The 144,179-nt window shown below is 38.6% G+C and overlaps 2 protein-coding genes and 6 pseudogenes across 2 annotated transcripts; all 8 read left to right on the top strand.

Moving 5' to 3' along the window:
- Nucleotides 1-5,734: 5,734 nt before the first annotated feature.
- Nucleotides 5,735-6,664, top strand: LOC129557453 (olfactory receptor 4C3D-like; annotated as a pseudogene).
- An 11,605-nt stretch (nt 6,665-18,269) lies between these two features.
- LOC129557457 (olfactory receptor 4A47-like) lies at nt 18,270-19,186 on the top strand (annotated as a pseudogene).
- Nucleotides 19,187-24,342: 5,156 nt separating this feature from the next.
- LOC129557407 (olfactory receptor 4C12-like) lies at nt 24,343-25,576 on the top strand (annotated as a pseudogene).
- Nucleotides 25,577-38,640: 13,064 nt separating this feature from the next.
- On the top strand, nt 38,641-39,558 carry LOC129557323 (olfactory receptor 4A15-like). Its single transcript, XM_088837634.1, has one exon. It carries the CDS (start codon nt 38,641-38,643, stop codon nt 39,556-39,558), a length of 918 nt encoding a protein of 305 aa, XP_088693760.1.
- Nucleotides 39,559-57,293: 17,735 nt separating this feature from the next.
- Nucleotides 57,294-58,214, top strand: LOC129557358 (olfactory receptor 4C3D-like). Its single transcript, XM_055427909.2, has one exon. The coding sequence runs from the start codon at nt 57,294-57,296 to the stop codon at nt 58,212-58,214; it is 921 nt and encodes a 306-aa protein (XP_055283884.2).
- Nucleotides 58,215-84,318: 26,104 nt separating this feature from the next.
- Nucleotides 84,319-104,785, top strand: LOC129557405 (olfactory receptor 4C13-like; annotated as a pseudogene).
- Nucleotides 104,786-104,972: 187 nt separating this feature from the next.
- Nucleotides 104,973-106,446, top strand: LOC129557359 (olfactory receptor 4C12-like; annotated as a pseudogene).
- A 20,939-nt stretch (nt 106,447-127,385) lies between these two features.
- LOC148777242 (olfactory receptor 4C6-like) lies at nt 127,386-128,306 on the top strand (annotated as a pseudogene).
- The last annotated feature ends 15,873 nt before the right edge of the window (nt 128,307-144,179 follow it).

Here is a 144,179-nt window from a genome sequence, read left to right as displayed (position 1 = left end):
TTGCTCAATATTGTCCGACTCTTTGCGACCCCATGAACTGAAGCATGCAGGGCCTCCCTGTACATCACCAACTCCCAGAGTTTACCCAAACTCATGTCCATTGAGTCGGTGATGCCATCCAGCCATCTCATCCTCTGTCACCCACTTCTCCTTCTGCCCTTAAACTTTCTCAGCATCAGGGTCTTTGCAAATGAGTCAGCTCTTCGCATCAGGTGGCCAAAGTATTGGAGCTTCAAATTCAGGATCTGTTCTTCCAGTGAACACCCAGAACTGATCTCCTTTAGGATGGACTGGCTGGATCTCCTTGCAGTCCAAGGGACCCTCAAGAGTCTTCTTCAAAACCACAGGTCAAAAGCATCAATTCTTTGGCACTCAGCTTTTTTTTTTTTTAATTTATTTATTTTACCTGGAGGCTAATTACTTTACATTATTGTATTGGTTTTCCATACATTGACATGAATCTGCCCCAGGTGTACATGTGTTTCTCATCTTGAACCGCCCCCCCCCCCCTCCCTCCCCATATCATCCATCTGGGTCATCCCAGTGCACCAGCCCCAAGCATCCTGTATCATGCATTTAAATTGCCAGTCCAGGTTCGATGCATGATACACTCGCTCAGCTTTCTTTGTAGTCCAACTCTCAGATCCATACATGACTACTGGAAAAACCATAGCCTTGATTAGATTTACCTTTGTTGGCAAAGCAATGTCTCTGCTTTTTAAGATACTGTCTAGGTTGGTCATAAGTTTCCTTCCAAGGAGTAAATGTCTTTTAATTTCATGGCTGCAATCACCATCTGCAGTGATTTTGGAGTCCAAAAAATTAAAGTCTGACACTGTTTCCACTGTTTCCCCATCCATTTGCCATGAAGTGATGGGACTGGATGCCATGATCTTAGTTTTGTGAATGTTGAGCTTTAAGCCAACTTCTCCACTCTCCAGCAGGAAAAATAGAACACTTGAAATCCTTCTAGGTTTATGCTCAGGGGAAGCAGTCATACTTTTCCCATGCATGTTAGTTTCTCAGTCGTGTCCCACTCTTTGCAGCCGCATGACTATAGACCTCCAGGTTCCTCTCTCCATGGGATTTTCCAGGCAAGAACACTAGAGGGTGTTACCATTTTCTCCTCTAGGGGATCCTCCTGACCCAGGGATTGAACCCAGGTCTTCTGAATTTCAGGCAGATCCTGTACCAGCTGAGCCACCAGTGAAGCCCCATTTGGCATGGTGAATGGCAATTTATCAAACATTTTCTTATCACCTAATAGGCTTCAGGAACTGAAGCCATAGCAGCAGATTCTATGGTAAGAGCCCCAAGTGGTGCTAGTGATAAAGAACCCGCTTGCCAATTCAGGAGACATAAGAGATGCAGGTTCAGTCACTGGGTTGGGAAGATCTCCTGGAGAAAGGCATTTCAACCCACTCTAGTATTCTTGCCTGGAGAATCCCATGGACAGTGGAGCCTGGCGAGATATAGTCCATACTGTCACAAAGAGTTAGACATGACTGAAGTGACTTAGCATGCAGATGCGCATGGTAAGAGTGGAAACAAAGCATAAAAGCTTTTGTATTTTGAATGGTTCCAAGCATAGTGTGTCATCAGTGACATATGTATTTCCCTATATTCCCTGCTTGTGATAGATACTTGTTGATGGTATATTTCTTTCCATAGTTATAGCTGATAGGACAAATGTAAATTCACACGGAATAGAAAATAACTGTTATATGTGTGTTCAGTTCAGTTCAGTCGCTCAGTTGTGTCCGACTCTTTGCGACCCCATGAATCACAGCACGCCAGGCCTCCCTGTCCATCACCAACTCCCAGAGTTCACTCAAACTCATGGCCATTGAGTCGGTGAGGCCATCCAGCCATCTCCTTTTCTGTCGTCCCTTCTCCTCTCGCCCCCAATCTCTCCCAGCTTCAGAGTCTTTTCCAGTGAGTCAACACTTTGCATTGAGGTGGCCAAAGTAAAGGACTGATCTTTAGAATGGACTGGTTGGATCTCCTTGCGGTCCAAGGGACTCTCAAGAGTCTTCTCTAACACCACAGTTGAAAAACATCAATTTTCCAGCGATCAGCTTTCTTCACAGTCCAATTCTCACATACATATATGACCACTGGAAAATCCATATCCTTGATTAGACAGACCTTTGTTGGCAAAGTAATGTTTTTTAATATGCTATCTAAGTTGGTCATAACTTTCCTTCCAAGGAGTAAGCATTGTTTAATTTCATGGCTGCAATCAGCATCCATAGTGATTCTGGAGCCCCAAAAAATAAAGTCTGACACTGTTTCAACTGTTTCTGTATCTATTTCCCATGAAGTGATGGGACCAGATGCCATGATCTTAGTTTTCTGAATGTTGAGCTTTAAGCCAAAATTTTCACTCTCATCTTTCACTTTCATCAAGAGGCATTTTAGTTCCTCTTCACTTTCTGCCATAAGGGTGGTGCTATCTGCATATCTGAGGTTATTGATATTTCTCTTGGCAATCTTGATTCCAGCTTGTGCTTCGTCCAGCCCAGTGTTTCTCATGATGTACTCTTCATATAAGTTAAATAAGCAGGGTGACAATATACAACCTTGACGTACTCCTTTTCATATTTGGAACCAGTCTGTTGTTCCATGTCCAGTTGTAACTGTTGCTTCCTGAACTGCATACAGGTTTCTCAAGATGCAAGTCAGGTGGTCTGTTATTCCCATCTCTTTTAGAATGTTCCACAGTTTATTGTGATCCACACAGTCAAAGGCTTTGGCATAGTCAATAAAGCAGAAAGAGATGTTTTTCTGGAATTCTTTTGCTTTTTCCATGATCCAGTGGATGCTGGCAATTTGATCCCTGGTTCCTCTGCCTTTCCTAAAACGAGCTTGAATATCTGGAAGCTCATGGTTCACATATTGCTGAAACCTGGCTTGGAGAATTTTGAGCATGACTTTACTAGCGTGTGAGATGAGTGCAATTGTGTGGTAGTTTGAGCACTCTTTGTCATTGCCTTTCTTTGGGATTGGAATGAAAAGTCACCTTTTCCAGTCCTGTGGCCACAGCTGAGTTTCCCAAATTTGCTGCCATATGGAGTGCAGCACTTTCACAGCATCATCTTTCAGGATTTGAAATAGCTCAATTGGAATTCCATCGCCTCCACTATCTTTGTTCATAGGGATGTTTTCTAAGGCCCACTTGACTTCACATTCCAAGATGTCTGGCTCTAGGTCAGTGATCACACCATCGTGATTGTCTGGGTCGTGAAGATCTTTTTTGTACAGTTCTTCTGTGTATTCTTGCCACCTCTTCTTAATATCTTCTGCTTCTGTTAGGTCCGTACAATTTCTGTCCTTTATCAAGCCTATCTTTGCATGAAATGTTCCCTTGATATCTCTAATTCTCTTGAAGAGATCTCTAGTCTTTCCCATTCTGTTGTTTTCCTCTATTTCTTTTCATTGATCGCTGAGGAAGGCTTTCTTATCTCTCCTTGCTATTCTCTGAAACTCTGCATTCAGATGCTTATATCTTTCCTTTTCTCCTTTGCTTTTCGCTTCTCTTCTTTTCACAGCTATTTGTAAGGCCTCCTCAGACAGTCATTTTGCTTTTTTGCATTTCTTTTCCATGGGGATGGTCTTGGTCCCTTTCTCCTGTACAATGTCACGAACCTCGGTCCAGAGTTCATCAGGCACTCTATCTATCAGATCTAGTCCCTTAAATCTATTTCCTACTTCCACTGTACAATAATAAGGGATTTGATTTAGGTCATATCTGAATGGTCTAGTGATTTTCCCTACTTTCTTCAATTTAAGTCTGAATTTGGCAATAAGGTGTTCATGATCGGATCCACAGTAAGCTCCTGGTCTTGTTTTTGCTGACTGTATACAGCTTCTCCATCTTTGGCTGCAAAGAATATAATCTATCTGATTTTGGTGTTGACCATCTGGTGATGTCCATGTGTAGAGTCTTCTTTGTGTTGCTGGAAGAAGGTATTTGCTATGACCATTGAGTTCTCTTGGCAAAACTCTATTAGCCTTTGCCCTGCTTCATTCCATGCTCCAAGGCCAAATTTGCCTGTTACACCAGGTGTTTCTTGACTTCCTACTTTTTCATTCCAGTCCCCTATAATGAAAAGGACATCTTTTTTGGGTGTTAGTTCTAAAAGATCTTATACGTTCAACTTCGGCTTCTTCAGCGTCCCTGGTTCGGCCTAGGCTTGGATCACTGTAATATTGAATGGTTTGCCTTGGAAACGAACAGAGATCATTCTGTCATTTTGGAGGTTGCATCAAAGTACTGCATTTTGGACTCTTTTGTTGACCTTGATGGCTACTATATTTCTTCTAAGGGATTCCTGCTCACAGTAGTAGATATAATGGTCGTCTGAGTTAAATTCACCCATTCCAGTCCTTTTTAGTTCACTGATTCCTAGAATGTCGATGTTCACTCTTGCCATCTCCTGTTTGGCCACTTCCAATTTGCCTTGATTCATGGACCTAAGATTCCAGGTTCCTATGCAATATTGCTCTTTAGAGCATCTGACCTTGCTTCTATCACCAGTCACATCCACAACTGGGTATTGGTTTTGCTTTGGCTCCATCCTTTCATTCTTTCTGGATTTATTTCTCCCCTGATCTCTGGTAGTATATTGGGTTCGTACCAACCTGGGGAGTTCCTCATTCCATATCCTATCATTTTTCATTTTCATACTCTTCATGGGGTTCTCAAGGCAAGAATACTGAAGTGGTTAGCCATTCCCTTCTCCAGTGGACCACATTCTCTCAGGCCTCTCCACCATGACCCTCCCGTCTTTGGTGGCCCCATATGGCATGGCTTAGTTTCACTGAATCAGAGAAGGCTGTGTTTCATGTGATCAGATTGACTAGTTTTCTGTGATTATGATTTCAGTGTGTCTGCCCTCTCACAATACCTACCGTCTTACTTGGGTTTCTCTTACCTTGGTTGTGGGGTATCTCTTCACGGCTGTTCCAGCGAAGTGCAGCCTCTGCTCCTTACCTTGGACGAGGGGAATCTCCTCATGCCGCCCCTCCTGATCTTAAATGTGGAATAGCTCCTCTCGGCCCTCCTGCACCCGCTCAGCCACCGCTACTTAGACGTAGGCTTGCTCCTCTCGGCAGCTGCCCTAACCTCAGGTGAGGGGTAGCTTCCTTCGGCCGCTGCCCCTGGCCTCGAACGTGGGGTAGATCCTCTTGTCCACCAGCCCTGACCTTGGGCCAGGGTTAGCTGCTTTCGGCCATGCTTCTGTGCGGTCCGTCACAGCCGGCGTCGCTTCTGTGCGGTCCGTCGCAGCCGGCGTCTGTGTGTTGCACTTCTCAACTTACAAGATATATCTGAAAATTATAATTTGTAAGCTGATGGACAGATAGACGGGCTCATGAGACACTGAAATGACTTTGCAGAATCGCTTTGAACTGAAATAATAGAAGAATCTATATCTCATGTAGACAGAACACTGATTTCTCAATAAATTACACACCAAACATTGCTCTATGGGTGTTTAACAGGTGACAGGCACTAGGTGTCTGTAGAGATGGAAATCATCTTGGAAAAAATTTTAAAAAGGCTTGAAACAAGAACTGAGACAAAAGTGACAAGGACATGTTCCTCAGTAAAATAATTATTCTTTCTTTGTTGAAAGAAATTCAGATCAAATTTCTTTTATGGTTAATTGGTATCATTTTTTTTAAACTTATTTGTAGATAATTCAGGACATAGGAAGGTATTACTTCCTAAATGGATGTCCTCACACCTCCCAACAATGTGACTGAATTTGTTTTCTTGGCACTCACATGGAATCCACACCTGCAGAAAATGCACTTCATTGTCTTTTTGATCATTTTCCTGATTACCGTGTTGCCCAACCGGCTCATCGTCCTCACCGTCTCCCTCAACCCAACACTTTCTGCTCCCATGTACTTCTTTCTCACTCACTTGTCCTTCAATAGATGGCATCTTCACCACTGTCACCACCTCCAAACTGATCACTGACCTGCTGCACCGGAGGAGACCCATCTCCTGGGGTGGCTGCCTGACTCAGATCTTTCTGGAGCACATAATGGGAGGTTCAGAGATCATCCTTCTCATTTCCATGGCCTCTGACCACCATGTGGCCATCTGCAAGCCTCTGCACTACACGACCACCACGCGACAGGGGCTCTGCCAGCTCCTGATGGTGGCCTGGGCCGGGGGAACCTTGCACACCACCGTGAAGATTCTTTTCATGGTCAGCTTGACCTTTTGTGGTCCCAACGTCATTGATCACTTCATGTGTGATTTCTTCTCACTGATGGAGCTCGCCTGCAGTGACACCTACAAGCTTGGCATTATGCTGGCAGCTAACACTGCAGGAATGTGCTTATTATTATTTTTTTTTTCATGCTCCTCATCTCCTACCCAGCCATCCTATGCTCTCTGCAATCCCATGTCTCTGAAGCACGGCACAAGGCCCTCTCTACATGTGGCACCCATTTCACGGTAGTGGTGCTCTTTTTTGGCCCCTGTATATTCACCTATATGCATCCTATGGTCACCTACCCTGTGGACAAATTTGTGGCTATGTTCTTTGCAATCCTCACTCCCATGTTAAATCCTATCATTTACACAGTAAGAAACACAGAGGTGAAAAATGACATGCAGAGTTTGTTGAAGTGGAGAGTGACTTAGGCTGTTCATGGTGCCAAGAAAGTGATTGTTCATATACATTCAGAGGGCTATACCTGTTGTAAAGTGTGAAAGGAAAGTAAGAAGTTTTGTAGACCATTTAAAAAGAGAGAGAGATCCAGGAACTAACACTTGTAGGTTTTTTAATCTTGGTTAGGCATTATTTTAGGGATACTGATATTTTAATGTACACTGCCAAAGTTTCAGTGTTCATAGGTTCAAAATAGGCAATGAAAAGAAAGTTAAATCCACAGTTTGATGATTGTACAGTAAGAAGTTTTTCTCCAGAGTCTTACTGCTGCTTTTTCCGGTTTCTCATGTATGTTACTTTGATGAAATTGGCTTTTCCATAGGACCTTAATCTTAATTTTTTTAAAACCATTTTTACTTACACTGTTGTAAAGCAATCATTGGATAGAAATATTGGGTAAATACATGGTGAAGAGGGAGTTGAATGAGGGAATAATAGCTAAATTTTCCCTTGCACTATGGATTTATCAAAAGCAAAATGAGCGTCACTGACAAAAGGAGGAACAATATTTTACAATCTACCTCTAATTCTCTTTTAAATAGAGAAGAAAAGCAGAAATTTTGAAATTACTCTTAATTTGCTCTCTTTTTCTTAAATATCCCTATGGCTCACATTTTTCATTGAATGTAAAGAAACCATTTTAATTTTTTATACCAAGACTTGAGGAACTGTTTGAAACAACAGTAAACATCTCTTGCAAATCTCAGCAGGAAAGCATATGGTCAATTTCCAAAGCTGTTGCTCTGTACATCTGATTCATATAAGTACATTATGTGAACCCTTTATTATCTACCAGGTACATTCACTTCAGTTGATTTATCCACAACCACAACCGGTAGTTTCATTATCATTGTTCCCAATTTACAGAGAAGCAAATTGAAGCCCAGACAGGTTTACTAATTCACTTGCCTCACATCACACATGCTTCTCCCTCAAAGCGTGCCCAGGACCTATCACTCTAGAATCAAGCTCCCTGACAATATTTCAACCTAGGGCTTCTAACTCAGTTTCTTTCAAAAAAGTTTTCTGTGGTGGGTTTTTTCATGTAGATGAGAAAATTATCTGTGATCTTAATGATTTGCCTCTTTTGTGAAGATGGTGTTAATGTGTTGTAGCTTTGTCTCATGTGTTATGATATACTTCAGCAGTACAAGTTTATTCATTTTTTGAAAGTTCAAGTTATACCACTTCACTTTTGCAAAGAAACATTAGTATGGTAATGGCAATCTAAAATGGAAAAGAATCTCAAATAGAATATACCTATATATAATACATATATATATATAGATAGATATGTACATTTATAAATAAATCACCTTGCTGTGCACTTGAAACTAACCCAACATTGCAAAATTAACTGTGCTTCAATAAAAAAGAATATTTAAAACCTCACCTACGTTTGTATGATTATGGAGTCTTGTGTGTTGGCTTTTGTAAAAACAAAAATCACATTTTTAAAAAATTAGTAAAATCAAGTATTAATATTGTTCTTCATAAAAACCAAGTGCTTAAAGTTAACTTCAGAAAGCTGGGAGTACCTGTAATGCTGCTCTGTACACATGGTGAATACCAGGTCATCCTACATTATTAATAACGATAAATCTAAGCTTCTCTGACTACAACACTGAAACCCATGTTACCACAGATGTCACTTTCTTAGATTCAATGATGAACTGGAGCTATTCATTCCATAATTTGAACATACAGTAATTCTTGAACATGGTACTGGGGTAATGGTATTTAGTAAATTGTGCATAATTATCTCAAATTCATAGGAAACAACACTTTTTCTCACATGTCTAGGCCTGGAAGATGTTAGAATCAGCATTTAATCTATTAAAATGGTCGTTTGAAATTTCTGGCAAGAATTAAACCTTTCAGCAAATCAAGACTAAATGATATGTGGTTTATTATGATGATCTGAGAGTAATCCAAGGGCAGTGAACAGAAAAATCTTGAGTAAATGTTGTTTCTACTCTAAGACCAAAGGGAAGACGTGAAGATGGAAAATTAGACCAACGATTGTTTTTTAGGGGGCTAAATCAAAGACTCAATGGAGGAATGAGAAAATTAATGCTGCATGAATTATAAATTTTCAACAGAAAACTTGGAAGGTATCAGAACTGAAGAAGGACGTGTAGGCTGTATGGAATTTCACTGGGTGAAGTTTTGCTGGTTGTAAGCTTAAATCTCCTTTAGAAATTCCTTTTCACTCATTGCTGATAATCTTTCCTGAGGAGCAACTGCCATGTGACTACATTTGATTCATAAAAAAAAAAAAAAAATGGGCATAGTTATGTTTCTCCTAAAATGATAATGAGACAGAATGTCTGGATCTGGTGTATAAGGATACTTTGTATTAATATGGAATTTTTATTTGGTGAAAATTTTAGGTGGCATTAAGTGAGTGAATTGAGTTCACTATTGTTGAAGATCAACTATAAAGCATACATTTTGACAGGTTCTTTACAAACTTTAACTCTCTTATCATAGGGACAGGTATCAGTTGATCAAGTTTAACTCCATTGTATGCAAGAGAGAAATAAAACTCAATAAAGTTAAGCAAGAATATGAAGTCTCTTAGAGTTGGATTCCTGTATTCATCCCACTTCACAGAACTCCTGTCATGACATGAAAACATAAAAACATGGATCTAACCACTGGCCACATCATTGTGAAGACTGTCACTGAAGCATTACTCCCTTATTTTTCTTTCGGGGGTGGAATTCAGTTTCTCTTTCTTGTTCTCTCTGCTGACCTCCATTTACCAGGCTACCTACACCATCTTGACCCTTCTCCCTTGCTGGTGTTCATGCTCAGTCACTAAGGTGTGACCCCTCCAGTGTCAAGGAAAAGTCATCTGATGATCTCTTTTCTGCAGCTATATTACCTTCGGGGCATTATGAAAAATGGACTCAAGAAATGGAATTCAAATGTCTGAGTTTCAAAGGAAGTGCCACTTGGGTGAAAGAGATGCTTCATTGAAAACAAGCAACTCAGTCATTGAGGAGATTGACATTCTGTTTGAGCATGAGATTAGCACCTTGAATAGTTAACTAAGTACTATGTCCATAGGGCTTTTCACATTGCTATGCCATGGGGTTAACATGAATTACTGGGAAAAAAAATGTCCTCATGAGAAATTCACATAATCATAATTTTGTCCCAGCTCCCTGGGAGGCGCTGTCCAATATCAGCAAGCTGTCAGACTCAGGTTCCTCTCAGAGTTCTATTTCTTCTTGGAATGTATGCGATTTTGTGTGTAACTCATGAGAAATCTCTGTTTTCTACAGGCCTTTGGTTCTCTGAAAAAGAATCCTCATTGTCTTTCAAAGTCCTACAATTTAGGGGGTGTTTAGGCTTTCCCTGTGGCACAGATGGTAAAGAACCCGCCTGCAATACAGGAGGCCCAGGTTTGATCCCCGGGTCAGGAAGCTCCTCTGGAGAAAGGAATGGCCACCCACTCCAGTATTCTTGCTTGGAGAATCCCAAAGACAGAGCAGCCTGATGGGTTATGGTCCATGGGGTATCAAAGAGTTGGACACGACTGAGCCACTAACAGTTTCATTTTTTTCACTTTCCAAGTGTAGGAACCCTGGGCTGAGTAGCACTATATGGGGCTCAGACGCATATGCTCCCTTAGGAGAAGCTTTAAAACTGGATTGCCCCCCTTAGGTGTATTGCCTGCCTGAGGTATGAGACTTGACTCTATCCTGTATACCCGAGTCCTATTGGTCTTTGTGTAGTTCCTGTTTTGTGTTTATTATTTTTTTAATTTATTTTATTGGAGGCAAATTACCTTACATTAATATATTGGTTGGTTTTTCCATACATTGACACGAATCCGTCCCGGGTGTACATGTGTTCCCTTTCTTGAACCCCCTCCCACCTCTCTCTTCCCCATATCCTCCCTCCACGTCATCCCCGTGCACCAGCCCCAAGCATCCTGTATCATGCTTCGAACCTGGACTGGTGATTCATTTCCCATATGATAATATACATGCTACAATGCCGTTCTCCCAAATCATCCCATCTTCACCCTCTCCCACAGAGTCCCAAAGACTGTTCTATATACCTATGTCTCTTTTGCAGTCTCGTATAGAGGGTTAAGGTTACCATCTTTCTAAATTCCATATATATGTGTTAGTATACTGTATTGATGTTTTTCTTTCTGGCTTACTTCACTCTGTATAATTGGCTCCAATTTCATCTACCTCATTAAAACTGATTCAAATGCATTCTTTTTGATGGCTGAAAAATACTCAATTGTGTATATGTACCAAAGCTTTCTTATCCATTCATCTGCAGATGGACATCTAGGTTGCTTCCATGTCCTGGCTATTATAAACAGTGCTGCAATGAACATTGGAGTACATGTGTCTCTTTCAATTCTGGTTTCCTTGGTTGTGTATGCCCAGGAGTGCGATTGTTGGATCGTATGGCATTTCTATTTCCAGTTTTTTGAGGACTCTCCACACTGTTCTCCATAGTGGCTGTACTAGTTTGCATTCCCACCAACAGTGTAAGAGGGCTCCCTTTTCTCCACACCCTCTCCAGCATTTATTGCATGTAGACTTTTGGATAGCAGCCGTTCTGACTGGTGTGAAATGGTATGTCATTGTGGTTTTGATTTGCATTTCTCTGATTATGAGGGATGTTGAGCATTTTTTCATGTGTTGGTTAGCCATCTTTATGTTTTCTTTTGAGAAATGTCTGTTTAGTTCTTTGGCCCATTTTTTAATTGGGTCACTTATTTTTCTGGAATTGAGTTGCAGGAGCTGCTTGTATATTTTGGAGATTAATCCTTTATCAGTTGCTTCATTTGTTATTATTTTCTCCCATTTTGAAGGCTGTCTGTTTTGTGTTTAGTCATAGAATATCTGCTAGTCTTCAGGTTGTTCTCATCAACAGTGACTTCAAAAATTGTTGCAATTTTAGTGTTTCTATGAGAGGACATGAATTCAGTGGCTTTCTATTCCACCATCATGGCCAGTTAAACTTCTGTGTCTGTCTTTATGCCAGTGTCACGTGCTTTATAGCAGGTTCGATGCATGATACAGGATGCTTGGGGCTGCTGCACGGGGATGACCTGGAGGGAGGATATGGGAAAGAGGGAGGTGGGAGGGGGGTTCAAGAAAGGGAACACATGTACACGCGGGGCGGATTTGTGTCAGTGTATGGCAAAACCAACCAATATATTAATGTAAGGTAATTTGCCTACAATAAAATTTAAAAAAAAAGAAACAAAATACTTTATAGTATAGGATAAAAATATGTTATAGTATTTTTACCATAACTTTATAGTATGTTTTAGAATGAAGACCTGTGATCATTTTAGCTACCTGGAGTCCCTTGATATTTCATATTAATTTTAGGATTGATTTTTCTATTTTTACTAAAAAAAATTGTGGGGTTTTCATAGAGATTGCATTGAATCTGTAGATCTTGAGGTCATTTTGATATCTTAGTAATATGAAATATTCTAGCTCATGAATTTTTCCATTTATGTGTGCCTTTAACATCTTTCAGTCATGTTTTGAAGTTCTCATTGTGCTAGGCTTTTACATCTCTGCTTATGTTACTCAATTATTTTGTTATTATAAATGGAACTTTTTTCTTACTTTCTTCTTTGTATTATTCAATGATAGTATAGAAAATCAGCATCCTTTCATGTTAAAATAATTTTTAATCAAATTCAGAGGATAAAGAAAGTACCTCAATATATTAACATAATAACTAAGGCTGTATATGACAGGCCCACAGCTCATTTCATACTCAACATTGAAGTTTGACAAATTTTCCATTGAAGTTAGGAACAAGACAAGAACTCATACTCTGACTACTACTTTGCAACATAGTATTGGAATAAAGATTCTTGTGAAGTGTTTAGTGTTTTTACATGTGAACCAGTTCATCTCTGAAATAAGAGAATTTCACCTAATTACCTTTTACTTAATTTTACTGCCTGTAAGAGTGCTTCTAATGGCAGCCACTTTCTGTCTTTTGGATCTCATCTTAAGCACAACTTTAGAGTTTGGCCATGATTGATTACATTATTCATGGTAGAATGGATGCCTCTCCTTTCTATCACAATACTCCATGTCTAGTCTCAGAAACACTGAAAAAGGTATGCTGACAAAAAAATAAAGCACAACGTGAGAGTTGCAAGTGTTATTTGGAGCATAATGAGGACCTCAGCCTGAAAGACAGCACCTCAGATAGCTCTGAGAAGCTGATCCAAAGAAATGGGGAGGGGAGGTCAGTATACATGTGATTCAGGTGAAGGGGAGTTCATACAATGGAGCATGTATTTTTGCAGACTGTTTCTGCTAGTCACAAGGACCAGATCTCACCATGAAGGAACTTAGTGCTTTTCTAGATATGAGGAAGATTTGACTCACAAAATCAGCTCCTGAGAGTATCTAATCATCTGAAGACCTATTCTCAGTTTTCCCCTGAGAACAGAGTGTCTCACTCTCCATGCTGAACTCCCTTCAGGGTGTGTTGAAGGCAGCATCACGTGATCTACTCCTTGTGGAGGTAAATAACAAGTGCCACTGCAAGTACCAATTTGTAGTTGATAAGACTGCAACTACTTTATTAAGCTGTCCCCTTCTTTTTTGTCGTCTATTATAAAATATAAAATCCATGCGAGGAGAAACTTTTATATGATTTCACCCATTTTATTAATTGCCACAGCCTCACACATAGCATGGTGTGTGTGAGATTTAGTCACTAAGTCATATCCGAAAATTTGCAACCCCATGGATTGTAGCCTGCCAGGATCCTCTGTCCATAGGATTTCCTAGGCAAGAGTATTGGAGTGGGTTGGCATCTCCTTTTTCAGGGGATCTTCCCAACCTAGGGATGGAAACTGGGTCTCCTGCATTGCCAGCAAATTCTTTACCCACTGATCTACCAGGGAAGCACCACCCATAGCATAATTTATGTATTAAAATAAACACACTAAATTCAATTTAGTAACTGGTTACACATTTAGATATTAATCTGAACTAATGGCAAATAATTATATACTCAACCATACACAAACGCAGAATGAATTGAGTACTAAAGAAAAAGAAAAAAGGGCTTCCCTGGTGGCTCAGATGGTAAAGAATCTGCCTGCAATGTGGGAGACTTGGGTTTGATTCCTGGGTTGGGAAGATCCCCTGGAGGAGGGGATGGCAGCCCACTCTAGTATTCTTGCCTGGAGAATCCTCATGGGCCAGAGGAGCCTGGCATGCTGCAGTCCATGGGGTCACAAAGAATTGTACACAACTGAGCAACTAAGCATGCATGCAAAAAGAAAACCTTGCTATGGCAAGTGGGAAAATACATGATAAATTAATTTCCAGTGAAATAAAATGTTCGGACTGATATTTTGTTATTGATGGAAGTAATCTGAAAATGTAGCCATTTTCTTTACCCTTTTCACATTTTTTAACATCAATGTGTGATGTGGTTTGTAGTATCATTACATACAGATTTATTTTTGAAATTTAGTTAAGAATCCCAGTGATTTTAATTAAGAAAGAATCAGTCTTAAACATATTACAGTTGATTCTAAGACTTAATGTTAAATATTGTAAGGAATAAATTTCAAGTGATCTTCAACTTTATTGGGAAAAAGGATGATATATTTTTAAGAATTGATATAAAATTTTAAGTAGGTCTTTTGTGAGGCTTAATGCAGACATGGCAGAAAGACAGCACAAGAATATCTCTCAAAATCTCAAGTCAACTTGTCTGGCTATACTAACATGAGAGCATGGGAGGGACTAAAAAATGAAAGGTGTTTTCTGTTTTGAAGTTAGTAGGAGAAAAAATTACTTGAGATAAATTTCCCTTAGAAATGGATGGTTTCTTAGTATGGTCTTTCCAATAAATTATCTTAACATGGTAAGCATTTTTTTCACCTGTGCACTGTGGAATTTCTTTTAAATTATCTATAGTGTGAATAAAAAGAGTATCTGAATAATCAGAAAACTTTCTGGAGAAAATGGACAGAGAGCTGAATGAAATAAAATATTTCTTCAAGTAATATTGCAGACTTTCAACTTCTGGATGTAAGAATTCCAGGGCTTTATGAGTAACTTAAAAGGTCTTCCTTCAGATTGTGAACAAACCTCCACAAGGTAAGACTGAATCAGGCTTCAAAATTGTATAGCTTTCTTTATTATGTAAGAAGTTAAACTATTTTGAAAGAAGACAGATTTCAATTCTAGTTTTATCACTTAAAAATTTGTGACCTTACTGAAATTAATGAGATGTTCTGAATCTCAGTTTCTTCAAAAGGAAAATGGGGATTCCCATTCTTGTTACCGTGAATGTTGAAAGTGATACATTAAACTGTGAGTATAAGACTGGAATGCACTGTGGGAGTTTTGAACACTGTGGAAGTTGGCAGGAATATAACAAAACAAGAATTAAAGAGAACCATTGGGCTGCTTTAGGATGACAAGTTGTCAGAAGCCAGAATTTTCATGGACATATTTGAAGGACGTTGCTACAGTGACCAGGAAGGAAATGGGGTAGAGATGATCAAATCTGTGATACACTTTGAAAGGAGAGACGACAAGCTTTTTTAAAGGTATGCATAAGTCATAGGAGATCAATAAAGGAGTAAATAACACGGTGAGCTTTCTTGTCTGAGCAATGACATTGAACAAAGGCAATACCATTTAATGAGATGGGGAACACTTTTATAATGTGGAATTTTTTCGATTATGTATCTAAATTGATGCCCAACTTCAGATGTCCAAAATTGGAGATATTGCATACAAAAATTTGAAAATTATTATAGAGGTGAGAATGACATTGGACTACATCAGTATTTATTGCTCAGGAAATGGGAACATCAAACTAAAGATTTTCAGAAAGAAGTCTCAGTGAGTTCTGAGATAATCCAGGAAAGTGATCTTCTAAATTCATAGTTTGATCTTTTCACACTGAAAATATAATTTAGTTTAAGTGGGTCTCAGGTATTACTGGCTTACCTGGTGGCTCAGAGGATAAAGAATCATTCTGTTAATTCAGGAAATCTGGTTTGATCCTTGGGGTCGGAAAGATGCCCTGGATTAAGAAATGACAACCCACTCCAGTATTCTTTCCTGGAAAATTCATTGAACAGAGGAGCTTTGAGTCCTATAGTCCATAGGGTCATAGGGTCACAAAGAGTTGGACATGACTGAGCAGCCAACACACCCACACCCACACACACACACACACACACACATATTAGACCCTTTGTGACTTTATAAATGGTGTAAATTTTCAAGGAATTCCTTTGCCATCTTTTCTTGTTCTATCAATTACTTTAAAACTCAACTAAAGTGTTGCTTATTTTTGGAAGACTTCTCTGACTCTATCAACTTGCCTGTCTGAAATTATGTGACGATCTTTATTTGCATTTGAAATAAGCTTTAAATTGCTTATTCTGAAATTTTCATTCATCATATTGGGAAATCAGTTCAGATATCATCTTCAAAGACAAAGCTCAAACTTAGAGATCTGCCAAGGTTGCAGGACATGATTTAAATAGGAAAATTTTTACATGTTATGTTTCTGCACAGACTGGACTTTTTCCCTTTTGCTAATATGACCTCAATTTATTTCCTAGGATTTTCTCCCAGAGGACAGGATTCAGTAACTGTTCTACATAGTGATTATCCTGGTGGTATCCCTGGAGATAGTCTACTTCAAAACTATGATTAAGATCCCAATGAACTTAACTAGACAAAGTCACCCTTGGAGATGCACCCATTGAATGACTCAATCATACATGATGTAGTTAAATGTAGACAAAGTCTTCATGGTCCTTCACACTCACCTCATAGGGTGTTTGTAGCAGTAATCACACGACAGTTTCCTCCTGAATTGAAATCAAAATGTAATAAAGTATATATGTGAAACTATTCTCCATCCTTTACAAACTCAAAGTTCAACAATGCTGTAAGAAGACAGGAAAGCAGAACTGATTGAGACTCAAAATGTTGCAAAGGCTATTTCACTTTCACTGGTGTAAGAACAAGTAGTAAAATTTTATTTGAAGCAATACATCACAGTTTGATGCTTTCTCTCCCTCTGATCAAAGTGTTGCTTTAACATGTTTGTTACCAAGACAAATTCACACAACCGAGAACATTCTGAATTTCTTTTTACAATCAAGATTCAGAGTATTTAAGTAAGAGTGCATTTATATTAATTTTGAAAACATCAACAACTTGAAAAATAATATTTCTCTGAATGACTGAGATGAAGTAGGGTTTCTACAAGCATGGAGTTGATCACAAGTAACCAGTTCAAGGTCCAGTGATGGTGCTGTCTGTTTCCAGAGAGGGTGTCAGCGCACGAAGGACAAGAAGAAGGCACCAGAGCCCAGAACATGGACTGAACACCATTCTCCTTATGCAGATATCCCAGGAAGTGTATTAAGACAAAAATTCTGAACAAACCTTTATATTTTCCAAGAGTATATTGGTGATATAAAAATTAACTTTTTAAGAGTTTTCCTTTGTGATTTCCATGTCAGGAAATATGTGAAGATTATTTCTATTCTGTAACACTCTTTCTGAATATTTTCATATTCTAATGATCTGAAATAAATTTACCTTTTTGAGGATATTGTTAAAGATTAATTTCAAGTGTAATTATTTGTGGATATTATCATGGGCAGATACTTGTAAATCAAAATATAGATTCAATTAATATGTTATCTAAATGTTGTTTGTTCATCTGTCAAAAAATATAGATAGCACCTATAGACCTAATTGAATAATTTTCAAGAACCTAACCTAATGCTCTAATAAGCAAGCCATTTCTTCAGTTCCTACTTTTCTGTTCACAAGTGAGCTTCAGCATTCGATCATATGTTTTTTGCCCATTTAGGGATAGAATTCATTTAATTGTTTATATGTTTTATGTTAAAATTTTCTTTATTTCATTTATTAGCTAATTGTTTAGAAATCTTTATTTAATTTAGATATAACTTTGTGTATATTAGCTAAAATTTAAATAATTTCCACAAATTAATTTTGTTTATTGATGTCGTGGTATCTTTTCCTAAGTCCTTAGAAAAATTTAAAATTGTCAAATATATCTATTTGGGCTTCTGATAATTGGTTAAGAAGATTCTTTTACCCCAAAATGTAGACAGTAACATCCTTTATTAAATGGAAAGTAAATATGAAGTAAACTTTGCTTTGCTTTTCTATTAAACCTTTAATTTATGTTTATTCTTATATAAGTTTTCTCTATATGTACAACTAGCTTCCATATGAAAAGCTAGTTTTGGCACCTGATTTATTTAATAATGTGTCATTTTCCCACATATGTCTCTAGTCACTAGCCTCTGACTTAGTCTGTAAGTTTGTTGAGGTTAGGAATTATGTTTTAACAGGCTGTGTGTTGTAATATCTGAAAGTATTGGTGCTTAATAATCCATTCTGCCTAATTGTTGAAACAACAAATTAGTTTAAGATTTCAGGATATCAATAATGTATCAATAATGTATATCAATAATGTATACATACAGGGAATTATGAGATGAACTCTGAAATAAGACAAACAGAAGTGCCCATGGAACAAAGGAACAATGTAACTGAGTTTGTCCTCTTGGGGCTCACTCAGAGCCCCCAGGGTCAGATATTACCTGCTGTGTTCTTTCTCATCTACATTGTCACGATGATGGGTAATGTACTCATAGTCATCACTCATAGTGATGGCCAGTGCAACTCTGGATTCCCCTATGTACTTCTTCCTTGGAAATTTATCATTTTAGGATGCTGTTTATTCTACTAACTTCATCCCAAGTATTATTAAAAGCTTCATTTGTGAGAAGAAAACCATTTCCTTCCAAGCTTGCATGATCCAGATTTTATGGAGCACTTATTTGGTGGTGCTGAGATTTTACTCCTGGTGGTCATGGCTTATGACTGCTATGTGGCCATCTGCAAACCCTTGCATTATTTGACAATCATGAATCAGCGAGTGTGTATTCTGCTACTGCTCTTGGCCTGGGTTGGTGGGGTTTTGCATACTGTCCTTCATCCTCTCTTTGTTTACAACCTTCCATTCTGTGGCCCAAATGTCAAGGACCACTTTGTGTGTGACATGTACCTCTTGTTAAAACTAGCCTGCACTGACACCCACATCATTGCCCTCACAGTGCTGGCCAGTGATGGGGCCATCCGCGTGGTCATCTTCATGCTCTTACTCATCTCCTACGGGGTCATCCTGCACTCCCTGAAGAATCTTAGTCAGGAAGGGATGCACAAAGCCTTGTCCACCTGTGGCCCCCACATTACTGTGGTGCTCCTCTTCTTTGTGCCCTGCATTTTTATGTATGTGAGACCTCTTTCCACTTTACCTATTGACAAATTGTTGACTGTGTTTTACACTGTTGTCACCCCATACTGAATCCTCTAATCCATACTCTAAGAAATGAGGAAATGAAAAATACCATGAAAAAGCTCTGGACAAGAAAAAGAAAATAAATGAGATACCTGGTAAATGTATCACATATTTTCAATCAAGTTTTCCTCTTCCAAGGAAAGACATGTGTGATTATTTAATTTAGTAAATGTATCCTCATGTTTAATAACTTGAGCATGATGAATGGATTTATTATATGAATACTTCCAATGATCAAAATATGCTTTTAAATATTTCATAATTTTCTAGTTCAATGCATATATTTTGTTGAAAAGATTTTTTAAGATATCCACAGTTTCTTCAGAAAGGATGTATTGTTTGGGTTAAAATATCTCTATTGAGACTACAGGTTTATATTCTATATGATGAGTTAAGCTATAGTTAATACCAAACATTTATTTAACTAGGGGAAGATTTTCCCATGTTTTTCTCTTAAATAATGTAATCTTTTTCAAAATTAATAGGGTTCATTACAAGTAGTGACAGACTATTTCTTGGGCTCAAAAATCACTGCTGATGTTGATTGCAACCACGAAATTAATAGATGTTTGTTCCTTGGAAGAAAATCTGTGAACAACCTAGACAATTTATTAAAAAGCAGAGACACTACTTTGCCAAGAAAGGTTTGTATAGTCAAAGCTATGGTTTTTCCAATAGTCATGTATGGATGTGAGAGTTGGACCATAAAGAAGGTTAAGCACTGAAGAATTGATGCTTTTGAACTGTGGTGTTGGAGAAGACTCTTGAGAGTCCCTTGGACAGCCAGGAGATCAAACCAGTCAATGCTAAAGGAAATCAATCCTGAATATTCATTGGAAGGACTTATACTGAAGCAGAAACTCCATACTTCATAGTCACCTGATGCAAAGAGCCAAGTCATTGGAAAAAACACTGATACTGGAAGACAGAAGGCAGGAGGAGAAAGGGACAATAGAGGACAGGATGGTTGGATGATATCATTGACTCAATGGACATGAGTTTGAGCAAACCCCAAGAGATGGTGAAGGACAGGGAAGCCTGGCATGCTACAGTCCATGGGGTCACAAAGAGTCGGACATGAACAACAACACAGACACAAGAGTGACTGAACAAAAACACAGATATTGAAAAAAATTAGAAATATGACATAAAACTTGGTTCACTGCTTTTCACATAAAGACAGCACATATTTATATTTCACATATGCGTTACTTTTGTGTCTATTAGAACTTTAAATGTATTTTTTGTTTATACCATGAACTTTATATGTATTTTTTTTTGTTTATACAGCTTAGCATGTTATAGTTTAAGCTGACTGTCTCCTTTATTTGCTTACAGTATTTCTATACATTTCTATACAAATACAGGTTTTGCTGTTTATGTGTAAATTTAAAATAATCTATAATCCATGAGGTTCAAATATACACTACAGAAGCTGTCACCAGATATTTTGGGTGATTTCATTGTTAAGAAGAATGTTTACAGTATATATAATTTTTATTGCTCTTATTAATGAACTAAAGATTATTATATAGTAAACAGGCCAGAATACATTTTTTCTTATTTCACAGAGATATCATTCCTAAAATTCTCCCTCTATCTCTGAATCAATATTGAAGGAAAATATAATCTGCCTCTAATATATTTGAGAGCAAGTGGTCAAAGAAGCTTATTTGTATGCATACCTTATTCAGTTTCGATTTATGAAGGGTTAAGTCTATGGGGATGGTCTTGATCCCTGCTTCCTGTACAATGTCACGAACCTCCATCCATAGTTCATCAGGCACTCTGTCTATCAGATCTAGTCCCTTAAACCTATTTCTCACTTCCACTGTATAGTCATAAGAGATTTGATTTAGGGTCATACCTGAATGGTCTAGTGGTTTTCCCTACTTTCTTCAATTTAAGTCTGAATTTGGCAATAAGGAGTTGATCTGAGCCACAGTCAGATCCTGGTCTTGTTTTTGTTGACTGTATGGAGCTTCTCCATCTTTGGCTGCAAAGAATATAATCAATCTGATTTTGGTGTTGACCATCTGGTGATGTCCATGTGTAGAGTCTTCTCTTGTGTTGTTGGAAGAGGGTGTTTGCTATGAACTGTGCATTCTGTTGGCAAAACTCTATTAGCAATTGCCCTGCTTCATTTCACACTCCAAGGCCAAATTTGACTGTAATTCCAGGTGTTTCTTGATTTCCTACTTTTTCATTCCAGTCCCCTATAATGAAAAAGACATCTTTTTGGGGTGTTAGTTCTAAAAGGTCTTGTAGGTCTTCATAGAAACATTCAGCTTCAGCTTTTTCAGAGTTACTGGTTGTAGCATAGGTTTGGATTACCATGATATTGATTGGTTTGCCCCAGAAGCGAACAGACATCATTCTGTCGTTTTTGAGATTGCGTCCAAGTACAGGATTTCAGACTCTTTTGTTGACCGAGATGGCTACTCCATTTCTTCTAAGGGATTCCTGCCCACGGTAGTAGACATAATGGTCATCTGAGCAAAATTCACCAATTCCCATCCATTATATTTAGCTGATTCCTAGAATGTCGATGTTCACTCTTGCTATCTCCTGTTTGACAACTTCCAATTTGCCTGGATTCATGGACCTAACATTCCAGGTTCCTATGCAATATTGCTCTTTACAGCATCGGACTTTGCTTCAATCACCAGTCACATCCACAACTGGAAAAAAGCAAGAGAGTTCAAGAAAAACATTTATTTCTTTTTTATTGACATTGCCAAAGCCTTTGACTGTGTGGATCACAATAAACTGTGGAAAATTCTGAAAGAGATGGGGAATATCATACTAGCTGACCTGCCTCTTGAGAAACCTGTATGCAGGTCAGGAAGCAACATTTAGAACTGGACATAGAACAACAGACTGGTTCCAAATAGGAAAAGGAGTACGTCAAGGTTGTATATTGTCACCCTGCTTATTTAACTTACATGCAAGTACATCATGAGGAAAGCTGGGCTGGAAGAAGCACAAGCTGGAATCAAGATTGCCAGGAGAAATATCAATAACCTCATATATGCAGATGATACCACCCTTATGGAAGAAAGTGAAGAGGAACTCAAAAGCCTCTTGATGAAAGTGAAAGAGGAGATTGAAAAGGTTGGCTTGAAGCTCAACATTCAGAAAACAAAGATCATGGCATCTGGTTCCATCACTTCATGTGAAATAGATGGAAAAACAGTGGAAACAGTGTCAGACTTTATTTTCTTGGGCTCCAAAATCACTGCGGATGCTGATGGCAGCCAGGAAATTAAAAGACACTTACTCCTTGGAAGGAAAGTTATGACCAATCTAGATAGCATATTAAAAAGCAGAGACATTACTTTGCCAACCAAGGTCCGTCTAGTCAAGGCAATGGTTTTTCCCGTGGTCATATATGGATGTGAGAGATGGACTGTGAAGAAAGCTGATCGCCGAAGAATTGATGCTTTTGAACTGTGGTGCTAGAGAAGACTCTTGAGAGTCCCTTGGACTGCAAGGAGATCCAACCAGTCCGTTCTAAAGGAGATCAGTCCTGGGTGTTCATTGGAAGGACTGATGCTAAAGCTGAAACTCCAATACTTTGACCACCTCATGCGACGAGTTGACTCATCGGAAAAGACCCTGATGCTGGGAGGGATTGTGGGCGCGAGTAGAAGGGGATGACAGAGAATGAGATGGCTGGATGGCATCACCGACTCGATAGACATGAGTTTGAATGAACTCCGGGAGTTGGTGGTGGACAGGGAGTCCTGGCGTGCTGTGTTTCATGGGGTCGGAAAGAGTCGGACACGACCGAGCGACTGTACTGAACTAAACTGAACATCTTTCTATAGTGACAGTTGAGGGTTCAAATGTAAAATCTCATAGATGAGGGGATAGAAGTTACCTCTGTTTGGCACCTCTCAGCTTGCAAGATACATCTGAGAATTACAAGTTTCAGACTCCTAGGTATAGAGGAAAGCTCCTAAGAATGGGACATTGAGATGACTTAGCAGAGTCAAACATAATTGGAATCAAGAGGAGAATCAAGCATGCATGTATACAACATAATATTTTCCTGTATACCGCACATTAAAAGTCTACAGAAACTGTAAACTTATTGAAGATGACTACATTATATTACATGTGGGATGGATTTTGAGTAATAAAAAGTATAATTTAATAAATGCCATAATTATCTTTAACAGATAAGCCACAAGGGAAGCACAAAAATACTGGAGTGGGTAGCCTATCCCTTCTCCAGGGGATCTTACTGACCTAGGAATCAAACAGGGTCTCCTGCATTGCAGGTGGATTCTTTACCAAATGATCTATCTTGAAAGCAAAATTACCCTGTAGCATACTATTTCCTAGAGGTAATTAAATATTCTCATACTTAACCCATAAAGGGTGTTAGAAACTATTAAACTAAGGTGAAGCTTCCTTTCAAATATTTATTTATGTTACTCATAAAGTAGAAAGTAATGATAAACACATCAGGAGAAAACAACATTGGAATTCCTCCTATGATTATGGTCTCAGGAAGCAGGCAAACTTTACCCATGGAAAATGGCAATTCAAACACTTACTCATCACCTAATAGGTTTCAGACACTGTCAATATCATGCCAGGTTTTATAGTAAGTTTGGAAACACCGCTGAATAACTTACGTGGTCTGCTAGGTACCAGGGAGAGTGTATTGCCAATGATATATACATTTCTTTAAGCTCCCTACTTATTATAATTAGCTACTGATAGTATCTTTCTTTCCATAGTTACAGCTGAAAGTTCACATGTAAACTGTCATGGAAGAGGAAATAATTATTACCTCTTTGATATAAGTATAAACTTATCAGATATATCTGAAATTACAATTTGTGAACTCACAGGTAAAAAAGGAGGACTGACAAGCAAGGAGCAGTAAGATGACTTAGCAGAATCACATGGAGTTGGAACAAGAATAAGAGTCCAGATCTTATGTAGAGAGCCCAGTATTTGCTCAGTAAATTATGCATCAGCTATTGCCCTCTATATGTTTTACAGTAACAGGTGATGGGTGTCTGAAGAGATGGAAAGCATCATGGAGAAAATAAGATGGACTTGAAACAAGTTCTGGGGCAAGTGAGAAGGACATGCTCCACAGTTACAGAGGCTGAACTATTGTTTTCCGAAGAAATTTAGGCTAAATGCTCTCATGATTAATATGTATCATTCTTTATTAATTTGTAGGAAATTCAGTCCCTAGGAGAGTGTTGCTTCCTAAATGGATGCTTCAATGCCTCCTAAAAATGTCACTGAATTTGTTCTCCTGGGACTGACTCAGAATCTACACCTGTAGAAGATACCCTTCATTGTCTTTTTGTTCATTTTCCTATTCACTGTGATGTCCAATCTGCTCGTTGTCATCATCGTCTCACTCAGCTCCTCACTGTCAAAAACTCCCATGTACTTCTTTCTCACTCACTTGTCCTTCATAGATGCCACCTTGACCTCTGCCACCACCCCCAATATTACCATTGACCTTCTGTACCAAAGGAGATCCATCTCCTGGGGTGGCTGCCTGACTCAGATCTTTGTGGAGCACTTCCTGGGAGGATCAGAGATCACTTTTCTCACTGTCATGGCCTGTGACCGCCACGTGGCCATTGGCAAGCCTCTGCACCACATGACCGTCAAGAGACAGGGGATCTGCCAGCTCCTGGTGGTGGCCTGGGCCGGGGGTATCCTACCTGCCGTGGTGCAGATTCTCATTTTCATGTTCGACCTGACCTTCTGTGGTCCCAGTGTCATTGACCACTTCATGTGTGATTTCTTCTCACTGATGGAACTTGCCTGCAGTGACACCTATAGACTTGGCATGGTGGTGGCAGCTAACACAGGTGGCATGTGCTTGCTCATTCTTTCCACACTATTTGTCTCCTACATAGTATTCCTGAGCTCTTGGAAATCCCATGGGTCTGAAGGATGGCGCAGAGCCCTCTCTACATGGGGCTCCCACTTTGCAGTAGTGACTTTTTTTCGTCCTTGTATATTCATGTGGTCACTTACCCTGTGGATAAGTGGGTGGCTGTGTTCTTTGCAATCCTTCAGTTCAGTTCAGTTCAGTTCAGTCACTCAGTCGTGTCCGATTCTTTGCGACCCCATGAATCACAGCACGCCAGGCCTCCCTGTCCATCACCAACTCCCGGAGTTCACTCAAACTCATGTCCACAGAGTCGGTGATGCCATCCAGCCATCTCATTCTCTGTCGTCCCCTTCTACTCCCGCCCTTTCAGTGAGTCAACTCGTGGCATGAGGTGGCCAAAGTATTGGAGTTTCAACTTTAGCATCAGTCCTTCCAATAAACACCCAGGATTGATCTCCTTTAGAATGGACTGGTTGGATCTCCTTGCAGTACAAGGGACTCTTACTCCATGTTAAATCCTATAATTTACACAGTGAGAAACACATAGGTGAAAACTGCTGTGAGGAGTTTGTTGAAGAGGAGAGTAACTTAGGATTTCACGATACTATGAAAGTGATGATTTATATACAAAGGGAGGATTATATCTGTTGTAAAAGGTTAAATTTAAGAAATTTTTTCAGATCATTGGGCAGAAAAGAAGGGACAGAGCCAACATTTTGTTGCAGCCTGGAGGAACAGAGACCAGAACCTGTCCCATAACTCAAGGGTATGGCAAACTGTAGGCGTTTTTTTAGGCACTTTGATGACTTTACCATGGCTTCAATGTTCATGTTTAAACTGCAAAGTAGGCAAAGGAAAGAACATCTGTAATACCGCAGTTTGATGATTAGAGTAAGTTTTTCTCCAGAATCTTATTGCTTTGTTACCAAATTCTTCATATATGTTACTTGTATAAAATTGGATTTTCCATAGGATCTTGACTTCAGAACTTCTTCTATATTTGGTTATCCAGTGTCAAAGCAAGCACAGAAATAGAATTTTTGGATAGATACAAGAAGGAAAGACAGTTGACAGAAGGAGTAACAGCCTTCTTCTTCTTTTTATTTTTTTTTCTTTTCTTTGCACTATGAATGTACCAAAAGTAAAACCAGAGACACCCACAAAAGGAGAACAGAATAATTCACAATCTGTCTCTAATCTCTCCTTAAAAAATAGAGGACACAGTTTGAAATTAGTCTTAATTTGCTTGATTTTCTTAACTCCATGGATCACATTTTTAATATAAATAATATAAATATGTATAAATATAAACATTTTCCATTTGAAGACATAAGGAACCATTTTAAACAAGGTTAGGTATCTTTTGCAAATTTCAAAAAGCTTAGGTTCCAAATTTCAAAGCGTAGATTCCAAAGCTTTTGGTCTGTAGGTCTGACACATACATGTACATCAAACGAACCTTTATTATCAGGCATTTTCACATCAGTTCACTTTTCTAAACATTAAACTGGTAGTTCCATTATTATTATCCCAGTTTTCCAGAGAAACAAATTGAAACCAAGAGAGTTTTACTAATTTGCTTGACTCAATTCACATATGTTTCCCATACAAAATGTGTCAGGAGCTATTTATTACACTGAAATTCAGCTTCCTTTCAAAAGTTTAACCTAAAAACTTGCAATCCACGTCCTTAAAACTCAGTTTTACTTCCTTTCAGATGAAATACAGTTGTCCATATTATGCTGAGACCTATAGATAGAAATCTATCTTCAGTCTTAATGATTCAAGTTTTCCTTGGAGCCAGTGTTGTCAAACGTGTTGTAGCCTTCTTTCACATGTGGCAATATATTTCAGCAGCACAAGTATATTCCTTTTTTTAAAGTTCAAATTATGCCATTTCACTTTACAAAAGACCAGCATTACTATAGTAATGCAACCTATAAATGAAATGAATATGTATATAATATATAAGAATATGTATATAATATATAAGAATATGTATATAATATATACATATGTATATAATATATAAGCATATATTCTATATATGTATACATAACTTTGGTGTGCACTTGAAATTAGCACAACATTGTAAATTAAGTGTACTTCAATAAAAGAAAAATGGAAAAATATCTTTAAAAACTCCCCAACATTAGTGTAAATATAGATCGTCATTGTCTTATTTTTTTTCCTTCTACTTTTAACTTTTTATTTATTTATTTTTAAAATTTTAATTAGAGGCTAATTACTTTACAGTATTGTATTGGTTTTGCCATACATTGACATGAATCCGCCCCGGGTGTAGAACACATGTACACACATGTCATTGTCTTTTAAAATGAAAAAACCCTTTGTATTTATTTTCATTAGTGGAAATAAGTCCTAATGTAGGTCTTCATAAAAGCCAAATGGCTAAGGTGAACCTTCAGAAAGAGGGGGATAGCTACAATGCTCCACTATGCAGGTGAACAATACCTCCATACTCAAATATTACTGAATGTTCAAATTATTAATGAAATAGCTGCAGTTGATCATTGAATTTGAGAAAGTGACAATTGTGTAAAGTAACACACATTGGACTTGTGTATCAATGTGTGTTTTTCCTAAAAATCAATGGGGCACAGTATTTGGATCTGTTGTGTAAGGAAACTTCAGTTTAATCTGGAATCTTCATTTGATGAAAATATTAGGCATTAAGTGAAGGGAGTGAGCTCATTACTGTTGCAGGCCAACTATGAGGTACATTTTCACAGGTTCTTTACAGACTTTAACTCTCTTATTGGAGGAACAAGTTTTAGTAGAAACATTTATTTTCTCCATTTTATACTAGAGGAAAATGTGACACAATAAAGTTAAGCAAGAATAGGAAGGATTTTAGGTTTGACTGCCTCTACTCCTTCACTTCACAATACTCCTTATTATCATGATGTGAAAATAACAAAACTCAGGTCTGCTCATTGGCCACGTTGTGAGGACTGCCACTGAGGCATCCTTCGCTTATTTCATTTGTGGAGGGAAAGCACTTTCTTCCCTTCATTTCCCTGTTGATCTACTTTTCCCAGGTTACTTACACTATGTGGATTTCTGTTGTGTCAAAAAAAAAAAAAAGTCATCTGATCTCTTTTTGGCAGATATATCACCCTTCATGAGGATCATGAAAAATGGGGTATAGGGGCTCAAGAAATGAAATTCAAATGTTGAATTTCAAAGAACATGACACTTGGGTGAAAGAGATATCTACAAGTAAACAAAGCAACTCTGTTATTGAGGAAATTGATACTTCATTAGAACATGAAAGTAGCACCTTGAAGAGCTAAATAGGTGCTATATATATATCATTTTGTTGGTAATGGGTAAGATGAGAAACATTTTATAAGAACAGGATAGAGGTGAGCATTGGATAGGAATTTGTGTAGTTGTTGGAAGCATGGAAAGAATTTCAGTTTGGTCTGAATTTAAATAGCCATATTAAACCACGCCACCTTTTTAAATAATAGGATATTTAAAAATGTGTATTTGAAATGGGAGCAATAGGAGACACCCAAAGTGCTTGAAGCTCAACATTCAGAAAACAAAGATCATGGCATCTGGTCCCATCACTTCATGGGAAATAGATGGGGAAACAGTGGAAACAGTGTCAGACGTTATTTTTTGGGGCTCCAAAATCACTGCAGATGCTGATTGCAGCCAGGAAATTAAAAGACGCTTACTCCTTGGAAGGAAAGTTATGACCAACCTAGATAGCATATTAAAAAGCAGAGACATTACTTTGCCAACCAAGGTCCGTCTAGTCAAGGCTATGGTTTTTCCCGTGGTCATGTATGGATGTGAGAGTTGGACTGTGAAGAAAGCTGATCGCCGAAGAATTGATGCTTTTAAACTGTGGTGCTGGAGAAGACTCTTGAGAGTTCCTTGGACTGCAAGGAGATCCAACCAATCCATTCTAAAGGAGATCAATCCTGGGTGTTCATTGGAAGGACTGATGCTAAAGCTGAAACTCCAATACTTTGATCACCTCATGCGACGAGTTGACTCACTGGAAAAGACTCTGATGCTGGGAAGAATTGGGGGTGGGAGGAGACGGGGACGACAGAGAATGAGATGGCTGGATGGCATCACCGACTCTGTGGACGTGAGTTTGAGTGAACTCCGGGAGTTGGTGATGGACAGGGAGTCCTGGCGTGCTGTGTTTCATGGGGTCGGAAAGAGTCGGACACGACTGAGTGACTGAACTGAACTGAAAGTGTTTGCTAAAAGTGTCTACAGCCCAATCTGAGTTCTAGTTTTCTCCTTGCACCCTGGGTGGCTCTGTCCAATATCAGCAACTTGATTTGCCTCAGGCTCCTTTCAGCTTTCTATTTCTTCTCGGACTGTGTGTGATTTCATGTGTGACATTTGAGGCTGGAGTCTCTATTTTCTACAGCCCCCTAGCCCTCTGGAAAGGAATTCTCACTGATTTTAAAGTCACGTATGTATGGGGGATTACTTTCCCAGTCCAGGACCCCTGAACTGAGTAGATCTCTTTGGGTCTCATATCCATTGGCTCCTTTGGGAGACTCTGCAACAGGATAGTCTCTTGTTTTGCATGTTGCTACCTGAGGTATGGGGCATGACTACACCCTCTATCTACCACTCCTATTGGTCTTGTGAATCCTGTTGTATATTTTTAGTAACAGAAAATCTGCTAGTCTTCAGGTCATTCTGATCAGTAATTATTCTGTAAATACCTGTACTTTTAGTGTTTTCTTTGAGAGTTACACGGATTTATTGTCCTTCTACTCCATCATGGCCACTTCACCCTGTATATCTGTCTGCTTGGCGAATTTATAAATGGTGTAACTTCATGAATTCCTTTGGCATCTTTTCTTGTTCTATCACTTTTCCTGTAAAACTCAACTCAACATTGCTTTTGCTTGGAAGACTTCACTGATTCCAGTTTAATTGATATATTACTACCCTGTGATCCTTTTGTCAATGTTCTAATGATATGATTTTTTACAATAGTTTGGGATAGTTTTACGTGTCATTGTGTATCATATCACCGGAGAGAGGAAACTATGCCTTTTTATCTTGGTCATCACAATGTCTGTGCAAAACTGGACACAAATCAATCCTCTATAAATTGTTCTAATTTAAAAGATAAATAGAAAAGTTTAACTTATCTTTCACTTAGAAGTTTTCCCGCTTCTTCTGTCGGAAAACTGATTCTAATGTGTGAACTCAGCTCCTGTACAGACTTGCCAGATGCAAGGATGAAAATAAGTTATTTTATCCTCTTGGGGCTCATGCAGAATCCAAAGGAGCAGAAAATCCTTTTAGTGATGTCTTGCTCTTCTATATTTTGACCCTGGTGGGCAACCTAAACATTGTCATGATGATAACTATCAACAGGACTCTGAACTCAGCAAAGTACATTTTTGTTGGCTAATAATTTTTAGAAAATCAAAGGAGAAAAGGAAAGATATAAACATCTGAAAGAAGAGTTCCAAAGAATAGCTAGGAGAGATAAGAAAGCCTTCCTCAGTGATCAATGCAAAGAAATAGAGGAAAACAACAGAATAGGAAAAACAAGAGATCCTTTCAAGAAAATTAGAGATATTAAGGGAACATTTCATGTAAAGACGGGCACGATAACGGACAGAAATTGTATGGACCTAACAGAAGAAGAAGATATTCAGAAGAGGTGGCAACAATACACAGAAGAACTGTACAAAAAAAGATCTTCACGACCAAGATAATCACAATAGCATGATCACTCACCTGGAACCAGACATCTTGGAATGTGAAGTCAAGTGGGCCTTAGAGAACATCACTATGAACAAAGCTAGTGGAGGTGATGGAATTCCAGTTGAGCTATTTCAAATCCTGAAAGATGATGCTGTGAAAGTGCTGCACTCAATATGCCAGCAAATTTGGAAAACTTAGCAATGGCCACAGGACTGGAAAAAGTCAGTCTTCATTCCAATCCCAAAGAAAGGGAATGCCAAACAATGGTCAAACTACCACACAATTGCACTCATCTCACATGCTAGTAAAGTCACGATCAAAATTCTCCAAGCCAGGCTTCAGCAATATGTGAACCGTGAAATTCCAGATGTTCAAGCAGGTTTTAGAAAAGGCAGAGGAACAAGAGATCAAATTGCCAACATCTGTTAGATCATGAAGAAAGCGAGAGAGTTTGAGAAAAACATCTATTTCTGCTTCGTTGACTACATTAAGGCCTCTGACTGTGTGGATCACAATAAACTGTGGAACATTCTGAAAGAGGTGGGAATACCAGACCACCTGACCTGCCTCTTGAGAAACCTGTATGCAGGTCAGGAAGCAACAGTTAGAACTGGACATGGAACAACAGACAGGTTCCAAATAGGAAAAGGAGTACGTCAAGGTTGTATATTGTCACCTTGCTTATTTAACTTACATGCAGTGTACATCATGAGGAACGCTGGGCTGGAAGAAGCACAAGCTGGAATCAAGATTGCTGGGAGAAATATCAATAACCTCAGATATGCAGATGACACCACCCTTATGGCAGAAAGTGAAGAGGAACTCAAAAGCCTCTTCATCAAAGTGAAAGAGGAGAGTGAAAAGGTTGGCTTGAAGCTCAACATTCAGAAAACAAAGATCATGGCATCTGGTCCCATCACTTCATGGGAAATAGATGAGGAAACAGTGGAAACAGTGTCAGACTTTGTTTTTTTGGGCTCCAAAATCACTGCAGATGCTGATTGCAGCCATGAAATTAAAAGACGCTTACTCCTTGGAAGGAAAGTTATGACCAACCTAGAGAGCATATTAAAAAGCAGAGACATTACTTTGCCAACAAAGGTCCGTCTAGTCAAGGCTATGGTTTTTCCCATGGTCATGTATGGATGTGAGAGTTGGACTGTGAAGAAAGCTGATCGCTGAAGAATTGATGCTTTTGAACTGTGGTGCTGGAGAAGACTCTTGAGAGTCCCTTGGACTGCAAGGAGATCCAACCAATCCATTCTAAAGGAGATCAATCCTGGGTGTTCATTGGAAGGACTGATGCTAAAGCTGAAACTGCAATACTTTGGCCACCTCATGCGAAGGGTTGACTCACTGGAAAAGATTCTGATGCTGGGAGGGATTGTTAGCAGGAGGAGACGGGGACGACAGAGAAGGAAATGGCTGGATGGCATCACCGACTCTGTGGACATGAGTTTGAGTGAACTCCTGGAGTTGGTGATGGACAGGGTGGCCTGGCGTGTTGTGATTCATGGGGTCGCAAAGAGTTGGACACGATTGAGCGACTGAGCTGAACTGAACTGAGTCTCTTATGATCCTTTGTATTTTTGTGTTGTCTGTTGTGATCTCTCCATTTTCATTTCTAATATTACTGATTTGGTTTTTCTCCCATTGTTTCTTGCTGAGTCTTGCTAGTGGTTTGTCAATTTTATTTACCCTTTCAAAGAACCAGCGTTTGTTTTCTTTTTTGATTTTTGCTATTTTCTTTTTTTTCTTTTGCATTTATTTCTGCCCTAATTATTAAGATTTCTTTCCTTCTACTCACTTGGGGTTCTTCATTTTTTCCTTTTCTAGTTGCTTACACCACATTAACATAATGAAAAATAAAAACCATATGATTATCCCAACAGTTACAGAGAAATCCTTTGACAAAACTGAATAAGAATTTATGATAAAAACCCTCCGGAAGGCGGGAATAGAGGGAACATTCCTCAACATATTAAAAGCTATATATGACAAACCCACAGCAAACATTATCTTCAATGGTGAAAAACTGAAAGCATTTCCCCTAAAGTCAGGAACAAGACAAGGGTGCCCACTCTCACCACTACTATTCAACATAGTTTTGAAAGTTTTGGTCATAGGAATCAGAGCAGAGAAAGACATAAAAGGAATCCAAGTTGGAAAATAAGAAGTAAAACTTTCACTGTTTGCCGATGACATGGTCCTCTACACAGAAAACCCTAAAGACTCTACCAGAAAACTACTAGAGCTAATAAATTAATACAGAAAAGTTGCAGGATATAAAATCAACACACAGAAATCCCTTGCATTCCTATACACTAATAATGAGATAATAGAAAGAGAAATTAAGGAAAGAATTCCATTCACTGTTGCAAAGAAAATAATAAAATACTTAGGAATATATCTACCTAAAGAAACAAAAGACCTACATATAGAAAACTATAAAACACTGGTGAAATTAATTAGAGAGGACACTAATAGATGGAAAAATATACCGTGTTCATGGATTGAAAAAATCAATATCGTGAAAATGTATATAATACCCAAAATAATTTATAGGTTCAATGCAATCCCTATCAAGCTACCAAGAGTATTTTTCACAGAGCTAGAACAAATAATTTCACAATTTGTATGGAAATACAAAAAACCTCGAATAGCCAAAGCAATCTTGAAGAAGAATGGAACTGGGGGAATCAACCTGCCGGACTTCAGGCTCTACTACAAAGCCACAGTCATCAAAACAGTATGGTACTGGCATAAAGAAAGTAATATAGATCAGTGGAACAAAATAGAAAGCCCAGAGATAAATCCATGCACCTATGGACACCTTATGTTTGACAAAGGAGGCAAGAATATTCAATGGAGAAAAGACAATCTTTTTAACAAGTGGTGCTGGGAAAACTGGTCAACCACTTGTAAAAAAATGTAAGACCAGAAACTATAAAACTCCTAGAGGAGAACATAGGCAAAACACTCTCCGACATAAATCACAGCAGGTACCTCCATGACCCACTGCCCAGAATGCTGGAAATAAAAGCAAAAATAAACAAATGGGACCTAATTATAATTAAAAGCTTCTGCACAACAAAGGAAACTATAAGCAAGGTGAAAAGACAGCCTTCAGAATGGGAGAATATAATAACAAATGAAGCAACTGACAAAGAATTAGTCTCAAAAATATACAAGCAACTTCTGCAGCTCAATTCCAGAAAAACAAACGACCCAATCAAAAAATGGGCCAAAGAACTAAACAGACATTTCTCTAAAGAAGACATACAGATGGCTAACAAACACATGAAAAGATGGTCAACATCACTCATAACCAGAGAAAGGTAAATCAAAATGACAATGAGGTACCTTTCACGCCAGTCAGAATGGCTGCTATCCAAAAGTCTACAAGCAATAAATGCTGGATAGGGTGCGGAGAAAAGGGAACCCTCATACGCTGTTGGTGGGAATGTAAACTAGTACAGCCACTATGGAGAACAGTGTGGAGATTCCTCAAAAAACTGGAAATAGAACTGCCATATGATCCAGCAATCGCACTCCTGGGCATACACACCGAGGAAACCAGAATTAAAGGAGACACACGTACTCCATTGTTCATTGAAGCACTATTTATAATAGCCAGGACATGGATGCAACGTAGAGGTCCATCTGCAGACGAATGGATATGAAAGACGTGGTACATATTCACAATGGAGTATTACTCAGCAATTTAAAAGAATACATTTGAATCAGTTCTAATGAGGTGGATGAAACTGGAGCCTCTTATACAGAGTGAAGTAAGCCAGAAAGAAAAATACCAATACAGTTTGCTAACACATATATATGGAATTTAGAAAAATGGTAATGATAACCCTGTATGCGAGACAGCAAAAGAGACACAGATGTATAGAATAGTCTTTTGGTCTCTGTGGGAGAGGGTGAGGGTGGGATGATTTGGGAGAATGGTATTGAAACATGTATATTATCATATATGAAACAAATATATATATGAAATGAATATCTAGGTTCGATGCATGATACAGTATGTTCGGGGCTGGTGTACTGGGATGACCCAGAGGCATGATATGGGAAGGGAGGTCGGAGGAGGGTTCAAGATGGGGAATACATGTACACCCGGGGAGGATTCATGTCAATGTATGGCAAAACCAATACAATATTGTAAAGTAATTAGCCTCCAATTAAAATTTAAAAAAAAAAAAGTAAAATAAAATAAAAAAAATAGACTTTGCCTCAGTAGTATTCATGATTAGCACTCACCTGAGAACTTCTGATGACCTGTCTCGAAACTATATCAAACAGAATTTTAAAAAATCTTAAAGAGAACATCCAAAAAACAAAATAACTAACATGTTCAGAACTTTTTATCTGCCATTGTGAGATATTAATCTTATTAATCTTTATATTCCTTTTGATGCCCTTGTTTCATTCTAAGAGTTATTTTTGGTGTATAAATTGCATTAGGATGCATTTTAATTTTCTCCTTTCTTTAAAGGTGTTTATGTAATATTGGTACTATACCTGGATTAGTTGTTATTTAGAATTGATTGATAACATTTGCAAACAATGAAATTTTGGGAAGAAGAAAGGTAGGATTATAAGCTACTTAGGTATTAGATTATTCCAGTTTTTAGTTATTTCTCTGTGTGTGTTTAGAAAGTTGTCTTTTCTGTGGCATAGGTCCATTTCCTTTCAGTTGGCAATTATGCTGTCATAAATTCATTTGAAATATAATTGCTTTAACTTTTTACAATCTGTGAAATCTGACGTGATGATCTGCTTTTCAATCTTGATTCTGATAATTTTTTCCCCTTGCTTTCCCGTAGTTCATTTTCTAGAAAATTATCAATTTATTTAATGTTCAAAGTGTCAATTTCTAGTTCTAAATAGATTTGTTATTTTCATTCACTTTTTCAATGAAGTTTGTATTCTCAATACTGTTTCCATACTACAGTGTTTTCTGGGTTTATTTTAATTTTTCTTTTCTAACATCATAAAACAGAAACTCAGTTCATTCCTGAAAATATTTATTTATTGTTTTCTAATATTTGCATTTAAAGCTATAAATTTGTCTTTACACACTCCTTTAGCTTCATACAGTTAATTTATATATACAGTATTATATTGTTATATTTCATCCATATATATGTGTATATTTCATAGATGCCTTTCATAGTTCTTATAATACGTGTATATCACACTCTTTCTGTTGAAAATATATTTGAAAGTGTTCATGATTAATTTCAGGCCTTTGTTTACTAAATAATTAGAAAATATTATACTTTTGTCATCAATATCTAATGAAACCACACTATACACATATAAATTGTATGATATTGCAACTTATGTCATGGTGTAGTGTATTTTCTACTTTGGTGAATGCCCCATGAAAATTCTGAGATGAATGAAATAGCCCCACAGATGTTTTCTCTTTCCAGACTTTGATAAACAGATTCTATCAACTAAGCTGTCTGAAATTATGTGACAATTTTATCTGCATTTAAAATAAGATTTAAATGATTTGTTCTGAAATTAGTATTCATTGTTTTCAAAAATCAGTTCAGAAATAATCTTCAAATACATTTTAAACTTAAAGAGATTTGCCAAATTTGAAGGTTATAGTTTAAATAATGTTTTTGTTTGCATCGTTTCTGCTCGTACTGGACTTTTCTCTTTTAGTGAAATGACCTCGTTATTTTTTATTATTTTCCCCCAGAGAACAGAGTTCTATAAGTCCTTTTCTACACAATGATTATCCTGGCATCTCTGGAGATAAAGTGTATATCCTCAGAATTATGATTACGGTGTCAAAGAATTTAATTAGAAAAGAATCACCATTAGAGATGCACTAGTTGAATGACTCAATAGTAGGTTCATCAGTTGAATGTAGATAAAGTTTAGAATCCTTTGCCCTTACCACAGAGACAATTTGTCTATAGCAGTAATCACATGATAGGCCTCTTCTCAAATCAAAGTTACAGAATCAAAACACAACAATGTAAGTATATGAAATTATTCTTCTTCCTTCAGGAAATCCAAAGAACAATGCTGTATGAAAACAGGGCAGTGTAACCGATTGAGAATCAAAATGTTGCAAAGGCTGTTTCACCATTTCACTTTCATTGGTATAAATGCAAATAACAAAAATTTTATTGTGAACAAGTCTTACATAATTTGGATTTTTTCCTCCTTCAAAATGTTGATTTAACATGTGCTTGTTATCAGGACACATCGCCCAATGGTGGGTATCTTGAACTCCTCTTCATAATAAAAATTCAGAGTTTTTAGGTAACAGGACACTGATTCTCACTTTGAAAATCCAAACATGTGAAAGTAATCTTTTTTGTTTTCCTTGAATGTCTGAGATGGATTAGATTTCCTGCAAGCATGGAAAGTGTTGGTCACTTGGAACCAGTTCAAAGCCCAGTGATGCTGCATGTATCTAGTTCACGGTGTTTCCAGAGATGGCATCAGTGAACAAAAGTCAAAGCTTTGAGAAGGCACTAGAGTCCCGAATGGCTTTCTCCATATGCAGGTAAACCTGGAAGTATATTTAGACACAAAATTCTGAACTAGGCTCACTATTTTGCTATAGTACATTGATGTTCTGAGAATTCAGTCGTTTAACAGTTTTATTTTGTGATTTTCATAGTTAGCCATGTTATGAATCCTTTGTGATCCCTAAAATATGTGAAGACTGATTCTATTCTGTTATATTCTATTCTGTTATACTTTTTTTTTTAGCTATTTTCATATTTTAATGATCTGGAACAAATTTACCTTCTGTAAGATATTCTTAGAAATTAATTTCAACTGTAACAATTTGGGGATATTTTCATGGGCAGATATTTGTAAATCTGAAGATAGATTCATTTAATATGTTCTGTAAACAGAACATATTAAATAGCTTATTAACCTGTTAAAATTTAAAAAAAAAAGATGAAGCAGAATCTGTACTCCTTGATTCAGTGATGTCTGAGAAAGCAAGTTATGCTATAGTAATCAAGCTGTGACTTCAATTTCTACTTTTTCTGTTCACAGCTGAGCTTCAACGTCATATCACATGTTTGTTCACCGTTTAAAGGTATTCTTCCTTTAACTTTCATTTATATTTTTATTTTTGTTAGTTAATTGCTTATGCACATTTGTCACTTTTAGATATTAACTCTGTGTGGTGGCTCAGCTGGTAAAGAATTCGCCTGCAATGTGGGAGACCTGGGTTCGATCCCTGGACTGGGGAGATTCCCCTGGAGAAGGGAATCCACTCCAGTATTCTGGCCTGGAGAATTCCATGGACTTAGTCCATGGAGTTGCAAAGTGTCGGACATAACTGGGTGATTTTCACTTTCACTTAATATTCTTATTCATGTAAATTTTTCTCCAAGCTACTTTTGTCTATTGGTGTTGTGGCATCATTTCCTAAATTCTTAAAAATAAAATTGAAATTGTCAGATATGTCTATTTTGTATTCAAAAATTCATTAAAAAAATTCTTCCACTTCTAGAATATAATAAGTCACATACTTTATTAAACAGAAAGTAAATATAGGGTAAACTTGGCTTTCCTTTTTTATTAAATGTTTAATCATTTTTTATTTCTGTATATTATTAGCTTATGTACAATTTAATTAGCATCTACATGGAAAGCTAGTTGTGGCAACTCACTTATTTAATACTGTGTCTTTTGCCCAGAAATGTCTCTAATCACTTGCTTCTCCATGAGTCTGTAAGACTGTTAAGTTTAGCGACAATGTTTTAATCAGTCTGTATTATAATATCTGAAAGCATCAGAGCATAATAAAACATGTCTGTTGAATGAATAAATATATTATTGAAATACTTCAGTAACTAACTTCTAACAATTATATTCACAGGTAATTTGGTCCTGAACTCTGAATTAAGACGTAAAGAAGCACCTATGGAACATAAGAATAATGTAACTGAGTTTGTCCTCTTAGGGCTCACTCAGAGCCCCCAGGGTCAGAAAATACTATTTGTCGTGTTCTTGCTCATCTACATTGTGACAATGTTGAGCAACTTGCTTGTTGTCCTGACTGTGGTATTCAGCCCAGCCCTGGATTCCCCTATGTACTTCTTTCTTGGCTACTTATCATTTCTGGATGCTCTTTATTCTACAACCTTCATCCCAAATATGATTAAAAACTTCCTTTGTGAGAAGAAAACCATTTCCTTCCATGCTTGCATGGCCCAGCTTTTTACAGAGCACTTATTTGGTGGTGCTGAGATTTTACTCCTGGTGGTCATGGCCTATGACCGCTACGTGGCCATTTGTAAACCCTTGCATTATTTGACAATCATGAATCAGCAGGTTTGTGTTCTACTACTGCTCTTTGCCTGGGTTGGTGGGCTTTTACATGCTGTCCTTCATCCAATATTTGTTTACAACCTTCCCTTCTGTGGCCCCAATGTCATTGACCATTTCATCTGTGATTTGTACCCCTTGTTAAAACTTGCCTGCACTGACACCCACATTACTGCCCTCTCAGTAGTTGCCAATGATGGCACAGTATCTGTGGTCATCTTTACACTCTTACTCATCTCCTATGGGGCCATTCTGCACTCCCTGAAGAATCTTAGTCAGAAAGGAAGGCACAAAGCTTTGTCCACCTGTGGTTCCCACATTACTGTTGTGCTCCTCTTTTTTGTACCCTGTATTTTTCTGTATGTGAGACCACCTTCTGCTTTACCCATTGATAAATCTTTGGCTGTGTTTTATACCACTGTCACCCCTATGTTGAACCCGCTAATCTATACTCTGAGAAATGGAGAGATGAAGAATGCCATGAAAAAGCTCTGGATCAGAAAAGGAAATTGAAGCACCAGGGAAAAACATCACCTATTTTCTCTGAAGAATTGCTCTTCCCAGGAAATTCATGTGTGTAGTAAATTGAACCCAGGTCTCCTACAATGCAGGAGATCTATATTTGATTCCTGGGTTGGGAAGATTCCCTGGAGAAGGGAATGGCAACCCACTCCAGTATTCTTACCTGTAGAATCCCATAAACAGAGGAGCCTGGCGGCCTACAGTCCATGAGGTCGCAAAAAGCTGAACATAACTGAGAAATTAACACACACACACACACACACAAAACAATAACAAATATCTCCTCATGTTTAAAAAATTTGGCAAGATGAAAAATTATTATGTGAATAATTACAATGATCAAAAATATTTAAGATTTTCCTTCTTTAAAGTATATATTTTGTTTAAAATACATTTGTAAGATTTTTGCAATTCAAAATGTCAAAAAAAATGTCTCTATTTAAACTTTCCTTGTGGCTCAGTTGGTAAAGAATCTGCCTGCAATGTGGGAGACCTGGGTTTGGAAGATCCCCTGGAGAAGGGAAAGGCTACCTACTATAGTATTCTGGCCTGGAGAATTCCATGGATTGTATAGTCCATGGGGTCACAAAGAGTTGGACACAACTGAGCAACTTTCACTTTCATTAAGACTAAAGATTTATGTTCTATGTAATGATTTAAGCTATCGGTAATAATGTAAATTTATTTAATTAGTGTAAGATTTTCTCATGTTTCTGTCTTAAATAATATAACCTTTTTCAGAATTAACGACTCATTACAGATAGTGAAAGAATGGTATAGAAATATGACAGAAAATCTTTGTTCACTCATACCCCCACAGAGACAACCTATATTAATATTAAATATATTAATATTTGAAGTATATGTCTTATTTTTGACTGCAAGATAATGCATATATTTTTCTTCATATGTTTTAGCATGCTGCAGTGGAAGGTGAATATTTCAGAGCTGTAATATTAAACATAAGGAGACTATCTTTTTAATTTTATTTTTATTATTATTTTTTTAATTGGAGGCTACTTACTTTACAATATTATATTGGTTGGTTTTACCATACATTGACATGAATCTGCCCCGGGTGTACATGCGTTCCTAATCTTGAACACCCCTCCCTCCTCCCTCCCCATCCCATCCCTCTGGTTCATCCCAGTGCATCAGCCCCGAGCATCCTGTATCATGCGCCGAGCCTGGACTGGTGATTCGTTTCACATATGATAATATACATGTTTCAATGCCATTATCCTTTATAAATAAATATGATTGAACAAGGTACATATGCTTAAAAATACCCAAATCTTACTTATTTTCCCAATTGGGCAGTCACATTATCTCCTCAAGTTTACCAGCATTGTTTGGAGTTATATTTTTATAAAGGTGGCCAATCCTTCTTCTCAGATAGTTTGGAATATCTGGTAAAGCCTCCATTATTTTTCAACATCCCAATCTATTCTTTTGCTTATATGTTTTTTAGCCTTTTATAAAGATCCAGCCTCCGCCCTTTACATGTAAATTTAGCATAATCCATGATCCACGAACATCTAATATGCATGATGGAGCTTGACACCAGATATTTTGGGTAATACCATTGTTAAAAAAGATGTTGACTTCATATACCATGCCTTTGTATGCCATGTTCATCTCTCTTATTAATGTTACACAAATTGTTAGTGATAAACAAGTCAAAATCTACTGTTTGTCTTTCAGAGACATCATTCATAAAATTCCTTCCCTGTCTGATTCAGGTTTGAAACAACATATTATCCTCCTCTAATGTGTTTGGAAGCATATGATAAAAGATGCCTGTTTGTATGTTCCCATATAGCTCAGCTGGTAATGAATCCACCTGCAATGTAGGAGACCCCCAGGTTGATTCCAGGGTTGGAAAGATCCCCTGGAGAAGGGAACAGTCACCCATTCCAGTATTCTTGCCTAGAGAGTCACAAAGAGTCAGACAAGACTGAGTGACTTTCACTTTTCACTTTCAAATTTAGTCTGTATCCACGGAGGGGCAAGGCTATGGGTGACGGGTGCTTTTTGCTAGTAAATCACAGTGTGTGAAAAACCTCATATCCTGATGATTTTTATCCTGTTGCATGGAGATTTCTTATATTATCTTTTGTCTTCTCAAGCTCAATAGTGTTCACAAATTATAGCAAGATTTGTGTTTGTCAGATATTATATATTTTGTTCTTCTACTTTTGGATGCTATTATAGACTGAGAGTTTGTGTCCCTATCTAAAATTATAAATTAAATTCTTTCTAATATGGTGGTATTTGGAGGGCATCCATTGGAAATTGATTAGGTCATGAAGGTAATGCCCTGACAAACGGGATTAATCCCCTAATAAAAAGACATCTTGAGCTTTCCAGTTTCCTCAGTCATCAAGAATTTGCTTGCCAATGCAGGAGCCACTGGGGATTCTACAAAGCCATAAAAAAGAATAGAAGAATGCCATTTCTATCAACATGGAAGGACCTAGAGATTATCATATTTAAGGCAGTCAGAAAGAGACTCATATGGGGAATCTAAAATATGACACAAATAAATTTATCTATGAAACAGACTTATAGACACAGAAAACAGATTTGTGGTTGCTAAGGAGGAGGTGTGTGGGAGGAAAAGATTGGGAGTTTGGGATAAGCACATGGATACTGTTATGTATAGAACATATAAACAACAAGGCCCCACTGCAAAGAACAGGGAACTATGTCCAATACCTTGTGATAAATCACCACAGAAAGGTTTTCAGCCATAAGTCTGTTTTCTGTGTCTATGAGTCTGTTTCATAGATAAATTTATTTGTGTCATATTTCAGATTCCCTATATGTGTGACATGTTATTCATCCTTCTCTTTCTGACTGCCTTTAGTATGATAATCTCTAGGTCCCTCCCCTGGAGAAGGAATAAGCTACCCCACTCTAGTATTCTTGGGCATCCCTAGTGGCTCAGACTGTAAAGAATCTGCTTGCAATGCGGGAGACCTGAGTTCAATCGCTGTGTTGGGAAGATCCCTTGGAGGAGGGCATGGCAACCCACTCAAGTATTCTTGCCTGAAGATCCCTATGGACAGAAGATCATAGCAGAATACATTCCATGGGGTTGCAAAGAGTCAGACACGACTGAGTGACCAAGCACATATGCAAATGTATAACTGAATACTTTTACTGTACAGAAGAAATTAACATTGTAAATCAACTATGATTCAATAAAATAATTTTTTAAAAAATACTTTATTTACCCATCTAGAATTTATTTTTGTCTGTGTAAGTAAAATATGAAACCCTATTTTCCCCAACAGTTAAAATAATATGTCAACATAATTTTTAATTTCAGCTAATTTCACAATTTTCTATTTACTATGTCAGGTTTTGCAATATTTAGAAGTTTGATTTCTTTCCCCTCCTCCTCCCCTTCCTTCTCTTCTTCCTTTAAACAGAGTCAGTAGGCAAAGTTTGAAAACTTCCCATAAAAATTTATTTAAAATGCCAAAATGCTATATATTTATTTTGAGGAGAATGACATGTTTTTGTATTGTGTCTTCCCATCCAGAACAGGACACTTTGTGAAGGATTTACTGATGTCTCAATAAAAATCTGTAATTATCTCCATAGAGTGTATATATGACGGACCTTTTGGTTTTGTTAAAAAAATAAAAGAAGAGGACACTATTTATGTTTGATTTTCATTTTCAGTGAGCTGCTCAGAAAGGGCTCAGTGACTTTTGCTGTCATGAATTACAGTTCAGTCCTCAAGGCCACAGATGTTTGTTAAATCCAAACATCCATATCCCTGAGCCAACAACATACAAGTATGTCGGTACCCCCTGTACCTACAAATTCAATGTTATGTAGGTTTCCACCCAATTGCACATTATGTCTATATGTGAACTCACATAGGTCTGTATCTGATAATACATGGGTCAGTATTTGACTATCCATATGGATACATTTGTATATGTATATGTCACCCCACTCCAGTACTCTTGCCTGGAAAATCCCATGGACAGAGGAGCCTGGTAGGCTGCAGTCCACGGGATCGCAAAGAGTCGGACATGACTAAGCGACTTCACTTTCACTTTTCACTTTCATGCATTGGAGAAGGAAATGCAACCCACTCCAGTGTTCTTGCCTGGAGAATCCCAGGGATAGGGGAGGCTGGTGGGCTGCTATCTATGTGGTCACACAGAGTCGGACATGAATGAAGTGACTTAGCAGCAGCAGCATGCATATGTATTTGATATATCACACATAGGTCTATGTATTTCTATAAAGAAGGCTATATGTTGTCATACACAGGATTATATTTAATCACACACGTGGATATATCTATCCACACACAGGGCTATGTATTTATAATCTTTGCTTTGCATCTGACCATAATGAATTTAGGGATAACTTGGTGGTACAATTATTCCATCCCATGTGATATGGACTGAGGTAATTCTCTGGTAAACAACACATAGCTGGACTTTTAATGTGAGTCCAAGATAACTGCACTGCTATGAATGGTGCATTGGCAGAGATTGCTAGAAAACCAGACAGACTTTTTTGGGTCTTCTTCCTTCTCCATGTAGAAGCAAAGTTATGTAGACAAAGTTTATCCATTGAGGTCGTCGGGCTTGTAAAAGGACAGCTCAGGGATCCCAGATGCAAAAGCTATCAGATCAGTTAAGTTTTATCCTATCATGACATCAGTCTGAAGTCTAATATCTAAATCCAGACTGCTTCTGCACATCAAAGGAAACAAACATGAAAATGTAACCCATAGAATGGGAAACAACAACTTGCAAATCATATGCTCATAAGGAGTTAATATCTAAATATATAAAAAGGTCAGTCTTCATTCCAATCCCAAAGAAAGGGAATGCCAAAGAACGCTCAAACTACCGCACAATTGCACTCACCTCACATGCTAGTAAAGTCACGCTCAAAATTCTCCAAGCCAGGCTTCAGCAATATATGAACCGTGAACTTCCAGATGTTCAAGCAGGTTTTAGAAAAGGCAGAGGCACCAGAGATCAAATTGCCAACATCTGCTGGATCATGGAGAAAGCAAGAGAGTTCCAGAAAAACATCTATTTCTGCTTCATTGATTATGCCAAAGCCTTTGACTGTGTGGATCACAATAGACTGTAGAACATTCTGAAAAAGATGGGAATCCCAGACCACCTGACCTGCCTCTTGAGAAACCTGTATGCAGGTCAGGAAGCAACAGTTAGAACTGGACATGGAACAACAGACTGGTTCCAAATAGGAAAAGGAGTACGTCAAGGTTGTATATTGTCACCCTGCTTATTTAACTTATATGCAGAGTACATAATGAGGAACGCTGTGCTGGAAGAAGCACAAGCTGGAATCAAGATTGCCGGGAGAAATATCAATAACCTCAGATATGCAGATGACACCATCCTTATGGCAGAAAGTGAAGAGGAACTCAAAAGCCTCTTGATGAAAGTGAAAGAGGAGAGTGAAAAGGTTGGCTTGAAGCTCAACATTCAGAAAACTAAGATTATGGCATCTGGTCCCATCACTTCATGGGAAATGGATGCGCAAACAGTGGAAACAGTGTCAGACTTAATTTTTTTGGGCTCCAAAATCACTGCAGATGCTAATTGCAGCCAGGAAATTAAAAGACGCTTACTGCTTGGAAGGAAAGTTATGACCAACCTAGATAGCATATTAAAAAGCAGAGACATTACTTTGCCAACCAAGGTCAGTCTAATCAAGCCTATGGTTTTTCCTGTGGTCATGTATGGATGTGAGAGTTGGACTGTGAAGAAAGCTGATCGCCAAAGAACTGATACTTTTGAACTGTGGTGCTGGAGAAGACTCTTGAGAGTCCCTTGTACTGCAAGGAGTTCCAACCAATCTGTTCTAAAGGAGATCAATCCTGGGTGTTCATTGGAAGGACTGCAATATTTTGACCACCTCATGACACGAATTGACTCACTGGAAAAGACTCTGATGCTGGGAGGGATTGGGGGTGGAAGGAGACAGGGATGACGGAGGATGAGACGGCTGGATGGCCTCACCGACTCGATGGCCATGAGTTTGAGTAAACTCCGGGAGTTGGTGATGGACAGGGAGGCCTGGCGTGCTGTGATTCATGGGTTAACCAAGAGTCGGACACAACTTAGTAACTGAACTGAACTGAAGGGACTTCTACAACTAAATAACATAAGAGCAAATAATTAAAAAATGTCCAAAGAACCTGAATAGATATTTTTCCAAAGAAAATATAAAAATGCCAATAGGAACCTGAGAAGGTGCTCAACATTGCTAATCAAGGAGGAAATGCAAATCAATGCCAAAAGATAAATCTCCTCAAATTTTTAGGATGACTAACTTTGTGAGAACATAGAGAAAGTGAAGTCCTACTAAAATTCACTCCCGGTGATACAAAGAGTGGCTCCATGGGGCTCTTGGGCACAAAAGTTGTTCTGTGTCTCTCACTTCCTCGATTACAGGAAACAGGGTTCATTCAGTCTCCCTGATTTTTTCCAAGTTCCAAGGGACAGTTTTGCAGTTGTTAATTAGGGAAGAAAGGAGATGTGAAACAAGGGAGAAACAAACACCCAACAGAAACAATAGTGCAGCCTTGGAGCAAGTTTCTGGTTCCCCATCAAAGGATGCAGACATTCTCTTTGAATTGTTTGGTAGATACTGAAGCAGAGACACATTTTATTTTCTTGGGCTTCAAAATCAATGTTGCTATGAAATTAAAAGATGCTTGCTCCTTGGAGGGAAATCTGTGACAAAACTAGACAGCATATTCTAAAGCAGAGACATCACTTTGCTGAAAAATATTCTTATAGTCAAAGGTATGGTTTTTTCCAATAGTCATGTACAGACGCTAGAGTTGGACCATAAAGAATGCTTAGAGACAAAGAATCGATGCTTGTGAATTGTGGTGCTGGACAAGACTCTTGAGAGACCGTTGGACTGCGAGGAGATCAAACCAGCTGATCCTAGAGGAAATCAACTGTGAATAGTCATTGAAAGGACTGCTACTGAAGCTTAAGCTCCACACTTTGGCCATCTGGTGCAAAGAGCAGACTCATTGAAAAAGATCTTCATGCTGGGAAAGGTTGAAGGCTGAAAAAGAGGGTATTAGAGGATGCAATGGTTAGATAGCATCACCAACTCAGTGAACAGGAATCTGAACAAACTCCAGGAGATAGTGAAGGTGAGCCTGGTGTGCTATGGTCCATGGAGTCAAAAAATGTCAGACACAACTTAGCAAATGAACAACAAAAACAACATGGATGAATGAAAAGTGCCAATGATAACTGTCAATTTGAAGTTGACAAGTAGTGTCGTGTTAATTAAGAGAATAAAGAAAACAACTAAAATTCTAAATTCTTCTAAGAGAAGAAATGAAAAATTCTCAGAGGAAGAAGGTAATATCTTTGAAATTTCCAATTTTCAAATCCATTTTTTAATGCCTCCATGAATTAGGGCAAGAAACACTGTTCTGAAAGACTTTGTTGATGGATGTTAAAGAAGGTTTCTCCTAAGTATTTGGTTAAATATTTACATGGGAAATAAGGTGAGTTCAATGTCACGACTTGAGGTCAGTCTAGAACTGTACTCTCAGGTCTTCTCCTCCCTAACTGTATGTTCTGAGGCACAAAGCTGAACATCTCCTTGTCTTAATGTTCCTATATTCCAACCATATATAACTCATTTTAAAAATTCTAAAGGAGTTTTACTTCTTCTTTTCCAATTTGGATTCCTTTTATTTCTTTTTGTGGGTTTGTCATATATAGTTTTTATTATGTTGAGGTATGTTCCTTCTATTCCCACCTTCTGGAGGGTTTTTATCATAAATGGATGTTGAATTTTTTCAAAGTCTTTCTCTGCATCTATTGTGATAATCATATGGTTTTTATTTTTCAGTTTGTTAATGTGGTGCATTACATTGATTGATTTCTGGATATTGAAGAATCCTTGCATTCCTGGGATAAAGCCCACTTGGTCATGATGTATGATCTTAATGTGTTGTTGGATTCTGATTGCTAGAATTTGTTAAGGATTTTTGCATCTATGTTCATCAGTGATATTGGCCTGTAGTTTTCCTTTATTGTGGCATCTTTGTCAGGTTTTGGTATTAGGGTGATGGTGGCCTCATAGAATGAGTTTGGAAGTTTACCTTCTTCTGCAATTTTCTGGAAGAGTTTCAGTAGGACAGGTATTAGCTCTTCTCTAAATTTTTGGTAGACTTCAGCCGTGAAGACATCTGGATCTGGGCTTTTATTTGCTGGAAGATTTCTGATTACAGTTTCAATTTCCAAGATTGTGATGGGTCTGTTAAGGTTTTCTATTTCTTCCAGGTTCCGTTTTGGAAAGTTGTACTTTTTTAGGAATTTGTCCATTTCTTTCAAGTTGTTCACTCTATTGACATATAGTTGCTGATAGTAGTCTCTTATGATCCTTTTATTTCTGTGTTGTCTGTTGTGATCTCTCCATTTTCATTTCTAATTTTATTGATTTGGTTTTTCTCCCTTTGTTTCCTGATGAGTCTATCACTGTTTGCAGATGGCATGATCCTCTACACAGAAAACCCTAAAGACTCCACCAGAAAATTACTAGAGCTAATCAATGAATACAGTAAAAGTGCAGGATATAAAATCAACACACAGAAAACCTTTGCATTCCTATACACTAATAATGAGAAAATAGAACGAGAAATTAAGGAAACAATTCCAGTCACCGTTGCAATGAAAAGAATAAAATACTTAGGACCATATCTACCTGAAGAGACAAAAGACCTATATATAGAAAACTATAAAACATTGGTGAAAGAAATCAGAGAGGACACTAATAGATGGAGAAATATAACATCTTCATGGATTGGAAGAATCAATATTGTGAAAATGAGTATATTACCCAAAGTAATTTCTAGGTTCAATGCAATCCCTATCAAGCTACCAAAGGTATTTTTCACAGAGCTAGAACAAATAATTTCACAATTTGTATGGAAATACAAAAAACCTCGAATAGCCAAAGCAATCTTGAGAAAGAAGAATGGAACTGGAGGAATCAATCTGCCGGACTTCAGGCTCTACTACAAAGCCACAGTCATCAAGACAGTATGGTACGGGCATAAAGATAAAAATATAGATTAATGAAATAAAATACAAAGCCCAGAGATAAATCCGCATGCCTATTGACAAAGGAGGCAAGAATATTCAATGGAGAAAAGACAAACACTTTAACAAGTGGTGCTGGGAAAACTGGTCAGCCATAAAGGCGTCTGCACAGCAAAGGAAACTATAAGCAAGGTGAAAAGGCAGCCCTCAGAATGAGATAAAATAATAGCAAAAAAAGCAACTGACAAAGAATTAATCTCAAATATATACAAGCAACACCTGCAGTTCAATTCCAGAATAATAAAAGACCCAATCAAAAAATGGGCCAGAGAACCAAACAGACATTTCTCCAAAGAAGACATACTGATGGCTAACAAACACATGAAAAGATGCTCAACATCCCTCATAATCAGAGAAATGCAAATCAAAAGCACAATGAGGTACCATCTCACACCAGTCAGAATGGCTGCTATCCAAAAGTCTAAGCGATAAATGCTGGAGAGGGTGTGAAGAGAAGGGAACCCTCTTACACTGTTGGTGGGAATGCAAACTAGTCCAGCCACTATGGAGAACAGTGTGGAGATTCCTTAAAAAACTGGAAATAGAGCTGCCATACGACCCAGCAATCTCACTCTTGGGCATACACACTGAGAAAACCAGAATTGAAAGAGACACGTGTACCCCAATGTTCATCGCAGCACTGTTTATAATAGCCAACGCATGGAAGCAACCTAGATGTCCACCTGCAGACGAATGGATAAGAAAGCTGTGGTACATATACATAATGGAGTATTACTCAGCCATTAAAAATAATGTATTTGAATCAGTTCTAATGAGGTGGGTGAAACTGGAGCCTATTAAGCCAGAAAGAAAAACACCAATACAATATACTAACGCATATATATGGAATTTAGAAAGATGGTAATGATAACCCTGTTTGTGAGAGAGCAGAAGAGACACAGATGTATAGAACAGTCTTTTGGACTCTGTGAGAGAGGGCAAGGGTGGGATGATTCGAGAGAATGGCACTGAAACATGTAAATTTTTAAAAAAAGTGATAAAAAATAAAATTTTTAAATCCCCCCCCAAAAAATAAATAAAACAAACTGATACTTTAAAAGCTGTTTTTAAAGCAAAATAAATATATAAATAAATAAAATGTCTTTGCACAATACTTAGCATACATGAAGCAGTCAATATTATATTTTGATCATTCAGTTCCGTTCAGTTCAGTCTCTCAGTCGTGTCCAACTCTTTGCAACTCCATGAATCACAGCACGCCAGGCACCAACTCCCGGAGTTCACTCAAACTCATGGCCATCGAGTCGGTGATGCCATCCAGCCATCTCATTCTCTGTCGTCCCCATCTCCTCCCACCATCAATCCTTCCTAGCATCAGAGTCTTTTCCAGTGAGTCAACTCGTCGCATGAGGTGGCCAAAGTATTGCAGTTTCAGCTTCAGCATCAGTCCCTCCAATGAACACCCAGGATCAATATCCTTTAGAATGGACTGGTTGGATCTCCTTGCAGTCCAAGGGACTCTCAAGAGTCTTCTTCAGCACCACAGTTGATCATGATTTATCCTAATAATTTCTGATCTATAAAAAACCTTTTTCAAATTTAACCAAAAATAACATATTAAGAGGAAAATAGGCTTAATTTTCTTAATCCTTAACCATCTAAGATCCTGCAATATTTTGGGAACCACAAAAATAGAAGCAGAGATGAGAAAGTACTATTGGAACATTTGATTTCAAAATAAGTTTTAAAGGAGATTTTTTTTTTGCAAATTGATTAAATAGGAGCAAGTCCCCTCTCCCAAACAGAACAGAAAACCTCTGGTAAACTAACACACAGGATAAAACTATCTAAACTTATATGAGTCTTTTAGCTTATCTCTCTAAAATGGTCTTTATTTTAATATATGTAGGAAAATACTTTTGAATAGTGAAATCACTACTCATACAAATATAAAATGAACACATGGCAAAGATTCGATTTGGCTCATTGAATAACAAGGGAAAAAGTAACATATAATAATCAGTCTAAAGGAGAATCTACTCTTGCTTTGTTCCATCAGAGATGTGAAATGGGTCTTCACCACTGGCTTACTGGAAAAGATTTTTCCCGCAGTGCAGGAGCCGTAGGAGACACAAGTTCTATTCCTGCATTGGGAAGATATCCTGGAAAAGGGCATGGCCACCCACTCCAGTATTCTAGCCTGAGAATCCAATGAACAGAGGAGTCTGGCAGGCTCAAAGAGTCAGACACGACTGAGGTGACTGAGCACACATACATAAATGAGTTTACAAATGAGAGGAAAGCTGTCTTTGACAACATTTGTATTTTGCTTAAAAAGAATTATTTGAAACTTTATTAATTTTCTCAATGTAAAGACTTACAAAACAGCTAACAGACAGTAGAAGCCATAAATCCCTTCAGTTTAGTTCAGTTCAGTCGCTCAGTCGTGTCCGACTTTCCGCGACCCCATGAATCACAGCACGCCAGGCCTCCCTGTCCATCACCAACTCCCGGAGTTCACTCAAACTCATGTCCACAGAGTCGGTGATGCCATCCAGCCATATCATTCTCCGTCGTCCCCTTCTCCTCCCGCCCCCAACCTTTCCCAGCATCAGAGTCTTTTCCAGTGAGTCAACTCGTCGCATGAGGTGGCCAAAGTATTGCAGTTTCAGCTTTAGCATCAGTCCCCCCAGTGAACATCCAGGATTGATCTCCTCTAGAATGGACTGGTTGGATCTCCTTGCAGTATAAGGGACTCTCAAGAGTCTTCTCCAACACCACAGTTCAAAAGCATCGATTCTTCGGCGATCAGCTTTCTTCACAGTCCAACTCTCACATCCATACATGACCACGGGAAAAACCATAGCCTTGACTAGACGGACCTTGGTTGGCAAAGTAATGTCTCTGCTTTTTAATATACTATCAAGATTGGTCATAACTTTCCTTCCAAGGAGCAAGTGTCTTTTAATTTCATGGCTGCAATCAGCATCTGCAATGATTTTGGAGCCCCAAAAAATAAAGTCTGACACTGTTTCCAGTGTTTTTCCATCTATTTCCCATGAAGTGATGGGACCAGATACCATAAATCCCTTAGAGTCATAAAACTCCAAAGAGAATGCTATAAATAAAACACAGATTTCCATGAAGACATCCAATGATCTTTAGGTTGTATTTTTCTCTTTCAGGAAACTTTTTCCTGACAAATTTTAAATTTATTTAGCAGCTGTGCATCAAAAGAAGTACAAACACTTTACAAATAAATTTATTAAAAAGAAAACTGTTTTCTGATTTACTGTTATTATTATTATTTTTTTACAAATGAAAAACACAAACTTTCTGCATCAATTGGAAACCTGACAGAAAATAGCATATTTAAAATAGGAGACAAAGAAGATTTTGGATTTCCCTGTTGACCCTGTGGTAAAGAATCTGTCTGCCAATGTAGGAAATGTAGGTTCAGTCCCTGGGTTGGAAAGATCCCCTGAAGAAGGAAATGACAACTCACTTCAGTATTCTTGACTAAGAAATCCCTTGGACAGAGGAGCGTGTCAGGTATAGTCCAGGGAGACACAGAAGAGTCAGACATGACTTAGTGACTAAACAACAATAGCAAAAAGAGTTTGATATATTTACATAGCAAGGTATGCATAGAGTTGAAGGAAACTCTTAAGGGATGATACAGCACCACCGAGGGGCTAGTGAAAGTAAGAAGCATAATTACAATAATAACACCTAGGATAGCAGGGGACACAGTCCATCACCCAAAAGCTTCCATCCCTGGTTAACAATGTAGGAGACATCCTTCTGGGATGAAAGATTCCTTGGATTGGACTGACAACATGAGCTTTATTTTAAATGCTCTGCTACTTTGAGAACATGTTTCTCTACATATTGAAAGGCATAAAACTGCCTTAAGTACACTTTGGCAGGTGCCTCAATTGTGAAATTAGTCCCTGATTTTATCAAAGCTCAAAATGCTCTTCAACTTGTTTCTGATCAACTGTGATATAATCCATATATGTGATATATTATATGATCCTCCTGATTTCATTTTGATTTACCCTTCAAATTTGAGAATCTGTGTTGCTGTCTCCCCAGGGTTTTTAAACCACTCTGTCCTTGGATTTGTATGGGAAAGACTCCTTGATATATCTCCAAGAATCCCTCTTTTGAAAAAACTTATTTTAATGAACAACCTTCGTTGATTTTAGACCTAACTCCTCCCTCTTTCCCTTTTATGCTTCTCTGGGGCTTGGGAAGTTGGACAAAGTAGGTGATGAGGTTCAAAAGCAATCTCTTTATCAAGAACTGCATCTATTTAATTAGAGTCTGGATAAACACTCAATGTGCCATTGTGAATGAATTTCAATCTTTTATGAAGTTGGAAAAGACAACTTTTTCAGTACATGCTAATTCTCTGATCTGATTCCAATTTTCATTCCAGAGCTGAAAGACAAGTTCAAAGAATTTCATGATTACATTTCTGCAAAATCCATACCCCTTACAGTTGTGTAGACAGTTTTAAATTCTCATTCAGACTGTCTTTGGCACCTGTCATCACAATATTTGTACTACACTCTAATATTGGAGTGTCCAGTCAAACCAGGCTTAGTCACATGGTTTCAGTTTCCTTAAACTCTTTTCCTCCATGACACACAATGCTCACAGTGCCACCTTCTGTGGATCCAGTAAGAATCATATGCAAATTAATGCAAGCATATTTGAACATGATGAGTGAGTGCTGATCTATATAGGACTATTTCTGAGTTGAATTGGTTTAAATATATTTACAAAATAATTTCATACATCAGTATTTATTTATATTCATAGATATTTGTAGTGGACCTTATAGTTGGTGACAGCATAAACATCTTGTGCCACTTCATTTGCAAAAAAATAGTTTAATAAAGGATTCTGGTCCAGAATTTACTGCCCTCATTTTTATTTCCCCTTGTCAAATGGCATTTTTACTCTTTCTCTTGTATTTCCTTGTTATAAATTGTGAATATTATTGCCTGTTTTTGTATCCCAATGGATATTAAACAATTTGATTTAAATGACTGAAAGAAACACATTTTACCATCTCTAAATATATTGAAAAGTAGAATTATTTTCATCACTATCATATTAATGTATTTTGACAATTTGTACAAGAAAAAAATCATCTGAAGAAGTACTATAAGCTTTACAGTCGTGAAGTGTCAGTATCAGAATTCAGTATTATCAGTGAATGCACATCTAAAAACAATATTTAAAAATTATGATTTGAATAAATGGTAAATCAGTTAAAATAAGCTATTATAATAGAAGTTCAAGAATCAGATTGGAGAAGGAAATGGCAACCCACTCCAGTATTCTTGCCTGGAGAATCCCTGGGACGGGGGAGCCTGGTGGGCTGCCGTCTAAGGGATCACACAAAGTCGGAAACGACTGAAGCAATTTAGCAGCAGAAGCAAGAATCAGATAATTACACATCTAAGTGTTTCATTTACACAACACTAGATAGTCAAACACCCAATAAGCTCATATGTTATTAAATATTTAAATTCATAAGTAGTCAACCTTTTTTTTCTTGTCATAGTATATTGTCTTGTGTACACTCAAAGAGGAGTTCAAAATTAAAAACGAGTGCCATAAAAGTTCTCTGCTGCTCAGTTAACTTGTATGAAATAATTGACCTGTAGGTAAGGCCTACTAAAAATGTTGAAATCCCCCTGAGGCCCTATTAGCCACAACTAAGAGGCTACTGAATTCACCTGTGAACAGGTTGTGTGGTTGTACTTTTAAGACTTACCTAAACGTACCATTTATAAGTCAATAAAGACACTTACTGAAGCTGAGCTAGTTGGCATTTTTAAACATTATACCCTTACTTCTTTCCTGATGAATTAACAGCTTCCTGGACTTTGCATGGACCTGTGTCAAACAAGTTCATAGGTAAGGTCTCTTTTTATTCCTTTTTTATTTTTACAGGAAATCACATAATCATAGAGTCTCAGGTTCTAATCATTCTTAAAGATCATATAAACACCTCTTATCCTCACCTATCTGACATTTAAATTCCTCTTTCAGTATACAAGCTTTCAAGAAAAGAGAGATTGAAGAGCCATGCTATCAATTTAGAAGTAAAAATGTTTTGAATCTTTCTTCTTGTTGATATATATTTAAATTAGTTAGACTTTCAATAAAGTAGCTGATATGATATTAGTTAGAATAATTACACAATTCAAAATTGCATCTAAACTTCTCTCCACTTTATAATACAATTTAAAAATGTTTCAAAGATATTGTACAATTAAACATAAAAATCTGCAAAAATCACATGCTACTAAAGAAATGAATTATGTCATTTCTGAATTTTACACAGCTCTTAATATGTATGCTAAACAACTTGTAAATAATGATTTTTTTCTTTTAAAAATGTTTTCTATTATGGTTTATTTCTAGAAGAAAAATGAAACAAAGAAAAGTGAAAAACTAATTTGTATTTATTTAGAGCTATTTATAAAATACATCAATTACTTATAAGTTTTATTTTATGTATATTATAATCTTTTCTGAACTTTTGGGGAATTTTATTGTATTTATGTCCCCAAATGTATCCTTCAGATAGTAATACAGTATCCCTAACCAAGAACGATGGAAGATAGATCTTACGGAAAGATGGGAAAAGGCATGACAATGAATGTATCAGGAAAAGGAAGGAGTGGAAACATTATTCCTCTCATAGATGGATCCCTCGCTGTTGTTTGGTAATGGTATTTCAATTATTGAGATCAAATTGCCAACATCCGCTGGATCATGGAGAAAGCAAGAGAGTTCCAGAAAAACATCTATTTCTGCTTCATTGACTATGACAAAGCCTTTGACTGTGTGGATCACAATAAACTGTGGAAAATTCTGAACGAGATGGGAATACCAGACCACCTGACCTGCCTCTTGAGGAACCTGTATGCAGGTCAGGAAACAACAGTCAGAACTGGACATGGAACAACAGACTGGTTCCAAATAGGAAAAGGAGTACGTCAAGGTTGTATATTGTCACCCTGCGTATTTAATTTATATGCAGAGTACATCATGAGAAACGCTGGGCTGGAAGAAGCACAAGCTGGAATCAAGATTGCCGGGAGAAATATCAATATTCTCAGATATGCAGATGACACCACCCTTATGGCAGAAAGTGAAGAGGAACTCAAAAGCCTCTTCATCAAAGTGAAAGAGGAGAGTGAAAAGGTTGGCTTGAAGCTCAACATTCAGAAAACAAAGATCATGGCATCTGATCCCATCAATTCATGGGAAATAGATGGGGAAACAGTGGAAGCAGTGTCAGTCTTTATTTTCTTGGGCTCCAAAATCACTGCGGATGCTGATTGCAGCCAGGAAATTAAAAGACGCTTACTCCTTGGAAGGAAAGTTATGACCAACCTAGATAGCATATTAAAAATCAGAGACATTACTTTGCCAACTAAGGTCCGTCTAGTCAAGGCTATGTTTTTTCCCATGGTCATGTATGGATGTGAGAATTGGACTGTGAAGAAAGCTGATCGCTGAAGAATTGATGCTTTTGAACTGTGGTGCTGGAGAAGACTCTTGAGAGTCCCTTGGACTGCAAGGAGATCCAACCAGTCCATTCTAAAGGAGGTCAATCCTGGGTGTTCATTGGAAGGACAATTGCTAAAGCTGAAACTGCAATACTTTGGCCACCTCATGTGACGAGTTGACTCACTGGAAAATACTCTGATGCTGGGAAGGATTGGGGGCGGGAGGAGAAGGGGACAACACTGACTCGATGGACATGAGTTTGAGTGAACTCCAGGAGTTGGTGATGGACAGGGAGGCCTGGCGTGCTGTGGTTCATGGGGTCGCAAAGAGTCGGACACGACTGAGCAACTCAACTGAACTGAAGTGCACTGAAGGGCATATAACAGGAATGTTCTTCTTGATTTTGTGGGAGCAAACATACATTCACATACACAGTAAGGCTCCAGTTATTTGTTGAATGAGTGAATTTGTACTTATTGTAAATCTTAGATTTTTTTTGTGTTTGTATTATTTGTATATAGATCTGGGTGCATACCTATATACATTGTCTGTCTTACCACCTCACCTAATGGACTTTTTCTTTCTGTTCTCCCTGCTTGGACCTGAGGGTTAACATGTAAAACCTCATGGAAGAGGCAGTAACACTTATCTCTGTGGGGCAAATCTCAGCTTGCAAGATACATCTGATTATGATGATTTGTGACCAAGGACACAGAGGAGGGCTCAGCCCGGTGCACTGACATGACTCAGCAGACGCAAAAGGAATTGGAACTAAGAGGAGAATACAGATCCCATGTATATAGTAGGGTGTTTTCTCAGAAACTGCACATCATGTGTTGCCCTATAGATGTTTTGCAGATGACAGGTGTCTGTAGAAAAGCAAAACGTGAGTTAAGCATTAAACATATGAAACATGTACTGGGGAAAAATTGTCAAGGACATGTTCCACAGTTCTATTGATTGCTCCAGTTTTGTTGTAAGAAATTCAGTCTACCATGCTTTCATGATGAAGATGTATTATTCATTCTTCCTTTTAGATAATTCAAGCCATGGGACTGTGTTTGTTCCTAAATGGATCTCACATCACCTTACAATGTGACTGAATTTGTTCTCTTGGGATTCACACAGAATCCACACTTGCAGAAAATACTCTTAATTGTCTTTTTGTTCATTTTCCTATTTACCATGCTGGCCAACTTGCTCATTATCTTTACCATCTCCCTGAGCCCCACACTCTCAGCTCCCATGTACTTCTTTCTCACTCATTTGTCCTTCTTAGATGCCTCCTTCACCTCTGTCACCACCCCCAAAATGGTCACTGATCTGCTGCATCAGAAGAGAACTATCTCCTGGGATGGCTGCCTGACTCAGCTCGTTATGGAGAACTTCCTGGGAGGATCAGAGGTCATCGTCCTCACTGTCGTGGCCTGTGATCGCCACGTGGCCGTCTGCAAGCCTCTGCACTACACGACCATCACGCGACAGGGGCTCTGCCAGCTCCTGATGGTGGCCTGGATTGGGGGGATCCTGCACGCTGCCGTGCAGATTCTCATTATCGTTAGCTTGACCTTCTGTGGTCCCAATGTTATTGACAACTTTATGTGTGATTTCTTCTCACTGTTGAAATTTGCCTGCGGTGACACATACAGGCTTGGAATTGTGGTGGCAGCCAACACAGGGGTCATGTGCTTGCTCATCTTTTTCCTGTTCTTCATCTCCTACATAGTCATCCTGAGCTCCCTGAAATCCCACGGCTCTGAAGGACAGTACAGAGCCGTCTCTACATGTGGCTCCCACTTTACAATAGTGGTATACATTTTTGACCCTTGTATATTCACCCATATGCATCCTGTGGCCACTCACCCTGTCAACAAGTGGGTGGCTGTGTTCTTTTCAGTCTCCTCTCCCATGTTAAATCCTATCATTTACACAGGGAGAAACACAGAGGTGAAAAGTGCCATGAGGAATTTGTTGAAGAGGAGAGTAACTTAGGCTGTCCATGGTACAAAGAAAGTGATTATTTGTATATAGAGAGAGGATTAAGGGCTTCCCAGGTGGCTCAGTGGTAACATAATTTCCTGCCATTGCAACTGACTCAAGAGATGTGGGTTCAATCCCTGGGTCAGGAAGATTCCTTGGAGTAGGAAATGGGAAATCCCCTCCAGTATTCTTGCCTGGAAAATTGCATGGACAGAGGAGCCTGGCAGGCGACAGTCTATGTGGATGCAAAGAGACAGATTTATTTCCCATAGGGAGGAGTGTGTGTGTGTGTGTGTGTGTGTGTGTGTGTGTGTGTGTGTGTTGGGGATGATCAGTCATGTGCAACTCTGTGCAACCCCATGGTTTGTAGGCCGTCAGGCTCCCCGTCCATGGAATTTGCCAGGCAAGAATACTGGAAGAGGTTTCCATTTCCTACTCCACGGGATCTTCCTGACCCAGGAATGGAACCCACATCTCTTGAGTCTCCTGCCTTGGCTGATGGGTTCTTTACCACCTGAGCTGCCGGGGAAGTGCCCAGAAAGAGTTACATCTATTGCAAATTCGGAAAGAAAAAAAATTTTGCAGACCACTGACAGTAAAATGTAGACCTAGAAACTAACATTTGTTGATGATTCAGTGTATGATAAGTAATCTTTATGCATTTTATAACTTTTAGCATACTTTCCAGAGACTGCAATGTTCAGGTTTGTAGCTTCTGATTACACAATGTAAAGGACACCTGTAAATCCATGGGTTGATGATTGTAGACTAAGATTTTCTCCAGTCTTGCTGCTAATTTATCAAATGCTTCAATATGTTGCTTGGATGAAATCAGCTTTTCAAAAGGACATTGATCTCAGAACATCTTTCATTTTTTGTTTAGCCTGTATTACAGCAAACAAGGAATATAAATTCTTAGGTAAATACATGTGGAAGGGACAGTTGAGTGAAGGAATAACAGTTAATTTTCTTCATACTATGAATTTATCAAAAGAAAACTGGAGAAAAGACCAATTCACAATCTGTATGTTCTTAACACAAAAAAGCAGAAATTTTGAAATTACTCTTAATTTTTTAATGTAACAAATAGGTTTATGGCTCATAGTTTTCCTTGAGTGTAAAGTAATAGTTTTTATTTTTTTAACCAATATTTAAGGAGCCACTTGAAACAAGAGTAAGTGGACAGGGAGGCCTGGCGTGCTGTGATTCATGGGGTCACAAAGAGTCGAACATGACTGAGCGACTGAACTGAAGTGTGTTTTACAAATCTCACCAAAAGCATATGGTTAGGTTCCAAAGCTATTTCTCTGTAGTTCTGTTACGTATATTTACACTAAATGAAGCTTTTACTATCTATAAGTCACATCTACTTCAACTGATTTATTCAGGTACAAAACCGGTGGTTCCATTATAATTATACCCATTTTACGGAGAAGAAAATTGAAATCAAGAGAGGTTTGCTAACTGACTTGCTTCATATCACATACTGCTGTTTAGTCACTCAGTTATGTCCAACTCTTTGCAACCCCATGGACAGCAGCACACCAGAATTCCATCCTTCACCATCACCTGGAGATTCCTAAACTCATATCTGCTGAGTCAGTGATGTCATCCAACCATCTCATTCTCTGTCGTCCCCTTCTCCTCCTGCCTTCAATCTTTCCCAGCATCAGGGTCTTTTCTGAGTTTGCTCTTTGCATCAGGTGGCCAAAGTATCGAAGACTCCACTTCAGCATCAGTCCTTCCAATGAATATTCAGGATTGATTTCTTTTAGGATTGACTAGTTTGATCTCCTTGCAGTCCAAGGAACTCTCAAGAGTCTTCTGCAGCACTACAGTTCAGGAGCATCAATTCTTCAACACTATCATCCAACTCTCACATCCACACATGACTACTGGAAAAACCACAGCTTTGACTATACAGACCTTCTTTGGCAAAGTAATATCTCTACTTTTTAATACTCTGTCTAGGTTTGTCATAGCTTTTCTTCCAAGGAGCAAGCAAGAATCACATCATATGCAATTCCCCATTAAATTGTGTCAGGAACTATTATACTGGAATGCAGATCTCTTTGAAAAGTTTCATCTACTAACTTCCAATCTAGGTCTTTAGAACTCAATTTTACTTTTTCATAAATTTTCTGTGCTATCTTTAGTTGTATCAGTTCAGTTCAGTTCAGTCGCTCAGTCGTTTCCGACTCTCCGCAACCCCATGAATCACAGCACGCCAGGCCTCCCTGTCCATCACCAACTCCCGGAGTTCACTCAAACTCATGTCCACAGAGTCGGTGATGCCATCCAGCCATCTCATTCTATGTCGTCCCCTTCTCCTCCCGCCCCCAACCTTTCCTAGCATCAGAGTCTTTTCCAGTGAGTCAACTCGTCGCATGAGGTGGCCAAAGTATTGCGGTTTCAGCTTTAGCAACTGTCCTTCCAATGAACACCCAGGATTGATCTACTTTAGAATGGACTGGTTGGATCTCCTTACAGTCCAAGGGATTCTCAAGAGTCTTCTCCAACACCACAGTTCAAAAGCATCAATTCTTCAGTGATCAGCTTTCTTCACAGTCCAACCCTCACATCCGTACATGATCACGGGAAAAACCATAGCCTTGACTAGACGGACCTTAGTTGGCAAAGTAATATCTCTGCTTTTTAATATGCTATCTAGGTTGGTCATAACTTTCCTTCCAAGGAGTAAGCGTCTTTTAATTTCATGGGTGCATTCAGCATCCGCAGTGATTTTGCAGCCCAAAAGAATAAAGTCTGACACTGTTTACACTGTTTTTCCATCTATTTCCCATGAAGTGATGGGACCAGATGCCATGATCTTTGTTTTCTGAATGTTGAGCTTCAAGCTAACCTTTTCACTCTCCTCTTTCACTTTCATCAAGAGGCTTTTTAGTTCCTCTTCACTTTCTGCCTGGTGTATAGATAAGAAAATTTCAGTGTAAAGTATTCAATTTGTCCTTTAAGAAAATGGTGTCAAATTTGCTGTAGCTTTGTCTCACAAAAAGTAACATATTTCAGCAGAATGATTTTATATTTTTTGAAAGTTCAATTTATGCCACTTCACATTTACAAAGGTCATTAGTATGGTAATGGTAAGCTATATTGATAAACAATCTGAAAACTATTACATGTGTGTGTGTGTTCATGTATATATAAGTGATTTACTTTGTTGTACACTTGAACTTGGGCTCCCCAGGTGGCACTAGTATTAAAGAAACTACCTACAGGAGACATAAGAGATGCTAGTTCTATCCCTGGGTTGGGAAGATCCCCTGGAGGAGGGCATGATAACCTATTCCAGTATTCTTGCCTGGAGAATCCCATGGATGGAGGAGCCTGGCTGTCTACAGTCTGTAGGGTCCTAAGAGTTGGACACAACTGAAGTGACTTAGCATGCATGCACACGTGCACACTTGAACTCTGACAACATTGTAAATTAAGTGCATTTCAATAGAAGTGAAATGGGGGGAAAATCATCAAATTAATTTGATAATGGATTTTTCTTTTTTGTAAAAGTAAAAATTTCCTTCAGCTTTCTTTACCTTAGTGAAGACAAGCACTACTGTTGGTATTCAAAAAAGCAAGTGGCTAAGGTGAATTTTCAGTGGGAGAGAACTGAAATGTTCCTCTATGCATCTGCAGAATACCAGGTCATCATACATTACTAACAACTATTGATAAATCTAAGTTTGACTGATTGCATTACTTCATGGTATGTTACTTCCCTCAAAAGTCAGAATTGGTGAAAGATAGATCCTATTGCAAATTGAACCTGTGTAGAACAGCAATCTCTAACACATTAATCACTAAAGTGGATGAAAATGCTGAGTGATATCATATTCTGATTAAAAGCACCTTTCTTTCCTACCAACTTTTACGAGTATTGATTTTTTCCAAGTGGTGAGCAGTCAGTTGTGCTTCAGTAACACTAATTCTGTTTCCCACTACCCTGCAATAACCTTGATTTCATGTATGAAATCTATTTATAAATCATTCTATATCTTATCCATCTATTTTGTTCAATTAGTGTATCTATCAATGAGCCAATACTCTACTGTCTAAATTTCTGCAGTGTTTCAGGTACAATTGCCAATTAAAAAATCATGTCCAAATTTAGGGGTTTAAGACACCACATTGATTATTTCAGGTGCTTTCAGTGAGTGTGGATTTAATCAGTTCAGTTGAGAACTTGAGACATAGCATCTGTTATGAGGTTACAGTCAGAAACTGGATGAGGCTGAAGTCATCTAAAAAGTTTCTTTATTCATATGCCTGGTATATTGGCTGCAAGTCTTGAAGAGTGAGGATTTAAATAACAGATTCACCTTTAGATTATAAGGGGGAAGGCATAGTCCAAAAGAACTGGAGTCCTAAGAAGAAACTGAAAGCACGCCAGAGTATGCTGTTTCATGTTTGCTTAGAGGAAAGTCTTTTTAGGCCCAGAGCAAGAAGGTGGTCATTTGCAAGCTGGGAAGAGAGGCCGCACCAGAAACCAACCACGAAGTCAATTTGATCTTGGACTTCCAGCCTTCTAACTGTGAAAAAATAGATTTTGTTGTTGTTGTTGTTTAAGCTACCCAATCTGTTCATCTGTTCATTTATTTATGGCAACATAAGCCAACTGATTTGACTGTGATGAGGAAGGGGATGATGATGATGATAAAATAGGTTCTGGGTTTGGCAAAAGAGGTTTGAATTGAATGAACAGGAATCAATTCAGAAAAAAAAAATCATGGCTACTGACTACATTTGAATAATTTCTAAATCCTGAGATTTTTGAATAAAATAGATATCAGGTATTTTTAAATAGGAACTCTGTAACATCACCAAGAATAAGTGGTACAAATCTTCAACCTGACCTTTATCTGAGGAATCTGAGACCATTTATCAGAGTAACTGTGCTCTGGGTAAGTAGAAATCCTCAAGTCTTTCCTGACATTACTTGAAGTAGGTTCTAAGCTAAAGCTCGTTCCTGGGCATCAGAATAACACTATCCCCCAATGATCAGAAAGCCACGGATGTTTGTTGACCCAAGACAACTATTGTGCCAGACATTTCTCTATGAAGATGGGCTTATTTGGGATCAGCAAGAAATGCAATTTGGGGTCTGCAACTATAGAGAAACATGTGTAAGTCTCCCTAGGTAAAGGAAGGAGAATGATATTATAGAGGAGAAGAGGTAGATGGGGTGGGGTGTGGACTCTAATAAATAAAGAAGTCATGGCCTTTCATGGGCTGAGCCCTTGACAGGAAAGAAGAGGGATTAAGTGCCCCTCTTCCTGTTCCTCCAGGTCTTCCTTGGTGGTTCAGATGGTAAAGAATCCACCTGCAATGCAGGAGACCTGGATTTGGTCCCTTGGTCAGGAAGATCTTCTGGAGAAGGGAATGGCTAACCTTCTATCATCCTTGCCTGGAGAATTCCATGCAGAGAGGGCTTGCTTGGTGGACTAAAGTCCACCGAGTCTCAAAGAGTGGGACATGACTGAGCAAATAGCAATCCAGGCCCTCCAACTACACTTAATTGGTTTTCTATTTATTGATTTTTTAAGAGGTGGCAAATTACTGGGCCAGTGTTCTTACTATGGGTCAGTTCTGTGTATCTGATAGATTAGGTGTGTTCTACAGAGGGTATAAATTTCCTTATTGGGTGCCTGATGCTTGAGTAAATTATTATATAGTAAAGGATTGAGGAGAAGTATTTGGAACAATTCTTCTTTTTCAAAATAGTAACTAAAAAGAAGTTCCATAATATTGTGTTACCAAAGATATTTGACAGATGCAGGAAGTAATTCTTATCCCATTCTCACGTAACTTACCTTTGTGGTTTAGGAATAAAATGGAGACATATGCTAAGTTGGTATAGAAATAGAAGCTTAAAAAAATCCTGTATCATTAATCTTTGCTTTGAGAGATTTTTCTTTCTGTGAGAAAATCCTAAAGGATTGAGTCAAAGGATATATTTGCCTGTAGGTCTTTTAATATCTTTATTTCCCTAGGTAGGTCTCACTTGGAAAACAATGAGGCTCACTTAACTAATCACACATATCAATTAGTCAAACAAAACAATGTCCATTATTTACACTACTTGGTAACACATGAATATATCAGTTCTTCCATAGAGGCAAAATGTAAAACAGATTGGAATTTAGAAAATCTGAAAAATTTTAGTTGTAATTTGCCAATATAAAAATGTGCAATTTTAGAAGTATTCCCTTCCTCATCTGAATCTCATTTTTTATATTAAAAAGTAAAATGAATGAATTAGATACTCCCTAATAAACCATAAATTTTTAATGCTTCTGATTTCATTATTTGTCTATTTATTTGTAGATCAAATTATTTCCTCTATATACTTGAATTTTTAAGCTAATTTATAATATAATTTGAAATCCAGGATAGTTGTTTGTTTACGGTGAATCATGTTCAAATTTTTGAGAGATTTCTGACTGTGGAGAGTTCTTAAATTAGACATCTAAAAGTTTGACACTGAAGCAATAGATATAGGCTTCTACAACTTAACTGGTTATACCCTCCAAGACAAGTGAAAGTACTGTTCCAGCCTCAGTTTTTTCTATTTATGAATTGGGAGTGAAGTATTCATCTCACAGGGCTATCTTGAGATGAAATATGAAAGAGGATTGCAAATAAAAAATTCTCAATATATATACTTCCTTTTAATAGCAAGTGTTGGGCAAATTAGAGATGAACAGGATAACAATATGTTATTAAAGTGACTTAACAGAGTAATTCATGGGGTCGCGGAGAGTCGGACACGACTGAGCAACTGAACTGAACTGAACTGAGCAGAGTAAAGAAAATACCAATGTAATTCTAATTCTCCTGAGAGAGGGGAAGAGAAGTGGGAAATTCTCACGGGAAGGAATTGACATTTTTAAATTTCCTGTGTTTTTGAATCCATTTATTAATGTCTCCACAAATTAGGATGAGAAACAGTCTTCTGAAGCCTTTGTTGACAGATAGCGTTAAAGAGTTGAAACCAGTAGATGGCATTTCAGGGGGTCTCTGATCCTTTATGTCTCAAAAAAAGAAAAAATCAGTCAGAGCAAAACGATAGATAAAATGTGAGTTATGAGAATAAGACATTTGTTATGTTTATAAGTGGGTGAATGAGTGGGTGCCATGTCCTGAGACCTCAGTGGGTTCCGTTTCAGTTCCGTCGCTCAGTCGTGTCCGACTCTTTGCGACCCCGTGGACTGTAGCCTACCAGGCTTCCCCGTCCATGGGATTCTCCAGGCAAGAATACTGGAGTGGGTTACCATTTCCTTCTCCAGGGGATCTTCCTGACCCAGGGATCGAACCCGGGTCTCCCGCATTGGAGGCAGACGCTTTAACCTCTGAGCCACCAGGGAAGACCTCAGTGGGTTTATAATAAAAAAAAGGAGGAAGGCAAGAAGACCACCTTCCTACTGTTTTTGTGTGTGCAGAGAGCATGTCCTAGGGATCATTAACTTACTGAGCTCACTGGGAAGGATGAGGGTCTCCTGCCACCACTGTGTTATTGTTTTCAGGAATATCTTGTTTCTGTTTCATGATTTTGTTGCTAAGCAAGCCTACTTGGTTTTGTGACTAAACAAACCTGCTTTCTTGAGTAATCATTGACATACAGTGTTCTACCATTTTTTTCTAATTGCTATACCCTAGTGGAATTAATCATTTAATTGCCTAGTTTGTCCCTTTACTCTGTTCCTATCAGAAGGAGCTTCATAAATATTTGGCAACTTTTTACATGGAATGTAATGTGGGGTCAAGATCAAGATCAATACTTGAGATCAGACAGTGTTAAATTTTACCTTCAAGTCTGCTCCTCGCTAACTATATGTCCTGGGGCACAAGGATAAAGTTCTCTATGGAGCACTCAGTATTAGGTTTCGGATCATTGCTTGTTATAATAATCTCTAATATTCACAAGGAGTTTTACAACTTACCAAATAATATTTCTTAAGAGGGAAGTAAGTTTAATTGCCTTAGTCCATAACTAACTCATAACTTGTAATATTCTGAACACCACACAAATAGACACAGAGATGAGAAAGTACTGTTGGAACATTTGACTTCCAAGCAAGATTTAAAGAAGACTTTTACAAATTGACTAAATAGAAATAGATCTCAAATAAAATAAAACATCAACCCAATGTTATAACATATGGAGGAAGAATATATAGATTTTTAAAGAAACTTTTAGATTAATTCTCAAAATTATATCATATTTTAAAATTTTAATATCAAAAGGAAAAAAGACTTTAAAAATGAAATCATACTCTCATAAAATATTAAATGAACACAGAACAAAGAGTTGCTAGCTCATTTGTTAATGAGTGAGCTAGTGCTATGCTATAGTCAAATTAATGGATGATCTAATATATCCCCCTTACATTGTTCAGTCAGGAAAGAGTAATCAACTTAACAATGAAAGCAAAACTGTCTATTTTGCAATGGTCGGGGAAATCAATCACATTTCCTCCATACAACATTTTTTTTTTCCCATGGGCAAGAGTTATTTGAATGTTATCTGTTTCTACAACTTAGTTTTAAAATACCAAAAGGCAGTAAAGGGGAAAAAACCAATAGAATCATAGGCCTATGAAAAATTAATCAGTTGATCTAAAAAAGAATTAAAAATTTTTATTTGAGCCAGACAGGATTATAACCTTGAAAGTACATCTAAGAAAGTTCTGCAAACAATTCCGCCTATTAGAAGTCAAGGCACAGTACATATATTACTAAGTTTTTTTGAGAAAGAGGATTGTACACCGCATGACTAATTATTGATAGTTTGTACAATCCAGATATAAAGGTCATCATGGTGGTTCACATGACAGCTTAATAGCTCAAGAAAGAATGCTACGTTTTTGGGAGTTACCTTGTTGATACTAGGAGGAGGATGCTGTTTATGGTTGAGCAGGTGTTCCTGGGCAAGGATGATATTTAGTCTGTACATAATGCAGATACACAATGCACAGTACAGTCAGAGAAGAGCCAAAGGATTTTTATGCTTATTTTTTCTCGTCTTACCACGAAATATGAATTTTATTTCACATGCATATCTCCAAAGACAGTACCACAGATAACACACAGGTTTCTACTGAAGACAGCCGATAATCTTTGTGTTACATTTTAGTCTTTATAAGACTTTTCCTGACAAAATGCATTTAACAGCTATATATCAAAAGAACTACAGATGCTTTATAAATAAAATGGACTTTCCTTTTGGCTCAGACGGTAAAGCGTCTGTCTACAATGCGGGAGACCCGGGTTTGATCCCTGGGTCAGGAATATCCCCTGGAGAAGGAAATGGCAATCCACTCCAGTACTATTGCCTAGGAAACCCCGTGGACAGAGGAGCCTGGTAGGCTACAGTCCATGGGGTTGCAAAGAGTCGGACAAGACTGAGTGACTTCACTTATAAATAAAATACATTTACTAATTGCAAGGAGATTCAACCAGTCCATCCTAAAGGAGATCAGTCCTGGATGTTCATTGGAAGGACTGATGTTGAAGCTGAAACTCCAATACTTTGGCCACCTGATGTGAAGTGTTGACTCATTGGAAAAGACCCTGATGCTGATAGGGATTGAGGGCAGGAGGAGAAGGGGACGACAGAAGATGAGATAGTTGGATGGCATCACCGACTCAAGGGACATGGGTTTGTGTGGACTCTAGGAATTGGTTATGGACAGGGAGGCCTGGCGTGCTGCGGTTCATGAGGTCACAAGAGTTGGACACGACTGAGTGACTGAACTGAACTAAACATTTATTGAAGGGAAAGCTATTTTCTCATTCATATTTTTACAAAGGAAAAAATTCAAACTTTCTGTATCCATTAGAAACCTGACAAGAAACAGCATATCTAAAATGGGAGATTAAGAGTTTACTATTATAACTTATCAAGGTATGGATAATATTTAAGTAAACTAATTACAGATGATTCAACACCCAGAGGTTAGGAAGCCATCACCACAATAGGGCCTGGAAGATCAAGGGGAGAGAGAACTCAGGAACCCAGAGGGCCACCCAGGAGGGTGCAGCCTCAGTTAAAGGCACCTAACCGCTGACAAACCACAACAGGAACCAGGACAGTAAACCCTGTGACATTTCTTCTTTTTTCCTCCTCTGCCCTCTAATATTCAGCTAGTACTACCTCTTGGCTTGGAGGTAAGGGAGCTGACTGAAACAGACCAGGAAAGATAAAATTCTCAGGGTGGAGAGACTGAGAAAACATAATGGGCAAAAAGAGTATATATAATTTTCATTCAAATCATTAATTCAATTTTTTTTGAACTAAAAGAATAAACACCATTTTGGGAGTTAGCTGGAAAAAAAAGAAAAACACAGGGGGAAATAAGAATCTCCCAATTTATTTATTCATTTAATTTTATTGAACACCAGTGTGAGTCAGAGGGGCTTCCTAGGTGGTGCTAGTGGTAAAGAACCCACTTACCAATGCAGAAGACATAAGAGATGCAGGTTCGATTCCTGGGTCAGGAAGATCCCCTGGAGGAGGGCATGGCAACCCTCTCCAGTATTCTTGCCTGGAGAATCCCATGGACAGAGGAGGCTGGTGGGCGGCTACAAAGGTCCCAAAGGTCACAAAGACTCGGACACAATGAAGTGACTGAGCACGTACACATGAGTCAGACACTTAACCAAGTCCTACTGATAAAACAGTGAAAATGAGAGGTACAGACTTTGTCCCTTACACTTATCTGAGTGATTTTTAATTGGAAGAGGATAATGAATTAGATTTAACCTGTGTAAAAACAGCTTGCAGAAACAGAACAAATTTCTGGACAAGCATTTTTCTTTTAATATTTAAAGAAGAGATTCAATATTTCTTACTGGTTGGGAAGCAATCAGATTTATTGTATGGTGAGCTCTCTGAGCCTGGATGCCCCTCTAGCAAAGACATAGGGGCCACTTGTTAGAAAATGAGGAAGAAGGCTCCAAGTATCCTTGCTATCAGTCGAATTAAATGGCTTCAAAAGTTTGCTCTTTGATAAACTAGAAAATGTAGCATGTTTCTCCTTCAGCACAGCATGGAGAAAAAGAGCATCTATTTGTAAAATGCTTTGGACTTAACTGAAAACACAAAATATAAATTTCACATAATCTTGCTATTGAAAACATTATCTTTACAGGCTAATTCTCCATCTCAGAATTGATCTTCAGCATTGAAACTGAAGAACATGAGATGGATGAGACCAAATTCATGACAATGGGATTTATGCCATTTCCTCAGATACAGAGAATTCTATTTTCACTCTTACTTATCACCTACATTGTCACTGTCAAGGGCAACCTGCTCACTATGGTACTAAATCTGTGGCCAGACTTTGGACTTACCAATGTATTTCTTCCTGGCCTCTTATCCTTGATAGATGCCTGTTATTCTTTTTCCGTAATCCCTAACATGCTAGCTGATTTGCTCTCTGATTCAAAAGCTGTCTCTTTCAGGGGCTGTATGGCACAGTTCTTCTTTGAAAATTTATTTCTTGGCAGCTTCAGAGACTGTCCTCCTTGCCACTACATGGCCATCTGCAAACCTCTGCACCATGTGACCATAATGGACCACCACACATGCTGCCTCCTGGTGGGCATGTGTCAGGCAGGGGGTTTGCTCCACTCAGTTTGACAGATCCTAGTCACTCTCTGACTCTTACTCCATAACCCCAACCTCATAGATCATTTCATGTGTGACATTTCCCCTGATACAACTTTCCTGTACTGGCATTTTCCACTTGGTTGCTCCAGTGGTGGGTAACTCCTGTGATCATTTGTAATGTAGGTGGTATCCTGCATGGTCATCCTGGACACCTTGAAGACTCAGAGTTCTACAGGAAGGAGAAAAGCCCTGTATACCTGCAGCTCCCACACCACAATTGTCACCTTGTTCTCTGTGCCCTGTATTGCTATGTGTCTGAAACAGGAGCTACTTTTCCCATGAACAAAGCCATAGCAGTATTCTATACTCCTTTACTCCAAGATTAAACCCTGAATCTACATGGTAAGGAATACAGAGTGCAAAAATGCCATTAGAATGTTATTAACCCAATGTAAACTTTCAGATTAAAATGATCTAACATGAAGGTTTTAATTCTTTTGCGATCTTTACATTTTTATACTTTATTACTAGAAGGTTTTTCCATTTCCTCTCACCTGACACTAATAGCACCTCTGAAATGTAGGTGTTATTTTGATTATTCCCATACTTCTCACCCAACACTAACAGTATTTCTGCAGGGTCAGATTTTTATGATTATTCCCATTTCACAGATGAAGAACAATAAAGTTCAAAAAAGTTAAACAGTTCACCTGGTGTCAGAAATCATTTTTGTATCCTCATTCTCCTAAATTCAAATTTAACCATTTATCAAGCATTTCACAGGGTTTAAAAAAAGAGTCAGTGTCTCATTATAATCTCTCTTGCATTTTAGTAATTAAATTTTTTTCTTTCAGAGATGTATAAGCTTCCTGTGTGCATATGTAGTTGGTACTCAGAAATTTGTGTGATTTACCGGTATCTATGATGATGTGGAATGTAAAATAGAAACAAAAATGCTTCTCATTAGACTCCTGACGCACATCTGATACACCTAATCTTTAAAATTATATTGGACTTATTGTTTTGTTAGGTTCAATTTGTCAGCTGTTATAAGTTAGTTGCACTCTATCTAAGCTGATGTAAAATTTTAAGGTGTTTTCAAATAATCCAAACTTTATACAATTAAAATTTAGTGTTCTTATTTTACAGAAAAAATGAAAAATTAGAAATATAGATAATTAGATCACAGAACATGTAAGTTGGCTTTCAGCCCAAACATTCTGCAGGGTCAGGAAGACTCCCTGCAGGAGGAAAATGCAACCTAATCCAGTATTCTTGCCTAGAAAATGTCATGGGCAGAGAAACCTGGCTGGCTACAGTCCATGGGACTGCAGAGTTAGAAATGACTGAGCACACATGCACACACTGTCAACTCACATTTATGGGCTTCTCTGGTGGCTCACACAATAAAGAATCCACCTGTAATGCAGGAGACCCAGGTTCAATCCCTGGGTCAGGAAGATTCCCTGGAGAAAGGAATGGCTACCCACGTCACTATTCTTGCCTGAGTAATTCCATGGACAGAGGAACCTGGAGGGCTACATACAGTTCATGGAGACACAAGAGTTGGACATGATTGTGCTACTGACACTTCCACTTTTTCTTTCTTTCCACGCTCTTTACCTTTTATGCTGCACTAGCGGCTGCAACGGAGCAGACACAGAGACGCCGGCTCCGGCTGCACAGACGCGAGAGACGCCGGCTCCAGCGCAACTGATCACGTGCAGAAGCATGGCCAAGAGGAGCTACCCCACGTCCAAGGTAAGGTACAGTAGCTGTGCTTTGCCGGAGCAGCTGTGAAGAGATATTCCACTACCTACTCTACATCCTGTGATGTTTACATTAAACAGAACTCCTTAAGACTGGTATTTGATTATGGTTTGGTATTTTAAAATATTTTTGTTTATATACCATAGGAAGCGATACCCTATGAGGTTAACAATTAATAGTAGCAAGTAAAAGCAGGTGTTTTCCAAAAGCACACAGCAAAACGTATTCATATAGCACTTCACCATTAGAAAGTTAACTTTACACTTGTTTCCCTGAATCTGGAATACCCTTTTGAAAACTGCTTTAGGAGATTATTTGTATGGGATATATAAAAAGAAAACAGGAATCATTACTACACAGTTGACTAAAGACTGCATTTCTCGGCTAAACAAATACCTAACTTATACGGCTTTGTAATGAATGAATTCTGAAAGTTTTCAGAAATGAAGTTGGTTACTAAAATGCAGGGTGTGTATATGTCTTAGGCGTTTTTATAGTTTCCTTTTTTGACAGAAGATGCAGCCTCCCGCGACATGGATATCATATATTCTATTGAAGAAATCATTGGACTTCATGATGTAACAATATTTAGCAAGCATATTATGGTTATGAGAATATGATGGAGAGTAAGATACTAGGCTCAGGATCAGGAGGCAAGAGTTTTATTTCTCACTATGCCATCATCTTCTTTAATTTATTTCTATAGGTAGTTTCCTTAGGTAAATCGGAGCATGCTTCCAAGTTCTGTCATTCTACCCAAGGCAATGTATTTATTACCATAAATAATGCTGTATTTGATTCTACTTCAATTAGAGGTAAACATGGAAAAGATACAAGAATACAGTCCAACTCTCAAAACTTCACCATTTCTCATAAACAACTATTATATTTGGATTTTATAAAATTAATCCCTGAGCCTATCAAAGGTCAAACTGTACCTCAGCTAGTTTCTGATAAACTATAATAAGATCCATATATAATTTCTCCTACTTTCATTCTTGTTAATCATTCAAGTTGAGAATCTGTTGCTGTCTCTCTGAGGTTTTAGACCACTCTGTCCTTGGATTTGTATTCTGGATTTGTATCAAACTTTCTTGCTAAAGCCCCAGGAGCTCTTCTTTTGGAAAATCATTTTCGTTGATAACCTACACTGATTTAGGCTTAACTCCACTCTCTTTGTGCTTCCCAGGTGACACTAATTCTAAAGAATCTGCATACCAATGCAAGAGTAGCAAGAGATGCAAATTTAGTCCCTGGGCCAGGAAGATTCCCTGCAGGAGGAAAATGCAACCTAATCCAGTATTCTTGCCTAGAAAATGTCATGGGCAGAGAAACCTGGTTGGCTACAGTCCATGGGACTGCAGAGTTAGAAATGACTGAGCACACATGCACACACTGTCAACTCACATTTATGGGCTTCTCTGGTGGCTCACACAATAAAGAATCCACCTGTAATGCAGGAGACCCAGGTTCAAACCCTGGGTCAGGAAGATTCCCTGGAGAAAGGAATGGCTACCCACGTCACTATTCTTACCTGGGTAGTTCCATGGACAGAGGAACCTGGAGGGCTACATACAGTTCATGGAGACTCAAGAGTTGGGTATGACTGGGCTACTGACACTTCCACTTTTTCTTTCTTTCCACTCTCTTTCCCTTTTATGCTGCACTAGCGGCTCTGGCTGCACAGACGCGAGAGACGCCGGCTCCGGCGCAACCGACCACGTGCAGAAGCATGGCCGAGAGGAGCTACCCCACGTCCAAAGTAAGGTACAGCAGCTGTGCTTTGCCGGAGCAGCTATGAAGAGATATTCCACGACCAAGGTAAGAGAAACCCAAATAAGACAGTAGGTATTGTGAGGGGTCATCAGAGGGCAGACACACTGAAATCATAATCACAGAAAACTAGTTCATCTGATCACATGGACTACAGCCCTGCCTAACTCAATGAAACTAAGCCATGCCGTGTGGGGCCGCCCAAGACGGACGGGTCATGGTGGAGAGGTTGGACAGAATGTGGCCCATTGTAGAAGGGAATGACAAACCACTTCAGTATACTTGCCTTGAGAACCCCATGAACAGTATCAAAAGGCAAAATGATAGGAAACTAAATGAATTCCCCAGGTAGGTAGGTGCCCAGTATGCTACTGGAGGTCAATGGAGAAATAACTCCAGAAAGAATGAAGGGATGGAGCAAAAGTGAAACAAATGCCCAGTTGTGAATGTGACTGGTGATAGAAGCAAGGTTTGATGCTGTAAAGACCAATATTGCATAGGAACCTGGAATGTTAGGTCCATGAATCAAGGCAATTTGGAAGTGGTCAAATAGGAGATGACAAGAGTGAACGTCGACATTCTAGGAATCAGTTAACTAAAATGGACTGGAATGGGTGAATTTTACTCAGATGACCATTATATCTACTACTGTGGGCAGGAATCCCTTAGAAGAAATGGAGTAGCCATCATGGTCAACAGAAGATTCTGAAATGCATTACTTGGATGTAATCTTAAAAATGACAGAATGATTTCTGTTCATTTCCAAGGCAAACCATTCAATATTACAGTAATCCAAGCCTATGCTCCAACCAGTAATGCTGAAGAAGCTGACATTGAACGGTTCTATGAAGACGTACAAGAACTTTTAGAACTAACATCCAAAAAAGATGTTCTTCTCATTATAGGGGACTGGAATGCAAAAGTAGGAAGTCTGTGGGAGAAGGTGAGGGTGGGATGATTTGGGAGAATGGCATTGAAACATGTATGTTATCATATGTGAAACAACTCACCAGTCCAAGCTCAACGCATGATACAGGATGCTCGGGGCTGGTGCACTTGGATGAAGCGGAGGGATGGGATGGGGAGGGAGGTGGGAGCGGGGTTCAGGATGGGGAACTCATGTACACCCGGGACACATTCATGTCAAAGTATGGCAAAACCGACCAATATAATATTGTAGGGTAATTAGCTGCCAATAAAAAACTAAATAAAAAAAAGTAGGTAGTCAAGAAACACCTGGAGTAACAGGGAAATTTGGCCTTGGAGCACAGAATAAAGCACAGCAAAGGCTAATAGAGATTTGCCAAGAGAATGCACTGGTCATCGCAAACACCCTCTTCCAACAAAACAAGAGAAGACTCTACACATGGACATCATTAGATGGTCAACATCGAAATAAGATTCATTATATTCTTTGCAGCCCAAGATGGAGAAGCTCTATATAGTTAGGGAAAAAAAAAAAAAGACCAGGAGCTGACTGTGGCTCAGAAAATGAACTCCTTATTGCCAAATTCAGACTGAAATTGAAGAAAGTAGGGAAAACCACTAGACCATTCAGATATGACCTAAATCAAATCCCTTAAGATTATACAGTGGAAGTCGGAAATAGATTAAAGGGACTAGATCTGATATACAGAGTGCCGGATGAACTCTGGATGGAGGTTCGTGACATTGTACAGGATACAGGGATTAAGACCATCCCCATGGAAAAGAAATGCAAAAAAGCAAAATGCCTGTCTGAGGAGGCCTTACATACAGCTGTAAAAAAAGAGAAGAGAAAAGCAAAGGAGAAAAGGAAGATATAAGCATCTGAATGCAGAGTTCCAAAGAATAGCAAGGAGAGATAAGAAAGCCTTCCTCAGTGATCAGTGCAAAGAAATAGAGAAAAACAACAGAATAGGAAAAAAAACAGACCTCTTCAAGAAAATTAGAGATACCAAGGGAACATTTCATGCAAAGATGGGCTCAACAAAGGACAGAAATGGTATGGACCTAACAGAAGAAGAAGATATTAAGAAGAGGTAGCAAGAATACACAGAAGAACTGTACAGAAAAGATCTTCAAGACCAAGAGAATCACGATGGCGTGATCACTCACCTGGAGCCAGACATCTTGGAATGTGAAGTCAAGTGGGCATCACTACGAACAAAGCAAGTGGAGGTAATGGAATTCCAATTGAGCTATTTCAAATCCTGAAAGATGATGTTGTGAAAGTGCTGCACTCAATATGCCAGCAAATTTGGAGAACTCAGCAGTGGCCACAGGACTGGAAAAGGTCAGTCTTCCTTCCAATCCCAAAGAAAGGCAATGCCAAAGAATGCTCAAACTACCGCACAATTGCACTCATCTCACACGCTAGTAAAGTCATGCTCAAAATTCTCCAAGCCAGACTTCAGCAATATGTGAACCGTGAACTCCCAGATGTTCAAGCAGGTTTTAGAAAAGGCAGAAGAACCAGAGATCAAGTTGACAACATCCGCTGGATCATGGAGAAAACAAGAGAGTTCCAGTAAAACATCTACTTCTGTTTCATTGACTATGCCAAAGCCTTTGACTGTGTGGATCACAATAAACTCTGGAAAATTCTGAAAGAGATGGGAATACCAGACCACCTGACATGCCTCTTGAGAAATCTGTATGCAGGCCAGGAAGCAAAAGTTAGAACTGGATATGGAACAACAGACTGGTTCCAAATAGGAAAAGGAGTACGTCATGGTTGTATATTGTCACCCTGCTTATTTAACTTATACGCAGAGTACATCATGAGGAACGCTGGGCTGGAAGAAGCACAAGCTGGAATCACGATGGCTGGGAGAAATATCAATAACCTCAGATATGCAGATGACACCACCCTTATGGCAGAAAGTGAAGAGAAACTCAAAAGCCTCTTGATGAAAGTGAAAGAGGAGAGTGAAAAGGTTGGCTTGAAGCTCAACACTCAGAAAACTAAGATCAAGGCATCTGGTCCCATCACTTCACGGGAAATAGATGGAAAAACAGTGGAAACAGTGTCAGACTTTATTTTTCTGGGCTCCAAAATCACTGCAGATGCTGATTGCAGCCATGAAATTAAGAGACGCTTACTACTTGGAAGGAAAGTTATGACCAACCTTGATAGTATATTAAAAAGCAGAGACATTACTTTGCCAATCAATGTCCGTCTAGTCAAGGCTATGGTTTTTCCCGTGGTCATGTATGGATGTGAGTGTTGGACTGTGAAGAAAGCTGATCATCGAAGAATTGATGCTTTTGAACTGTGGTGCTGGAGAAGACTCTTGAGAGTCCCTTGTAATGCAAGGAGATCCAACCAGTCCATTTTAAAGTAGATCAATACTGGGTGTTCATTTGAAGGACTGGTGCTAAAGCTGAAACTGCAATACTTTGGCCACCTCATGCGACGAGTTGACTCACTGGAAAATACTCTGATGCTGGGAGGGATTGGGGGCGGGACGAGAAGGGGATGACAGAGAATGAGATGGCTGGATGGCATCCCCGACTCGATGGCCATGAATTTGAGTGAACTCCTGGAGTTGGTGATGGACATGGAGGCCTGGCATGCTGTGATTCATGGGGTTGCAAAGAGTCGGACACGACTGAGTGGCTGAACTGAACTGAAATGAGGGTTTGGTGTGTTACACTAGACATGCGTAGGCATTCTAAAGCAATCCTTCCACCTAGAGTTGTAGTTATTTAGGTAGAAGCTGGATGATGACTTAATGGTCAATTGTGAATGGATTTCAGTCTTTTATGAAGTTGAGAATGATGATTTGAGTTAGTCCATTTTAACTCTCTGAACCTGACTCTGGCTTTCGTTTCAGGATTGAAAGCCAAGATGAATACATTTTCATGGTAACACTCCAGCAAAAACCTTATTCCTTATAGTTATGTAGTTTCAAATCCTCATTCAGACTGTCTTTGGCAACTGCCATCACAATATTAGTATACCACTAAAATATTGGTGTGTTTAGTCAAATAAGTTTAGTCATATAGTTTCAATTTTATCAAACTCTTTTGCTTTGTGACACATCCTGGTCAAAGTGACCACATTTTCTAGAGTCAATTTATTAATGTGTTTATATTTGGGCATGGTAAGTGAGCTTGTTTCTACACAGGAATATCCCTGAGTTGAATTGAATTATTGAATTAAGTATATTTACAAAATAATTTCTAATATTGGTATTTATTTATTTTAGTATATACTACTAAAAGCCTTATATTTGGTGGCAGCATAAACATGTCATGTCACTTTAGTCATAAAATAATAATTCAATTATAAAAATCTTGACCCAGGATTTAGTGGCCTGACTTCTTACTATTTCCTCTTGGTAAATGGCACTCTTACTCCCTGTCTTATAGTCCCTTGCTATAAATTGTGAATATTACTGCTTATTTTTTTCTATTTCATATGGATACTGCACAATTAAATTTAAAAAACTGAAATAAATGTATTTTATTATGTCTGAGTATAATTAAAGAATAGAATTCTTTTTCATTATTATCATGTTAAACTAATTCAAGAATTGGCACCAGAAAGATTAAGAAGTACTATAAACTTGACCTCATGGGATAGGGTTTGTAGTGATCCCTTAATATCAATCTCAAAATAAATATGCAAAAATTATGATTTTCATGTATGGTAGTAAAAATCCAAATAGTAATTCAAAATATTATAATAAAATATTTAAAGCAGACAGTTACTCACCTGAATTCTTAACTAGTATAATAACAAATATTTAGGCTTCATATTAAGCTCTTGCCCACTCAGTCATGTCCTATTCTTTTCGACCTCATGGACCTTAGCCTGCTAGACTCCTCAGTCCATGGGATTTTTCCAGGCAAGAATACTGTAGTGGGTTGCCATTCCCTTCTGCATGGGACCTTCTCGACTCAGGGACTGAACCTGAGTTTCTTGCACTGGCAGGCAGATTCTTTTACCACTGAGTCACTAGGGAAGCTCCCATATTAAGTTCACATGTTATCAAATACCTAAATTAACAAGTGGACAACTTTTTTTCCCTCTTGCCATTGGGTTTTATCTTCATGTAGACTCAGGAGGACTTCAAAATTAAAGATTAATTCTATAAAAGTTAACTGAGTTAATTTAGAAACCTTCTTGAGGCCCTATTAGCCACAACTAAGAAATTTTACAGAATCTGAAAGCATACAGGGTGGTACTTTCAAGGCTTATGCAAATGTCTCCTTTATAAATCAACAGAGACCCTTATTATGACTGAGCTAGTTGGCACTTTTAAATCTTATAATTTTATTTCATCCTTTGTGAACTAACAGCTGCCTGGGGCCTAGACCATGTACCTATGTCAGACACGTTCATAGATGAGAATTTCTTTTTCAGGAAGTGATATAATGATAGACTTTCAGATTTAAAAGGATCTTACAAATATTATTAATCATCATCCTCACCTGCTATTTAAATCCATATATAAATCAAGAGAGACAGATTCAAGTGTAATACCACTAATTTAGAAGTAAAGCTGTTTTGTATGTTTTTTTAATGGTATAATTTTAAATTAGTATCATATAAAATTAGAACTAAATTAGTCATAATAATTACAAAGTTAAAATTTGCATATACAATGTTCTCCTCATTAGAAAATGTACCTATGATATTGTATAATTTTTTAAAAACATCTCTATTAAAAGCTACACATTAATCAGGAAATACAATAAATGTTAATCATCCATTTCTCCAATGTTGAATATTCCCTGTCATTTCTAAAATTTCCACTTAATAATTGTGTTGGACATAGTTTTAAATGATGATTTATCTCTTTTAAAAATATTCTCCATTAGCATTTATTCCTAGAAAAGATACTGTGGAACAAAAGATGACTGAAGCGGTAACGTCTGTTTCTTCATATTAACTATCTAAAACATTTATAATTATGTCTAATTATTATTTTATATGTACGATATCAATTTCTGGTCTGTGAGGGGACTCTCACATCAGAATCAGAGAATGAAATGAAGCTGCTTCACTTTCTTTCCTCATAAGTATAAAAATTTCATTTTGGATAACAGGTAATAAAGCTCTTTATCTGTTTATTTAGGAAAGGAAGTACTGTTTGCCGAATACATTTTATTGTATTTATATTTTCTCTTCTTTTTTCTTTGCGAACATTTTGTCCTCAGATTTCTCATTCTGTTAGTGAAGTGGTGTCTTGTAAACAGTAATGATGGATGATGGATACTGTGGGAAGATAGAGAAGAACACGGGGACAGGTGTAGCAGAAACAGAAAGGACTGGATGGATGCTCCATCCTACCATGGATGCTCTGCTGCTGTTTGGTAATGAAATTTCAGGAACTAAAGACACTGATAGGAGACACTTTTTATGACTCAGTGTGAACAAAGATACATTAATATACATAGCAAGTGTCCAATAAGTATGTGTTGAATAAATGAACTTGTAGTAGCTATTTATAACAATAGATTATATATATATATGTGTGTTTGTGTTAGGCTATGTAAATTTGGATATGTGTTGTACAGTAAATTATCTATCTCTGTCTTACCTTACAGATTATTTCCTTCTGTTCTCTACATTAATATTTAAATAACAATTAGACATATACTTTAACATGGCAGTTCAACACTTTGTTTATAGTGATTATCACAACATAATAAAAAGTGACAGCATCAGAATATTTTGTATATATCCTCATCCTTGAACCACTTTTTTAAAGCTATATCAATCTCTAGTATTTGTTCTTCACATTAAATTTTTATTTTAAACTTTGGAAATAAGGTTTTTTTGCTAGAAAGATCCTCTTGTTCTGAAACATGAATGCAAGAGTTGTTTTTTTTTAATTCATGTGTATAGAAGGTGTACATTTATTGAATATGTCTATGTTTAATTGTATGTGGAAGAGAATCGTGAAAAAAAAAAAATCAGGGAGAGGACAGGAAGATGGGCAAGGAATAGGATGGGGTGACCACTTTCTCCACCACAAATTCAGCAAAAGAACATTTGAACGCTGAGTAAATCCCACAAAACAACTTCTGAATGCCGGCAGAGGACATCAGGCACCCAGAAAAACAGCCCATTGTCTTTGAAAGGAGGTAGGAAATAGTATAAAAGATAAAAAGAGAGACAAAAGAGGGAGGGACGGAGTTCCGTCCTGGGAAGGGAGGCTTAAAAAAAAAAAGAAAAAGAGAAGTTTCCAAACACCTGGAAACACTCACTGGTGAGTCTGTGATGAGCCTTGGAACCTCAGAGGGCAACATAACCGGGAGAAAAAAGAAATAAATAATTAAAACCCACAGACAAAGTGCCCAGAGGAAACTCCCAGCGGAGAAGTGGCGCAGATGCCCGCACCCCCCACTAGCATGCGGGGGCTGGGCAGGGAGGCTCGGGCAGCAACGCTTAGAGAGAGGACTGGGTCTGGAAGCTCTGAGGGCAAGCTGAGGGCGCTAACCCAAGACAGCTAAGCAGACCATGGGATAGCAACGCCCGTGAAAAGGCAAAAAGCCTCCGAAAAGGCAAAAAGCCTGTGAAAAGGTGAAAAGCCCCAAGCTAAGACTCCGCCAGCACTGCTCACAGAACAAAGGACTGAGCAGAGATAGCCGACAGTGCTCGGCCCATCCCACATCCCCTGCCGAGACAGGCAGGGGAGGGCAGCCAATGCCGGAAGGGGGCAAACACTGCCCCAGAGAGGCTTCCCATACCAAGCTGCAGGCAGGCTTCCTTGCTAAACAAGACTTCTTGGGTTCAGGCCGGTCGATATCCACCTGATAAGATGCACTGGTTGTACACCCAGAAAACCGAGCGGCAGGGACCAGGGAGGCGATAAGCTGCAGTGACCACGCTCACCAAACACCTGGTGACCTGAGCTGCTCAGACTGGGGAAGGTGCAAAACCCAGGTCCAAACAAGTCTGTGCATTTGTGGAGTACCCAAGAACCTGAACCTCAGGTGCTCAGACCTGGGAAGTGCATGTAACCCAACGCCAGCTGTGGACAGTTCCCGGCAGAGCAACCTAGAGCCTGAGCAGCATAAACAGGGAAAGCACACATGCCAAGAGAGGGGGCAATCCCAGTGTAGCTGAGACACTGCGAGAACTCCCCACAGATGCCAGTGATATTTGCTAGCAGCGTCCCTGCTTCCCCACAGCACGACTGAACAGGTGAGCCTATAAAAGCGTCCACCACCGCCCCCTTGTGTCAGGACGGGAATCAGACACTGAAGAGACCAGCAAACAGAAGAGCTTAAACAGAAGGAACTTCTTTGGAAGTGATAGATGGAGAAGTCTTGAGCCTACTGCAAGAATAAGACCGAAAACCAGAGGCAGAGGCTTAAGTCCAAATCCTAAGAACACCAGAGATCTCCTGTTCCAGGGAATATTAATTGATAGGAGCTCATCAAACCCCTCCATACATACACTGAAACCAGGCACCACCCAAGGGTCAACAAGTTTAAGAGAAAGACATACCACACAAATTCTCCAGCAACACAGGAGAAGAGCCCTGAACTTCAATATACAGGCTGCCCAAAGCCACTCCATACACATTGCCATCTCAAACTCATTACTGGACACTTCATTGCACTCCAGAGAAAAGAAATCCAGCTCCACCCACTAGAACACCGACACAAGCTTCCCTAACCAGGGAACGTTGACAAGCCACCCATCCAACCTCACCCACAGCGAGGAAACTACATAATAAAGAAAACTCTACAAACTGCCAGAAGACAGAAAGGCCACCCCAAGCACAGCAATATAAGCAAGATGAAGAGGCAGAGAAATACCCAGCAAGTAAAGGAACAGGATAAATGCCCACCAACACAAACAAAGGAGGAAGATATAGAGAATCTACCTGATAGAGAATTTCAAATTTTAATTGTGAAAATGATTCAAAATCTGGAAAGCAAAATGGAGTTACAGATAAATAACCTGGAGATAAGGATTGAGAAGATTCACGAAAGGTTTAATAAGGATTTAGAGGAAATAAAAAAGAGTCAATATACAATGAATAATGCAATAGATGAGATCAGAAACACTCTGGAGGGAACAAACAGTAGAATAACGGAGGCAGAAGACAGGATAAGCGAACTAGAAGATAGAATTGTAGAAATAAATGAAACAGAGAGGAAAAAAGAAAAACGAATTAAAAGAAATAAGGACAATATTAGAGACCTCTGGGACAATGTTAAACACCACAACATTCAAATCATAGAAGTCCCAAAAGAAGAAGACAAAAAGAAAGACCATGAGAGAATACTTGAGGAGATAATAGTTGAAAAATTCCCTAAAATGGGGAAGGAAATAATGACCCAAGTCCAAGAAACCCAGAGAGTCCCTAACAGGATAAACCCAAGGCGAAATACTCCAAGACACATAATAATCAAATTAACAAAGATCAAACACAAAGAACAAATATTAAAAGCAGCAAGGGAAAAGCAGCAAATAACACACAAGGGGATTCCCATAAGGATAACAGCTGATCTTTCAACAGAAACTCTTCAGGCCAGGAGGGAGTGGCAAGACATACTTAAAGTGATGAAAGAAAGTAACCTACAGCCCAGATTACTATACCCAGCAAGAATCTCATTCAAATATGAAGGAGAAATCAAAAGCTTTACAGACAAGCAAAAGCTGAGAGAATTCAGCATCACCAAACCAGCTCTCCAACAAATACTAAAGGATCTTCTCTAGACAGGAAACACAGAAAGGGCTTCCTATCAAACATTTTCTTCAGTTTCTCATAAACAGAGCAGGAGAAAAAGAACACTTGATTTTCTCCTATGTTTATGGTTTCAGGATGCAGACATATTTTAGTCATGGCAAATGGCAACTTACAAAGCATTTACTAATAGATTCAGACACTGCAGACATCATGCTAAATACTATGTGTTCAGTCATCAGAGACACCAGTGACTTACACACATGACCTAAACTCCCTAATTATTATCAGTTCAGTTCAGTTCAGTTCAGTCGCTCAGTCGTGTCCGACTCTCCGCGACCCCATGAATCACAGCACGCCAGGCCTCCCTGTCCATCACCAACTCCCGGAGTACACTCAAACTCATGTCCACAGAGTCGGTGATGCCATCCAGCCATCTCATTCTCCGTCGTCCCCTTCTCCTCCCGCCCCCAACCTTTCCCAGCATCAGAGTCTTTTCCAATGAGTCAACTCGTCGCATGAGGTGGCCAAAGTATTGGAGTTTCAGCTTTAGCATCAGTCCCTCCAATGAACATCCAGGATTGATCTCCTTTAGAATGGACTGGTTGGATCTCCTTGCAGTATAAGGGACTCTCAAGATATTTATTAATAGTGTCTTTCCTTCCACATATAGAGCTGAGGGTTCAAGTGTGAATTGTCATGGAGAAGGAAAAAGTCTTACCTCTTTGAGGCAATTCTAAACTTATAAGGTTTATTCACTAAGTTGTGTCTGACTCTTGCAACCCCATAGACTGTAGCCGGCCAGGTTCTTCTGTCCATGGGATTTTCTAGGAAAGAATACTGGAATAGGTTTCCATTTACTGCTCCAAAAATTATAAGATATAGCTGAAAATTGCAATTTGTAATCTCATAGACAAAAAGGAGGCCTCAAAAGCTTGGGCTGTAAAGATGACTTTGCAGAGTCAAATGGAGCTGGAATCAGAATTAGACCCCAGATCTCATGTAGATAACCCAGTATTTTCTTAGTAAATTACACACCAAATATTGCCCTATAGCAATTTTTCAGGTGACTGATACTATGTGTCTGAAGAGATAGAAAGCATCACAGAGAAAGTAAAAAATATATGAAACAAGGGCAGAAGAAAAGTGCCAAGGACAAGCTCAATAGTTACAGTGGCTGAAGTTGTTTTTTTTTTTTTTTTTCTAAGAAATTCAGGCTAAATTATTTCCTGATTTATAAGTATCATTCTTTATTCTTTATAGGTAATCCAGTTCCCAGGAAGGTGTTACTTCCTATATAGATGTCTCAATGCCTCCCAGCAATGTGACTGAATTTGTTCTCTTGGGATTCACACAGAATCCACAATTGCAGAGAATTCTCTTCATTGTCTTTGTGTTCATTTTCCAATTTACCATGCTGGCCAATCTGTTTATTATCATCACCATCTCCCTCAGCCCCACACTTTCTGCCCCCATGTACTTCTTTCTCACTCACTTGTCCTTCATAGATGCCTCTTTCACCTCTGTCACCATCCCCAAAATGATCACTGACCTGCTGCACCAGAGGAGAGCCATCTCCTGGGGTGGCTGCCTGACTCAGCTCCTTGTGGAGCAATTCCTGAGAGCATCAGAGGTGAACGTGCTCACTGCCATGGCCTGTGACCACCACGTGGCCATTTGCAAGCCTATGCCACACACGCCCATCACGCGACAGGGGCTCTGCCAGCTCCTGGTGGTGGTGGTGGTGGCCTTGGCCGGGGGGACCCTGCACGCCACCGTGCAGATTATTTTCATAGAAGATTTGACCTTCTGTGGTCCCCATGTCATTGACCATTTCATGTGTGATTTCTTCTCACTATTTGAACTTGTCTGCCACAACACATATTACCTGTAATTGTGGTGGCAGCTAACAGTGGGGCCATGTGCTTGCTCATTTATTTCCTGCTCCTCATCTCCTACACGTGATCCTGAGCTCCCTGAAATCCCATGGCTCTGATGGACGGCGCAGAGCCCTCTCTAATTGTGGCTCCCACTTTACAGTAGTGGTGCTTTTTTTCTGCCTTCTGTGTTCACCTACACAGGTCCTGTGGCCATTCACCCTGTGGAAAAGTGGGTGACTATGTTCTCTGCAATCCTCACTCACATGTTAAATCCTATCATTTCAGTTCAGTTCATTCGCTCAGTCATGTCCGACTCTCCACGACCGCATGAATCACATCATGCCAGGCCTCCCTGTCCATCACCAACTGCCGGAGTTCACTCAAACTCATGTCCACAGAGTCGGTGATGTCATCCAGCCATCTCATTCTCTGTCGTCCCCTTCTCCTCCCGCCCCCAACATTTCCCAGCATCAGACTCTTTTCCAGTGAGTCAACTCGTCGCATGAGGTGGCCAAAGTATTGCAGTTTCAGCTTTAGCATCAGTCCTTCCAATGAACACCCAGGATTGATCTCCTTAGAATGGACTGGTTGGATTTCCTTGCAGTCCAAGGGACTCTCAAGAGTCTTCTCCAGCACCACAGTTTAAAAGCATCAATTCCTCAACGATCAGCTTTCTTCACAGTCCAACACTCACATCCATACATGACAATGGGAAAAAACATAGCCTTGACTAGACGGACCTTGGTTGGCAAAGTAATGTCTCTGCTTTTTAATATACTATCAAGGTTGGTCATAACTTTCCTTCCAAGGAGTAAGTGTCTCTTAATTTCATGGCTGCAATCAGCATCTGCAGTGATTTTGGAGCCCAAAAAAATAAAGTCTGACACTGTTTCCACTGTTTTTCCATCTATTTCCCATGAAGTGATGGGACCAGATGCCATGATCTTTGTTTTCTGAATGTTGAGCTTCAAGCCAACCTTTTCACTCTCCTCTTTCACTTTCATCAAGAGGCTTTTGAGTTCCTCTTCACTTTCTGCCATAAGGGTGGTGTCATCCGCATATCTGAGGCTATTGATATTTCTCCCAGTCATCGTGATTCCAGCTTGTGCTTCTTCCAGCCCAGCGTTCCTCATGATGTACTCTGCATATAAGTTAAATAAGCAAGGTGACAATATACAGCCTTGACGTACTCCTTTTCCTATTTGGAAACACCATATCTGTGACTATATGGACATTTGCTTGCAAAGTGACATCTTTGCTTTTTAATATACTGTAGATCTGTCATAGCTTTCCTTCCAAGGAGCAATTGCCTTTTAATTTCATGGCTTTAGTCAAGTTCTGCAGTAAATCAATCTGATTGCAATATTGACCATATGGTGATGTCCATATGGAGAGTCATCTCATGGGTTGTTTAAATGGGTGCTTGCTATGACCACTGTGTTTCCTTGACAAAATTCTGTTAGTCTTTGCCCTTTTTCATTTTTTACTCCAAGACCAAACTTGCCTGCTATTCTGAATATCTCTTGACTTTCTACTTTTGTGTTCCAAACCCCTATGATAAAAAGGACATCTTTTTTGGTATTGTATCTAGAAGGTCTTGTAGGTCTTCACAGAACCAATCAACTTCAGTTTCTTCAGCATCAGTAGGTGGGACATAGACTTGCACTACACTGATGTTGAATGGTTTGCCTTGAAAGCAAACTGAGATGATTCTGTTGTTTTAGAGAATGCCTAAATTCTGCATCTCTTGGTCTTTTGCTAACTCTGAGGGCGACTCCATTTCTTCTAAGGGATTCTTGTCCACAGTAGCAGATACAATGGCCATCTCAATTAAATTCAAGTCCCTTTTAGTTCACTGATTTCTAAGATGTCTATGTTCAATCTTGCCATCTCCTGCTTGACCACATCCAATTTACCTGATCCATGGACCTAAAATTCCAGGTTTCTATGCAATATTTTCGCTTACAGCATCAGACTTTACTGGATGCATCCACAATTAAGTATCATTCCAGGTTTGGCCCAGTCGCTTCATTCTTCCTGAAGCTATTAGTAATTGCCCTCTGTGCTTCCCTGGTAGCATATTGGGTACCTTCTGGCTGGGGGGCTCATCTTCTAGTGTCATATCTTTTTGCCTTTGCATACTGTTCATGGGGTTCCCCTGGTAGGAATACTGGAGTGGGCTGCCATTTCTTCCTCCAGTGGACCATATTTTGTCAGAACTCTTCACTATGATCCATATGTTTTGGGTGGCCCTGTAAGGCAAGGCTAATAGCTTCATTGAGTTGTGCAAACTGCTTTGTCAAGATAAGGTTGTGATCCATGAAGGGTCTGAATATGACTATAACTACTTTATTAAACTGTCACTGTCTCTGTTGTGAACTCTATTATACAAATATTATACGCATGCAAGAGGAAACTTTCATATGATATTCAGTTCATTTCATTTCAGTTCAGTCGCTCAGTTGTGTACGACTCTTTGTGACCCCATGAATCACAGCACACCAGGCCTCCCTGTTGGATATTACCCTGATTTATTAATTACAGTGTCCTCAGACATAGCATATTTTGTGTATTCAAATAGGTAGTATTATCCAATTTAATTATTGGATAAATATTTAATCACCATATCTGAATTGGTGATAAATTTATATATATAGGCCAAACATCAAGGCAGAATACATTCAGTTCAGTTCAGTTCGGTCGCTCAGTCATGTCCGACTCTTTGCGACCCCATGAATCACAGCATGCCAGGCCTCCCTGTCCATCACCAACTCCCGGAGTCCACTCAAACTCATGTCCATCGAGTTGGTGATGCCATCCAGCCATCTCATTCTCTGTCGTCCCCTTCTCCTCCCGTCCCCAATCCTTTCCAACATCAGAGTCTTTTCCAGTGAGTCAACTCTTCGCATGAGGTGGCCAAAGTATTGGAGTTTCAGCTTCAGCATTAAATACTAACTAAAAAGAAAGAAGAACTTGCAATGACAAATAGAAAAATATATGATAAATTCATCTTTGCTGAAGCAAAACAACTGGTCTGGTACTTTGTTCTTAACTGTAAATAGTCTGAAAATATTTATAAAATGTTTTTCTTCTATCACTGTTACATCTTCAGTTCAGTCACTCAGTCATGTTCAACTCTTTGTGACCCCATGGACTGCAGCACACTTGTCTTTCCTGTCCAACACCAACTCCCAGAGCCTACTCAAACTCATGTCCAGTGAGTCAGTGATTCCATCCAATCATCTCATCACAACTTACAGAACTTAATCTGTGATATGATTTAGTAATATTTCTACACAAAGGATGAGATGGTTGGATGCCATTATGGACTCAATGGACATGAGTGTGAGCAAGTTCTGGGAGATGGTGAAGGGCAGGGAAGCCTGGCACACTGCAGTCCATGGGGTCACAAAGAGTCAGACATGACTGACAGACTGAACAGAACTGAAACTGGGGATTATTGAGGGAGTCTTTGCATGCACAGGTCACAAAGAGTCAGACATGACTGAGTGACTGAACAATAACATAATTTGTAAATTTAGTGGAAAAATCCTGGTGTACTTAATTGATCAAGAATCAGTTTTTGACAGATTTTGGTTCTAAGATTTAGTGATACAAATAGTTAGAAGTGGATACAATGTACAGTCATCTTCAATTCTATTGGGGCAAAAAGATGATACCTTTTTAAGAAATGCTATAAAATTAGAGGTAGGTCCTTTATTAGCCTTAAAGCAATGCATGAAATAAAGAAATAAAACACAATAATGTCTCCCCAAATTTCAAGTCATCTAGTCTGGCCACACCAACATGACAGAATGAGAAGAACTAAGCAACTGAACGGTATTTTCTATTTTGGAGTTAGTTAGAAAAGTAGTTAATAAAATAAATTTCCCTGGGGAATGGCTAGTTGCTATCTTCCTTTTTTTTATTTTTTTTTTATTTCTAAAAAAGAATTTTATTAAAAAAGCACAAATGCAAAGAAATGAACAGAGGAAAATTTATGCGTCGAACCTGGACTGGTCACTTATGATAATATACATGCTACAATTCCATTCTCCCCAATCATTCCACCTTCACCCTCTCCCACAGAGTCCCAAAGACTGTTCTAAATGCCTATGTCTCTTTTGCAGTCTCTTATACAGGGTTCAGGTTACCATTTTTCTAAATTCCATATATATGCATTAATATACGGTATTGATGTTCTTCTTTCTGGCTTACTTCACTCTGTATAATTGGCTCCAATTTCATCCACCTCATTAAAACTGATTCAAATGCATTTTTTTTGATGGCTGAGAAATACTCCATTGTGTATATGTACCAAAGCTTTCTTATCCATTCATCTGCAGATGGACATCTAGGTTGCTTCCATGTCCTGGCTATTATAAACAGTGCTGCAATGAACATTGGAGTACATGTGTCTCTTTCAATTCTGGTTTCCTCGGTGTGTATGCCCAGGAGTGCGATCGCTGGATCATATGGCAGTTCTATTTCCAGTTTTCTGAGGAATCTCCACACTGTTCTCCATAGTGGCTGTACTAGTTTGCATTCCCACCAACAGTGTAAGAGGGTTCCCTTCTCTCCACACCCTCTCCAGCACTTATTGCATGTAGACTTTTGGATAGCAGCCATTCTGACTGGTGTGAAATGGTATCTCATTGTGGTTTTGATTTGCATTTCTCTGATGATGAGGGATGTTGAGCATTTTTTCATGTGTTTATTAGCCATCTTTATGTCTTCTTTGGAGAAATGTCTGTTTAGTTCTTTGGCCCATTTTTTGATAGGGTCACTTAGTTTTCTGGAATTAAGCTGCAGGAGCTGCTTATATAATTTGGAGATTAATCCTTTATCAGTTGCTTCATTTGCTATTATTTTCTCCCATTCTGAAGGCTGTCTTCTCACCTTGCTTAGAGTTTCCTTTGCTGTGCAGAAGCTTTTGATTTTAATTAGGTCCCATTTGTTTATTTTTGCTTTTATTTCCAATATTCTGGGAGGTGGGTCTTGGAGGATCCTGCTGTGATTTATTTCGGAGAGTGTTTTGCCTACGTTCTCCTCTAGGAGTTTTATAGTTTATGGTCTTACATTTAGATCTTTAATCCATTTTGAGTTTATTTTGGTGTATGGTGTTAGGAAGTGTTCTAGTTTCATTCTTTTACAAGTGGCTGACCAGTTTTCCCAGCACCACTTGTTAAAGAGACTGTCTTTTCTCCATTTTATATTCTTGCCTCCTTTGTCGAAGATAAGGTGTCCATAGGAGCGTGGGTTTATCTCTGGGCTTTCTATTTTGTTCCATTGATCTATATTTCTGTCTTTATGCCAGTACCATACTGTCTTGATGACTGTGGCTTTGTAATAGAGCCTGAAGTCTGGCAGATTAATTCCCCCAGTTCCATTCTTCTTCCTCAAGATTGCTTTGGCTATTCGAGGTTTTTTGTATTTCCATACAAATTGTGAGATTATTTGTTCTAGTTCTGTGAAAAATATTGTTGGTAGCTTGATAGGGATTGCATTGAATGTATAAATTACTTTGGGTAGTATACTCATTCTTACAATATTTATTCTTCCAATCCACTAACACGGTATATTTCTCCATCTATTCGTGTCCTCTTTGATTACTTTCACTAGTGTTTTATAGTTTTCTATGTACAAGTCTTTTGTTTCCTTAGGTAGATATATTCCTAAGTATTTAATTGTTTTCATTGCAACAGTGAATGGAATAGTTTCCTTAATTTCTCTTTCTATTTTCTCATTATTAGTGTATAGGAATGCAAGGGATTTCTGTGTGTTGATTTTATATCCTGCAACTTTGCTGTAATCATTGATTAGCTCTAGTAGTTTTCTGGTAGAGTCTTTAGGGTTTTCTGTGTAGAGGATCATGTCATCAGCGAACAGTGAAAGATTTACTTCTTCTTTTCCAATTTGTATACCTTTTATGTCTTTTTCTGCTCTGATTGCTGTGGCCAAAACTTCCAGAACTATGTTGAATAGTAGTGGTAAGAGTGGGCACCCTTGTCTTGTTCCTGACTTTAGGGGAAATGCTTTCAGTTTTTCACCATTGAGGATAATGTTTGCTGTGGGTTTGTCATATATAGCTTTTATTATGTTGAGATATGTCCCTTCAATTCCCACTTTCTGGAGAGTTTTTATCAAAAATGGATGTTGAATTTTGTCGAAGGCTTTCTCTGCATCTATTGAGATAATCATATGATTTTTATTTTTCAGTTTGTTAATGTGGTGTATTACGTTGATTGATTTGCGTATATTGAAGAATCCTTGCATTCCTGGGATAAAGCCCACTTGGTCATGATGTATGATCTTCTTAATGTGTTGTTGGATTCTGATTGCTAGAATTTTGTTAAGGATTTTTGCATCTATGTTCATCAGTGATATTGGCCTATAGTTTTCTTTTTTTGTGGGGTCTTTACCAGGTTTTGGGATTAGGGTGATGGTGGCCTCATAGAATGAGTTTGGAAGTTTCCCTTCCTCAGCTATTTTCTGGAAGAGTTTGAGTAGAATAGGTGTTAGCTCTTCTCTAAATTTTTGGTAGAATTCAGCTGTGAAGCCGTCTGGACCTGGGCTTTTGTTTGCTGGGAGATTTTTGATTACAGTTTCAATTTCCGTGCTTGTGATGGGTTTGTTCAGATTTTCTATTTCTTCCTGGTTCAGTTTTGGAAAGTTGTACTTTTCTAGGAATTTGTCCATTTCTTCCAGGTTATTCATTTTATTGCCATATAATTGCTGATAGTATTCTCTAATAATCCTTTGTATTTCTGTGTTGTCAGTTGTGATCTCTCCATTTTCATTTCTAATTTTATTGATTTGGTTCTTCTCCCTTTGTTTCTTGATGAGTCTGGCTAGTGGTTTGTCAATTTTATTCACCTTCTCAAAGAACCAGCTTTTGGCTTTGTTGATTTTTGCTATGGTCTCTTTTGTTTCTTTTGCATTTATCTCTGCCCTAATTTTTATGATTTCTTTCCTTCTACTGACCCTGGGGTTCTTCATTTCTTCCTTTTCTAGTTGCTTTAGATGTAGAGTTAGGTAATTTAGTTGACTTTTTTCTTGTTTCTTGAGGTATGCCTGTATTGTTATGAACTTCCCCCTTAGCACTGCTTTTACAGTGTCCCAGAGGTTTTGGGTTGTTGTGTTTTCATTTTCATTCATTTCTATGCATATTTTGATGTCTCTTTTGATTTCTTCTATAATTAGTTCATTATTCAGCAGCGTGTTGTTCAGTCTCCATATGTTGGCACTTTTAACAGTTATTCTCCTGTAATTGAGATCTAATCTTACTGCATTGTGGTCAGAAAAGATGCTTGGAATGATTTCAATTTTTTTGAATTTACCAAGGCTAGATTTATGTCCCAGGATGTGATCTATCCTGGAAAAGGTTCCGTGTGCGCTTGAGAAAAAGGTGAAATTCATTGTTTTGGGGTGAAATGTCCTATAGATATCTATTAGGTCTAACTCTTCTATTATATCATTTAAAGATTGTGTTTCCTTGTTAATTTTCTGTTTAGTTGATCTATCCATAGATGTAAGTGGGGTGTTAAAATCTCCCACTATTATTGTGTTATTGTTAATTTCCCCTTTCATACTTGTTAGTAATTGTCTTACATATTGCGGTGCTCCTATGTTAGGTGCATAAATATTTATAATTGTTATATCTTCTTCTTGGATTGATCCTTTGATCATTATGTAGTTTCCTTCTTTGTCTCTTTTCACAGCCTTTGTTTTAAAGTCTATTTTATCTGATATGAGTATTGCTACTCCTGCTTTCTTTTGGTCTCTATTTGCATGGACTATCTTTTTCCAGCCCTTCACTTTCAGTCTGTATGTGTCCCTCGTTTTGAGGTGGGTCTCTTGTAGACAACATATATGGGGGTTTTGTTTTTTTATCCATTCAGCCAGCCTTTGTCTTTTGGTTGGGGCATTCAACCCATTTACGTTTAAGGTAATTATTGAAAAGTAGGATCCCGTAGCCATTTTCTTTATTGCTTTGGGTTCAAGTTTATACACTCTTTGTGTGATTCCTGTCTATAGAAGATCCTTTAGCATTTGTTGGAGAGCTGGTTTGGTGATGCTGAATTCCCTCAGCTTTTGCTTGTCTGTAAAGCTTTTGATTTCTCCTTCATATTTGAATGAGATCCTTGCTGGGTATAGTAATCTGGGCTGTAGGTTATTTTCTTTCATCACTTTAAGTATATCTTGCCACTCCCTTCTGGCCTGAAGAGTTTCTATTGAAAGATCAGCTGTTATCCTTATGGGAATCCCCTTGTGTGTTATTTGCTGCTTTTCCCTTGCTGCTTTTAATATTTGTTCTTTGTGTTTGATCTTTGTTAATTTGATTAATATGTGTCTTGGAGTATTTCGCCTTGGGTTTATCCTGTTGGGGACTCTCTGGATTTCTTGGACTTGGGTGATTATTTCTTTCCCTATTTTAGGGAAGTTTTCAACTATTATCTCCTCAAGTAGTCTCTCATGGTCTTTCTTTTTGTCTTCTTCTTCTGGGACTCCTATGATTCGAATGTTGGAGCGTTTAACATTGTCCCAGAGGTCTCTAATATTGTCCTCATTTCTTTTAATTCGTTTTTCTTTTTTCCGCTCTGTTTCATTTATTTCTACAATTCTATCTTCTAGTTCGCTTATCCTGTCTTCTGCCTCTGTTATTCTACTGTTTGTTCCCTCCAGAGTGTTTCTGATCTCATCTATTGCATTATTCATTGTATATTGACTCTTTTTTATTTCCTCTAAGTCCTTATTAAATCTTTCTTCCATCTTCTCAATCCTTTTCTCCAGGTTATTTATCTGTAACTCCATTTTACTTTCAAGATTTTGAATCATTTTCACCATCAAAATTCGAAATTCTTTATCAGGTAGATTCCCTGTATCTTCTTCTTTTGTTTGTGTTGGTGGGCAATTATCTTGTTCCTTTACTTGCTGGGTATTTCTCTGCCTCTTCATCTTGCTTATATTGCTTTGCTTGGGGTGTCCTTTCCCTCTTCTTGCAGTTTGTGGAGTTCTCTTTATTATGTAGTTTCTTTGCTGTGTGTGGGGTTGGACAGGTGACTTGTCCAGGTTCTCTGGTTAGGGAAGCATGTGTCAGTGTTCTGGTGGGTGGAGCTGGATTTCTTCTCTTTCCTTTAGAAGACAATGGGCTACTTTTCTGGGAGCCTGATGTCCTCTGCCAGTATTCAGAAGTTGTTTTGTGGACTTTACTCCGCGTTCAAATGTTCTTCTGATGAATTTGTGGGGAAGAAAGTGGTCTTGCCGTCTTGTTCCTTCCTCCCCAGAACACTGGATTCTTATATTCCACTTGGTCGTGGAGTATCTCTTCCCAGCTGCTCCAGCAAGGCGCAGCCGCTGCACCTTACCTTGGACGAGGGGTATCTCCTCAAGGCCGCCCCTCCTGCTTTGAATGTGGATCAGCTCCTACCGGCCCTCCGGTGCCCAAGCAGCCACAGCCTCCTGGACGTGGTACAGCTCCTCTCGGCCACCGCCCTAACCCTGAGCGCGGGGCAGCTCCTCTCTGCCACGATTCTGCACGTGGTCGGTTGCGCCGGGAGCCGGGCGTCTCTCGCGTCTGCGCCGCCGGGAGCCGGGCGTCTCTCGCGTCTGCGCCGCCGGGAGCCGGGCGTCTCTCGCGTCTGCGCCGCCGGGAGCCGGGCGTCTCTCGTGTCTCCTATTTTTCTTTCAATTTTTATCAGCTTCTACCAGATTTCCTTTGCTTGTGAGGCTTTTGTCTTTGATGTGTCAAGATTCACACTGGTGGGGGAGGAGAGCGCTGAAGCTAGTTGCTATCTTCCTAGGTAAACATAGGGTTTGCTGGTTTTTTTTTTTTTTATTATTACCCTAACATGGTGAACATTTGATTCTTTGCTAGCACTGTTAAATTTCATTTACACAATCTACAGTGTAAATAATAACAGTTTTCTGAATAATCAAAGACTCCATGGAGAAAATGGAGACACAGTTAAATGAAATAAAATATTTTTACAAGTAATAGTTCAATCTGTCACAGTTCCTTGTCTTCCTGGATAGAAGATGAATTCTGAGTAACTTAAAAAGTCTTCAGTCACACTGAAGCCTCCACATCACATCCCATCAAACCTCCAGATGGTGACAAAAACACCTGATATTGGGAACTGGGCTTCACAACTGTGTAACTTTATTATGTAAGAAATGAAAGTGTTTTGAAATAACTAAAGCTTTGATTCCAATTCTGATTTTATCATTTAACTTGTTTGACTTTTGGGAAATCAATGAGATGGGGTAAGCCTCGGTTTCTTTGAGTAAAAAAAAAAAAAAAGGAAATTTCTGTCTTATTACAGTAAATGTTGAAAATGATACATTAAACTGTAGCACTGGAAAGATAAAATCAGAGCAAGATTGAAAGAGAATCAATCGTTTGGGCTGCTTCAGGATAGCAAATTGTTAGAGGACAGAACAAAAGTAGACATGACTCTCAGGAGACTGCTTCAGAGGCTAGGATGGAGTTGGGGCAAGAATGATCAAATCAGGGATACATTCTGAAAGTAGAGACAACAGGATTTGTCAAAGGCATGAAAAAGTCATAGGGAATCAATAAGGGAGTGAAGAACACTGTGAGATTATTGTCTGAGCAAAGGCATTAAAGTGGATACCACTTAACAAGATAGGGTACACTTTTATATTGTGAAATTTTCAAATTATGCATTATATATACTACACTGATATTCAAATGCAGTTTTCTAAAACTGGAGATATGGTATACAAAAATTTGAAAATAAGGGTAGATGTCAGAGCTAGAAACTCAGCATTTGATAGCCTCCTCGCATTCATAGGTCAGGAAATGGGAACATCCAAGTAAAGAGCCACTAAAAGACATCTCCGTGATTTTTTATACAAGTCAATGATCTTCTATTCACAGTATGATCTATTCACGCTTGATGTGTAAACTCTTTAGTGCTTCAATAATTTTCCCTTTGTGACCTCATAATGGTGCATATTTCCATAGAATTCCCTTTTCATTCCCTTTTCAAACTCCCTTGGTAGTTTGTCGATATTTTTATAATAGCTGTTTTTCTACTGGACTGGAATTTTTTGATGCATCTTTACATGTTATATCACTGGGGATAGGGAATAAACCTTTTTAAACTTGGTCATCACAATGTATGTGCACATTGGACATAAACTGGTACACTATACTCATGGTTTGTGCTTCCCAGTTGGGGCTAGTAGTAAAGAGCCTACCCACCAATGTAGGAGACAAGAGTCACAAGTGTAATCCTGGAGGAGAACATAACAACCCACTCCAGTATTCTTGCCTGGAGAGTCCTGTGGACAGAGGAGCCTGGTGGCTACAGTGCCAGCCATACAGGGTCATAAAGAGCTGGACAAGACTGGAACGACTTAGCACCCATACACTGTTTTAATTGATTGGATAAAGGAAAAAAATAACTTACAATACAGTAAAAATTCCCCTCTTTTCTTTTGTAACTTATCTGGTTCTAATACGTGACTTTAGCTTCTATGCAGACAAGACAGAACCAAGGAACGATGTAACTTATTTCATCCAGTTGGGCTTCACACAAAATCCGAAGGAGCAGAAAGTCTTTATTCAATTACCTGTCTAATGTCAGAAACAGAGCTAGTATTCAGATCTGCATTCTTCAAAATCCAAATTTGATACTCTTTCAACCATTTCAAAGATATCAGAGAAAATATATTTCATCAGAACCTCTTTCATATAATAGAAATTTAAAGCTTCTCTTTTGTAAATACATATTCATAAAAGTCTAAGCAGTTGTTTCTAAGACAGCTACATGATTTATTAGTATTGAGGATGATGTGGATTGTTATATAGAAAGTATATTACTATATAAGTGTTAGAATTTTGGCTGACATGTAGTTCCTTGAATTTTCAGTCCTCTTTGAAAACTACTTTCAGTTCAGTTCAGTCGCTCAGTCGTGTCCGACTCTTTGGGACCCCGTGAACCACAGCACGCCAGGCCTCCCTGTCCATCACGAACTCCTGGAGTTTACCCAAACTCATGTCCATTGAGTCGGTGATGCCATCCAACCATCTCATCCTCTGTCGTCCCCTTCTCCTCCTGCCTTCAATCTTTCCCAACATCTTTAGAAGATTATTTATAAGGAATAATAAAAAAAAAACAGATAAAAATCAATACTCCGCAGTTAACTGAAGAAAGCATTTCTAAACTAACTTAGATAACTTAGAAGGCTTTGTTGTGAATTAATTCTCTTTTCAAAAATGAAATGTGCTTCTCAAATATGAATGTGTATATATGTCACAGAAGTATGTATAGTTTCCTTTTTTGACAGAAAGGTCTAACCTCTGATTTCAAGGGTAACATTTGTTTATTTTTTATTATGTTTATTTTTATGTATTATTTTTTACTTGGGAGATTATTGCTTTACAATGTTGTGTTAACTTCTGCTCTACAACAGTGTGTGTGTGTGTATATATATATGCACTCCCTCTTAAGCCTCCCTCCCACCTCCACTTCCCACCCCTCTAGATCATCACAGAGCACTGAGCTGAGCTCCCTGTGTTCTACACCTTTCCGTTTTGTTGTTGTTCAGTTGCTGTTTTGTGCCAGAGTCTTTGCAACCCCATGGACTATAACATGCCAGGCTCTTCTGTCCTCCACTGTCTCCAAGAGTTTGCTCAAATCAGTGCCCACTGAGTCAGTGATGCTATCTACATTGCAGCCTCTGTCACCCCCTTCTCCTTTTCCCTTCAATCATTCCCAGCTTCCCACTGGCTATCTGTTTTACACATAATAGTATATTATTTAAGAAATTAATGGACTCCAGGATAGAAAAATATTCAAAATCATATTAGTAAGAATAAATGATAGAGAGTAATAAAACCACTTTTGGAAACAGGAGACGTGAGTTTTAGATTATAGTTCAGTTCAGTTCAGTTCAGTTCAGTCGCTCAGTTGTGTCCAACTCTCCGCGACCCCATGAATCACAGCACGCCAGGCCTCCCTGTCCATCACCAACTCCAGGAGTACACTCAAACTCATGTCCACAGAGTCGGTGATGCCATCCAGGCATCTCATTCTCCGTCGTCCCCTTCTCCTCCCGCCCCCAACCTTTCCCAGCATCAGAGTCGTTTCCAGTGAGTCAACTCGTCACATGAGGTGGCCAAAGTATTGCAGCTTCAGCTTTAGCATCAGTCCCTCCAATGAACATCCAGGATTGATCTCCTTTAGAATGGACTGGTTGGATCTCCTTGCAGTATAAGGGACTCTCAAGAGTCTTCTCCAACACCACAGTTCAAAAGCATCGATTCTTCGGCGATCAGCTTTCTTCACAGTCCAACTCTCACATCCATACATGACCACGGGAAAAACCAGCCTTGACTAGACGGACCTTGGTTGGCAAAGTAATGTCTCTGCTTTTTAATATACTATCAAGGTTGGTCATAACTTTCCTTCCAAGGAGCAAGCGTCTTTTAATTTCATGGCTGCAAGGCAACACTATCCTCTAGAGCCTTAAACAGCTATTTCTGTAAGCAGTGTACTTAGGTAAACTGTAAGTTGTTTCCAAGTTCTACCTTTCTACCCAAACTAGTATGTTTATTGTCATAAATATTGTTATTTTCGTTTCTATTTCAATTGGAATCAAAATTGGAAGGCTTATGAAACAGCAGCCTACCTCCTAAAACATTTCATTCCTCCTAAACAACACAGGAGATGTGCTTCTGGGATGAACATTCCTTTGGAAGGACTAATACAACATGAGCTCTCTCTTGACTCCTTTGCTATCTTGAGAACATGTTTCTCTAACTATTGAAGTTCGTGAATCTACCCATAAGAACATTTTGATATGAATCTGTTTTTTTGTTAAATTAGTTCCTAAAACTATCAAACATCAAAACAGACCTCAACTACTTTTTGATCAGCTGTGAAATGATCCATACATATTTGTTCTGCTTTCTTTCTGGTTTGCATTTCAAATGAAGAATCTATATTACTGTCTCTACAGGGTTTATTAACAACCTTAGATTTGCATTCTAGAAACAAACTTCATAGATCCAGAACTCCTCTTTGAAAATAATTTTCATGAACAACCTTCATTGTTTTACATCTAAGTCTGCTCTCTTTCCCTTTTATGCTTTTCTAAGCCTTGGGGAACTGGACTAGAAAGACTTAGGGTTTCTCAAGCAATCTCTCTACCCAGCATTGTAACTATTGAAGTCAAGGCTGGATGAACATTGAATTGGCCATGGTGAATGGATTTCAGTCTTCCATGACGTTGGGGATGGTGACAAGCATGTACTTGTCAGTACATGTTAATTATGTGATTTGACTTTCTTTGACTCCAGCGTTGAAAGAGCAAGTTCAAGATAATTTTATGATGATACTTCTGCAAAATTCATATCCCCTAGAGGTCTTTAGACAGGTTACAATCCTCACTGAAACTGTTTTGGAATCTGCTATTATAGGTACTATTGGAGAACTATAATGTTAGAGTGTCTAATCAGATTAAGTTTGGGCATGTGTTTTTAGTTTTCTTAAACGGTTTTCCTTCATGATACATGCTGCCCACAGTGATCACAATCGCTGGAGTCAATCTAGAGTTATCTACAATTTATTTTTATTCTTATTAAAGAAAACATATTTGAACATCTTGAAGTAACTGTGATTTTACATGAAAATATTTCTGAATTGAATTTATTTGCCAAATAATTTTAACATCAGTTTTATTTCTAACTGAAGTAATTAAAATGGACTTCACAATTGGTGGCAGCATAAAAGTCTCATGATACTTTAGTCATAAAAAATATAATTTAAAGATAAGGGTCCTGCCCCAGGATTCAGTTGCATGGCTTCTTATTTTCCCTTGGTAAATGCTATTTTATTTCCTTTCTTACATTTTCTTATACAAATTGTGAGTATTATTTCCTATTTTTTATATTTTGTAGATATGCTGTAGGATTAAATTTAAATGGCAAATGCATTCTAACATATTTGGGTATACTTGAACAAGTGTGACTCACTGGAAAAGACTCTGATGCTGGGAAGGATTGGGGGTGGGAGAAGAAGGGGATGACAAACAATGAGGTGGCTGGATGGCATCACCAACTCGAAGGGCATAAGTTGCGTGAACTCTGGGAGTTGGTGATGGACAGGGAGGCCTGGCGTGCTGTGATTCATGGGGTCGCAAAGAGTAGGACACGACTGAGTGACTGAACTGAACTGAACTGAACAATTGAATAATTTTCATTATTATCATGTTAGTCTAATTCCAGAACTGGAACAAGAAACGACTATTTTGAAGAAGTACAGTAAAACTTATCTAGCATGAAGTTTTAATAATCTAATAGAGTTCATAATAATCATTTAATGTACATCTGAAAGCAATATTTAGAAATTATGATTACCATGATTGGTAGATCAGTAAAAATAAAATATTATAATAACATCTAAAAATCAGATAGCTACACACTTAAGTGTTTTATTTATATGGTATCAAAAATTCAGATTCCATTTTTAAGCTCATTTACTATCAAGTATCCAAGTTTGTAAGTGGTCAACTTGGTGCTTTTCTTTTTTATTTTGTGATGATGTTTTGTTTTCATGTAGACTTAAGGATGAAGTTTAAAATTAAAGATGAATACTGTAAAAGCTCTTCTTTGATGTTCAGATGCCTTATTTGAAACAATTGGGTTGTTGGCAAGATATGCTAATGATGGAAAAATACCCCTGAGGTCAATTAGCCACAGATAAGAAACTTCCTAAACTTTGCCCACAAAGAGGCTATGTGGCAGTGTTTTTAAGGTTTATCCCAAGAAACCATGTATAAATCAACAAAGACACTTATTGCAGCTGAGCTAGTTGGCATTTTTAATCTTATAACTTAATATTTCTTTCCTAGTGAACTAGAAGCTGCCTGGGGCTTGACCATGGACCTATATCAGACATGTTCATAAGTGAGATCATTTTATGAAATTATATAATCTTAGATTCTCATATTTAAATGTATGTTGCAAATCATATGATTGTTGCTCGTTCAAACTTACCTAGAGGTAAACTCAAGTACAGTACTAACAATTTAGAAGTAAAAATATTTTGGGTTCTATTATAAATATATATTGAAATTCATTAGAATAATAATGTAATTGCTTTCAATAAAATAATTTAGAGTAACTATACAATTCAAATATGCATCCAAAATTTCCCCACTTAATATTACAACTTCATTTTCTATGACAACGCACAATTTTAAATGGAACTTTGTTAAAAACTACATATTATTCAAAGAAAGTGATTATATTTTAATTATTTTGTTCTTCACTTTTGAAGAACATTGTTTCTGATTTTCTCCATACTATTTCTAATTTTCCATAGCTCTTAATAATTGTGTTGAACATATTTATACATAATGATCTTTCTCTTTTAAAAAATATCTTACATTGGGGCTTATTCCTTGAAAAAGTACTGTGGGGACAAGGAAAAACAAGAAAAGTAATTTATATTTATTCATAGTTATTATGTTTAAATATTATTTTATTATCTTTAGAAAGATGATAACGATAACCCTGTATACGAGACAGCAAAAGAAACACAGATGTATAGAACAGTCTTTTGGACTCTGTGGGAGAGGGCGACGGTGGGATGATTTGGGAGAATCACATTGAAATATGTATATTTCAAATGTGAAACGAATCGCAAGTCCAGGTTCGATGCATGATACAGGATGCTTGGGGCTGGTGTACTGGGATGACCCAGAAGGATGATATGGGGAGAGAGGTGGGAGGGGAGTTCAAGATGTGGAACACATGTATACCCGGGGCAGATTCATGCCAATGTATGGCAAAACCAATACAATAATGTAAAGTAATTAGCCTCCAATTAAAATAAATAAATTTAAAAATAATAATAAAAAATGAAAAAATAAAAAAAGAATTTCTAAAAATATATGTATATATTACTTTATTTACACTCTAGTCTTTTTTGATCTGTTGTGGATCCTACCTCAGAATGGGGACTGACAATGAAGCTGCTGCACTTTGATTTCATATTTGTATAAAATTTTCATCTTAGATAATTAAAAATAAAGTTCTTTATTAATTTATCTTTGAAAGAGAAAGACACATTTTGTCGAATACATTTTATCATATTTATTTCTCTTCCCTTTGGCAAATTTATATCCCCAAATCTCTCACTCTATTAGTACTGCAGTGTCCTGTAACTGGATTTCCCAGTAGCACTACTGGTAAAATAGTCTACCTGTCTGTTAGTGTAGAAGACACAAGAGACCATTGGTTCAATTCCTGGGTTGGGAAGATCACCTGGAGGAGGGCATGGCAATCCACTCCAGTATTCTTGCCTGGAGAATCCCAAGGATAGAAGAACATGGCAGGCTACAGTCCATGGGGTCTCAAAGTGTCAGACATGACTGAAGCAGCTTAGCACACACTCATCCTGTAACTAGGAGTGAAGGATAATGGATGCCATAGAAAGATGGGAGAAAGCATGAGAAGGAGTAGGAAGGTCATTCATATCACAGATGGATGTGCTGCTGCTGTTTTGTAGTAAAATTTCAGGAATTAATAACACTTGATAATGAAAATTTTATGAAAATTTGTGAACAACATACACTAATATACATAGTAAAGTGAAAGTGAAGTCGCTTGGTCGTGCCCAACTCTTTGCAACCCCATGGACAGTAGCCTGCACCAGGCTCCTCCGTCCATGGGATTTTCTAGGCAAGAGTACTGTAGTGGGTTGCCGTTTCCTTCTCCAGGGAATCTTTCCAACCCAGGGATCAAACCCAGGTCTCCCGCATTGTAGAAAGATGCTTTACAGTCTGAGCCACAAGGGAAGTCCAATATATATAGAAAGTGTCCAATAAATATTTGTCAAATGAATGAACTTGAAGTAGGAACTAATAAGTAATGGATTTTATACTATAAAGAAAGCTGAGCACTGAAGAATTGAATCTTTTGAACTATGTTGTTGGAGAAGACTCTTGAGAGTTCTTTGGACTGCAAGGAGATCCAACCAATCTATCCTAAAGGAAATCAGTCCTGGATATTTATTGGAAGGATTGTTGTTGAAGCTGAAACACCAATACTCTGGCTACCTGCTGAGAGGAGCTGACTCATTTGAAAAGACCCTGATGCTGGGAAAGATTGAAGGCAGGACGAGAAGGGGACTACAGAAGATGAGATGGTTGATGGCATCACCTATGCGATGGACAGGAGTTTGAGGAAACTCTGGGAGGTGGTAATGAACAGGAAGGCCTGGCATGCTGCAGTCCATGGGGTTGCAAAGGGTCAGACACCACTGAATTAACTAAATGCTATTTGTTGTCTATATATATATATAGACATTTAGTGCATTTGACTAAATTTTCTAGCCAACTATTTCTGTTCTTCTCATTAATTTTTTTCTTATTTTTAGAACTTTGAAAAATAAAAATTTTCTTTACTTGATAGATCCTTGTGTATTGAACACCTATGCAAGAATATTTTTTATCAAGTCTACTGAAACTGTAAATTCACAGAATATGACTTTGTTAAATTGTATGTAGAAGAGGAAATGGTAGCCCATTCCATTATTCTTGCTTGGAAAATTCCATGGATGGAGGAGCCTGGTGGGCTACAGTCCATAGGATTGTAGAGTTGGACACGACTGAGCGTGCATGAGCGTGCGAGCACACACACACACACACACGGAACATAATATTGAAGGATATAAATTATCAATTTGCAAACTAATTATCTTAAAATGTCTCATAAAATGAACTTTCCAAGAGGCAATTAAATATTTCCATACTTACTCTAGATAGTGTGTCAGTTCAATTCAGTTTAGTTTCTCAGTCGTGTCTGACTCTTTGTGACCCCATGGGCTGCAACACACCAGGCTTCCCTGTCCATCACTGATTCGCAGAGTTTACACAAACTCATGTCCATTGAGTTGCTGATGCAATCCAACCATCTCATCCTCTGTTGTCCCCTTCTTCTCCCATCTTCAGTCTTTCCCAGCATCAGGGTCTTTTCAAATGAGTCAGTTCTTCGTATCAGGTGGCCAGAGTATTGGAGCTTCAACTTCAGCATCAGTACTTCCAATGAATATCCAGGACTGATTTCTTTTAGGATGGACTGATTGGATCTCCTTGCAGTCCAAGGGATTATCAAGACTCTTCTCCAACACCACAGTTCAAAAGCATCAATTCTTCAGTGCTCAGCTTTCTTTATAATCCAACTCTCACATCCATACATGACCACTAGAAAAACCACAGCTTTGACTAGACATACTTTTGTTGTCAAAGTAATGTCTCTGCCTTTTAGTATGCTATCTAGGTTGGTAATAACTTTCCTTCCAAGGAGTAAGCATCTTTTAATTTCATGGCTGCAGTCACCATCTGCAGTGATTTTGGAGCCCCCCAAAATAAATTCTGTCACTGTTTCCCCAACTATTTGCCATGAAGTGTTGGGACCAGATACATAATCTTACTTTTCTGAATGTTGAGTTTTAAACCAACTTTTTCACTCAGAAACTATCAAACTGGAATGCACCTTCCTTTCAAATGTCTATTTAATTTTCTCATAAAGTAGAGAGATTATAGATGAACAGACCCAAAGGAAGAGAACACTTGAATTTCAACTGAGATCATGATTTGGAGAAGGAGGCATATGCTGATCCTTGGAAGATGGCAATTCAGTGTCAAACACTCATCACTTAATATGTTTCAGACACTGTAGATATGATGCCATCCACTATGGTAGGGACAATGATGAAACACACCTCAATAGCTAACGTGTTTTGGTAGGTACCAGTGAGTTTTTGTCGCCAAGGACTTATGTACACTTCCCTAAACTCCCTGTTTATGACAGACAATTGTTGATCATGGTTTTTCTTTCCACAGATGTGATATTTCAAATCTAAATTTTCATGCAAGAGGAAACAATTCTTACTTGTGTGTTTCACTTCTCCGCTTATAAGACACATCTGAAAATTACACTCGGTAGCCTCACAGACACAGAATTCATGGAAATTTGGAGCACTTAGATGACTGTACAGTCACATAGAGTTGAAACTACTAGGAGAATCCAGATCTCATGGAGACAGCCCAGTACTTTATCAGTAAATTATAACCTCAGATGTTGTCCTAGAAATGTTTTACAGGTGACAAGCTCTGAGTGCTTGAAGAAATGGAAAGCAGCATGGAAAGATTTAAGAAAGACTTGAAAGGAGAACTGGGACAAATTACCAAGGATATGCTCCACAGTCACCATGACTGCACTCTTTTTATCCTGAGACAGTGAGATCACAATGTTTTCATGACTAACAAGTATCATTCTTTATTCTCTGTAGGTAATAAGGTCTCAGGAAGGTATTACTTGCTGAATGATGTCCTCAGGCCTCCCAACAAAGTGACTGAATTTGTTCTCTTGGGACTCACACAGAATCCACACTTGCAGAAAATACTCTTCATTGTCTTTTTGTTAATCTTTCTGTTTACTGTGTTGGCCAACCTGTTTATTGTCCTCACCATCTCCCTCAGCCCCACACTTTCTGCTCCTATGTACTTCTTTCTCACTCACTTGGCCTTATTAGACTCTTCTTCACCTCTGTGAGCACACCCCAAATGATAATTGATCTGTTGCACCAGAGGAGAACCATCTCCTGGGGTGGCTGCCAAACTCAGCTCTTCTTGGAGCACTTCGTAGGAGGATCAGAGGTGATCGTCCTCACTGGCATGGCCTGTGACAGCCGCGTGGCCATCTGTAAGCCTCTACACCACACGCCCATCATGTGAAAGGGGCTCTGCCAGCTCCCGGTGGTGGCCTGGGCCGGGGTCATCCTGCACGCCGCCGTGCAGATTCTCTTTATGGTTGACGTGACCTTCTGTGGTCCCAATGTCATTGACCACTTTGTGGGATTTCTTCTCACTGTTGAAACTTGCCTTCAGTGACACCTATAGGCTGGGAATAGTGGTGGCAGCCAACAGTGGTGGCAGCCAACAGTGGTGGCATGTGTTTGCTTCTTTTTGTCATCCTCAGTTCAGTTCAGTCGCTCAGTCATGTCTGACTCTTTGTGACCCCATTAATCACAGCACGCCAGGCCTCCCTGTCCATCATCAACTCCCGGAGTTCACTCAGACTCATGTCCATCGAGTTGGTGATGCCATCCAGCCATCTCATTCTCTGTCATCCCCTTCTCCTCCCACCCTCAATCCCTCCCAGCATCAGAGTCTTTTCCAGTGAGTCAACTCTTTGCATGAGGTGGCCAAAGTATTGGAGTTTCAGCTTTAGCATCCTAGTCACCTCCTACATAGCTATCTTGAGCTCCTTGAAATTCCATGGCTTTGAAGGATGGCAAAAAGCCCTCTCTACATGTGGCTCCCACTTTATAGTAGTGGTGCCCTTTTTTTGTCCTTGTGTATTCACCTACACACATCCTGTGACCATTTAGCCTGTGGACAGGTGGGTGACTATGTTCTTTGCAGTCCTCTGTCCTATCATCTACACAGTGAGAAACACAGAAGTGAAAAAAGCTATAAGGACTCTGTTGACGAAGACAGTCACTTAGGATATTCAGGATTGCAAGAAAGTGATTATTTATATACATAGGAAGGATTACATCTGTTTTACATTGTGAAAAAAAAAGTTAATAAATTTTACAGATCATTGATGAAAAAGAAAGGCCTTTAAAATAATTGTTGAATATTTACTAACAGATTGGTATTTATTTAGCATTTTGATAACTTTTAAACTGCCCTGTCAAGGCTTCAATATTCACATGCATAGTTTCAGAATACTTAACTGAAAGAACAACAATAAACTCTTAGTTTGATAATTGTAGAGTATATTAGTCTCCAGTGTTTTATTGATGTTTTTCCAAATTCTCACATATGTTACATGTATAAAATTGATTTTTCCATAGGATGTTCATGTTAGAATCCCTGTTTTTTCTTACGTTCCGTTACGTTCCGTCGCTCAGTCGTGTCCTACTCTATGCGACCCCGTGGACTGTAGCCTACCAGGTTTCTCCGTCCATGGGATTCTCCAGGCAAGAATACTGGAGTGGGTTACCATTTCCTTCTCCAGGGGATCTTCCCGACCCAGGGATAGAACCCGGGTCTCCCGCATTGGAGGCAGACGCTTTAACCTCTGAGCCACCAGGGAAGCCTGTGTTTTCTTAGGCTCTCATAAATCCACTAAAAGAAAATTTTTGATAAATACATGGGAAAGGGAGAGATGGTGAGTGAAAAACTCAATGCTAATTTTTTTCTGTTAATTTATTAAATTCAACAAGAGAAACATCCACAAAAGGAGGAAATAATAATTCACAACCTAATTATTTTATTAGCACAAAAACTAAGCTAAAATTTTGAAATTACTCTTCATTTACTCTTAAATGTCTTTAAATATCACAGTTTTTCTTGAATCTGAGGGAAATATTTTCTTTTTCTGTATCAGTTCTTGAGCTATTTGAAACTGGGATGGGGGGTTCAGTTCAGTAGAGTCGCTCATTCACATCAGACTCTTTGTGACCCCAAGGACTGAAGCACACCAGGCCTCACTGTCCATCACCAACTCCCAGAGTTTTCCCAAACTATGTTCATTGAATCAGTGATGCCATCCAACCATCCCATCCTCTGTCGTCCCCTTCTCTTCCTGCCTTCAATCTTTGCCAGCATTAAGGTCTTTTCAAATGAGTCAGCTCTTTGCATCAGGTGGCCAAAATACTGGAGTTTCAGCTTCAACTTCAGTCTTTCCAATGAATATTCAGAACTGATTTCCTTTAAGATGGACTGGTTGGAGCTCCTTGCATCCCAAGGGACTCTCAAGAGTCTTCTCCAACACCACAGTTCAAAATATTCAATTCTTCGACATTCAACTTTCTTTATAGTCCAACTCTCACATCCATACATGACTACTGAAAAATCCAGTCTTGACTAGGTGCACCTTTGTCAGCAAAGTAACATCTCTGCTTTTTAATATGCTGTCTATGTTAGTCATATATTTTCTCCCAAGGAGTAAGAGTCTTTTTATTTCACGGCTGCAGTCACTATCTGTAGTGATTTTGGAGCCCCCTAAAAAGTAAAGTCTGCCATTGTTTTCACTGTTGCTCCCTCTATTTACCATGAAGTGATGGGACCAGATGCCATGATCTTAGTTTTCTGAATGTTGAGTTTTAAGCCAACTTTTTAACTTTCCTCTTTCACTTTCATCAAGGGGCTCTTTAGTTCTTCATCACTTTCTGCCATAAGGGTGGTTTCATCTGCATATCTGAGGTTATTGACATTTCTCCCAGCAATCTTGTTTACAGCTTGTGCTTCATCAAACCCAGCATTTCTCATGACATACTCTGTATATAAGTTAAATAAGCTGGGTGACAATATAAAACCTTAATGTACTCCTTTTCCTATTCGGAACCAGTCTGTTGTTCGTTGACCAGTTCTAATCATTGCTTCCTGACCTGCTTACAGATTTCTCAAAAGGCAGTTCAGGTGGTCTGGTATTCCCATCTCTTTCAGAATTTTCCACAATTTATTGTGATCCATACAGTCAAAGGCTTTGGCATAGTCAATAAAGGAGAAATAGATGTTTTTCTCGAACTCTCTTGCTCTTTTGATAATCCAGCAGATGTTGGAAATTTGATCTCTTGTTTCTCTGCCTTGTTGAAAACCAGCTTGAACATCTGGAAGTTCATGATTCACATATTGCTGAAGCCTGGCTTGGAGAATTTTGAGCATTACTTGCTAGCGTGTGAGATGAGTGCAACTGTGCAATAGTCTGAACATCCTTTGGCATTGCCTTTCTTAGGGATTGGAATGAAATCTGACCTTTTCTAGTCCTGTGGCCACTGATGAGCTTACCAAATTTGCTGGCATATTGAGTGCAGCACTTTCACAGCATCATCTTTCAGGATTTTAAATAGCTCAACTGGAATTCCATAACTTCCTCTGGCTTTGTTTGCAGTGATGTTTCCTAAGGCCCACTTGACTTCACATTCCAGGATGTCTGGCTCTAGGTGAGTTTTTTCACCATTATGATTGTCTGGGTCTTTGAAGATTTTTTTTTGGGGGGGAGGTAAACACCTTTTGTTAAATTTCAGCAAAAGGTATTTGTTTATGTTCTAAAGCTATTGCTCTGTAGGTCTGATAAATGTATTTACATCACATGATCATTTTATCATCCCTCAGACACCAGTTGATTCATCTACATCCTAAGCTGGTAGTTTCATTATTATTATCCCCATTTTACAGCGAACAAGTTGAAGCCAAGAGAGGTTCACTTTCTTCACATCACATGTGTTTCCCTCATTAATGTGTCAGGAAATATTACACTGGAATCCAGCTTCCTTTCAAAAGTTTCAGGGATGAATTTCCAATTCAGGTCTTTCAAACTCAGTCTTATGTTCTTTAAAATGAAACATTGCTGTCTGTGGTATGTTTGAGTCTACAGATGAGGCAAATATCTTCAGTCTTAATGATTTGCTTTGTTTCTCAGTCAGATCTGACTTTTTCTGACCCCATGAACTGTCCATGGATTTCTCCAGACCAGAATACTGGAATGGGTAGCCTTTCCCATCTCCAGGGGGTCTTCCCAACTCAGGAATCAAACCCAGGTCTCCTGCATTGCAGGCATATTTTTTACCAGCTGAGCCAGAGGGGAAGCCCAAGAATACTGGGGTGGGTAGCCTATCCCTTCTCCAGGGGATCTTCCTGATCCAGAAATTGAACGGAGGTCTCCTGCATTGCAGGCAGATTCTCTACCAACTGAACTATAAGGAAAGCCTATGTCCTTCAAGAAGATAGTGTTAAATCTGTCGCAGCCTATTCTCACATGTAACAACAAATTTCAACATTACAATTTTTTTTCTCTTTTTTTCCCCACTTTGGCATAGTGAGTTATGCCAACTCACTTTTACAAAAGGTCAGTGTTAGTATGGTAACAGATTTGCTTTTTCTCAGAAAAGCAAAAATATTCTATTTCTTTCAGTTAGTGAAATCGAGTACTAGTGTTGATATTCAGTGACCCAAAGGACTGTAGCCTGCCAGGCTCCTCTGTTCCTGGGATTCACCAGGGAACAATACTGGACTGGTTTGCCTAGCCCTCCTCCAGGGGATCTTCTAAACCCAAGGATCTAAGCAGTCCACCTGGGAAGCCCGTTAAGCTGTTAAAATGATCAAGTTTACAATTGATAATGATAATTAAGCATTTCAAGAGTCTAGACTTAAACAATATGTGATTCATTTTGTCTTGTGACTATTAGAGATTAGCTGAGCATAATCCAGGGATAAGAATGGGGAAACTCTTGAATAAATATTGCTTCTACTCTAAGACTAAAGGGAGGATCTGAAGAGAAAAACTAAGACCAATAGGGCTATTTGAAGGTCTTGCTGGAGGGGTGAGAAGTTTAATGAGGTGTATATTATAAATTGTCAACAGAAAACTTAGAATGTTTCAGAGCTGAAGATGGACATATAAGGCTATCTGGCATTCTCAATTGGAGACTTGCTGGCTTGTGAGAAAGTTTAAGGTATATTAATATGTCCCTTCATACTCATCATCAAGAATATCTCTTGAAGACTAACAGCAACCTAATTATTTCCAATTAAAAAAATAAATAAAACATATAAGCATGCAAGTATGTTTCCTTAAAATTAATGAGACAATATGTGGATCATTGTATACAGATACATTATTTTAATCTGGACTTTAGTGAAATTATTAGGCATTAAATGAGGAAAGTGAGTTCTCTATTGTTGAAGGCCAACTAGAAGGCTTTTCTCTCCCTTCCCCTTCTTGTTTTCCTGATGAAACCAATCAAATATAGTGAAACCATCTATCTATATACAGTCTAGTGAAAAGGTTTGAGTTAGAGTTTGAAACTTTCATACCAGCATGCTAGAATAGAAAAGTGAACATTTAAGTGAATATATATATCTTTTTAATAAGCAGTAACTGAACTGAACTGAACTGAAGAAGACTCTCCCTCTGCAAAGTGGTAACACTGAAGTACTTTCTGTATTGAACCTGAAGTCATGGCTGAGCTTTTAAAATTTGAATTAATTAGGAATAACAATTTTAATTTATATTTAAACATAAATTGACAGCTAACTTAAGGTTTACCTTAATAATAAGACTTTTAATAAAATTAATAAACCATATACATGAAGACTAACACCATTTACATATAAGAAGCATGTTTGATCACTAGGTCAGGAATATCTCCTGGAGAAAGGAATGGCAACACATTCCAACATTCTTGCCTGGGAAATTCCATGGACATAGGAGGCTGGTGGGCTATAGTCCATGGGTTCACAAAGAGTTGGACATGACTGAACAACTAACACAACTTTAAGGCATACATTTTCATAGGTTCTTTATATAATTAAGCAACAAGTGTAATTAAGGAGGATTTTACAGCATTTAATAGAAAAATATATGACTCAGTGAAGGTAAGCCACACGTTAAGACTTTTAGACTTTGTTTCCTTCCTCTCTTCTCACCTGACAACAGTAGTCCTTCTTGCCATGACGTGAAAATATCAAAACACAGATATGATCATTTGCTGCATTGTGGATACTGCCACTGAGACTTTTTCCCTTTTGGTGGGGTAGAGACACTGTCCTCTCTCAGCTCTCCCTTGGCCTTCATTCCTCAGGCGACTTGCACTTTATTGATTCCACTTTTGTTAGAGAGAAGCCACCTGATGGTCTCATCTTTGAAGATATGTTACCCTTCATGGGCATCATGAAAAGTGAAATATAGTCGGCTCAAGATATGAAATTCAAACGGTTGAATTTCAAAGAAAGTGGCACTTGGGTGAAAGATATTTGGAGGAAAAAAAAATTGATACTGAGTTTGGGCATGAGGGTAGCACCCTGAGGAGCTAAACGGGTGTTATTTCTATAGGGCTTTTGCCATTGTTATCCCACAATGCTAACATTTATTACTGGATAAATGGCTTCATGGTCAATTAAGCTTAGGAAAATTAGAAATTAAATTCATTCAAAAAATATTGTTCAGTGCCTACAGTGGGGGAAAAAAAGCTGTACGATTTAGGTATACGACATTGAATAATACATATAGGGTTGTATTTGTGAGGAACTAATTCCAGTGGTGAATAAGTAAATAATAAGCAAGTAAAGAAATGAAACTGTGGAGACGCGGGAGATGCCCGGCCCCGGCGGCGCAGGTGCAGACGCGGGAGATGCCCGGCCCGGCGGCGCAGGCGCAGACGCGGGAGACGCCCGGCTCTGGCGCAACCGACCACGTGCAGAATCGTGGCTGAGATGAGCTACCCCACGCCCAGGGTTAGGGCGGTGGCCCAGAGGAGCTGTACCACGTTCAGGAGGCGGTGGCTGCTTGGGCACCGGAGGGCCGAGAGGAGCTGTTCCACATTCAAAGCAGGAGGCCCGGCCTTGAGGAGATACCCCTCGTCCAAGGTAGGGTACAGCGGCTGCGCCTTGCTGGAGCAGCTGGGAAGAGATACTCCACGACCAAGTGGAATATAAAAATCCAGTGTTCTGGGGAGGAAGGAACAAGATGGCGGAGGGATAAGATGGCAAGACCACTTTCTCCCCCACAAATTCATCAAAAGAACATTTGAACGCGGAGTAAAGTCCACAAAACAACTTCTGAATACTGGCAGAGGACATCAGGCTCCCAGAAAAGCAGTCCATTGTCTTCTAAAGGAGAGAGAAGAAATCCAGCTCCACCCACCAGAACACCGACACATGCTTCCCTAACCAGGGAACCCGGACAAGTCACCCATCCAACCCCACACACAGCGAAGAAACTACTTAATAAAGAGAACTCCACAAACTGCAAGAAGAGGGAAAGGCCACCCCAAGCAAAGCAATATAAGCAAGATGAAGAGGCAGAGAAATACCCAGCAAGTAAAGGAACAAGATAATTGCCCACCAACACAAACAAAAGAAGAAGATATAGGGAATTTACCTGATAAAGAATTTCAAATTTTGATGGTGAAAATGATTCAAAATCTTGAAAGCAAAATGGAGTTACAGATAAATAACCTGGAGAAAAGGATTGAGAAGATGGAAGAAAGGTTTAATAAGGACTTAGAAGAAATAAAAAAGAGTCAATATACAATGAATAATGCAATAGATGAGATCAGAAACACTCTGGAGGGAACAAACAGTAGAATAACAGAGGCAGAAGACAGGATAAGCGAACTAGAAGATAGAATTGTAGAAATAAATGAAACAGAGAGGAAAAAAGAAAAACGAATTAAAAGAAATGAGGACAATATTAGAGACCTCTGGGACAACGTTAAACGCTCCAACATTCGAATCATAGGAGTCCCAGAAGAAGAAGACAAAAAGAAAGACCATGAGAGAATATTTGAGGAGATAATATTTGAAAACTTCCCTAAAATGGGGAAAGAAATAATCACCCAAGTCCAAGAAACCCAGAGAGTCCCCAACAGGATAAACTCAAGGCGAAATACTCCAAGACACATATTAATCAAATTAACAAAGATCAAACACAAAGAACAAATATTAAAAGCAGCAAGGGAAAAGCAGCAAATAACACACAAGGGGATTCCCATAAGGATAACAGCTGATCTTTCAACAGAAACTCTTCAGGCCAGAAGGGAGTGGCAAGACATACTTAAAGTGATGAAAGAAAATACCCTACAGCCCAGATTACTATATCCAGCAAGGATCTCATTCAAATATGAAGGAGAAATCAAAAGCTTTACAGACAAGCAAAAGCTGAAGGAATTCAGCATCACCAAACCAACTCTCCAACAAATGCTAAAGGATCTTCTATAGGCAGGATACACAGAAAGAGTGTATAAACTTGAACCCAAAGCAATAAAGAAAATGGCTACGGGATCGTACTTATCAATAATTACCTTAAACGTAAATGGTTTGAAATTTTCAAAAAGGCTAGGAAACAATTCTCATAGCCATCAATAGTTCAGTGTTGAGTTCATGAATAGTTTTTAAAGTTTGGGACAAACTGTAGTATTTGCTATTTGAAGTACTATTTGTAATTGGCATATTACGATGTAATATTGGTCTTCATTTCCATCTTAAAACGCCTAAAAATGCCTAACAGGTTTTTAGATTTGTGAATTTTAGTTGAAATGTATTTTACGATGTTACTAAACCTACAGAAATATTGAAATATTTCAGAGAACTTATTCACTGTACATTTAATTTATTTTATTTATAAGTTATGAACTGTAGAAAGTTTTACTTGTTGGGTCAAATGCTTGTTGCTTCAAATGCTTGTTGCATTTGAAGTGCTAGTTACAAGAAAATCAAATACCTTCAATGTATAAATGCTATTAAATTTTTAAAAGACTCTGGAGTATAAGTAAGTTTGTTTAAAGAAATTTAGTCTGTTCAACTTGAAAAAAATAAATAAATAAAATTGGAAAAAAATTTTTTAAAATAAAATAAAAAGGAAATAAAAAAAATAAATAAAAGAATAGCCAATGAACTTTGAACGACATATGAAAAAAAAAAAAAAAAAGAAATGAACTGTGAAGAAAGCTGATCGCCAAAGAATTGATGCTTTTGAACTGTGGTGTTGGAGAAGACTCTTGAGAGTCCCTTGTACCGCAAGGAGATCCAACCAGTCCATTCTAAGGGAGATCGATCCTGGGTGTTCATTGGAAGGACTGATGCTAAAGCTGAAACTGCAGTACTTTGGCCACCTCATTCGATGAGTTGACTCACTGGAAAAGACTCTGATGCTGGGAAAGGTTGGGGGCAGGAGGAGAAGGGGATGACCGAGAATGAGATGGCTGGATGGCATCACCGACTCTGTGGACATGAATTTGAGTGAACTCCGGGAGTTGGTGATGGATAGGGAGGCCTGGCGTGTTGTGATTCATGGGGTCGCGGAGAGTCGGACACGACTGAACGACTGAACTGAACTTAACTGAACTGAAAGAAATGAAAAATAAAATTTTGTTAGTAATGGGTAATATGAAGAAAGTTTTATGAGAGGGTGATGTAGCAGATAAAAAATTGCATATAGATTTGTGCAGTTGTTTGAAGCACAGCTAAAATTTCAGTTTATTCAGAGCTTAAATAACCATACTATCCTCCTTCCATTAAAAAAAATAAGCAAGTTATTTAAAAATATGCATTTGAAATGAGGGTCCTATCTTTCCCAAGGAAAAATCGTTTCTTAGGGGATGAATATTTTTTACTGTTTTTATATATAATGCACAGACTTACATATATCACATAAAAAGATAGCAAATTTGTGGCATTCCTATTTCAGAAGATAAAGTGATTAAGGAAATGAAACATCCAACAAAATATCTTTTGGGGGGTAAATAGTGAAAAAGAAAATTGTGCAAAGCTGCCCTGTGCCGCATGCTGTTCTTAGTCACTCAGTCGTGTCCAACTCTTGGCAATCCCATGGACTGTCACCAGCCAGGATCCTCTGTCCATGTGGATTCTCCAGGCAGGTATACTGGAGTGGGTTGCCATGCCCTTCTCCAGGGGATCTTCCTAACCTAGGGATAGAACATGGGTCTCCTGAATTGCAGGTAGATTCTTTACCATCTGAGCCATATGGGAAGTCCAAGTTACCCTAACTCATGTCTACATTGTTAGATGAGAGCATGGAGTAACTTTAGAATGTTAGGAAAGTTAATCCAAGCAGAGGTTGGCCCATCACCTGACCTTCAGTAAAACTGAGAGACTCTTGCTTCTCTGGAGACTTCTGAGAGTGTGGTCAATCATATTTATTGGACCAGTTATAGTCTGTGAGGTGTGTTGCAAATGTAGGATACTGATTTTTTTTTAAATTATTAATAGTAGAAAAAGAATAATGGCCCTAACCCCAAATATTTTTAAATTTTAAACATGCTATTTGAGAATACCAATTTTTAAGGAGTGTGAAAGAATTTAGACTTTCTTTTTTCTTGCTGAGGAACATTTGTAAATGCTTTATCGTGGCAGTTAGATGTGATAACATTTTAATAACAGTCTTAAAAGATACAGAGAACTCCAGATCAGGTGATGGAAAAATTCAGCCCTGGGGCTAGCAAGGTGATCAAGAATAAGTCCTACTGACTTTTCTTCATGTCTGTTACCAGGGAGATGAATCATTGTGCAGTTATTCTTCTACTGAAGAAGAGAACTTAGTTAATCTAAGTTCTATAGTTATCAGCCACTATAATCTGGTTGTGTGTTTGTGGAGCATCAGTTTGGCCTAGCTCCAGTGAGGCTCCACTCCTAGGAAATGTGGATCATTGTAAGGGTGGATGGGAATTCATTGGTATGGTGATTAGCGCCTCAGCCAGTGGAGACACAGCCTCAAAGCGGTGCAGTTGAATTGATGCAAGTCTACACTTTTTAAAATCCTGTGTCATTTGAAAATAACACTTTGTTCTCTTTAATCTGAGTCTATTACCCAAAGGTAAATGTCTTAGTATTGATGTTTTTTTCTAATATATATATTGGAAACTGTTTACAAATTAAACTCAAATATAGCTAAATGGCAGGCAGTTCCATGAATGATTTTGCAAACTGCTTATATCTGGCTGCCTTTTTAGAAAACTTTCATATTTAAATTCTGCTCCTATCCACAGAGGTTGTTTCCTAGATAAATCCTTAGACATTCAGATATGTTTTAAATGTGTTTTTCAAAATCACTAGAAACTCTGGTCCTATCAAAATTACCTCCCATTGACTGATTGGATGATTTGCTTCCATTGTGATCCTGATTTATTTCATTCCACACTTGAATTTTCTAAGTTGCAACTATAATACATCATGATTTCTAGACCTTTGTAGAGAAAACTTCATGTAAGTATATCCTGGATGGAGCCAGACTTTTGATTACTCTGACATGATCTTAGAAAATTACTCACACACTCTCTGCCTTCTAGTTACAGAGATCATCATGTAATTAGACAGATGACATGAAATTGAGTTTTGGAGATGATTTTAACAACTTTTTTGAGTATTAAACATGGTCTTATTAATTTGAATCAGTTTCGAGGTCACTGAAATTACTGAATCATATACATACACAATTTTATTTAAGATGTCAGTTGCTAACCTGTTTTGTCTGTATTAAAAAAAAAAAACTTAGCCTCAGGTTGAAAAGTCTTCAGTTATCAACAATTTTTAGCTTAATTTACTTTAAACTCTGTGGGCAAATTACCAGAACTTAAGTGTCTGCCCTTTTGGTCTCTATCCAGTTCATGAAATTAGCAAATAAATTGTGTGTTTACATGTCAGTGGCTTGTCTTAGAAAAGGGAGGAATGGGAGTAGCTGGTACATATAGGATAATTTTAGACAGATTGCAGTTCCCTTCTTTCAAGCAAATTCTGTGTGTATATGTATTGTATAAGCAATATATATGTGTATATACATAGATATATTTCTGTGTTCCTCTTGTACTAACTGCCTTTCTTTTTCTATTAGTCACCTTTGACAAAGACCTTATTTAGTATGTTTTTCTTTCTGTTTTGATAAATTATTGATTCTAGTTTTTTAAATACATATATTAAATTTATAGATATATAAATAAGACATATTAAATTTGTATATATATATATATGTTAAAACACAGACATTTATTTCTGAGGAGCTCTGCCTATAAGGGTGGTGTCTGCATTGGTCCTGAGGGTGAAGCAAGCAGTTGTTCAGGGTTGAAGACGCCTGCTTCTAAAGTCATTTCAAGAAAGCATTAGTTTTTGTATCTACAATGATATTTTAATTTATATCCAAGTTAAGCTGCTGCATATAATTACATGTCTATTCCTCTTTCAAGGAAAGCAAGTGAAGGAAGGAAGACTTACGGACAGAAATAATCCTTTTAAAGTCCTTCATTAGAGACAGTCCGTTGATGATACTTGTGCTCAGGCATGAGTCTTCTAAGAAACAGAGGACATTGTTGCTCCTTAAAAATGATGACCCAGAGGCTCTCCCTAAATGCCTTGCTATCACTTTCTGTTATCCAAGATTTTATTGAATAAATCATTAAGCTCCATGAGAAACTCAGACACAAGAAACACATATCAACTTAGAGTTGGCTTCTTGGATTCATATCCAGGCTTTGTTAATTACTGACTTTATCAGTTTAGTTCAGTTCAGTTGCTCAGTTGTGTCTGACTCTCCTCGACCCCATGAATCACAGCACGCCAGGCCTCCCTATCCATCACCAACTGCCGGAGTTCACTCAAACTCATGTCCACAGAGTCGGTGGTGCCATCCAGTCATCTCATTCTCTGTCGTCCCCTTCTCCTCCCGCCCCCAGCCTTTCCCAGCATCAGAGTCTTTTCCAGTGAGTCAACTCGTCCCATGAGGTGGTATACCCTTAAGCAAATTAATCATTTGGCTTTATCTCAGTCATACAACGTGTCTCATCATAGATGTGAGGACTAAGTAAGAAAACATATATTAAGTAATAGCAAAATATCTGATATATAGAATATACTAAATAATTTATTATTAGTTTGATTTAGATATGCATATAGATGGTGACTCAGTGGTAAAGAATCTGCCTGTAATGCAGGAGCCGCAGGAGACAGCTTCTGTCACTACATCAGGAAGATCCCCTGGAGGAGGGCATGGCAACCCACTCCAGTATTGTTGCCTGGAGAATCCCATGGACAGAGGAGCTGGCAGGCTACAGTCCATGGGGTCACAAAGAGTTGGACATGACTGAAGTGACTTATCATGCATAGATCATATATCTCTATATAGATATTATATTGTTTTAATTTGGGCTTCCCTGGTGACTCAAGGGTAGATTCTGCTTGACAATGCAGGAGACATGGTTTCGATCTCTGGGTTGGGAAGATACCTTGCAGAAGGAAATGGCAACCCACTACAATATTTTTGCCTGGCAAATTCTATGGATAGAGGAACCTGGCGGGCTACAGTCCTGGGGTCACAAAAGAGTTGAACACGACTGAATGAATGAGTTCACAGGCACACAGCACAGCTTTAACTCTGGAGACTATTATTTGCTGTTTATATCACCAAAGAGATTCTAAGATTGAATGATTAAGCAAATTCAAATTAAAATGAGATGATTTTCTGCATCATTATTTTTAATATATTCAAGGTTCCTAATATTCAGTGATGGCAAATCTGTAGGGAAAATTCATTTTTAATACACTATTTTGGGGAATAAAATATGCTTCAGGATTTTGAGAACAATGCTACCAAATCTGTCAAATGTAAACGTATGTGTATTTTTTGTTTTGATGATGACATAGATTTCTCCAACAGAAATGTGAAGATGTCTGTAAGTGGTGTTCATTGTGTATCTGTGTGTAAGGCAAAATATTAAAACTAAAATAAATTTCAAGCAAAAATGGACTAAAGGAATTATATTCTAACAATGAAATGGAATAATATGTAACAATTAGAATCAAGGAAAATTCATCAATATTGACAGATAATGCTCACACAAGCTGTAAATTAGAATTTCAAGTGAATTATTATATTTGGTACATGTTCATAGAGAGTAAAACACATCAATGATGATATATATACCAAATACAAATGCATATCTTAGGAACATTTACTAAACTGTTCATAGAAGATCAAATGAGTGAGTGCTTATGGTTGGGAGAGGGTTTTTGACTTTAACTTTTCTATCTATCTATCCATTTAAGCTATTCCTCACAGGGCATGTCTTGCCTTTACAATTTATGAAAATAAATTATTTAATTATAAATATTCTGCTTCTGGCTAGAAGAGTGTTTTAGGAAACAAATTTCTTTTGAAGGTTTCTTTTAAAGTCAGTTCAGAAATTTACATCTTGCCTAAAGCTGAAACTGCAATACTTTGGCCACCTCATGCGATGAGTTGACTCACTGGAAAAGACTCTGATGCTGGGAAAGGTTGGGGGCGGGAGGAGAAGGGGACGACCGAGAATGAGATGGCTGGATGGCATCACCGACTCTGTGGACTCTGAGTTTGAGTGAACTCCGGGAGTTGGTGATGGACAGGGAGGCCTGACGTGCTGTGATTCATAGGGTCGCGGAGAGTCAGACATGACTGAGTGACTGAACTGAACTGAACTGAAGTGTTCAGGGGGGATTAAGCTGATACCCTTCAGTCAATTCAGTATGTAACAGACCCAGGTGATGTTGGTTCCAAAGAATCAAAGAATCAGCCTGCCAGGGAAGGAGACCCAAGAGGTGCAGCTTCCATCTCTGGGTTGGGAAGATCTCCTGGAGAAGAGAACCCAATCCAGTATCCTGGCCTATATAATTCCATGGACTGTGTAGTATATTTTCCTTCATTATAAATAAATTGATTTGGAAATTTTAATATTTCTTAAAAAATTATCTTTTAAAAAATCTGATGTACTGGTTAAATGTTTATTAAGAAAGACCTTCAATTTTTTGCTGCATCATTTAAAAAATTTATTTTATAAGCATTAATCTTTTTAAAAAACTTTAGCTAAGTAAGGGGATAAATTAATTACTTCTGATATGCAAGCTAACAGATATACATAGCAAATATCCAGAATAACAGGTGAAGGAGATTTGGGTGATGATGTGAGGCAGAAAGATGAGTGTAATGGATTAGTTTAACAAATGCCATGAACATGGGAAGGGGAGGCCAGGAACTTATAGGAATGGAAAATAATCATAATGAATATTTGGAGAGTGCTCTCCAAACATTCTTATGTCTCTTGCTTCCTCGGATTTTCATGACAGTTTTGTGAGACAGGGTGTAAAATTTGTGGAGGGGCTGTGGTCAGTGAGCTGAAGTATCACAATCACATAGGCATCAAGAGGCTTTGAGCAAGTTATGTACACTAATTCCAGGTGAGCTATTTCAAATCCTAAAAGATGATGCTGTGAAAGTGCTGCACTTAATATGCCAGGAAATTTGGAAATCTCAGCAGTGGCCACAGGACTGGAAAAGGTCAGTTTTCATTGCAATCCCTAAGAAAGGCAATTCCAAAGAATGCTCAAACTACTGCACAATTGCTCTCATTTCACACGCTAGTAAAGTCATGCTCAAAATTCTCCAAACCAGGCTTAAATAATACGTGAACCATGAACTTTGAGATGTTTAAGCTGATTTTAGAAAAGGCAGAGGAACCAGAGATCAAATTGTCACATCTGCTAGATCATGGAAAAAGCAAGAGAGTTCTAGGAAAACATCTATTTCTGCTTTATTGACTATGCCAAAGTCTTTGACAGTGTGGATTATAACAAACTGTGGAAAATTCTGAAAGAGACGGGAATACCAGACCACCTGACCTGCCTCCTGAGAAAGCTGTATGCAGGTCAAGAGGCAACGGTTAGAACCGGACATGAAACAACAGACTGGTTCCAAATAGGGAAAAGAGTATGTTAAGGCTGTATACTGCCACCCTGCTTATTTAACTTATATGCAAAGTACATCATGAGAAATGCTGGACTGGATGAAACACAAGCTGGAATCAAGATTGCCAGGAGAAATATCAATAACCTCAGATATGCAGATGACACTACCCTTATGGCAGAAAGTGAAGAAGAACTAAAGAGCCTCTTGACGAAAGTGAAAGAGGAGAGTGAAAAAGTTGGGTTAAAGCTCAACATTCAGAAAACTAAGATCATCGAATCTTGTCCCATGGCTTCATGACAAATAGATGGAGAAACAGAAGAAACTGGAAGACTTCATTTTGGGGGGCTCCAAAGTCACTGCAAATAGTGATTGCAGCCATGAAATTAAAAGACGCTTGCTCCTTGGAAGAAAAGTTATGACCAAACTAGGCAGCTTATTAAAAAGCAGAGACATTACTTTGCCAACAAAGGTCCATCTAGTCAAAGCTACGGTTTTTCCAGTAGTCATGTATGGATGTGAGAGTTGGATTATAAAGAAATCTGAGCACCAAAGAATTGATGCTTTTGAACTGTGGTGTTGGAGAAGACTGTTGAGAGTCCCTTGGACTGCAAGGAGATCCAACCTGTTCATCCAAGAGGAATTCAGTCCAGAATAATCAATGGAACGACTGATGTTGAAGCTGAAACTCCAATACTTTGGCCACCTGATGGGAAGAACTGTCTCATTTGAAGAGCATTGAAACATGTACATTATAATATGTAAAACAAATCACCAGTCCAAGTTCGATGCATGATACAGGATGCTCGGGGCTGGTGTACTGGGATGAACCAGAGGGATCGGATGGGGAGGGAGGTGGAAGGGGAGTTTGAGATGGGGAACATTTGTATACCCAGTGCAGATTCATGTCAATGTATGACAATGGCATTGAAACATGTATATTATCACATGTGAAACGAATCTGACGTGGTTGGGTGCTCCCCACCTCAACACTCTGTGGATTCAAGAGGCCGTTCCTTCCAGAAGTGTATAAATTAGCCTAGGATAGAACCTGCACGCTGAATTTACTAATTAAGAAATGAGAAACCAGAACTATAAAGGTGTCATAGAAATACAAGAAACCATTCTTAAGTAATCTTTTAAACAGAGTTACAGATTTTACCATTTATTATAAACTGGTATTTATAATTTAACCAGAACCAAAAGAAAATTAGTATTGTGTGAATTCTGAAGCACTTTCAATATGTTGTAGGAATAATGTGGACTTTCTTGAGTTTTACACATTCATAAGTAAATGGTCTGTATCTCGTGCCTTTGTTGGTTTTCTGTGAGCTGTAGTTTCTGGGAAGTGAGCAGCTCTCATTCCTGTAACTCTTGTAATTCAGTCATTCGTGTGCTTCCTTCATGAGGATTCAGTACAGCTGTGGTGATGTTATCCCTCTGATAGGAACTCTAACTCTGTGTAAAGCCCCAAAGTTCTGTTACTTATTTTTATTTTATATTGTACTACATTTCATTTACAGTGTTGTGTTCGTTTCAGGTGTATAGCAAAGTGATACAGTTATATTCATACATAATATATATATATATATGAATTAACAAAAGCAGTTCTGTCTTTTGATGGGGTGCTCATGGTTTATAACATAAATGGCATTATTTTGAGAGAGGGATAACTTAGGTGTGGCATTGGGTTTTTTTTCTTTTTGCAGCCTGAGGCAGTTGTAAAATAATTTAATGTAGCTTTTTACAACTGTGTATTCTATAGTATTTTTTCATTTGGTGAAATTTTAACTGTTAATGTTTTTGGCATTGTGCTTTGTACCAGTTATTAAATAAAAAATTTAGAAAAAAAGGAAATGCAATAAATGAAAGTATAATGAAAAAAATAATGTAAAGCAATTAGCCTCCAATTAAAATAAATACATTAAAAAAAATGAAAAGACCCTGATTCTGGGAAAGATTGAGGGCGGGAGGAGATGGGGATAACAGAGGATGAGATGGTTGGATGGTATCCCCAACTCAATAGCCATGAGTTTGGGTAAACTCTTGGAGTTGTTGATGGACAGGGTGACCTGGGATGCTGTAGTCAATGGGGTCACAAAGAGTCAGACATGACTGAGCAATTGAATTGAACTGAAACCTTATTCATTGCATTAGAAAATCATGATAATGCTAGATCCTATTTCATATGGTTTTGTGGGAACTGAAAAAGAAAACCATAAAGATTTTAGCACAGTACTCTCAAATAATAACTCCTTATCACTTAATGACTTGAACTGTTGTTGCATTGTTTTATTTTTACAGGATTTATAGGTTGTGTAGTCAGTAAGTGACTTGACTGAAGTGTAGAATTATGTTGTTCATTCTTGACCCCTTGGATTTTCCCACTGTTCAAAACACAATCAAATGTGTTCTGAGAGTTAGACATGGGTTTTATGGCAGTGAGAGGGAATTGTAGAAAAAGATGAGGTTGACTACTTTGGTTGGGGGTCCTGAATTTCAAAATAGGAAGCTGAGGTGTGAACTAGTAGTCAATATGTATTAAAATAGAAGGACATTGGTATCTTAGTATAATGTGTTTTGTTTTAAAATATTTGAAGCCATGAGATAGTTCAGAGGAAATATTACTTGGAAGTGTAAACATTTAATGTAGATAACAGCTGAGCTGCTGTATTTGAAAGGAACAGAGTTTCTATGCTGGCTCCTTCGAACCCCAGCTCTCTAATAACGTGCCATAGTTACCTCATTCTCTAGATGAGAAAATTGAGGCCCAGAATAGTGAGCAATGGAACAACATAACCTAGGGATGAGAGGGACAACCTGGAACAAAACCCTGTTTTCCTGATTTCCAAGAACATGTCCTTTCTACTTCATCTGTGCTATTAAAATTTTTTGAAGTTCTTAGACTGGAGATGAAAGTGATTGAAGCTAATCTACATTGTATATTTGCAAAGAGTGTCCTGAAAGTTGTATAAATTTGTTTAGTAAGAGGGATAATCCTGAGTGGATCTTAGGTGTTTACAGGAGTCTCAGAGATTGTGTAGTTTGCACCCCCATTTAAAGCACTCATCTCTAACAGAGGTCCACCAAGACAGCCTCTGCTTAAGTATCCCTCACAAAAAGACCTTGGCTAATGAAGCACTTGTCTTACCATCTCATCATCCAACTGTGGTAAGAATTCCATTTAGTCAATGGAGGCCACTTTTCACTTTTTTAGTGGTATAGGGCAAAGACTAAGAATTTGTGTTTTAAAATAAAGTGATATGGATTTGTAATTTCCGCTCTTTTTAACTGAGATGCTCAATGTGTCTAAATCTCCATTTCCTCATCCTCAAGGTGAGATCTATGACAGTACCCTGTCCCAAGTGATATGAAAATAAATGTAATAATGCAAATAACATACAAAACACCTTGCTGTCACATACTGAGTGCAAAATAGATTAGTTTATTTGTTAATATTTTTATTATACTTTAGAATCTTTGGCTTTATCTGTGTGCATCCCATCACAAGAAAAATATGGAAGAAAGGATTTATGTTGACATAGGCTCGTCTGCTGGGATGAGGCTGGCCAAGCTGAATTTGGGTCTTCCTGGAGCAAAGAAAGAGATTTAAGCTTTTGTTTTCTTTAATCAGAATTTTTGGAAAATAATTAGAATCTCGGGAGGTTAGTAAAAGGTTATAAATCATGGTTTCAGAATTATATTTATAATAAAAAAATTCTTCATTGTAGTCTCATCATTGAATTAATCACTGAATTTTATTGTAGAATCATTAAATAAGATAAGCACAGGAAGCATAAATTTGCCTCTCTATAATGTCATGATATAAAAATTATTGAATTTTCAGTATCTCTTTCATATTGAGTATTCAACATTATACTAAAAGGAGCAATATAGGTTGTTGTTGGTATTGATTTTGATGCAGGAAAACCTGGACTTGAACTTGCCTTTAATGTTTATTATCTTTGGGGACTTGCTGTCATTTTTCACCCATTTTTGCCTCAGTATCTTATCTTTAAAAATGAAGGAAATGCTTCATGGGATAGTCTAGTGCCTGATACACAAGAGAGATTTAATGAATAGTCACAGTATACAATAATAATCCAATTTGATAGGAAGAAATGCAGATGAAAAGACTATAGTTCTTAATAAGTGGAGAGACCTTGGGATGTGACCTGCCTGCTTTGCAGGCTCTTCACCTAGAACATTCTAGTAATCAATAAGAATATGAAGCAAATGAGCTAAAATAAAATGTTCCGAGGTTACTAGGTATGTCCAGTGATACATTAAGGTCAACTTCCTAGCTTGAGGTTCCTAAAAGGCAGCAACTGAGAGGACTTTTGTGTAGATAGGTCATTTTGGAAAAGAAAATGAAGGCAGTGAATGGGGGAGAGTGAAACAGGGGAGAAGCAAATCTGAATCTTAGATTATGCTAGGCTGGTTACAATTTATCTACTGGCTCCTATCGACTGGTGATATAGGATTCCCTAAAGGTATGTTAATTCTCCATATTGCCACATGGTTGATGTGCCAGGGTGATGAAGCAGGGTCTTCTAAGTGTCTCAAGCAGTAAGTGTTAGAAAAGCAAGAGATACACTGGTGATAGGTGTTGTACGGGGAATGACAAGGATCAAGGTGTTATCAGGATATGATTGTTTGCAGCAAATTGCTGTACTGATGGCTGAAGGAAAAGGTAAATCAAGAGGGTGTGAGAGAGAGTCCAAAAATTAAAAATTCTAAATAAGTAACAATTACTAATTCAGAATAATATTCTTTTGTAGACTTTCCAGCTCAGAGAGATAAGCTTACATCAGTCAGTTCAGTTCAGTCACTCAGTCGTGTCTGATTATTTATGACCCCATGAATCATAGCACGCCAGGCCTCACTGTCCATCACCAACTCCAGGAGTTCACTCAAACTCAAGTCCGTCGAGTCGGTGATGCCATCCAGCCATCTCATCCTCTGTCGTCCCCTTCTCCTCCTGCCCCCAATCCCTACCAGCATCAGAGTCTTTTCCAGTGAGTCAACTCTTCGCATGAGGTGTCCAAATTGTTGGAGATTCAGCTTTAGCATCAGTCCTTCCAAAGAACACCCAGGATTGATCTCCTTTAGAATGGACTGGTTGGATCCCCTTGTAGTCCAAGGGACTCTCAAGAGTCTTCTCCAACACCACAGTTCAAAAGCATCAATTCTTCGGTGATCAGCTTCCTTCACAGTCCAACTCTCACGTCCATACATGACCACTAGAAAATCTATAGCCTTGACTAGATGGATCTTTGTTGGCAAAGTAATGTCTCTGCTTTTTAATATGCTATCTAGGTTGATCATAACTTTCCTTCCGAGGAGTAAGCCTCTTCTAATTTCATGGCTGCAATCAGCATTCGCAGTGATTTTGGAACCCAAAAACATAAAGTCTGACACTGTTTCCACTGTTTTCCCATCTATTTCCCATGAAGTGATGGGACCAGATGCCATGATCTTACTTTTCTGAATGTTGAGCTTCAAGCCAACTTTTTCACTCTCCTCTTTCACTTTCATCAAGAGGCTTTTTAGTTCCTTTTCACTTTCTGCTATAAGGGTGGTATTATCTGCATATCTGAGGTTATTGATATTTCTCCCGGCAATCTTGATTCCCTCTGATGCTTCTTCCAGACCAGTGTTCCAATCCACAGGACTGGAAAAGGTCAGTTCTCATTCCAATCCCAAAGAATGGCAATGCCATAGAATGATCAAACTACCCCACAATTGTACTCATCTCACACACCAATAAAGTCATGCTCAAAATTCTCCAAGCCAGGCTTCAGCAATACATGAATCATGAACTTCCAGATGTTCAAGCTGGTTTTAGAAAAGGCAGAGGAACCAGAGATCAAATTGCCAATATCCGCTGGATCATGGAAAAAGCAAGAGAGTTCCACTAAAACATCTTTTTCTCCTTTATTGACTATGCCAAAGCCTTTGACTGTGTGGATCACAATAAACTGGAAAATTCTGAAAGAGATGGAAATACCAGACCACCTGACCTGCCTCTTGAGAAACCTATAGTCAAGTCAGGAAGCAACATTTAGAACTGGTCATGGAACAACAGACTGGTTCCAAGTAGGAAAAGGAGTACGTCAAGGCTGTATATGGTCACCCTGCTTATTTAACTTATATGCAGAATACATCATGTTGAACACTTGGCTGGAAGAAGCTTACATTAGCCCATAATAAATGGGGTATCCCAACAATGTGACAGAATTCATTCTTTGGGACATTGCAAAGAATCCAGAGCTGCAGAAAATCCTCTCTGCCGTGTTTCTAATCATGTAGGTGTGCACCATTTTGGGAAACCTCCTCACTGTGGTAACTGTGGTTACAAGTCAGAGTCTGAGATCACCCATGTATTTTTTCTTTACATCCTTCTCCCTCATGGATGTCACCTACTCTTCCGTCATTGCCCCCAAGATGATTGTGGACTCCCTCTCTGAGAGGACTGCCATCTCCCTCAAAGTCTGCATAGCCCAGCTCTTCATTGACAACTTCTTCGGTGGAGTGGGCATCCTCCTCCTCACTGTGATGGCCTATGACTGCTATGTGGCCATCTGTAAGCCCCTTCAGTGCATGACCATCATGAGGCCTTGGATATGCTGCCTACTACTGTGAGGGGCTGGGTGGGGGCATTTACCCATGCAACAGTATATCTTCTCTTCATGTATCAAACTCCCTTCTGTGGTTCTAATGTCATTGATCATTTTTTGTGTGATTTGTTCCCACTGTTGGAACTGGCCTGCAAGGACACCTACTCCCTGGGCCTCTTAGTCATCCTTAGCAGCGGGTTGATGTGTGCCACCATCTTCTTCATCTTCATCACTTCCTATGTGGTCATCCTCTGATCCCTGAAGTCCTGCATCTCCAAAGGGCAGCGTAAAGCCCTCTCCACCTGTGGCTCCCACCTCATGGTGGTTTTCATGTTCTTTATGCCTTGTATTTCCCTGTAGGTGAGGCCTATGGCCACCTACCCCATAGACAAGGCGATGGCTTGTCATCGTTGCACCCATGTTAAATCCCCTGATCTACACCTTGAGGAACATGGAGGTGAAAAGTGCCATGAGGAAACTGTGGATGAAACAAGGGGTCTTGTGTGGTCATTAGCTTACATGCTTACAGAAATAATTTTTTACAAGGACAATGTGCTTTTATCCTCCCATTCATTCTGCTCTATTGAGGATACAGTAGTCACTGGCATCATTTATTCATGCAAATCAGGCTAAGATTCTATAATCCTGTTATTCCCCACCTCTTCAGTGCATTTTGTGCTGTTCCTTTTCTCACAAGGCTCTGCCCACTTTCTGTCTCTACATTTTTCTCCTGCCTTTTGAATAATTCAAGCCTTTTCTAGCTTATGGCTTTTGCTTTTCTTATTCTGCTCACTCCTGAAATTCTCTTTCTCTTTCCCAGAGTTCTTCTCCGGCACTATTTTTTTTTTTTTCCTTCGTTCAGATGAACTGTCATCTCCTTAGACAATTTCCCTGATGACATTTTTCTTGGTAACTCTTTAACTCTTCATCTGATAATATCCTTAGTATCAATGTCAGAAACTAAATTTAGCAATTATTTCTTGGCTTTTATTTTCCCTCCAACAAATTTGTAATCTCTGTAAAGTCAGAGGTTGTGTTTGTTGCTTCAAGCTGTGCTTAATAAATATTGTTGAATGAATATAAGTCTAAAAGTAACTTGTTTTTTCTTAATGCAAATTAATACCAAAAATTAGGGGTGTGTGTATATATATATATATACATATATATATACATATATATCGGAGAAGGCAATGGCAAGCCACTCCAGTACTCTTGCCTAGAAAATCCCATAGATGGAGGAGCCTGGTAGGCTGCAGTCTGTGGGGTCGCTAAGGGTCGGACACGACTGAGCGACTTCACTTTCACTTTCCACTTTCACACATTGGAGAAGGAAATGGCAACCCACTCCAGTGTTCTTGCCTGGAGAATCCCAGGGACGGGGTAGCCTGGTGGGCTTCCGTCTATGGGGTCACACAGAGTCGGACACGACTGAAGTGACTTAGCAGCAACAGCAGCAAAAGCAGCAGCAGCAGCAGACAGATACTGGTCTCAGTCAGAATAGCTGCTATCCAAACGTCTACAAGCAATAAATGCTGGAGAGGGTGCGGAGAAAAGGGAACCCTCTTACACTGTTGGTGGGAATGCAAACTAGTACAGTCACTATGGAGAACAGTGTGGAGATTCCGTAAAAAACTGGAAATAGAACTGGCATATGACCCAGCAATCACACTCCTGGGTATACACACCGAGGAAACCAGAATTGAAAGAGAAACGCTTACTCCAATGTTCATCGCAGCACTGTTTATAATAGCCAGGACATGGAAGCAACCTAGATGTCCATCTGCAGATGAATGGATAAGAAAGCTTTGGTACATATACACAATGGAGTATTACTCAGCAGTTAAAAAGAATGCATTTGAATCAGTTCTAATGAGGTGGATGAAACTGGAGCCTATTATACAGAGTGAAGTAAGCCAGAAAGAAAAATACCAATACAGTATATTAATGCACATATATGGAATTTAGAAAGATGCAAATGATAACCCTGTATACGAGACAGCAAAAGAGACACAGATGTATAGAACAGTCTTTTGGACTCTGTGGGAGAGGGTGAGGGTGGGATGATTTGGGAGAATGACATTGAAACATGTATATTTTCATATGTGAAGTGAAACATCAGTCCAAGTTCGATACATGGTACAGGATGCTTGGGGCTTGTGTACTGGGATGACCCAGAGGGATGGGATGGGGAGGGAGGTAGGAGGGGGGTTCAAGATGGGGAACATATGTATACCCGGGGCAGATTCATGTCAATGTATGGCAAAACCAATACAATAATGTAAAGTAATTAGCCTCCAATTAAAATAAATAAATTAAATATATATATAAATTAAAAAAAATAAATAAACTTCCTCCTTTACCTAGTATATGGGAAATCTAATGTCTTAGACTAAATTAGCATTCTGTTATAGTTTTCTTAATTTTAAAAATACATAGTATATATGATAGAAATAATTGCAATATCAGTCATAGTATTTCAAGCAAGGACAATGTTTAAGCCAGTATTTATTTGTATACACAAAAACGCGTATATACAGTAGATATTTCATGTTAATATCATCAGTTATTTTTGAAAACCATGAGGTTCATTTATTTACTGAAGAATATTTGCTTACTTTGTATGAAGTGTCAGATACTCTTTAAGATGGGGAATCCCAGGGATGGCGGAGCCTGGTCGGCTGCCGTCTATGGGGTCGCACAGAGTCGGACACGACTGAAGAGACTTAGCAGCAGCAGGAGGAACAAGTCATGAATAAGATGATGTTTCTCTTTTACCTTGGGGTTTACATTCCAGTGCAGGAGACAATACAGAGAAATAAAAATAAAGTCATGAAGTGTTAACTGATTATCAGAAACTGTAGTGGAATGGTGCCTATGTGACCAGACAACTTTAGTTAGGTGGACAAGGAAGATTTTCAGAGAGGCTTCTTCTTTTCTGAGACCTAAATGATGACAAAATCAGTTAAACACAGCGGTGAGAAGAGCATTTCAAGGGACTACTGAAAATCCTGTGAAAAACTTATAAGTCAGAAGCCATCTTGAATAGAAGAAGGTCAAGATAATAAAAAATGATTATTTGATCATTTCTGACCAAGAGAAAGAAATGCAAAAAAGCAAAATGGCTGTCTGAGGAAGCTTACAAATAGCTGTGAAAAGAAGAGAAGTGAAAAGCAAAGCAGAAAAGGAAAGATATACCCATTTGAATGCAGAGTTCCAAAGAATAGCAAGGAGAGATAAGAAAGCCTTCTTCAGTGATCAATGCAAAGAAATAGAGGAAAATAATAGAATGGGGAAGACTAGAGATCTCTTCAAGAAAATTAGAGATATCAAGGGAACATTTCATTCAAAGATAGGCTCAATAATGGACAGAAATGGTATGGATCTAACAGAAGCAGAAGATATTAAGAAGAGGTAGCAAGAGTACACAGAAGAACAGTACAAAAAAGATCTGCACGACCCAGATAAGCATAATGGTGTGATCAATCACCTAGAGCCAGACATCTTGGAATGTGAAGTCAAGTGGGCCTTAGGAAGCATCACTGCAAACAAAGCTAGTGGAGGTGATGGAATTCCAGTTGAACTATTTCAAATCCTGAAAGATGATGCTGTGAAAGTGCTGCACTCAATATGCCAGCAAATTTGGAAAACTCAGCAGTGGCCACAGGACTGGAAAAGGTCAATCTTCATTCCGATCCCAAAGAAAGGCAATGTCAAAGAATGCTCAAACTACAGCACAATTGCACTCATCTCACACACTAGCAAAGTAATGCTCAAAATTCTCCAAGGCAGGCTTCAACAATACATGAACTGTGAAATTCCAGATGTTCAATCTAGTTTTAGAAAAGGCAGAGGAACCAGAGATCAAACTACAAGCATCTGCTGGATCATCAAAAAAGCAAGAGATTTACAGGAAAACATCTATTTCTGCTTTATTGGCTACGTCAAAGCCTTTGACTGTGCGGATCACAATAAAAAGAGATGGGAATACCAGACCACCTGAATCTCACAGGTCAACAGCTTGAACATATGGTACTCTGTTTGATTGGAAAAGACTCAGAAGCTTCGTTGTTTCTTCAGTGACACCTGACTATAAATCTGTAGCTTCTAGATTTTTTATGTTGGAAACTGAACAATTATTATATTATTTTAATTGACTTTTCATTTTGGAATAATTTTAAATTAATAGAAAAGTTGCTAGATAATAGAGTTTCTGTCTACTCCTCAACTCAGTTCAGCTCAGTCACTCAGTCATGTCTGACTCGTTGCTGCCCTGTCCATCAACTCCCAGAGTTCAATCTGGGAGACAAACACCAAATAGAGGCTTCAGTTCAGTTTAGTTCAGTCACTCAGTCGTGTCCGACTCTCCACGACCCCATGAATCACAGCAAACCAGGCCTCCCTGTCCAGCACCAACTCCCGGAGTTCATTCAAACTCATGTCCATTGATTCAGTGATGCCATCCAGCCATCTCATTCTATGTCATCCCCTTCTCCTCCCACCCCCCAACCTTTCCCAGCATCAGAGTTTTTTCCAGTGAGTCAACTCGTCGCATGAGGTGGCCAAAGTATTGCAGCTTCAGCTTTAGCATCAGTCCTTCCAATGAACACCCAGGATTGATCTCCTTTAGAATGGACTGGTTGGATCTCCTTGCAGTCCAAGTGACTCTCAAGAGTCTTCTCCAGCACCACAGTTCAAAAGCATCAATTCTTCGGCGATCAGCTTTCTTCACAGTCCAACTCTCACATCCATATATGACCACTGGAATAACCATAGCCTTGACTAGACAGACCTTTGTTGGCAAAGTAATGTCTCTGTTTTTTAATATGCTATCTAGGTTAGTCATAACTTTGCTCCTCAATTATTTTTCCCTAATAATTATCATCTAACACTACTAGTAGTATATTTGTCTAAACTATGGAATGTATATTGACTATATTACTTTTAAAGACGCACAAGATTTTAATCATGTGTCACTAACTTTTCCACTTCTATCACATTTCTGTTCTAGGGGTCAATCCAGGACAGCACAGCACGTTTAATTGCTTCTTAAATAGTTTCTAACTGTAGACCTTGTGGTCATAAACTCTGAGGACACTGACTTCACCACTGCCTAGGTATTAACAGTAATTTTGGAAGAATCTTTTATCTAAAAAAAAAAAAAGCTTTTTGATTCGTTCAAATTTAATGAGCATTTGATTCTAAAACAGTATTTCTTAGAAACTTCACAGGTTAGGGAAGTACAGAGCCTATGAATTACTTTTTAGATATTTATAGAACGTTGCTCTTTCTCTCCACTGTTTGTATTATTTGATTTTCTTTGTACAATGACACTACCTGATAAAGAAGTGGACACCTGAGGATCTGGGCTTCCTAGGTGACGCTAATGGTAAAGAACCTGCCTGCCAATCCAGGAGACAGAAGAGATACAAGTTTGATCCTTGGGTCGGGAAGATCCCCTGGAGAAGAGCACAGCAATCCATTCCAATATTCTTGCCTGGAGAATCCCATGGACAGAGGGGCCTGGCAGGGTACAGTCCATATGGCCAAAAAGAATTGGACACAACTGAAGCAACTTAGCACCCACACACGCATACATGAGGGTCTGAAGACTATAAAATTGTATTGAGGCATTATTAAAGACTTAAAAGTGTTGCAAATTTAAATGATACCATATCTTCATTGTGGTAACCAAAAAACTATTTTATATTTGTGAATATGGAAGGAAAGTTATGACCAACCTGGATAGTCTATTAAAAAGCAGAGACATTACTTTACCAGCAAAGGTCCGTCTGTCAAAGCTATGGTTTTTCCAGTGGTCATGTATGGATGTGAGATTTGGACTGTGAAGAAGGCTGATCGCCGAAGAATTGATGCTTTTGAACTGTAGTGCTGGAGAAGACTCTTGAGAGTCCCTTGGACTGCAAGGAGATCCAACCAGTCCATTCTAAAGGAAATCAATCCTGGGTGTTCATTGGAAGGACTGATGCTAAAGCTGAAACTGCAATACTTTGGCCACCTCATGAGACGAGTTGACTCTGGAAAAGACTCTGATGCTGGGAAGGATTGGGGGCGGGAGGAGAAGGGGACGACAGAGAATGAGATGGGTGGATGGCATCACCGACTCTGTGGCCATGAGTTTGAGTGAACTGCGGGAGTTGGTGATGGACAGGGTGGCCTGGCGTGCTGTGATTCATGGGGTCGCAAAGAGTTGGACACGACTGAGCGACTGAACTGATCTGAAAAGGATGAGTAAAAATATTTGTAAGCCTAGATCATGGTAAAGCATAAATTAGGGGTAAAAGTATTGTCATTTCTGCTCTGTGTCAAAGGCTCTGTGATCTTGTTCACACTTATGGTGCTTTTCTTCAGTGCATCTAACTGCATTAATGGTTTTATCAATGTCAATATTGCTTTATCTGATTCTTCCGAGAATCTTATCAATAGGTACTTTTATTATGCACAATTACAGAATAGAATCTGAGCTCTTGAGAAGTTTAAGTAACTTTTCTGATCACATGATATAACTTAGTACAAGAGCTTTGATTTGAACCTAGGTCTCTATGAATCTGGACCTGATGTCTTTATTTCATTTCATTGTCTCTGCATATATTGATAGTCTTTACTCTTTAATATATATAGTAATTAACTGATCCAATGATCTTATAAGATTTGTTTCATGTTCTTGTTTGCTTGATGACATAGCTGATTATGGAGTTCAGAGTACAGGCGCTGTTTAGGGATGTCTAGTACCCTGGAAACAATTTGTTTTAAAGTAAGAAAAAAGACGAGTTGTATATACATCTGTATATGTGCTAGTTTTATTCATATTTTCAATCATTTTTGTTCGATGTCAGTGTCATTCATAAAAAATCAACTCATTTTTAATTCTTTCAGAAAGCCTATTCTTTTACTTCCCTCTTTAACAAGCATAGACAGTATGTATATGTACACACACACACACACACACACACACACACTCACTTGCCACTTAACTGATGAGTTTCTCATATGTACAAGGAAGGACACAAATATATTTTCCTGGTTGTTTAGTAGTAAAGAATCCACCTGCCAATGCAGGTTCAATCCCTGCATCGGGAAGATACCCTGGAGAAGGAAATGACAACCCACTCCAGGGTTCTTGTCTGGGAAATCCTATGAACAGAGAAGCCTGGCAGGCTACAGTCCGTGGGGTCACAAAGAGTCAGACATGACTGAGCGACTACACAACAACAAAGGACAGTCATTCTTCAAAGCTGTGTCTTGCTCTAAGAAATAAAGTCAGAAGTTGGAGTAATATCTGGATGACTAATGGAAAAGCTTCCTGTGGGTAAGCTGCTTGGCTTTTTAAGTGAGAAAAGAGTCGCTAAAATCAGTAAGGGCATTTTATCATAAGCAGCAATTTCACATTTTCCAATTTGACCCTCATTATATTTCTCAACATTACAGTAAGTCATATACATTTGAAACAGACACACACTAGTGAATACTGCTTGATCTGATTGGGCCACCTTGAATAAATACTTACCAATTAATAAAGCCTCAGTCTGTGGCTATAGTCAGCATTGTTTCTATCCCTTACCCATGTGGTTACTGTCAGTTTATATCTATAAATAATCCGGCCTTTACCTTCTGATTCTACATCGTTGGCTCTGTGTCCTTCATCAAGAAGCATCAGTCAAACATGAACACAGGAATCAGGTTATAACCTCTACAGATAATGGAGACTCTAGAGAAGCCCCTCCTGCTCTGAAACTCTTGCTAGAAAAATGTTTGCTTCTTTCCCTGTAGAGTCAGTCACTTCCATGCTGGAGTCAGAGGTTCTGGGTTAAAACTCCAGAGCCAGTATCTGTTATTTCTTTAATTTTATCTCTTTAAGCATGGGCTTACTACCAGTAAAACTGGGTAATAAGATATAACATGGACTGTTTCCTAGCCACTTACCTCTGAACAACTGCTTCCTTGCATTATTTAACTTAGGCATCATAACAGTAACTATTAGAAGGTATTACTTATTTTTTGTCAGCTTCTATTCTTGTTTGATGGTGATTGCAACCATTAAATTAAAAGACACTTACACCTTGGAAGGAAAGTCATGACCAACCTAGACAGCATATTAAAAAGCAGAGACATTGCTTTGCCAACAAAGGTCCGTCTAGTCAAGGCTATGGTTTTTCCAGTGGTCATGTATGAATGTGAGATTTGGACTGTGAAGAAACCTGAGTGCCGAAGAATTGATGCTTTTGAACTGTAGTGCTGGAGAAGACTCTTGAGAGTCCCTTGGACTGCAAGGAGATCCAACCAGCCCATCCTAAAGGAGATCAGTCCTGGGTGTTCCTTGGAAGGACTGATGCTAAAGCTGAAACTCCAATACTTTGGCCACCTCATGCGAAGAGTTGACTCATTGGAAAAGACCTTGATGCTGGAAGGGATTGGGGATAGGAAGAGACGGAGATGACAGAGGATGAGAAGGCTGGATGGCATCACCCATTCAATGGACATGGGTTTGGGTAGGCTATGGGAGTTGGTGATGGACAGAGAGACCTGGCGTGTTGAGGTTCATGGGGTCGCAGAGTCAGACACGACTGAGCAACTGAACGCAACTGAACTGAAAGTAATGTAATTTTATAAAAAATAGCATCAGTTCCAGGAAATAATTTAGTTTTCTTTCTTAGATCACTTATGAACTCTGATTTGGCAATTTGAATTTTATGCTAAATGAGAATCTAAAAATCAAAAAATAATGAAAGTAATTGCTATCACTTCTTGGTACTCATTTGATATTCAGGAAAATATTTCTGGAGGGAAGACAAAACTGTCTTAGAGATTAGCTTTTACATATATGTAAATATATGTATATGTAAATATAAATATATATATATATATATGAAATTTTTGCCCAACCTAATGTATCTGCTTTACAACTGAAAATAGCAAAACATTGTAAATCACCTCTATCTAAAAAATAAATAAATAATGAAAGAAAAACATGAACATATTAATGTTTCAGGTTTGTCAAAGAACTGTAGTATTGCTGACATTAGCCCTTTGATATTGATGATGACTCTAATTCACACTTTGAAAGTGAAAGTGATGTCACTTAGTCATGTCCAACTCTTTTGTGATCCCATGGACTCTAGCCTACCAGGCTCCTCTGTCCATGAACTTTTCCAGGCAAGGGTACTGAAGTGACTTGCCATTTCCTTCTCTAGGGGATCTTCCCAACCCAGGGATCGAACCCTGCTCTCCCGCATTGCAGGCAGATGCTTTACCATCTGAGCCACCAGGGAAACCAGTTCACATGTTGATGTAGCATAAACAAGAGTAGTTAACTACGCATATTTCATCTATGGGTTTTCAACTGCCTTCAAAGACTTTCAAGCCTCTAGAAGAGATGGACTTAAGGAAAAATTTTGGGAAAGAGTATAGAATTGCCTCAAATCAAGTCATATGAGTTGAATTTTAACCAGTTGTCCCCAAGGTTTGATTTTGCCCTTGGACTATTTGAGCTAGGTAGCTCATTACATATTCCTTGGGACTGGTTTGGAAGAAATAGTTTCCTTGGAGCTCCTGAGGCTTAAAGCCTACCTTAAGCATTTGCAAACTCTTGTTGAATTTCTATAAATATTCAGTACAGCAAAGATAAAATACTTAGCTTCATGATTTTTCACAAAAAAAGAGAGAGAGATACAGTGGGAAAGAAGCTAGCCACAGAGGCATTTGTGTCTCAGAGAGTAGGAATAGTTTACTCCAGTTAAGTTTCCAAGAACCGAATTAAGAAATTCACTCCATTTTCAGAGCATTCTCTCTGTTCCAATACAGACCTTGCTGTTCTGGCTGACCCAGTGTTTCCAGGAAGGAGCTGTGTGAATTAGGGCTACATGAAGAGTTCCCTTTCTCCTTAAACTCTTTACATCCCATCATCACTTGTGATCAAAGGCAATGATAAATCTCAATGAAGTATAGTTTGTGCATTTTATTCAAGCTTCACATAATTCACGTTCTTTCTCAATCTGTCTGAAACATTTTCTTCTGTGCTGTGCTTAGTCTCTCAGTCATGTCTGACTCTTTCTGACCCCATGGACTGTAGCCTGCCAGGCTCCTCTGTCCATGAGATTCTCCAGCAACAATACTGGAGTGAGTCGCACTCTTCCAAGGGATCTTCCTAACCCAGGGATTGAACCCAGGTCTCCTGTATTGCAGGCGGATTCTTTACCCTAAACACTGATTTCTTGGAATCTATATTCAATGTGTCTTCTACTAAATGACAGAGCTCCTGGGGAGTGTTTCTACCAATGAAGAATTATGGTGGTTCAGGCTTCCTAGGCTTTCCCTGGACTCAGCACTTGGCTGAACTACCTCTCAAAGGCATCTCTGCTCACAGAGGACGCAACACACAGAATGAAGGCCAGCCTGGCAGAAGTTTCTATCTTGGGGAGCTCCTGATTCAAGGTCTATGGTCAGTGCTGATACTTCTGGGACAGAGTATGAAATTGGGCTCCCGTTTCTACACACCTGGGTTTTCAAGATCCTTGACAACCCTTGAGACGACACACAACAATCTCTCTTTAATTGGAGTAACGATGGCGTGGTTGTTCAGGAATAAAGAAGCCGAACTGTGGGGTTAAATCTCAGATAAAACGACTTTCTCTAAGATGTTTGCTCTCCTTCCCACTCTATGCCTTTCTATATCCCCTCCCCGACTCTTCTTTCCCTGGTACCTGCTCACTCCTCTCTCCTATTCTGATTACATTAGTCTGTTTCTTTCCTCCTCTTCACCATTATCCAGTTAGATCTTTTTTTTTTTTTTTTTGCTTTAATATTAACCTCAGCATGCAGTTTAATGCGCTTGGTTTTGGAGTCAGGACAGAAATTTAAGATATCAATTGCTATCCTTCTCTCATACTCATGATTTCTCTTTTCTAAGATGCAATCTATGTGATGATTAGAATCAGATATTTTACATGAGATGAGGGTGAATGCTGAGAGAGAAGCTATGTAGTAACAGCCCTTTCTAGTTCTAGCTTAAGTGCCTTAATTAAAACACTCTGTATCACAGGTCATGTTTGTAACTAGAAATGGATGGATCACATGGCAAATCCAGTTGCCTTGCAAAAAAAAAGTGTATGTCAAATGAAGTAGAACAAGCAAAAACTTGTTTGAATGATAAGATTATGGAAACAGAATAATATTTAATCCTGAATTGCCTTATTTAATCATATATGCATACATATGCATATATATACACATATATACACACATGCACATATATATGGAACATAGGAAATAGAGGCAAATGGTTATTTAACTTAGGAAGAATGGAAAAATTTTGGCACCAAATATATTTGAATTGGTTAACAGTTCAGTAGGTAAAAGTAATCAGAGAAGGCAATGGCAACCCACTCCAGTACTCTTGCCTGGAAAATCCCATGGACAGAGGAGCCTGGTAGGCTGCAGTCCATGGGGTCGCTAAGAGTCAGACACGACTGAGAGACTTCCCTTTCACTTTTTACTTTCATGCATTGGAGCAGGAAATGGCAACCCACTCCAGTATTTTTGCCTGAAGAATCCCAGGGACAGGGGAGCCCTGTGGGCTGCCATCTATGGATTTGCACAGAGTCGGACACAACTGAAGTGACTTAGCAGCAGCAGCAGGTAAAAGTAAACTGTAAGGATCAAGGAAGGAAAAAGACATTCTACCATGATGCCCTCCCAAATCAAAGAGGCAGCGTGGTTGCCTCTCAGAAAAGTTTGGAGATAATGGCTGAATTCAATAATAAAATTCTCAGATAGTATTGACTTAAACTAATGTATGCATCCTTCAATGATGCTTTCCTGTTTTTATGTCCCCAAACCTACTCTTTGCTTACTTAAAATAAAATAGAATTTGTTGAACTGGAAGTCATGGTTGTCTGTTACCTACCCAAAATTTGTCTTTTAAAACGTTTGGATTTAATGAGAGTGCAGTTTTTAATGATGGGAGTGTCTATTTTTCCTAAAGGAATGCATGTTCCCTTTCTATAAATATTTAATCACTCTTCTACCTCTTCTTCTCACAGCAAAGGGCTTGTTCTCTTTTGTTTTTATCCCTTACTGGAAACCTAATATATTAAAATTAAATAATCATTGATTTATTTTCTTTTTTTAATAATCAGCAGAGAAAATTGCAACTTCCAATCAGAGTTTGTAATTATTGTGATATTTCTAATTTCTCATTGTGAAATTACATTATTTTAGCTCAACAGCAAGGAAAACCTAATTGTATTTAGATGTTTAACTTTACTAGAGTTAAATAGTTTGATTTACTGATACTGATATATTTATCTTACTTAGGGAAACACTTTATAAACTTTTTGAACATTTAATTTTCAGAGAACTTTGTTGGAAATTGCAGTTTGACTCAATTAAAGCCATAATTTCACTTATTTCCCATGTTTAAACTTTTAACGATCCATCAACTTATTTTCTAGGGTCTTTCTGATATGGAGTTAAAATTCACTCAGTATTATCACAGAGTTGTGTGTAGCTTTTTAATGATTAAGAATATTACATAGAGAAATGGCATCCCTCCAACATCGTTGTGAGGAGGTTGAGGACATCTTTTCATACTCTGTAAGTTGACTCCAGATATGAGTATGTTCTCAATACACATTTGATGACTGAGTTGATAGTGTTGTTGAATCACTAAAGATTTGATGATTAATCAGAAAGAGGAAGTGTATGTCAAAATTCATGTTAAAATGTGTTTCATTTGACATTAAATTTTAAAGGCATGATTGACTAAAATGGAAACACGAATTTAAAATTGATAGAGTTTGGTGGGAGGGGGATCCAAGATGGGGAACACATGTACACCTGGGGTAGATTCATGTCAACGTATGGCAAAACCAATACAATATTGTAAAGTAATTAGCCTCCAATTAAAATAAATAAATTTAAAAAAATTTAAAAAAATAAAATAAAATTCATAGAGTTTATTGCATAATGTTGAAAAAAAGAGCGCAAAACTTAAAGATATCAAAAATTAAATAGACATTGCATACAAAATTCAAAATAAATGAAATATAAGAAATTAAAATATACAAAATATTATACTCTATTGCTAATCAAAATATATATTTCATAATTTTAATTGTATTAACTAAGCAAATATAATAATGCCTCGTTATTTTTTTTTTATTTATAATTTGTGCCATACTGTTATAGTTTTAGAAGCAATGGAAAATGACCTAATTTGTACATTAAAATATTTCACGTGTGTGTATATACATACACATATATAGATTTATACCTATATGTCTGAAAACCCAGCAGAATGTGTAAGGAACTGACTTTTACTTCTGGTTTATGGGCTTCCCTGTATCTCAGATGGGAAAGAATCTGCCTGCAATGCAGGAGACTTGGGTTTTATCCTTGGGTCAGAAAGATATCCTGGAGAAGGGAATGGAAGCCCACTTGCCTGGAGAATCCCATTGGCAGAGGAGCCTGGTTGGGTTCATGGAGTCACAGAGTCTGGCAGGACTGAGTGACTAACACCACCATGGGATTGGTTAATATGAATTTTTGAAGGGCAATTTTCTCACCTTGTAATACATTGCAGCTTTGGAAAGTTTATTATGCAGATATACCCATGCAATAATTAATTTTCTAATAAGTAATAAAGCAACCAAATTGAAAAATTATTTGAGAATAGTGTCAATAATTACGGGCTTCCTATGTGGCTCAGTGGTAGAATATGCTTGCAATGCAGGAGATGTGGGCTCGATTCCTGGGTCAGAAAGATCCCCCAGAGAAGGAAATGGCCATCCATTCAGTATTCTTGCCTGGAAAATCCCGTGGACAGAGGTGCCTGGTGGGCTACAGTCCATGTGATTTAAAAAAAAAAATCCCCTGGGCATATATTGGATTAAAATATTAAAATAAGCACAAGCTATATGAGAAGAGTTTATTAAAAATATTTTAATTAAGATGAAAATTTGTTAAAACAAAAAATAAATGGTAGAATTTATATTTTAAGATTTTGATATGGGAGAGACAGGAAGATGGCGGAGGAATAGGACGGGGAGACCACTTTCTCCCCCACAAATTCAGCAAAAGAACATTTGAACGCTGAGTAAATCCCACGAAACAACTTCTGAATGCTGGCAGAGGACATCAGGCACCCAGAAAAGCAGCCCATTGTCTTCGAAAGGAGGTAGGAAATAGTATAAAAGATAAAAAGAGAGGCAAAAGAGGGAGGGACGGAGCTCTGTCCCGGGAAGGGAGGCTTAAAAAAAGAGAGAAGTTTCCAAACATCTGGAAACACTCACTGGCAAGTCTGTGGCAAGCCTTGGAACCTCAGAGGGCAACATAACCGGGAGAAAAAAGAAATAAATAGTTAAAACCCACAGACTAAGTGCCCAGAGGTAACTCTCAGTGGAGAAGCTGTGCAACCGCCCGCACCCCACACTAGCAAGTGGGGGCTGGGCAGGGAGGCACGGCTGCATCGCTTAGAGTGAGGACCGGGCCTGAATGACCCAAGGGCAACCTGAGGGTGCTAACTGGAGATAGCTAAGCAGACTGTGGGATAGCTACCCTGTAAAAATGTGAAAAGCCCCAACCTAAGACACCACCAGACCTGCTCACAGGAAAAAGGACTGAACAGAGCTAGCCAGCTGCGGATGGCCCATCCCCCACCAAGACAGGTAGGGGAAGGCAGCCAGAGCTGGAAGCGGGCAATAGCAGCCCCAGAGAGGCTTCCAATACCAAGCTGCAGAGTAGCTTTGTTGCTAACCAAGACTTCTTGGTTTGGGGCTGGTCAACATCTTCCTGAGAAGGTGCGCCAGTTGTACAACCAGAAAACCAAGCAGCAGGGACTGGGGAGGCGATAAGTTGCAGCGACCACACTCGCCAAACACCTGGTCACCTGAACTTCTCACACCGGGAAGGGCACAAAACGCAGGCCCAACCAAGTCTGCGCCTTTGTGGAGTACCCAAGTACCTGAACCTGAGTGGCTTAGACCTGGGAAGTGCATACAACCCAGCGCCGGCCTCAGACAGTTCCTGGCTGAGCAACCTAGAGCCTGAGAAGCATAAACAGGGAAAGCACACATGCCATGAGCGGGGGCAATCCCAGTGTAGCCGAGACACTGAAAGCACGCTCCACAGAAGCCAGTGATATTTTTTTAGTAGCGTTCCTCCCTCCCCATAGCACAATTGAACAGGTGAGCCTATAAAAGTGTCCACCACTGCCCCCTTGTGTCAGGACGGGAATTAGACACTGAAAAGACCAGCAAACAGAAGAGCTTAAACAGAAGAAACTGGCTTGGAAGTGACAGAAGGAGAAGTCTTGAATCTACTGAAAGTATAAGACTGAAAACCAGAGGCAGAGACTTAAGTCCAAATCCTGAGAACACCAGATCTCCTGTTTCAGGGAACATTAATTGATAGGAGCTCATCAAATGCCTCCATACATACACTGAAATCAGGCACCGCCCAAGGGTCAACAAGTTTCAGAGAAAGACATACCACACAAATTCTCCAGCAACACAGGAGAATAGACGTGAGCTTCAATATACAGGCTGCCCAAACCCACTCCAAACCCACTGACACCTCAAACTCATTACTGGACACTTCATTGCACTCCAGAGAGAAGAAATCCAGCTCTACCCACCAGAACACTTACACAAGCTTCCCTAACCAGAGAACGTTGACAAGCCACCCGTCCAACCTCACGCACAGAGAGGAAACTACATAATAAAGAGAACTCCACAACTGCCAGAAGACGGAAAGGCCACCCCAAGCACAGCAATAGAAGCAAGATGAAGAGGTAGAGAAATACCCAGCAAGTAAAGGAACAGGATAAATGCCCACCAACACAAACGAAAGAGGAAGATATAGGGAATCTACTTGATAAAGAATTTCATATTGTTATAATGAAAATGATTCAAAATCTGGAAAGCAAACTGGAGTTACAGATAAATAACCTGGAGACAAGGATTGAGAAGATGCAAGAAGGGTTTAATAAGGATTTGGAGGGGGAAAAAAGGGTAAATATACAATGAATAATGCAATAGATGAGATCAGATATACTCTGGAGGGAACAAACAGTAGAATAACAGAGTCAGAACACAGGATAAGTGAGCTAGAAGATAGAATTGTAGAAATAAATGAAACAGAGAGGGGAAAAAGAAAAACAAATTAAAAGAAAGGAGGACATCTCAGAGACCTCTGGGACAATGTTAAACTCCCCAACATTCGAATGATAGGAGTCCCAGAAGAAGAAGACAAAATTAAAGACCATGAGAGAATACTTGAGGAGATAATAGCTGAAAAATTCCCTAAAATGGGAAGGAAATAATCACCCAAGTCCAAGAAACCCAGAGAGTCTTTAACAGGATAAACCCAAGGT

The sequence above is a fragment of the Moschus berezovskii genome, chromosome 7 (assembly GCF_049115385.1).
Source record: "Moschus berezovskii isolate FMDL1 chromosome 7, NW_MosBer_1.0, whole genome shotgun sequence".
NCBI lineage: Eukaryota > Metazoa > Chordata > Mammalia > Artiodactyla > Moschidae > Moschus > Moschus berezovskii.
This window is presented reverse-complemented; position numbering and strand designations above follow the sequence as displayed.

Coding starts and splice junctions, on each gene's coding strand:
- LOC129557323 (XM_088837634.1), top strand. CDS start 38,641: ATGGAACATAAGAATAATGTAACTGAGTTTGTCCTCTTAGGGCTCACT.
- LOC129557358 (XM_055427909.2), top strand. CDS start 57,294: ATGGATCTCACATCACCTTACAATGTGACTGAATTTGTTCTCTTGGGA.